Here is a 114,144-nt window from a genome sequence, read left to right on the forward strand (position 1 = left end):
GGTGTGCATGATGGTGCGAAAGTGTATGGCCCCTGGTTCCATCACACAACTGACGCATAAATTCTTAATCGCATCATATATATTTTGTGGAACTTCAGAAATAAAAATACTTGCACATGATTTTTTTACTGTTTTTATGACATGTATCTATATGCCCTATATCTGGGTATGACGTGAATACATGAAAGGAAACATGCGAGATACAACATATATTATAAGTTAACTGCATGCATGGGCACCTTTTGGCTATATATTTTAAAACATATACATATGTCTTCTGAGGTATAGTTTCAACCGAATGAATTTAAACCAATTGGACACTTCGATTAATGACATATGTTATATACAAAGTTTGATTTTTTTTTTTTTTTTTTTTTTTGATTGGTGTTTTACGCCGTACTCAAGAATATTTCACTTATACGACGGCGGCCAGCATTATGGTGGGTGGAAACCGGGCACAGCCCGGGGGAAACCCACGACCATCCGCAGGTTGCTGGCAGACCTTCCCACTTACGGTCGCAGAGAATATACAAAGTTTGCGAGTCGCTTTAAAACGTGCATGTATAGTCTCCCGTTATAGTATATAAAGTAGTTAAAGAAGAAAGAACAGATGACATTTATTTATTTATTTGTACATACTCAAAAAAATTTAGTTATATACGATGACGGTAATTTTTATTTCTGGAAGAACCTGGAGTCAGTGTTAATATGAGGTAAGTATCCTTGAGCGTTAATTCGGTCCGTGCAAGGCACTATAGGAGATACAGTGCGTTAACCACCATCCTTTACTGATACACTTTTCCACGAGTGACGTGACAGAAAAACACGTCATATAATCATATCGCTTAAAGGCAAGAGGTCTTCTGACAATCAACAATACAGACAGCACACAAGCCCACAGAAGCTCCATCAACCGCTGATCGCATGAACACAGTGAACAGTGGAATGTACAAATCCTCTACCAAAGGCCAAGTTTGAACCTGAACCTCATGACCACTCGAGCACAAGTCGCTTCAAACAGGTGAGATAATATGATTCGTTTACCATGCATGTTGCATATGGATGAGCCTTTTAGCCTAAACGTGACGAATGTCAACACACTGAATCTGCATAGAAACAATCCCTCACTACAGGCCTAGCTCTAGAGGAAAAAATGGCTCTCGGTAATTTGAATTTCGTTTAACTGTACAGGTTAATGTCTCAATTAGAACTAGCGTCTTTTTGAAATTAACGAGATTTCAAATTTTAAAAGGCGAATTAATATTTAAAATGTGGACGCAAGGAATCGACGTCAACTTTCCACGCGAGGCATGCAAAGTTTTTTGTTTGATTTAGACTACGCCTGCATCAACTGTTAAAATATGCAATACAACTCGTAACCTCAAGGTGAGTAAACAGTGCATGAAATTCGCTATAATCGTATAATTGAAGAATGTGCACTGACAGAAGTGAAATGCTCGTCATAGACTGACAAAACTGAGTAACATGCGTTTTGAAGACAATAAACGTAGAAGCAGGTGCGATCGAGTCCAATCCGGGAAATGGACAGGTAATTTCTAGATTCTACCCAACTAATTGATCATAAGATTTTGGTCAAAAGACAGACAGTAGTTGCGGGGGCATTCATAGGTCACTTAAATAGCCCTGCAAGGCTCAAAGAATCGAGAAATGCTTGGGGCTTTATGTCGCTCTTAACAAGAGGTCTAAACACAAAGTTGTTTTGTCCCTTTGTACGTCACATTTGCAGGGGAAAGTTAGTAATGCAGTAACTTCGATTTTCTTACACGAAGGGTGTAGAGACTGCCTATAGTTTCACTTCAGGTTCGTGGCTCACTATTCCTTCACTATCTGATTCTGATTGATATGATTTAATAGTTATTGTTGGGTCATGAGGTACCTATACCAGGCGAGTTTATTTCACTAAATTTTTCCATTTTTGTTGGCCACGGCGAAAGAACTTGGTTCGGATGAAGATCACCATCAGGGTCAATCCTCACGCGCGCACGTGTTTCCATAGTGAATGACCCAATGCAGAATGGGTGTGATTGATACCGTTCTTTTGATTGGTTGAATGACGGGGTCACGTTGAATGACGGGGCCACAGGTCATAGTTGGGTACTATAAATAGTGAGCCAGCGAAATAAAATATGTCGGTTATTCAAAATTCTCTCTTGGAACAAAATTATATTCAGGATTTCCCGGTCGCGGCGCAACATCAGCTGAGTGCTGCCGATCGACCTACTGTAAGTCATTACTTAAACCTGCTGTAGTTATCAGTGTCACACATCGATACACCGACATATACCGTGCACATGGCTAACTTTGTATGCAGAAATGGAACTCCCATTACGTCACCACCGAATCCGGTGATTCCGCCTTGTACTTTTCACGGCTAACATAGAGCTGTGATTACGAGGGTTTCTAGGTTCGAATCCTGTTTTTATACCTGGAAAGGACCTTTAGAACCACGCTATAGTCTTGAGTGCATCCAGCCGGTGGAATAACTCTTGAATCAAACAAAGGTTACAGACTTCCCCGTATTTAAACCGGTGTGTTGTTCACCCCCATTGAATTCTGTGGTTAGTGGGTGATGGACTGAACCCAGGGGAAACCCCTACTTCAGACGATATAATTAGGACGGTTACGTCTTGCCTTTGGAAGCCTTTAAAGTTGACCTAGTTATCCTCTATAGTAGTATAGGGAATATACTACTATACTACTTCTATCGGTAAAATAGTCACAGGGCTCCTGTACAAATTACGACCAGTCAAACAATGGGATGAAAAGACAGCCCAGACTTTAATGGAGAGGCAATTGTATTTTAACATGAATGGGACATTCCACCAAATATGGCGATACATTTCACCCTGGTGTAATCAGTTTCATTCCTGTTGATCTGTGCCCTACCCTTCAGCTACAACAACCTTGTTATTCCATGGATGATCCCTACTTTGCCCAGGGAGGTATAAGGACCTAATGAGACCAATTTGAATCCTTGGACTAAATTTGTCGAATTTAAATCGTTTCCGTTTATTGTATTTTGATGTTAATAGGTTAATAATATACAGTACCTTAAACTGTAATGTCCGCTATAACCATGAGTTCCTGGTTGTGGAGTTATTAGAGACTCCCCAGTAATAATTACCAGGGTAGGTGCAACAGTACGTGTGCTTGCCGAATTATGTAAATTTTCATACTTGTGCACAAAAGCTAATTTACCTGTTCACAAGTAGTTCAGCTCAAACACTATCCAATCAAATTGCATTTCCGAGATCTCGCGCTGCATTAGCCATGTGCTTTGTAAACACGTGCTCAGCCTTACAAATATTGTTGTCACGTGACCAAGCAGTCATTTTTGGCCAATGTGATTCGAACAGCAGAGTGAAAGGGCGCCGTTCTTTTTTCTCTGTTTCATTTAGAGACAGACCCGTGATAGTTGTGACTCTTAAGTCAAGGCCTACTGTTGAGCTTTTTGATTGCCCAGTTTTGCCACAATATTTATGTTAATGCTGGAGCGTTGCATGTATGCATACTTATATAGGCCAAAATGAGATGAAATATGGTTGGCAGCTTGTTTATCATTTGGATGAAGTTAAGGTATTTCAGCTTCGTGAAAAAAAATCTTGAAATAAAATTAACCGCAAGGGCATCACGAAAACTGGCAATGATTAAATGATATTATAAGTATATAGTACTATAAAAACACAACAGGCATGGTATTCATCCGCAGTGTCTCGGACTTTCTAAATTCTGAACACAACTATGTTCTACTAGCTGGTGTCGTAATTTAACACTGGCCATTGTGAGAAGGTTTCTTGCACCATTCGCTTCTGCCAAACCCCCAGCTTGTAATACGTTGTTACCATGCAACTTGAGCTAGCTGGATCTGCATCAGACCGGATTGAGTCGGTCTCGACACTTCACTCCCCCGTCTCGTTGAATCTGGCCGCTCTGTGACCTAATTACAACGAAAACATACTCCCTCCTCCAACTCGTTTATCCCAATGACCAGCTTTCCTCGGGGGTTCGGGCAACTCTATTGTTACCACATGAACTTATGACTCGTTTGACACCAATAAAACGAGACATAACGGACTTTGGGCCGGGTCGAAATGAGCAAAGCTGTTGTTTACACCCAGTCACGTGACACATCAGCTGCGTACAGCGTTGTGATTTCTCCAGTGAGAAGGTTGGAACTGTTGAGTTTCATCGAATGCAACTTCTACAGCCAAGTTAACACGCCGTGAAAACGACCAGATTTGCGAGATTATCTCTTGTTGTTATTGATAACAGAGAGTACAGTTGTTACCAGTTTTTAAACGTACAACGCAAGAAAGAACACGAGAAGTGTCACTGTTAACTAGGTCAAGTCTTGACAGCTGAGTTGCGCGATTCAACAAAAGAAACGCAGTCTGTTTCAGTGTGTCGATGTTTGAGGGATTCCGACGGGTTTGTATTTATTTTGTGCTTCATCGTGTGGATTAAATGTTATAGAAATAAACAGATGCCATCAATAGATAGATGCTTAAATGCAGGACGTTTCTTCAACTTTGCGGAGTGTGGTCACGTCATCACTATTTCAGCCAGGACTAGTTATAATGCCTAAGCTGAAATCGAGGCAGTGCGAGATAGCCGACCTGCTGTTTTTGTACATTCACATTATCCAGCTAGAAATTAGAGCTCGGTCCCAGTTTCTTCAGAAAATGATTTTTAAGTATTCGTTATAGAGAGACACATTTGCATGTTCACGTCACAGGAAGTTGTAAAATGATTTGGACACTAAATCGTTGATCTAGTCAGAGACCCAGTGATCATTCCTAAATTCCTGTCGAAATAACTTTCTGCCTAAAAATCAAGCCTTGATAAGGCTATTGTACTGTGTATTATAATCAGAACACATATGTTAGAAAGTTAAAGGTCTTCACTTTACACCAGCTGTTAACAGAGCCTGATTGTTTAATCAATCCAAACCAGGTCTGTTTTGTATACTGAATGGTAGATCTGATTAAACTTCATAGATTTACATGTAGAACACTTTGTTCACTGGATTAACAAATCACAGAACATGCTTGCAAACAGTGGGAATACTACATCTGTACGTGTAAAATTTTACATGAAAATGTGTCTAGGTCAATTCCTTAAAAGATACTTGAAAAATAAGGACATTTTTTCCAATTTTAGCCAAAGGCATTGCCTGGGACTGACCTAGTTCATGTTATGCTAGCTTTAGCGGTTTGGCAGTAGAAGTTAGTGTTGCCGAAACCCATGGTATGTTTGCCAAACATACATTTTCGTGTGCATCAGATTACAATTTTACTGCCAGGAGGCTCCCAAGAGCCTTAACACAGAACTTCTTGTTCATTTTTACCAGGTTGCATGTGTAAAAACAGATTTGTAAGCAATATGTACCTACAGACTAAATAGTGGCAAATATTAAAGACCTTGTATGTTAATGGTAATTGAGTTAATGTAATTTATTTTGACTGACAGGACTATGACAAGGCGTGACATAAGAAACCAATTTCATGTTGCCCTATAGGTGATTATGAACGAACAGCATAACATTTTAAGGGAGGGTTTTCTTAAAGAAAAAAAATCTTAGCTTGGGAATTTTCAACTGTGGTATGTTCTGTAGCCACTGGAGCGCATCGAGCCGAAGCCAGGTGATGCCAGTCACTGACTCACTTTATTGTGCTATTTAAAAAAATGTTAACTTTGAGGTTTGTGTGACAAATGATGATATGCAATTTTAATTGAACAAATGTTCTGCCAGCCCCACAGATGCCAGAGAAACTATTTCGTTGAAAGACACATGGTTTTGTGTTTTGTGCATTTGTTGTGAGTGATGAAAGTTGCAGCCAATATCGCGAATCATTCTGGAGTCAAGTTATGAATTGCAATCTAGGTGATGAGGATAATTCACTTAAATGATTAAAACCAGCTGTTTTGCAGCAGGGCTGTTTATGCATTTTCTGTTGATGGTCACATCTAGATTAGCATTTTGGAAAAGACATGAAAGCCATTGAACACTAGAGCTTTCAAAACCCAAACTGTTTGCAGCTGACAGCCACCACTACAGAGATGTGGGAATGGAGGTAGAAGTGACCCCCTAGAGCAGCAGCGAGGTCTGGGGATGAATGGTGTTCAAGCTCAGCTGATCAGCTATAAAAAGAAATGCCTTGATCAGCTGTTCCAACCTACTGGGTGTAGTCCATGTAGGTCACCTATATGCCTAGTTTTTGGATGCGTTGTTGAACTTGCGCTTGTTGCTTTCATGACTACTGTTAGCTGTCAATAGATAATTAACCTATTTTTGAGTTTGGAGATCGCCTGGAAACAACCGCGTGAAGTAAGTGTTCTTCCATTCTTTAGTGAAATATGTGCAGGTTGAATCTTATTGGCAGTGTTAAAAACTGAAGTTTCATATTTTTAGCCTGTCTCGGCTGTAGGCTTTAATACGTGTTTGTCAGGTGATCGGGGAATGAGCATTGCTGCAGCTATTTGATATGCTCCATTGTCAGATTGCTTTTTTTCATTGCCATGTGGTTACAAGATTATTTAGTTTTGTAAATAGACACCTGATTCTCTGTGATTACTAAGCAGTGTCAACTTTTAAGTGAGTGCATATGTTATATTAATATCAAGTATACATGAGTGCCAACAATGTAGATAAGTTATAATTATATCAGTGGTGTTGATTTAATAATATGTTATTTGTCATGGCAAATGTAGGAAGGCACAAATAATTATGAATCTGTGTGAATTATTGTGAAGAAGGGTGTGCCATTTGACTGAGGCTGTGGTCTACATGTAATATTGTTAAAATTTTAATTGTATTTATTACAGCGATTTTCAATAACCTCCTTTTATGATATATATTTTAAGATGAATTTAAAATACAATTGCTTTGCACCTTCTCTACCCACACCCCATCCCACACACACGTATACACACGCACACACACTACGATGTAGGAGGTACAGTTCATTATATTGTGTACAATGTACAAGTATGTGAGAGAAATGACATGATATAATTCCTGTTCTTTAGGTTGCTATGAAGTCACTTGCAGGGTTAAATTTCAAGAATGCTAGGGCCACCTGTTTTACTTACACAGGCCTGACTATAAAAATGTATTTTTACTGAACGATGGTTAGTATGTCAGTAGTTCCTGTGTCAGTGTGCGCACATTTAAATGTAGTACGTAGAAACTTGTTCACAGTGACCTGATTGATCAGTAGGACAGTCAGATAGGATTATCTCTGGTGGCATACTAAACTGATAGGCCTCACACCTGTCATACATTTATACAGATATGGCCTGTCATGTCTGCAGAAACCTGAAGTTGTGCACGTACTGTGTACCAGATTCTGTATGAGGCATGTTACCAATGCAGTCTCATTTTGTCATTTGCCAACTTAAGTTCAGTTTCAGGTGATCATTCTATTATGGCACTAAAAATACTGTCTGGCTTTGCAGAATCGAAAGCTGTAGAAGCTACATGTATTCATACCACTTCAGCTCTGCATTTTATATGTCTGAGGATATGCAATTTAGTCACTGCTTTCATTATGATTAACAGGGAGATGATGACTGGCCAGATGAATCCACTGGATTTGAGGGATGATGAGGTGGGAGAAGTGGCTGAATCGGACTCCCTGGTAGACCCAGAAGAGGGATGTGTGAGAGATCATCAGCTGGTTCTGTGGGCAGATGCTGCTGATAGGGACCGATATACCATGTACAATGTTCCACGTAGTTTGCCACCTAGTCTACCTGCCAGTACCACCATCACGCCTGTCCCGTCATCCCTCTGTATCTACTCTGTTAAAGTGCCCTTTTCCAGTGAGTCAGATATTGGCACTGATATTTTTTCAGCTTGTCGTATATGCCATTTACCTGGAGATGAACAGGACCCTATCTTTTCTCCCTGCAGATGTTCTGGAACACTACAATACATTCATTACAGTTGCTTACTGGTGAGTTTTTCTTGGGTTAGTTGATGAAAAAGAGTAACAGGAAACATCTCTTCAATCATGATTGTTTGGATTATATTCTGCTTTAGAAATAATCATTTCTATACATGTGTGAATATTATTTTTTTGTTTTCTTTAAAACATTTTCTTACTAATTCCTCTCTTTGTACTTTCACACATTCCTTTCCACTGGGGAATTTGCCGATTGGTGCTTGCTTTTCAGGGTCTCCCCTTGGATACAGTATAAGATGGTCACAAAAGTTTAATACAGAATGGGTTCTGTCCCATTCTTAGACGGGGCGGGATTCTTGAGCATTAAAGACATTAAATATCAATCATAAGTAACTGAATAAATATATATTTTTAAACGATCTGATTGTATATATTTATTTCTTTATTTTGTTGTTCCCTTTTCATAGAAATGGATTCAGATATCTTCAAAGAAGTCCAGAAAGCCCCCAAGGTGTGAGTTATGTCACTACCAGTTCCATAGACACAAGAAATTTAGGGTAAGTCGTATTGGAGATGTACTTTCACACAAAGAAATGTCAAATCTAGTTTAAATTCAATTTCCACTAGATGAATCACAGCAGTGTAGTCATTTTTTAGCTTGTGTGCAATATCATTCTCTGAGCAGTGGTGTCCAATAAGAGTTAAAGTGTTAGAGGTCATTTTTTCTTATGGTGATCTAATCTTAGCTGTAAAGTAACAATTTCTAACCGTCACAGAAGGGAATGTTAAAAAATCATTTGTAAAAAATCCACATTCATGCATAGTGCTTCATATATTTGAACTTTTGAGAAGGTAAGAGGAAATATCAAAATGATATGAGCTACCCCATTTCAAAAAAACTTAAAACTAATAACGCTATTTAATCACTGTTGGTCAAGAGTCTTCAAAAACAAAATCTTCGGCAGTTTCCATAAAATTTTCGTGGTGTGATGTGATATTATTCCCAATGTAACGATGAATCAGATAGATGTGATGTCGAGTAAGCTAACTAGCTATCATCAAGCTTTATATTGTACCTTCACATTGTTGTACGTACTATTTCCATTTTTTTTCTTCGTACATTTGTTGATCACCTAAAATGCATGAGCACCCACAGTTATAGTATTTGTGAGAAACAGTTACTTATGAATGCTTGTTGGCACGTTAGTTAATTAATCGACTATGGGATACGAATTTATATTAAGCATGTACTTGCATGAACCCTTGTACTTATCTGTGAGATATAGCATATGGTCCTACATTTAGGTTGAACACAAGTAGGATGAGCTAAGACAGCCCGTTATCTAATTGTCACATATCCGTTGAGCTGGATATGGTGCACAGGTTTATCACGTGTGCAATGAACAAAGTTGTGAGAAAGTGAAGTTGCCATCAGTACTTCTTTGAATTTGTATACATCAAGGTGAAGAACCTATAAATGCAAAACCATCATATTTAATATATACAGAAGTGACTAAGCTTCTGCATTCAGTCATACATGTACTTAAGTGTGATGGTCCAAAGTTTCCTTCATAGCGGACACAAGGGGTTGGGTGCTGATGCAGCTATGTATAGATTGGTACTGACAGAAGAAACCTGTTAATCTATGCATATAGTCCATACTACATCATAATTTTCTGCTGTCAAATTTTTGTTACAGTTCCACTCTTGGAAGTTACCAAAGGTGAACCGCAGGGACAAGTGTCTACACACGATTTTCATACTGAACCTGCTAATAATGATATCCTGTGCCATAGCCACTGTGATGTGTTTCCTCTCTGATAAAGGCCAGATAACGAAGTTCCCTCAAAACCGGGCAGAACTAACGACGGAGGAAATTATTACGCTTTCATGTGGAGTGCTTTTTTTTGTCTCCTTCTTCATTGCTATGTCTGTGGAGATCAAAGCTAAACATACTGTGTACAAATTGGCAGTCAAGTTTCTTATGCAAAACATGGAGTGGGAAATTGAAGAATACGACCGGAAGAAAGACAAGCTGTATAGCAGAACAGAAGAATTTGTGTGAACAAGGACATTATCTTGTCAATGCCTATTTCTACATTGTAGCAGAACCTCGATCTAGAAGTTGTTTTATCAGGTAATCCCTGCACAAAGAAAGGTTTTTTCTTGTTCATCTATTTTTAATCCCTTAGGATACAAGAAAAAAAGTGGTTCCCTTTGTTTACTTGAACTGTGGACAATATTTTTCTTGTCGTCTGTCTTTTGTATATGGCAACAGCAGTGGTGAAGGCAGAGTACCTTGAGCTGAGACAGCTTTCTGTTATTGGACCTCCATGTGGGCATTACTGTACTAATTACTTTGTGCTGTGGCATATAAGTGCTGAACAATATTTGTATGACAAATACAGCCTTTCTTAGTTTCCCGGCTTCATTTCTGGCACAGTCACGGGGACTAACATTACCAGGAGAGGTTATTGACTTGTGCCAGTGAACATTCTGTGATGTGTATGGTGTCTTTGTGGCATTTGTGTCCTTGAAGACATGTCAGGCTTCATTATATTTTATCAAGTGGAGTACATGATTAGGGGTATTGGAAAGTGTTACTTCCACGGTTATCTGATGTGAAGAACTCCTGTGGAAATGTAAGATTTTCAAGTATGTACTTGTAGCTCAGCCTTCGCCCTTCAGGTATTATGCGATTTCCAGCTCAGTTCTACATCAAATCAGCCGTTTTGGCCTGGACATAATTTCAGTTTCATGTAGGTTTTTGCAGTGGTTATATATGTATTAGATACCAATGCACATTTATTCATACAAGCAGCATGACCTTTGCAAATAATCAAATGCAAACTTCATTTGAGGATTGAAACTTTTGACTTGTCTCATTTGGTTACACAGCATTGTGTGTGACACACTTCATCTTGCTTCATGTACAATTTTGTACATAAACATAGAAAACCAAATATTTAATGGTAAGGGTACTTACTGCTATCGTGGAAGTTGCAACCATGTGCTGGATTAAATTTGCTTAGAGTGTATACACGTGTACATGTATACATGTGCTAATCTTTCAGGGAGTTTTGTTTGTTACCTGCTGATTCATGAAGCATGTGCTAATATTTGCTTTTCATTTGCAGTATACTGTCATCTGTTTTAGATTAAATGTTCATATTTTCTGCATTGTACATGTATATAGATAATAATAATAATAATAATACCTGCTAGGTGGTTACTGTTGTGCTAACATTAAATGTTTTAACTAAACAAAACCCAGTTAATAATGTTGCCACTTGTGTGCAAAATGTGCTACTGTATCTGTTAAAAATGTGACATTGGATCTAACTGCCCCCCTGGAAGTAATTTATGTTGATTGAAAGAAATAGAGGGGATTGTTTGCACTAGCAATAACTGAAAATGGCTAGTGACATTAGAGAGAAGTTCATTGGAATTTATCAGAAAACATCTGCCATTAAGCCTGTGGGAAAATCAGCTATTGCTGCAAGTGTTGCAAAGATAAATCAGGGTGTAATGGTAATTTTATAATCGTATTAAGTATACATAATCATTCAATATGTACATGGGGCTCTACCAATATTGTTAATTTAAAATAATGTCTGCATAATGTGCTAACTTCGCACAGTACTGGTTATTATTTTATAGACATGATCTATATTACCTTAGTGTATTTTACCTCTATTCAAGTTACAACCTGTTTATGTAAAGATATTTTTGCTGTTGAGTTTGTTTCTTCACTGATGTTTAAAGTGTGAGTCCTGAAGACCTGATCTACTTCTACTTCTTTGAAGATTCATATAATTATATTTTTTTAAAATATGTTCAAACTGGAATCTCAAGGTACATGTTCAACATAAACTGCCTGGCCAATGGACAAGCTCAACTGTGATGGTGTCAACATGGTGTTTTTCTTTTGTCTTGTTTTTTCCCCATTGTTTCCTGTACATGTACCATTGTGTGTCTTCAAAGTTCAAGCCATATGCCAGGCATAAAAAAACCTCTCCTTTCATTTAGTGTAATCATACATATTGTGCATAAACAATTAAACTGCAGTGTAGTTATTTATGTACATGTATGTCACCTTATTTTGTATTGTTGACAAGATTCATGGTAATAATTTGCTTGTATGAGGACTATAATCCATGATTTGGGCGATGATTAAGTGATAAAACATGTCTTGGACTGAAGTGAAATATTAGTGTACAGGAGGTTACTGTTAGTTGCCTTTTTCGCAGTACCATGTTTTGATTTGTGAGAGAAAAGGGAGAGAAGATACTGTAATATGTCCAGAAAGTATTGGAAACTACCAATATATTTTATGAATTACAGTGGGCTTGCAGTATACATATAGGTGTATATAAGATCAGTATTAAGGTGGTATACATGTACCCTGATTTGTTACATGTACCATTTTTTTCGCTTCATAAGAAGAGGGAATGATGTGCATTTTTGTACATGTGCATCTGGGATTCACACAAGTCAAATATTCACGGATGAGATTGGAATTAAATGAGAGTGTTGTTTCAGAATACACAGTGTCGTAGGTAGCGTTACATATGGAATGGGTCTAACCTTCAGTCAGTTGTCTGGAAGAGAGATGATGATTTTTATGCCACCTTGTAGTTCACTTTGTTTACAGTACACCGAGTTTACAGCTCTAAAATTTGCTATATTTCATGGGAAATATTACTTTTAGGGTTTAAATATTATCTTGTGTTGTGGTAGAAAAATCTGTACCTTACATGTTGGACCATGAGAAAGTGAAGACTGACCAAATTCGAAGTGCTTAGTCCAGATTATGGTGCTCATGTAAGCTACATGTATCTACATGTACTTTTGTTCAAGGCTGAGTATATGTATAAAATAATGCTAGTGCCTGTCGCTGTTGTTGATGGAAATTCAAGATAAATCCCTGAAGATTGAAACTGTCGTCAATTTAGCAAATTACATGTATTCAAATATAATAACAAATGTAAACCACACTTTTGAACTACTGAAACTGAGGAAGAAATCAATGTTTGATTCAAGACCACTATGCGTGTGTTATACTTTTTTTACACACAACATTCCTCTTTATGAAGCATATATATTATATGTAAGACGTCACCCTTAGAAGACCCCCCCCCCTTGAGTCATCACTGATGTTTACAAGACTGTAAATACTTGAGATATGTGACCTTTGGGGACTGAGGTGCAACCACACTCAACAAAAGGTCATGAGTGTTGCCAGTGACCTGATTTGATGGTTGAAAACGTCGAATATTGGGTCACTTTGCTCACTATAATGCTGGTGTCCAGCATATGGTTGTGAGATCTACTATTTTAGGGCTATATTTAACTTGGTTGGGGAAAGCATTATAATGGGGTTAATGATATGTTCTGCAGCATGCGGTAACGAGCTATTGATAGCCTTAGGCAAGTGTCTTGCTGACCTCAGAAACCAGAGCTGCCAACACCCTACCCATGACCTTTCCGAGTAACTGGTAAACACCCCAAGCTTTCTGATAGCTGTGTCCAGTGATATCATACCTATACAAATATCACTGACATGTTGAAGGCACTGTGCAGTATTTACAGGTCCTAATCTAGGTGTTGTAGGTCTGGTACACTTTTGTCTCGATGGAAGAGTGGGATCATTTTGCCTAAAAAGGACGCTTTTGGGTGAAACTGGAAAAGGATAGCCTCTCGGTATCACAGACTGAATTAACCTAGATTAGACCCTGAATTGCTTAGATTGTATAAGAGGTTATGACTAAGTTAAATAACGTTCATTTTGATAACATCTGGAACGTCTGGCGTTTTCGTATACATCCCACAGTACAGTTGCTTGGCCTCTTCCTCTGATTAGAGCTCATGTAATTCAGCAAAATTTATCTGCATTCATGATGGGTTTTTCTCTCTGCTGTGCATCAGTGTAAGAACATACATAGTAGAGTAGTGGGGCGTTACAAAGAATGAACCATTTCATTGTGCTTGGAGTACACTGACCTGTTTTGCCTTGCGTGTGACGGTTTGTCGCCTTAACTATCACTGAAAGGAACAAGGGTTAAAATATGGAATAAGTTTAGGGACCCAATACAGCCCAGGCTCATTTGTTAAAATTAATTATCACTAAATGATTGTTGGACATAGGGATTGTATTGAGAACCTTCAAGGCCAGCAAAGGAATTATCTCAATTTAAATTAAGTAATTACACTACAGTGTGTCAAATAAGTAGAATCTGTTAATGGTTTTTATTTTATTGTTTATTGCTTCTCAGAAGCTGGGATATCTTGTACATATATCCTACGTTATGCTGCTTTTGAGGGAAACTGGAAAACTACATGTCTGTGTACAGGTAATTCACGAAATATTTTGCTTGAAAATGTATCACATCGTCTTGTATTATAATATGGATATAACTATTTTAGTAATTAGAATTATAGACTTGTAAATAGACGTGGATGGCAAACGTTCATTGGCAACATAGTTCCAATTTTTTTACTAAGTGCTGTAAATATGTACAGGGATCATATGATCGCGTGATCTTGCCTTTTCTGAGAAAAGATGATTTATGTATTGATTGTACATACGTACAGCTGCCTACCCCTCTCAGTATATGTACAGATGCTATGTGCTTGATATTATTTAACTTGTTAATATCATGAAATACACGTTTGTCTTTCGTTACAATTCTTCATTTGTGATTGCTCTGGATTTTCTGTGGAATTGAATGCATGGGCCTTTATACTTTTACATTTATGTAAACCTACATACATGTTTGTATATGTATGTAAAATGGTAAATTGGCTTTCTTGAGCGTGTAGTCGACTTGGCAACACGGGCACAACGACTCAGGAGCCTCTCTCCAGTGTGGTTGCTGTGAGTTCAAGTCCAGCCCTTGCAGGCTTCCCCTCTGGTCATACATGGGAAGGTATGCTAACAGCCTGTAGATGGTTGTGGTTTCCCCTCTTGCTCTGGCCGGTTTCCTCCCACCAGTATACGCCATCGTATAAATGAAATATTCTTGAGTAATTTTTAGTATTGATAAATAAAATAAAATAAGTGGCACCTTAACATATTCTGGGGCCGATTCCTCAAGGCCATTTCAAAATTTGAAAGGCGATCTTAGAGCTCATTTTTTGGTTTTAAAAATTAAAATTGCGTTCGCTGCTTTGGTGCCGGTTCTAAGTCAAGAGATTTATCATATGTACCTGACTAAGGGCGGTGGTTTGCTCCAGGCATCCACTACAAACCAGACTGCATTCTTAAAAACGTCTTAATCACGGCTTTAATCAGCAATCAGATAAGAAATAAAACAAGAAAGAGAACAAAATGAGTGAAATGTGATTTGAACGGTTGTATTTTTTAATTTTTTTTATCGTGGGAGTGAAAATAGAAAACAATGAATAGGGGGGCCTATACTCAACAAGACTGAACTCACAGAGCCATGTATCATATTGTGTTTTTAATTATTGGCTTAAGGTTTAAAAGCGCACAGTCTCAGGAAGCAATCTCTACCGAAATACAGCACTTACATGAGCATTGGCTAAAGGAATGTTTACGCTTAAATAAGAAGTTGCAAAATATATGTAAAGAATATACCCACGGCAATCAGAGCTAAAGAAACGTCTATACGTTTAGATAAGAAATTATGAAATATGAGTGAATAGACTGTAATCACATCCAAAAATCGCTTAGCTTAAGTTATGAAGTGTGTCAATAATACACATAGTAAACACAGTTAAAGAAATGCTTAAACTGACTGAACAAGTTATAAAGTGTGTAAAGAGAAACCTCAAACCTTAATTTACACTTCGAGTGGAAGGAAAGGAAACGTTACACTCAGCGATGGAGACGATGGTGGATCAAGAAAGAAAAGTGATTAAACAACAAAAACAAAGAAAGGTACTGCAAGGAAACGTTAACGCCAGCTAAGGGAGGTGAAATGAAACGTTTTCGTACACTGAGGAGAGAACACCTTTTACAGTGGGAGGAGTAAGGAGCGTAGTGTAAATACTTACAACTGTGAAGCGTGCAGAAGGAACGGTTTACACTTTGCAGTCGCAGCTGTAAGCAGGGTAGTGAAAACAGTTATATTTTGAAGTCTGTAGGTTTTTACAGTGGGAGAACTGTGTAAGGAGGGTAGCTGAAACATTTGCGCCCTGTGAGGAGATTGAACACTGAAGTGAACATTACCGATATGACAAAGCTCTGTGCAAAACTTTTGTTATATCGTTCGTCAAGAATTTCTACATCATGTGTAAGTTTCCATGTATATGCATAAATATATTTGGAGCCAGCAATGCTGAATGCGCGTCTAGTATGTGATGAAACGGCATGCAAACAGGTAGGGTGGATCAGGATTTAAGTGGCCTTCTGTCCGAATACCATCCTGATTAGCCTGTGTGTTTGTGTGGCCTTCTGTCCGAATACCATCCTGATCAGCCTGTGTGTGTGTGGTTTGTGGTTTACAGACGTCAGCTGCTCTGTCTCCATGACACACGCCGTTTCAGCATTGCACCAGAAATCCACCATACAGCCTCTTAATTATCCATTATGAGGCGAGAATTTAACCAGACCGCGTTAGCAAAGGAAAACTGTTCATCATAAAAACATGCATTGGATAGTGATGCATTTAGGTTCTCTCTCTCTCTCTCTCTCTCTCTCTCTCTCTCTCTCTCTCTCTCTCTCTCTTTATGTGTCACTTTTTTGGAGTACGCGCAATCCAAGAAGCCACTTTTTATAAAGCCAATTTTTACTTTGGGAGGACTCCAAAATTCCGTTGAAATGCTCTAATGTTTCTGAAAGTACACGAATCAGTTCTTTTTTTCCCAAGGTCAGACTAATTCCATGCACGGTTGAACTTGAGTATAGTGATCAACAAAATTACTAATCTTGACATAATGCATCGTTTTGTCATGTATACCTATAGTTAATTCTAAGAAAGGGAGGTCTCCGTGGCCGAGGTGGTTAGCGTGCCAGCGCGGCGCAATGTCCCAGGAGTCTCTCACCAATGCGGTCCCTGTGAGTTCCAAGTCCGTGGTCGTGGGTTTTCCCCGAGCTCTGACCGGTTTCCTCCCATCATAATGCTGGCCGCCGTCGTATACTGAAATATTCTTGAGTACGGCGTAAAACGCTCAGCAGTGATAGGTTAGAGCAATTGAAACATGACTGGTCGGCCCGGTGTGAGTATAATGTGACAGCGTGGGTGGTCATGTCTGGTGTCTTCGGCATGATACTTCAGTGGCGGAAGCATTTCGGCGGCATGGACTCGATCTGCCACAAGAAGACACTGCTGTAGTATTTGCACAAAAGAGTAATACTGAAAGGTCCCTGTGTTAGCCTCCTGAAACAATGTATTCTCCTGTTACTATGGTTACCGCTGTACTCGCGCGATAGCTGGAATACAGAGTGTGTGTGAATCCTTCAATGGTGACTTTGTCGTGTGTTTTAATCTGGTTTAATCCGATTATCTATTGATCATGTCAATACTATACCTGTGAAATCAAAAGGTGACCCCATCACGCCACTGTTGACTGTGGAAGGTGCACCAAGCGCACTTTAATGCCTAATCCTGTATTAGTGCTCGCTCATTTCGTCCATAAACCAGATTATGGGTTTTTGACAAGCATAACGCCGGTTTTATGTTAATCAGGATGGACCTACATGTACAGCTTTGCATTAAATTAAAACATTCAATATTGATTTATGTACTAGATTGCTGTTAAAACGCTGTTCAATTTAGTTTTTATTTACTTATGTATACGACGGCGGTTAGGTTTGACGGGCTCTGGAAAAAAGACCCCTAGATACCTCGGGTACGGGTTTGTCCTCGTGACCAAGACGCCACCGAATGATCAAGGATTGCATGGTTTCCAGTTTGCATGAGACAAATTTGTTCAAAATTGAACTCAATAATACAACGTGAGGGAAACTAAAGCCACATAAGGCTTGGCGTGAGGACAAAAACATCAAAACTCATTATGTGGAGAACAAGTGGTTTCCAGCAAACTTTATGCAAGACCACACAAGAAAAGAGCCATCGGCCGTGACACACGGCAAGAGCAATGAAAGCAGAAATCTTGAACATTCGTATACATGAATGTGTTTGAACATACATCTTCTTGCGACTTAGCTGTTAAAATGCAATTACTTAAACCACACCACTACAAACCTCTCAACCCAGTTATACTACATTTCATTCTGAAGAAGTACGGGTATAAAATAGAATGTGTTCGTTTTGTCGAGTTAGTGTGTAAATAAGACTTTGTTTTACTGGTGGGAGACAAAGCATGCAGTTCCGCACATTTGAATGAGTTAAAAAGTTGAAACAAAATTTGTTGAAATTTGAATGAGTTAAAAAGTGAAACAAAAGAGCAGCGTCATACCTATACTTGAATAACAATACCCATAATTTCAATACCAGTACGAGTGTTCGTGGACATCATAGCTGGTTTTATTTTTATTTTATTTTATTTTTTTGGAAGTAGGCTGAGAGCACTGATGTTTTATTGGTGATAAGATTTGTAGATGACCGGAGAGCTCCATTTGAGCTCTTATGTAAAGCCCCGTCCAGACTGTCCACCATCGTTAAACTTTTGTTGACTCAACAGCAAGATGAATGCTGTTGAGGTAAACTGAGTGTCCCGTCCACAGTGCAAATCAGGTAGGTCAAACTGTATTGTCCAACGTTGTTGGCGTGTGTTGAGCTGTGTTTTTTACCAACCTTTTCGAAAAATTGGATGGAATTCTTCCTCTTTCTCATCAATGCACGAGACACAACGACGAGCAGCCGGAAGAATGATGTCATGGGTTTATCGGCCGCGCTGATTTCCATAGCCATACTCCTCTATCAACAAAACTGTCTCATGGTGAGACCAGTTTCTCTCTTGTGATTGAGTGATGTTAAGCCCCGTCCAGATTATCCAACATCACTCAACTTTTGTTGACTCAACAAGAAAGAACTTGAAGTTGGAATAATGTGACCGTCTTAAGGCATGTGACCTGGGCGAAATGGCGGCACCAAAGGCGAAAGAGGAAAACTGGTCTCATCATGATACAGTTTCGTTGATACAGGAGGTTGGAAAATACCCTTGCCTGTACAACATTCTCCCTAAAGATTACACAGACGGGGACAAAAGAAAATCATTGTGTCTCGTGCATTGGAGAGAAAGGTGGAAATTTCCCTTCAATTTATCGAAAGTTTGGTAAAAAAAAAAAGAGAAACTCAACACACGACACAGTGTTGGATTTATTTCTTTAATTGGTGTTTTACGCCGTACTCAAGAATATTTCACTTATACGACGGCGGCCAGCATTATGGTGGGTGGAAACCGGGCAGAGCGCGGGGGAAACCCATGACCATCCGCAGGTTGTGACAGGCCTTCCCACGTACGGCCGGAGAGGAAGCCAGAATAAGCTGGACTTGAACTCACTTTGTAGTGTGGGTGTGACAACAAAAGTTGAACGATTTTGGATAGTGTGGACAGGGCTTTAGGTAGTCTGGACAGAGCTTAAATCATAAGGGGTAAAAAGCATCTATCACGCGGAGAAAAGCTTCTGATACAGTGACACAGAAGTAAGTTTTCTGTATTGGTGTTGCTTTTATCACTGCAACATGCGTTTAGAATAACTGTAAAAAAAATTGTATTTAGAAATCACCTGATCTCCCTGATCAGTTAGCTCTGCATGCTGTGAACTGCCTTCAGTCAAGGCTGATTAAACAACAGCTATGGAGGTAGGGAGATAAACTGTAAACAGAAGGGTAGCAAGTGCACAATGAAAAGCCAATGTAACACTGACAAATGTGTAGGCCCTAACCACAAACTGTGCCAAAGGCAAGTTATTCCAGACAGGATACCGCTATTAAGATATCGTTTAGTCACCACAAAAAAACTACGGTGCCATTATAGATATGCCGACACACGATGATGCCATACCGAAGGACCCATGGCAATCTCCCCCCCCCCACCCCCCCTCATGTTACAACAACATCCCACACGCAGACCCACTCTTTACTGTGCATATATTACAGATGATGGAATGAGTTACTCAAGCATGCATGAGCCACACAACCAGTCAACTGCATCGGACTAGTTTATACCGGATCTCACCAGTTGTGTACCTCTAAAATTGCCGGCAGATACACAAGTAAATGTCTAAGCGTCTAAAAAAAACTGTATTCGTTACATAACTAACGCTGTGTGAAGGATTTGTGAACGAGACGTTCTAATACATGAATTGCAAAAAACAGCGAGCACAACTTTTAACTGCCTTCTTGCATGCTGCCTCAATGTTTATATTGATGAAGTGCTTAAAACAACGCCATGATAACCGCTGGCCACATAGCTGTCACATCGTGCATGTGTGCACGTGTGCCTGGGTTGAAGAATCGAGATGGACCACACAACTAGACTCATTCAGAGAGGATGATTCACAATGTAATTTTTTTCGATAACCTTGTCAACTTTTCGATGCAGTTTGGAGCAGAGTTTGTCAGGCACATGTACACCTCTCTGTAGCAGAGGTTGTCAGGCACATGTACACCTCTCTGTAACAGAGTTTGTCAGGTTCATGTACACCTCTCTGTAGCAGAGTTTGTCAGGTTCATGTACACCTCACTGTAGCAGAGGTTGTCAGGTACATGTACACCTCTCTGTAGCAGGATTTTTTGTCAGGTTCATGTACACCACACTCTAGCAGAGTTTGTCAGGTACATGTACACCTCTCTGTAGCAGAGTTTGTCAGGTACATGTACACCTGTATGTAGCAGAGGTTGTCAGGTACACGTACACCCCTCTGTAGCAGAGTTTGTCAGGTACATGAACACCTCACTGTAGCAGAGGTTGTCAGGTACACTCTCTGTAGCAGAGGTTGTCAGGTACATGTACACCTCTCTGTAGCAGGGTTTTTCAGGTACATGTCAGGTTTGTCAGGTTCACTTTAGCAGAGTTTGTCAGGTACATGAACACCTCACTGTAACAGAGGTTGTCAGGTACATGTACACCTCTCTGTAGCAGGGTTTGTCAGGTACATGTCAGGTTTGTCAGGTTCACTTTAGCAGAGTTTGTCAGGTTTGTCCGGTTCACTTTAGCAGAGGTCGTCAGGTACATGTACAACTCTCTGTAGCAGAGCACTCTGGGACTGATTCCACAAAGCTATTTCTGGCGTAAGTCCAAATTTTAAAACTCTTTATGATGCTTAGGTATGATAGTTTAAGGTACTGGAAGCTGAAATTTGGAAACATTTGTCTTGAGGTAACATTCATACGGTGGACAAAATTTCAAAAGTCCAAAAATAAGCTTTAAGATTGTGATTAAAATTTTGACTTAAGTCAAAAGTGGCTCATCACCAGGTTTCCTCCAGGGGTCTCTAAAATATTTCTACACCACTGTGTTATTGTTTACTGGTATAATTTCCTTGAGTACTGTACGTGGATCACAATCAAATGAATAAGTACCAGTAGGCCTACCGGTTGCCAAAATACGTTGTTTATTTATCTGATCGGCATTTTACGTCGTGTACCCAGTGAGCTTACTCAAGAATATTTTACTTATGCGAAGTCGGCCAGCATTATGGTGCGAGGAACCGGGCAGATCCCGGGGGAAATCAAAACATGTTGCTTCTTGTTTCTGTTTGCTTTCACTTAGATGAATATACATCGCAATTGACTTTTGTTAATCATGAAGCCTATATAAGCCTATAAAACAAAAGTTTTATATTCAAGTTTACTACTGACAGTGCTCAACCGACAGAAACCTAGCGTTGGGGAAAATCATCACTAGACTGAATGCTGACCTTGGGGAAAGTCATTACCTGACCGAAAGCTGACCCTAGGAAAAGTCAACATCCTGCCGAAAACTAACGCTGGGGAAATTGATCGACGACCGAAAGCTGATGCTGGGGAAAATGACCGAAAGCATGCCATGGGGAAAGTCATAACCCGCCTGAAAGCTTACGCTGGGGAAAGTGATAACCCGCTAGAAAGTCGACGCTGCATGGGAAAAAGTCATCAAACGGCTGAAAGCTGATTCTTGAGAAACTGATCACCCGCCAGAAAGTCGACGCTGGAGAAGCCAACCGACGCATGCAAATTACGGTTGGTGTAAGCTGTAAGCTGTGGTTGTAAACGCAAGCTTTGTGGCACAAAAAATGAGCTACAAGAATTGTGAAATTTAAAACTACATGTATACACATACTTACTTTTGATCATAAGAAGGCATTTCTCTTATTTGACTTGTTTAACGCAACACGCCAATGTTTTGCACTTGTACGATTATAGTCAAAATTGGAATGCCCAAAAATAAACCACCACCATTGGCAAGTTACTGACCATCTTCCACATGTGTGATTTACTTCCACGCCATATGTTGGTGACAGACAAGTGGCCTTCAGCGAACGTCACAGTATGCACACGGCCCCAAAAACGCCGCAGCCACTTCTCACACGGGACAGATAAACAATGAGAACGGGAAAATCTACAAATTCTTTGTCAGTGTACAGAAAGGAAGACTCAAGGATGAGCTATACACATGGTTCCAAATCGCAGTGGAACACATCGTTTTCATCTGTGACGTTGCAATACTTGTGTATTACATAGGTGTTTCGTGAGCACATATACACCGATATTTGTAACAATGGAATAATGGAAAAAACAAGAGTTCACGGCCTAATTTCACGAAGCTCTCTTAAAGTTACGAGCTAGCAATAACCATGACGACGTAATGCATACAGTACTGGTTGTCGTGGTAGTTAAGTGAACGTAACGTTAAGAGTGCTTCGTGAAACCGCCCATATGCATAGCTTTGGATTGTTTCGTTACAGGCGGGAAGGAGTTTAGGAGTTCCTCATTGCACCAAACACATAACACCCTGCTGCGTGCATGTACTATATGAGAGTACATTTAATGCGGCTACGGCATAGTGCCATGCTCTCCAGAAGACCAGAGTTATATGAAACAATGGGACTGTACAAAATAAAACATTTTTGTGTCATCATTTGGCAAGTATTGCCAAGGTCCATTTCGATTCTTCAACCCCGGTATACGTGCACACATTCTCGAGGATTTAAGTTTGAAAAATGAGTTGTTCGAAATGCCTGTCAGTATTGGTGACTGTGGTCCCAATGCCTAATGAGGCCATACAAAGTATGTATTGTCCGTGTCAAGATCCTTCCGGGAATTGAGCTCAAGGTTACATCCACCGGCACTATCTACAGTAAACTTTGTCAGTAAGTGAGCGAGTAAAGAACATGCCTTTTGAGTTGCACTGTGAAACTGTTTGACTTTTAAATAAGCGTGAATCATAAAACCCATGGTGTCGATGAAAGCAATTCGTCTAGGCGTGCCGTTAATATTTTTGATCTTCAGCTTAAGTGGAGTCCCTGTTAAGTGGAATGATGTCGTAAACTGGCTCGTGATAGCAAACTGTGCTGAATTGGTGAACGTCCTAGATGCAGAATTTGTCTGGGCTCTTAAATGACTGAGTCAGCTAGATATTTTGTCTGTAAATGATACACAGCCTCCTCAGTTTCACTTCGAAATTCCACCGTTTTCGATCTGGAAGACTGTACCTTGTCCACAGAGTTCATTGTCTCCGTGCAGCTTTGAGTAAACGAACCGACACGATTGCGAGTGTCCTTGAAAAATTTATCTAATCTTCTCTTTGAAGTAGGGCTTTTGGACACAGAGTTCACAGCAAAAGTGGATATCGGAGGGGACGACGAAAATCCAGGAAAACCGGGTAGGTTAAATCTTCGCAGACCTATATCTCGCACTATGTGTGGAGACAGATCGCCACATGGCCATTCGTCTGGTCTTTGCGATGGTGAGAGAGTTCCCGGCGAAGCTCTGTTCACCGGAGAGGCAGACGGATCAATTTCTGATCTCGTCGTCGGTAAGCATGTTATTGTTCTTGGCGAGGCTCTGTTTATTGGAGATTGCCAGAAGACCGCAGAGGAGTTTGGATCTACTCCTGATCGTGTCGTCCTTGAGTACACAGTTGATCCTGGCGAGGCCCTGCTCACCGGAGATGGCCAGAAGACCGGAGAGGAGGTTGGATCTACTCCTGATCGTGTTGTCCGTGAGCACACAGTTGTCCTTGGCGAGGCTCTGCTCACCGGAGATGGCCAGAAGACCATAGGGGAGCTCGGATCTGTTTCTGATCTCCGAGTCACCAATATGTCGTCTTGAACCAGTGTTGGCCCAGTCCGTAATACTGGCTCCAGCTTTTCCACTTCTTCTTCAGAAGTCGGCATACCAGCCGCCAGTCTCTTAATTTTGCACAAGTCTTCCGCTGATATGTCATCAGAGGAGATGTATTTGTTCCTCCAGGGTGAGATGTATGTCGGGTAAAACACTTTTCTGGGAGTGCTCGTGGCTAACACTTTCGACACTTTTGGTACAGCAAGTGGACGAACAAACAAAAGTGACAGCCGATCTGGCTGGCCTCTGATGCCCACTCCGCTGGTGTCATCTTCACCACCGTCGGCTTCGTTCGATGATGTCCCAGACGTATCATCCATGGCATCCATCCGCAAATACGTCTTCGGGTCCTCCTCAGATGATGACGAACTCATTGTTGAACAACTGACCTCGCCAGTCAGATCCACATAGCTAGAGTCATCTAAGAGCAGCGCACTTTTCTCCAGCGACGATGTCGACAAGTTGAGACATCCTTCCGGTACCTTCCTTTTGCCCTCGCATAGTTTATCAGTTTTGGAAGATGCACCGCCACCATTATCGTTCACCTTCATGCTGATATGACTGCTCTGCAAACTACCAAAGGAGGCTCCGTTTTTCACTGGCTGAACAGGTTGGATAGGATTATTTAAAGAGCTAGAACCCGACTTTGCGTGTATTTAGGCAGTCCTTGAACAGATTTTATCTTTCAACTGTTTGGCCATTGTATAAATAAACATTACTTTCTGTTTGACCGTGATTCCAGGCAGAACAGTAGATATCCAAAGACTTGTGGTATCTGCAATCATCAAAACAGATATTTGTCAGGAAGTCTTTTTCTTTCACACACAAAGCGGAGAGAAATCACGAAACAAAAACAAATTAGTAAGTATTAACATAACAACTGTTAATTAGCTCAGAGGAAAATGTAGCCAAGGGTTTATTCTCGGAAGGATCAAGAATGCCGGTTTTGAAGTCTTAAACATGACATTACTAGGTCTTGAACCTTGGTTGATGTACAAGTGGTTACCAGTCGGACACTCTAACCTTTCGGCCACCAGCGTACGTCTTTATTTATTTACCTGACTGGAATTTTACGCAGTACTAAAGAATATTTCACTTACATGAAGGCGTCCAGCATTATAACCGTTGAAACCTGTGAAAGTTGCCATTTCGCGCCACTTTAAAGCTAGGTTTCGAATTATTATAGCGGACAAGTCCAAAAGGTGGGTCAATGAAATGCTGGTACAGAACCATCAAATCCTTTCATGAATACTCACTTTTTCCTCCAGCTGAGATATACTGTGCTGCAGAAATGCTGATATCTCTTGTGTATATACCAGGAACCACAGCAACAACTTGTGACGTCACAGATAGCTGGTATCTATATGACGTAACGCACCGCTTGTAGAAACGTCTTGCGACGTCGTTTCCAGGCAAATCTTAGATGCGATGCCTACGTTCACAGAAATTCGTAAAGGTACACAATACAACCCCCCTTTTTAAGTTTTTGGCGTGAAGAGCATGATCATATTTATTACGAAGGTAGGCCTATAGGCCTAAAGGAAATGGAAATTGTGTTAGCAGCAGCAGGTGACTGGATGTAGGACAAAAGTTATACGGCAACTTCACCGTATACTGGAAGTTTACCGTTAGTTTGTACCTATTCGCTGAATTCGAGACGTTTGTCTATACAATTTAAGGTACAAGTCCTTCTTCACAACTGTATCGCCTTCGTGAGAGAGGGGGTTAACACGCCATCAGGATGCAATGATAAATAAATAATCATAAAATAATAAAATAAATAAATGATAACTGTATCGGTATTCCTGGGCTCTGCGCGGTTTCCGCGGTAAATCAACATGTACATTAAACTTAAAACGTCACCATTGTCGTGGTTCAACCCTTTAACCTGTTTAACCGTTTTCAAGAGCGCAAATTACGACTGCTTTGTAAAAGGTGCCTCTAGAAACGATTGACCATCACCCAGGACCTTAAAGTTTAAAGTAATTTGCCAATTTCAGTTCCGAAAATTTCCCTTTGACAGAAATCATGTATAAACTGGCTGAGTAATTAAAAGATATAAATTATGCCACATGAATTAATAACAACTGCATGGCATAAATTTCAACAGAAACATAATCTCTTATTTATTTATATTATTATTTATTTATCTATTAACCTATTATTTACCTTTTTAAAAAAATGACATTATACGAGTAAAACGATGATGTTTAAAAGTATTGGCAAACAAATGTTCTGTTATGTAACCTGTTTCAAGGTCACGGAGGCTGAAAAGAGTGGGGGAGGGGTGATAAGATACCTAAGACAAAAAATGAAAGTAACACAAATAAATGCACAAATCTTTAAATAATCTAGTATGATTTATTAAACTCAGGAGAAATAATAAAAAATACCATTCATATGTACAAAAATAGCACATGTACCATTTTCAGGAAAACATCAAATATCACATTAGTTTAGCAAGCAGTAACACATGTAACAGTAGTGCAAATATACGCTGAAATGATAAAAGTGAAAAGGGATTTCTGATTTAAAAGCACTGTTTAAGTTTCTTTAAAAGTATATGTAAAAAAACCTTAAGCTGTATGACGTCAATAAGACTGTTATGTGTTATCGGACTGACAGATCAACATCTACAAAAGATGAAATGATATGTGTCTCTAAAACTCATGAATTACTCATTCTTTGATGAAATTAATCAATGATTGTTCATGTAGTCAGCTGAGGACTGGGTAAGACATCATTACATCCTGACAGTTCTGTGTCCACAGATGAAGGCAGTGTCATTACTAGTAGACTGTAGTTAGCTGAGGACTGGGTGAGACATCACTAGATCCTGACAGTTCTGTGTCCACAGATGAAGGCAGTGTCATTACTAGTAGACTGTAGTTAGCTGAGGACTGGGTGAGACATCACTAGATCCTGACAGTTCTGTGTCCACAGATGAAGGCAGTGTCATTTCTAGTAGACTGTAGTCAGCTGAGGAATGGGTGAGATATAACTAAATCTTGACAGTTCTGTCTCTACAAATCAAAGCAGTGTCATTACTGGTAGACTTTTGTCAGCAAAGAACTGTGTGAGACATCACTAAACCCTGACAGTTCTGTCTCCTGCATCACTGACAGGCTGTAGTTAGTTGAGGGCTGTGTGAGACATCACTATACCCTGACAGTTCTGTCTCCTTCATCACTGACAGGCTGTAGTTAGTTGAGGGCTGGGTGAGACATCACTAAACCCTGACAGTTCTGTCTCCTTCATCACTGACAGGCTGTAGTTAGTTGAGGGCTGGGTGAGACATCACTAAACCCTGACAGTTCTGCCTCCTTCATCACTGACAGGCTGTAGTTAGTTGAGGGCTGGGTGAGACATCACTAAATCCCGACAGGTCTAGTTCCACTGTGGGCACAGACACAGAAATATGCTGAGGCTTCAACCCTACACCTGTTTTCTGGTTTGCAGGAAACATCTGCTAAACAAAAAGTAAAATCAAGAGAAAACTGATAACCCAACAAGAGAGTTTTATTATTTCTTGGTTTTTAATGTCACTTAAAGTGCTTCTCAAGTTTAGAGAGAACCTGGTTAGAAATATTGAAATGATAAGAATGAAATCCTATGGAACAGAGCTAACACTATGGTTCAAAAGCATTTATGATGAATAACATTACTTAACCCCAATAACTGAACAGTCTTCAAAAACAAAAGATATGGCAGCTTCCATCAAATTTTCCCGGTGTTTATGATAATAATTCTTATAATGATGCCAAGAACATTTATATAGATATGTACCCATGTAATGATGGAAAGCAATTGGTCTTTAATTAAGTTTTCACAGCACAAATGACCACACAAGCATCATCGATCACTCACTTTAAGCAAGGTCCTATATGTCCTTAGTAATGGGAGAATCTGCAAATTCTCTGTTCAAGAATAGTTTACCATTTTCTTAACAGAAAGAAAATTAAGAGTGTGTTGTATGTGATAGGGTGCATTTATAGAAAACCTAGGTACTGCTGTACTGATGATTAGATGCTCATTTTGTAAAAGTTCATTTATTTACACAAAGAAGGGAGTAAAGTTTTTGTATTTTGAACTAGGGATTTCTCCCAGGCAAAACTGTGGCACGGTGTTCACACACAGGTTGATGGTCAGGGTTGAAATATAAAAGGCAATGGGCATCATATAACATACATGTATGAACTCAGTCTGTCACCTTCTGTATATTACTGACTATAATATCACAGCAAAATGGATGGAGTATTACGCAAACCTTTATACATTACAGCAATATAGTTGAAATATTGCTAACAGGATGTACATGTATTTAGGTTGTACATGTCTGTGTGTGTACCTGTTGTGATTTGGCTGGAAGACAACCTCTTACAGATGATGAGCGCTCAGAGATCGGGGACACGTCTGGGGACACCTGATCCAGCACAACATTGGTCTGAAAACATTGGATAAGCCTTAAACCATACTCATCCATACATTTGGATAATATTTTCATCAAAATAATACAATAACAAAGCAGTCTGAGGTCATGGTCTGGTTTGTATGTTGTATGAATTTAAAAATACTATTTGTGACTGCAAGTCTTAACAGTTAAAAGCATCTTTGAAACTCTAATCTTAATCTTCAATATTTAGACAATAAACCCAATCAGTGCTCTGTGAAAGAAATTAATGTGGATACATGTAATTCTCTAACATACTCTGCTTGGACAGGGTATAAAGCTTTATAAAATGTTGTACCAGTGCTTATTCAGTGACAGTAAAGGCCTGTATATACTCAGAATTTAAGTCAAGGAATCATCCAAAATCACTCACATTTCTCAGTTCACCTTACAATTTAGTTTCATTTATTTTCTAGAATTCACCATTATGAAAATGGGCGATCAAAGGCAAAGAAGTACATATAGATTGCATGCAGATTCTGATTGTTTAAACTTAATTGTTAACACAGTATGATGGCACTGACGGATTGGAAAATGACTATGTTCTCCTTCCCACTAACTTAATTGAAGAAGTTGATGTCTTTTGAATCACTTCTTACCTATATGTACGCACATACCCGTGGGATTATCATGAAGACTAGTAGTTGTAGGTTCGTTAAGTAAATCCAGTGACGTCAAGAAACATGCACGCATATTTATTGAGGGAAACCCTCTAACGACATTCGAGATATAAAAAAAAACCATCCATGGAGAACTTTTTGGGGAAAAAAATTAAAGAAGAAAACTTAAAAACATGACACTATGGCTGAAAAGAGCACATTTTTTTCTATCTGGTGGTGCCTGCTCCATAATTTTGTGATTTTTCCAAAACAGCAAAGCTGGCATAAAGCGCAGAGTCCATCAAGTCCTCCATCTTTGACACCCTGTAATTTGTGCTGGGGGTGTGTTGTGTCTCAGCCAATGAGAGTCTTTAAAACTGCCGGCTTGTTCATGTAAACTCGGAACCACTGACTTTATTTATAATTTATCATCTTGAGGTACATATAAGAATTCTTTTTATGGCACGCACCTGTGAGGAAATGCATACTCTTTTCAATGGTATTTGTTTGTAATTTAAGTTTTCTTCTCCTTTAACCCTCCCTGTTTACTGGGGTCATGATCAGTGTCTATACCTGTTTTAATCTGTCTGAAGACAAAGACTGGGGACCACTAGCCTGCTTGTCAGACTCCTCAGAGCGCAAGCGCAGCGATTGTTGTTGTTGTTGTAACATGATCTGTAATCGCCGCTGTGCCTCCTCATGTTGCCGATTGAGCTCCGCAATCTGTGCAGACAGAAGCGGGTTGTCTGATACAGGTTTTGAATCGCCACTTTCTTGAGTCATACTACTCTGTCCAATCCCAATCTGGGCATGTAGGCCATGTTGTTGTCCATCTCCAACTCGATTGGCTGAAATTGAAGCCCCACCTAAAGAGGCTACAGACTGACCACTCACACTTCTGAAGGCACTAGCTGAATGGCCTATAGAAACTGGGATACTTTCACGACTTGGGTCATTGGTTAGTGACAGAGGTTCGCTCTGAATGGATGGAACTATATGTGGATCTGCTCGATGAAAAGTAGCTGCTGATTGAGTAGACCTGACTGGCTGTTGGTGCAAAGGTTCGCTCTGATTGGATGGAACTACATGTGGATTTACTTTTTGTGAAGTAGCTTCTGACTGAGTAGACCTGTCTGGCTGTTGGTCCAGTGCCGCATCCCCTTGTCTTTCTAGCAGCTTAAATCCTTGTCTCTTGAAGAAGTTAACAGGAATATTGGTCTGAACAAGAGGCACTGGTTTTGGGACGTTAACAACAGCAGTTGGTGGGGCAGGAGCCTGCTGGAAAGGCATGGATTCAGAGAGCTTACTGACACCTCTGTTGTTTGCAGTAGTCTGCGGTACTGAACAAAGAAAAACAATATCATTACAAATAAGCAAGAAACCAAGCAAATTGTAATCTAAATGTGATCAATGGGAGTCATTATGTTACAAACAGATCTTGATGATTTCCTTTTGGAATTTTCAAAATGGGTGTTGGGCCAAGGTGAAGTTCTGGGGAGATGCCACTGATAAAGTGGGTAACAGCATCGGTATCAATAAAATGCTAAAATGTTGAAAAAATTGTCAAAGTCCAAAACATACCATCAATGTATTTTTTCTTTGTTTTTGTTTTTGGTAAAATATATAAAGGAACATGTACTACTACTGTACACACATTAAAAGTCTCTACTACAATACCTCACAAAGTCAAATTAGTAACTACAGGAAGAGTTGATTACAAACACAAAATTTTGTAAGTGGGCATCGATAATTTAGGTACCATCCACAAAGTGTTTATCCATCTACCAGAGTAGAAAGTAAATGTTCAGGGGCCAGTCGTTTAAAAGTTAAAACAGGTTTAAAACTTAATACCAGTCTTGATCTTATACAAAATTAATGGCCCTTTAGTCCAAACTATTGTAATTACCGGGCTTAACTGCTAAAACACCTAAATGTTAAATGTTAGTAAATGTTCAGAAAAATGATAAACTGAGTGTTAAAACAGTATTATCAAGGCTATATGATCAGACACCAATGGTCCATATTCCGCCTGATAACAGGACAGACAGTAAACGTTCAGAAAAATGATAAACTGACTGTGAAAACAGTATTATCAAGGCTATATCAGAAACCAATGGTTCATATTCAGCCTAATAACAGAACAGACAGTAAATGTTTAGACAAATGATAAACTGACCACGAAAATGGTATTAAGAAAAGTATATGATCAGGCACCAATGGTCCATATTCAGCCCCATACAAGTAAATGTTCCCATGAATTACCTGGCCTACAGTCAGGTAAACGTGTCCTCTGTACAGGTGGGGAGAGCAGTATAGCAGGCTGTAAGATGTCACCCTGCCTCACCAGAGATGGAGGTAGAAGGCTAGCCTCATCACTCACACATTCACCAGCTTCACCTGACCACATCAAAATATAATGTTTACTGGTAACTCAAGCACTAAAACATATACAGTAAATGACACACAAATAAATTTCACACACAAAAAAAATTAAAATTTTTAGCAGCAAACAAATGTTATAAAATATTACTTTTTGTTCTAAAACATACATTTTTCTCAACAGGATATCATCCTGTTTTCTGATAAACCTCAAAACACCTTTCTAAGAAAAACAGAACTCACAAAATAAGGCAAAATATACAGATTAGAGAGAGAAATTTTAGGTCATTTAATGAAACTATCTACTGCAATAGCTTCCCTCAAATGCCAGCTGAAAGCTCTCAATGGCACTGCTTCACATCGTACTTAACAATTTTTCAATCATATGCATGGTCATTTGGATAAAGCACTGTGCTCAAGGCAGCCAATAATTCCATGTTAAATGAGGCTGCAGACTTGGATTCAGTTCTTGCTAGTTCACCTGTTGCTTTAAGTCACCATGTTTGTCAGATACCTGGCGGAGGAAATGGTCTCTTGGTGTACTTTTGTTTCCTATAATCATAAACCCGAGGTTGCTTTCACAGAACTTCGTAAATCAATTCTTCGTAACTTTTCTCGTAAATGACGTTGCTATATGGCACTATAACCTAGACAACGTCTTTTACCAAAAATGTTATGGGAAATGTGATAAATAAAGTTTTGTGAAAATGGCCCTAGATTTTTGTTGTAGAAGCAAAAATTCCTTCACTGTGGTTTTAAACTTATCTATTTATATATATATATATATATATATATATATATATATATATATATATATATATATAATTGTTGTTTAATGCCATAGTAGCACATAAGTGTCATCGACCGCTGCTTGTTAGCAAAGCCCCATGAACAAGGAGCGTGGGGTGGGAGTCAAGGTATAGAAAGTTTGCACACCTAGTGGCTGCTGAGTGGGTTTAGGGGGGGTGGTGAACTCCAGGGGAGAGGCCGGTTGACCAGTGGTCAGGGACACATCCTCATATGGCATGCTTTTAACAGGATGTCCTTGAGACATCTTCACCAACATAGCCTAAAAACAAGCACACCAAAAGGAGTCAAACAACTGTCTCTGTATCTCTGCACGACTTTAATGATCAGATCAGTAAAGACATATCTACAGTAAGATAAATATAAGGAAAATAATGCTTGCACTTTGGCTAAAACTTAAAAACTAAATCAGTATAACTATAACAGAATTCAAGCACAAGTTGGGTGACTGCCTATATTTCATGATAGAACCTAACATATTTGAGCTGAAACTTCGCCCACATGTAATTGATTTTGTAGGACTCATAGACTTCTTTTGACATTAGAAAGATGGAAAAATGTAACTTTCAGCACCAAAAGTAATATCTTCTGACCTTTAATTGCTTCTAAAATTATATTTTTTTTAGGCGAAAGTTTAGGACAAATACAGTATTTAAGCAGCTGATTTAATGTCTTACCTTGATAGCCTCCATTTCAGCCTGTGTCTCAGTTTTATATGTGCCAAACTCTGTCACAACCTTAGCATATTCTTCTTGTGTCAGGATGATGTCCTGAAAGTATTAATTAATAACCAGATGAATGTCATCCTGGACAACAACTCTTACAAAACTGCAGCTTATGTACCGAGTCACAGATGTTCACAAACAAACTGAAATCAGCCAGTACTATGTTCCATCAGACACCTTCCAGGTTCTTATCTTTTTAACATTTGCCACACATTTCATACTGCACTTCGCCATTAGCAACGTTCTCCTTGTATGTCTGTCAGCATTAGCAACAGGATGTTACCATGAAGTCATTCAAGGACACCACATTCATAAGAATTTACTATCTTAAATGTTAGTGTGAAATTTTGGCCCTCCCAGTTGAACTGTTTGATGTATGCTGTATTGAATGATAATCTGTCAACATCAGATGTTATTCATCCAATAAATTATAAATACAGAACACAATCTAGATATGAAGCTATGAGGCTCACAAGTTCACCACATTCCATGCCCTTGGAAGACAAATGCAATGAAATTGCAAAATATTTTGTACATGTAGCAACTGTGAAAATATTACAAAGAGTTTAGATGCAAATAATCCATGCATACGCAATATATACATACAAATATACACCAAAGTCTCCGGTCTTATCAGGATTGGTGATATTGGGAATTAAAAATGTTTCATATAGATTGAGGGTATTGCTGATGTCTTGAATGACTCACTGAAGTGAGGGCATCCACCACTGTCCTGAGCTGAACCACATCCTGGGTTAACTGTTCTCTTATGGTCATCTCAGCCTGAAGTCTTCTGTCAGTCTGTAGCAGAACAAGGTTTTCTGTACTTGGCATGTAACACATCTATTTCATACAGAGACTAATACTGTCCAGGTTTCAATGCCAAAATATCCTTGAGTACAGAAATGACTGACTGACTGACTGAATGAGTGAATGAATACATAAATAAATAAATAATGAAAAAAGATAACATGGCACTTTTTAAGTTCAGCTAAAAACAAAAACCATTTATTATGTTCAAAAATATATTTCAAATATTTGTAAATAATTTACAGCATCACCATCAATGCTAACATCAAGCTTCCCTGAAGGGATGAGGTCCTCCATTTTTCTGGCCATACAGCCAGCATGAAACTGTTGTTGTAGTTACTGAAGTCTGAGGGTAATGATTATTTTTAGTATTTTTGAAGATGGAGATGGGGACAGTAAATAATTTCAGAAATTTCTCTTTCATACATTTTCGTTTCACAAGTTTGCAAGATTCAATCAATTTTTGTCTCTTATTGCACAGACGCACCTCTCTCAGATGGCGAGTTAGGCGACTAACTGAATCTACTAAGGCCATTGTGTAGCCAGAGAAGGACTCGCTGTGCGGTTGGTCTGCCTCTGAGCTGCGCCCAGTCTGCTGCTCTAACTCCCTGATGTCACACTGTAAACTAATCAGTACCTGAAACATAGCATACATTCTCATAATGTTTGCCTGTCTGAACATGAAACAGTGGATGAAGCTTTGTCATACAGCAACTCAATCAGTACCTGAAACTCTGGATGAAAGCTTCTCTCACTGTAACCCAATCAGTACCTGAAACTCTGGATGAAGGCTTCTCTCACTGTAACCCAATCAGTATCTGAAACTCTGGATGAAGGCTTCTCTCACTGTAACCCAATCAGTATCTGAAACTCTGGATGAAGGTTTCTCTCACAGTAACCCCATCAGTACCTGAAACTCTGGATGAAGGCTTCTCTCACTGTAACCCCATCAGTACCTGAAACTCTGGATGAAGGCTTCTCTCACTGTAACTCAATCAGTATCTGAACCTTTGGATGAAGGCTTCTCTCACTGTAACTCAATCAGTATCTGAAACTTTTGGTGAAGCCTTCTCTCACTGTAAGTCAATCAGTATCTGAAACTCTGGATGAAGGCTTCTCTTACAGCAACCCAATCAGTACCTGAAACTCTGGATGAAGGCTTCTCTCACTGTAACCCACTCAGTACCTGAAACTCTGGAAGAAGGCTTCTCTCACTGTAACTCAATCAGTATCTGAACCTCTGGATGAAGGCTTCTCTCACTGTAACTCAATCAGTATCTGAACCTTTGGGTGAAGCCTTCTCTCACTGTAACCCAATCAGTACCTGAACCAGAGGATGAAACCTTCTCCTACTGTAATTGAAACAATGGATGAAACCTTCTCTCACAGTAAGTTAACACAATCAGTATCTGAAACAGTGGATGAATCCTTTAATCACTGTATCCCAATCAGTACCTGAAACACTGGCCTCCTACTGTAACGTGATCAGTGGATGAAACCTTCTCACACTAACTTGAACACTGGATTAAACCTTATCCCAACTGTTAAAGAAACAGTATTGAAAGACTGGATGAAATCTTCTCTCACTGTAATCCAAAGATGGATAAAGCCCTTTCCACTGTAACACAATCAGTACACCCGCATCGTTGCATTAAACATTGACACGTTATACAGAACCGGCATCAGCAAACACTGGTACACTGTACATGACAGCGCTGTGCCTTGTGGCTAAGTAGATGAAGTTCTAAAACCAATTGTTACATGTGACCATAAACCATTAAAACTGAGATAAGCATAATACTGGCACATACAGTGTAATATTTACTGATATCTCCCACATAAAAAGTGACCTGAAGACCATTTTTAATCTCCATAAACTTTACTTGACTTGGCTACTAGTTATTGCAGACAAATATCCATGAAACTACCTGTTTTAAATCTGTTAAGCTCAGAGGTGCTGTTGATGTCCCATCCTCGTCAGATGTCACACATTTCTTAGAGCGTCTAATCTTAGCTGTGTCATTTGCTGCTGACTTGGGAGACTGTAATCTGGATGGAACTTTTTTCTGAGGTGGAGTTTCAAATATACTACCATCTGAAGAAAGTCAATAAATAAAGTACAGATTCAATAACAATTTCTTCCTAATATCACTCCATCTACCTGACTACACATATCAACTCAACTTTGAGTGTAATAAGAAAGTACCGGTAACTACATCTAATCTGGTCACTGCACACAAAAGCCTTTTCTCTCCGCCCTCCCACAATACCTCAACAATCTGCACAAGATTATATTAACAGGGAGAAATAAAATGATCAATTAAAACAATATTCACCCTTGTATTTATTTATTTATTTGATTCGTGTTTTACTCCATGCTCAAGAATATTTCACTTTATATACAATAGCAGCATTATGGTGGGAGGAAACAGAGCAGAGCCCATCGGAAACCGATAAACATCCGCATGTTGCTGGCAGACCTTCTCATGTATCACTGGAAAGGAAGCCAGCAAGAGCTGGACATGAACTCAATGCAACCACATTGGTAAAAGGCTACCGAGTCATTGTGCTGCATTCAACCTTGTAGCTCAGTGATGGCAATAAAATGGCAAATTAACTTGGTATTGCTGGTAAATATTTATTTCACAAGGTTGGTGTCAAGTAACTTGTATTACCTGGATTATTTAGCAAATCCTCTAAAATAAATACTTCCCAAAATAACTCATCTTTTGTGGACAATTTCCATTACTGTATATACCTGCCCATTTTGATTTGCCCCACCGTAATGAGGTAATGCAGAAACTCAAAATTTGAAACTCCCATGCTGGTTGTGGCAACAGGAACACATCAGTGGATCAGGCCACCATGGCTTCTCCTCCCTGCCATCAAAAAAGTATATCATGTCTTACCCTTTGACAAGCCTGAGCCCTCAGGAAGTTTAGTGCTGTGACTGGGCCCGGCCCCGTTGCTTATCGTAACAGGAGCCCCACCGCTGATTGTACTCAGGGTGCCATTCTGTTCCTGGGCTGCTGCCAGAAACTGGTGAAATCTGTCCAGGTTTAGACGAGGCTGGTAGACAATAGGCTCTGGAGCATCATCTGAACAATACCAATTATAGTCAGCCAGGTATTTATTTCATTGGTCTATAATGTTATACTCAAGAACTTATATATTGTTATGAGTGAAGGAAGTTGAAGTGTGAGGAAACAAAACAATATCTACACAACAACAAACTTTATAAATTAGAGCCCTTCATGATCTGGACCATGTCCTATAAAACCTACGCTTTAGCCTCCTGTATTACTGATAATACAGACAAAATGCATTCAGTTGGGCAATGCCAAACAATAGAAAATAGGTTCCTTTGTTCTATTTCTACTGACCTACAGATGTACTTCTAAGATTGTAATGAGTTGTATATAAAGAGCTGTGTGTAAGGAGTTGTGTATAAAGACTTGTGTACAAAGAGCCGTGTATGAAGTATTGTGTACAAAGAGTTGTGTACAAAGAGCCATACATAAAGCACTGTGTACAAGGAGTTGTGTATAAAGAGCTGCTCAAAAATACTTGTGTATGAAGAACTGAGTACAAAGTTGTGTGTATACAGACTCTTGTGCAAAGACTTATGTATTTGAATAAAGAATTGTGTACAAAGATTTGTGTATAGACACCTGTGTACAAAGAGTTGTGTTCAAAGAGTAGTGTACAGAGAGTTGGTGTATAAAAACTCTTCTGTAAAGAGCTATGTGCAGATTTGTGTAAAAGAGTTCTGCCAAAAAAGTTGCGTATACAGAGTTGTGTAAGCAGACATGTCTATAAAGAGTTATGTGTAGACTTGTGTAAAAAGAGTTGTGCATAAAGTGTTTTGTATAAAGAGTTGTATTTGAATTTGTGTATATATAGTTGAGTATTTGAAATTGTGTATCAAGAACTGTCTTTACTGACCACTGTTGTCCTCTTCCTCCTCCTCTGTGGATTCATTTAGAGCTGTGCCATCCATGATTGACTGACTGAGCATCTCCAGCTGTGTCTGCACATCAGCATCTAAACTCACCAGCCTGCAAGAGGGATGGAGCAAATCAACAAGGCAACTACAATATTCACTGTCAGCACAACAGTGTCTAAACTAACCAGTCTGCAAGAGGTAGCACATACATGTACAACACTCACAATAAACACAACAGTGCCTAAACTAACCAGTCTGCAAGAGGCAGCAAATACACATACAACACTCAAAATAAACACAACAGTGCCTAAACTAACCAGTCCGCAAGAGGGAGCAAATACACATACAACACTCACAATAAACACAACAGTGCCTAAACTAACCAGTCTGCAAGAGGCAGCAAATACATGTACAACACTCACAATAAACACAACAGTGCCTAAACTAGCTAGTCTGCAAGAAGCAGCAAATACATGTACAACACTCAAAATAAACACAACAGTGCCTAAACTAACCAGTCTGCAAAAGGGAGCAAATACATGTACAACACTCACAATAAACACAACAGTGCCTAAACTATCCAGTCTGCAAGAGGGAGCGAATACATGTACAACACTCACAATAAACACAACAGTGCCTAAACTAGCCAGTCTGCAAGAGGCAGCAAATACATGTACAACACTCACAATAAACACCACAGTGCCTAAACTAGCCACTCTGCAAGAGGGAGCAAATACATGCACAACACTCATAATAAACACCACAGTGCCTAAACTAGCCAGTCTGCAAGAGGGAGCAAATACATGTACAACACTCACAATAAACACAACAGTGCCTAAACTAGCCAGTCTGCAAGAGTGATGGTGGAAAATCAGCATGGCAACTACAACACTAACAATCAAAACAACAGTGTCTAAACTAACCACCCTGCAAAATCAGTGTAATGAAGTATTGCAGCAAATACAACAGTCACAGTCAACACAACAGGAATTAGCATAAAACTAGTGCAGCAAATACAACAACACAACAAAACAGTGTTTAGAATCAGCCCAATAAATACAACATGGTCAACATAGCAACCCTTGTTCAGCAAAACAGGACAAACAGTCTGTTGGGGAAATACAACACTGTCAACAGCAATATTCAGTGATTATCAATATCGCATTATTTAAAGACGGGAGTCTCCATGACTCAGTTGGTTAGCGTGCTAGTGCAGCATAATGACCCAGGAGTCTCTCACCAATGCGGTCCCTGTGAGTTCAAGTCCAGCTCATGCTGGCTTCCTCTCCAGTCGTACATGGGAAGGTCTGCCAGCAAACTGCTGACAGTCGTGGGTTTCCCCCGGGCTCTGCCCGGTTTCCATCCACCATAATGCTGATTGCCATCGTATAAGTGAAATATTCTTGAGCATGGCGTAAAACATCAATCAATTAAATAAATAAATAAATTTAAAGACGTTATCAAGCGCATATATGCAAGAGCTGGATGGATACTATGTATGGTTCATGGTTCAACGGATAAATACATTAGCCATTGCTCTATTTAGCCTTTGGCAAATGTGCACAATAACAGAACGCAGGTCACCTACTTTGAGGTCTCGCCATTTCCTGGGGCAGCTGTCACACTGGGATAGCCAGTAAACCTCTGAAAACACACAATATATTGATATTCAAAGACTGAACATCACACTGATGACTTCGAATAGGACGGTACTTCTGAGAACTCAAATAATCAGATAACAAAGTAGGGTTTTCTTTCCTAAATCAATATGTTTGACACAGCATTTGCAATCTTCACTGTAGCTCAGCAGTTGGGGGCCTCCTTGGTTAGCATGCCAAATCCCTCCCACCAATGTGGTCGCTGTGAGCTCTGCTGTAGGAAGGCCTACCAGAAGCCTGAGGATGGTCATGGGCTGACCCCCCCCACCCCCACCCCCCGGGCTCTGTCCGGTTTCACCCGACTGTAATGCTATAAGTATAAGTGAAATATCCTTGAGTACAGTAAAACACCAATCAATTAAATAAATACAAATAACTCAGCACAGTACTGAACCGTGGGAACTGTGGTTGATGTTTTTGATCAAAATTTTTGTCAACTTTTGTTTCTGAAATATGTCAATGCTCATTTGTGCTGACCTCAACAAAACCAGGTATGGGTGACCCACCATATATTTACAAAACACCACTCTGACCAACTTTGTCTAACTCAGTCTGCAAACTAACCAGTGAATCACTCTATCAGATGTCACTGAATATAGTTCAGTAAGTTTAGAAATACTAGTATAATCTCACAGAGCAAGTACATGTATGAACTTTGATCTGGTAAACTCTGTCCGACTTAAACCACAACTGAGCATGTTCTGGGGGATCACCATTCATCATGTATCAAGTTTTATTGAAATTTATGTTAGCAAGCCAGTATATTTTTACTACACAATGTAGGGTCAAAGGCCGAGTAAAATATCTCAGATAAACAAGTATGCCAACAGACAGAGAGGCAGGCAGACCCTGTAGTTCATTCAAGAACATCTTTAACTCTATTTCCCCCCAAGCAGCAGAATGTAGGAAAAATAGCAAGACAGGGGTGGTAACTTTATCCAATCCAAAAGTGAGTGGTGCAAACTTACTTTAGGGTTATCCCCGAATATATCTTGTACCACAGACATCATCTCATCTGACTTGGACAGAACATCATGAAGCTGAAACCAAGTCATTGACAATCAAACCATATTCATATATGTGAATGTACATCACAGAACAGACCCAATGGGGACGGGTGCAGGGGCACGGAGGGGACATTAAGCTGGCCCAAAGAAGACATACTGTACACGTCACCTTGCCCACACTGAAGTGACACGGTGCATCGGGCTCAGGGCACATCGGGGGTGTTCACCGAGTTCTGAGCAAGATCAATAATGATGTAATTTCTGAAAAATCTGCCCTTTGACGGAATATATACATAACATAGAGGGCTAATTAACAGCTATGAAAATATCCCCAAGAAATTTTTAAACAAATATTCTGGTGCATAACTTTTTCGTTTAGCATAGTTTTGTTTTTATAGTCCTTTTCATGTATCCTTTAATAATTTTTTTGAGAAATCCCGCTTATAAGCTTGCTGAGTATAATATGGAAAATTTAAATAAGTAGTGTCCAAAAATAAGCAGAATTAGTGTAGATCTGATTGCAGTAGCCGCTATGACTTGTGTGCATGTGTTACCTGCTGCTGGTCATACAGAATCTCTTTCATCACTGCCATCTGTCGTGCTGTGGCTTTGGGGGACTTCCCTGTGCCAAAAACAGACAATATGCAGACCTTCACTTGTATCCTACAAGCTACATGTTATCTCTGGTGTCACGGCAAACTTGATGTATGGCTTCAAGTGTTTCATTTACGACCATGAAGTATAATCATTCATATATTCATTTGATTTTACATCTGTGTCCTAGATGCTCAGGCCACTATATTCAAAAGAATTTTAAATATATTTTTTATTGGAATTCTTGTTTACTGAAGAATTTTACACAACTTTTACAACAGCAGTCAACATTATGGATGAAGAAAGCTGGAGAGCACAAGAAAACCACAATGTGCCCTAGCGAGTGAAAGTGCACTTAACCACTACATCAGAGCCTGCTCCCCAAAATGGCCTTATAAGCTGTGAGAGTGAGGCAATCTACAAATTCTCTGTCCCAGGCTGGTTTGAACCCACACCTCATGTACCCTGTGATTGAAAAGCAAGCACCTCTGACCACTAAACCACAGCCTGCTCCCTCAAAAACTATTGTCACCAGTGATGGTGGAGACAAATCCCTTGTCCCAGACTGGATTTGAATCCACGCCTCATGTCGCAGATAATGAAAGGTAAGCTCCTTTAACCACAGCCTTCTCCCAAAAAATTTATTGTCACCAAGGCCCAAAAAAGTGAGGCGATATACAAGGTATTTTTCATTACAGTTATCAGTGACGTATATGATGAGGATGACTTTTCCAATAATATCTGTGCAGATCCTTAAAAAAAAACAAAGCCTTATACCTTTCTTCTGGGTCTTTTCCAATCTCTCCAGTCTTGCCTTTAAACTGTTCTTCGACTCATGGATTACTTTTCTGTACATCTTCCAACCAAATAAAAACAAACAAAACAACATAAGCATGACAGTCATTTTCATTTGAGTCAGTCATGGAATTTCACTAATATCTTTTACTTGAAGTTTTATTACTTTATCTCTGTTCTATCAGTTACATGTACAGGTATATTAATATATGCAATACTTTTTGACATACTACCTTTATCATTTATCTTCATGAATCTTGTAATTGATGGTAATTAATATGTGCACGGCATATCAACTCTCAACATACCCCCTGTGTTATTGAGCTCTACATGTGTGTGGAAAACCAGAGCTCACTACATGCATTACTTTTTCAGATATCACCCCTAACATTTATATTCCCTTTTAATGGACACTGATGCTGATGAGTGGGTGTGACATAGAAGTCAACTGTGAGCTAAAAAGTCATTTTATACTGTCCACATCACCACAACAACTTCATACATATTATTAGCAGGGAAACCAAATTCAAATTTTTAAAAATACATGTATACCATCTTGAAATTTGTATAAACTCTATTTTATGATACAGGCACACCCTGATTATGGGGAGAAACAAAGAACAGTACTAAAGCGAAGCAAATGTTCCAAAAGGAGAAAAATACTGAAATGTGCATCAGGTCATCACAGGTTTTGAACAGGTCCTTGTAAACAACTTTCTAAATTATTTTGTTAATTGGTCTTTGAAATGATGATACAGAACTAAAAAAAAAATATTAACTATAGGCTGATTAAGGGGTTGATTTATTTTATTACACTGAAATCTGTTCACTATACGTACCTGGTCTTCCAAAGAAGCTCTGTGCACAGACAAATCTTGTATACTGTCCTGTGAAAGAAATGAAAGACAAAACAATTTATTTATTTATTTGATTAACGTTTTATATCGTACTTTATGGTGGGCAAGGCGGATCAAGTGAAGAATGATAGGGGGTTCCAACCATCACATCACAACAGGTGAGGGTCTACGGATCGCCTCGCCCTCAGACGTTCCACAATCTTAGATGACCGCCAATCAGCTTGTATGATTTTGATTTGTTTTCTACAAAGTATATTGGCATCTATATAAAGACCTTATACAGGTCTCATATTACTGGTAGTACTGTAATTTCAAGCAATCTTACCCCGAGCCCTATACTGCCTGTAACAGTGACTGCCTTTATATAAATGTTACTATATTGTGCAGAACACATCAAATGAATGGACTGGCTATGAGCCAACTCAAAAACAGCCCAGAGTGAAACCAACAACCATCAAAGTCAGCTGACAGGCACTCCCATCAACTGGAGAGAAAGGCAGCAAGAGCTAGACTCACAGCAACAATTTGAATGAAAGTCATTGTGCTGCGCTCGGATAAGCACTTGGCCATGGAGGCCCCACTGAGGCAAAACAATGTCATACGTGTGCTTCATTGTATCCTTACGCTTTGAGGGAATTTATTAAGAAAAAGTCACATACTGTGATTTTCAGACCTAATCCACAATATTAACTGGCTACCAATAATAAAACTGTGATGTCATTATCTGGATGATTGTTTTCTTGACTGCTTAGCTAGAACATTTTGGTTACCACCTCTGACAACTAAGAATAGACTTTCTTAGTCTTTCTTGATTTCCATGGCAGTTTTGTTTTGTTGTCAGACATGATTGTATCTTCACTAGGAAAGAATCTCGTTTCTGAAACGAACATGTTTTGATAGGGCAGCATGTACCACAATGAAATGTTCATTTACTTACATCCCACGCTGGCTTTTTTCGGACACCAGAACGTTTGCGTCTAAGGCCACCTGATGGTTTTCCAACTCGGATGAATGACATGTTGTGATATATACTTGGCTATGGCCTGGTACTGTTGGATTTTTTGTCTGAAGGTTTAAAAGATAAAGATATATCATCAACACATCAGTTCTCAGTTAAGACCTCAAATATTGCCAAATAAATACATAAAATGGAATTACTCTTGAAGTGTTTTAATTTGCTTAAATAGTTTAGTAATGAAAAAGGGAATTGTATAAAAAAACGTTTCACTTCAAAATCAAAATTAAATATTTAAATTTAATAAATAGATACGTACACCCTATGCTATTTTGAACCTAAATGCGATTGGAAATCTTAAAATGTTATTAATGGACAATTGCGTTCTAGGCTCATGCAAAATCAAAATACATATTTAACAATCAATACATAAACCTACGATCATAAATCTACACGCTCTCTTTTGAATGAAAATTTCAGCCAAAACGAAATCAACGAAAATTGGGCATCAAATAACAAATTCCAAAATGAATTCCTAGATAGTGTACCGGTGACAGAGCCACAGAATCAAGTCTACTTCAACTTACAACAACCTTTCCCGTCTTTAGCTTTGATTGATATTTACATAACACTAAATATTTCACACTTACACGAGTGAATTTGAGCTAAACTTTTAAATCAGTTAAATTCTACGTAAAAAGTAAACGCGATGTCAAACTACCCGCTTTTTGACACACAAACATGATTGGACAGGAATAAGGGGACAGAAGCGATATATAAACCAGCGATGAGTGCTCTCCCCTTGGCAGCTATGGGGAGATAACTCGCTGCCATCGCGCATGCGTTGTGAATGATTTGGCTCATTGATTTTTGCCTGAAATGGCGTCAGCCAGTGTATGAATTCCCATTGTGGTTTGGATTTAAGCCATTTTCCCGGTACGTATAGCACATCGGACTCAGTTGTCGTTAGCCTTTGTTTCAGGAACTCTCGTACACCATTGTGAATGTGCACAGCATTGATCATGCAATGTTCTTATGTTGAAAAACAAAACAAAAAAAATCTAGGCCTCTAATTTCCGGCTTTGTTCATGCTCAACAGAGTTCGGTCGGCTTCGAACTCCCAGGCACAAACTGACTAAAAGTAGTGTTTGTTACGGCTCAGCGTACGTTAAGATCTGATTCATACTTGTTTACCACTGGTCGTAGAATACTTCAGGAATAATATGTCTTGCTTTGTGTCCAGTATTTGATGTTTAGTCGTCAAACATGACCTTCATGGGGCATGCACATGTATTTTCATTGGAAATGTAAAAATCCAGCTAAGGTCAATTTACAGGTGCCAATTTCACAAACTTGTCGTACATGTACGATAATCGCACATATAGGACAATGGTACATCAATAGTAATGTACAAAATATTGTACAGCAAATGTACACTTGAAAAATGTTGTACGCCACTTGGCCCTTGGCTCAGTTTCACGAAGCTTTTTTAACTTGATGAGCTCGCAACTATCATGATGACGTAATGCCTACAGTACTGGTTGCTGTGTTAGTTAAGTGAAAGTAATGTTAAGAGTGCTTAGTGAAACTGGGCCCTGATCTTTAAACATACCTTGTTTAATGTAGAACAAGTGTAGAGTTGACATACACAAAAATACTAGTAGATTAACAAAAACCATTGTCACTAGATTCTAAAAGCCACAGAACTTAGAATCAGTGGACTGGTTTCATGAAGAACACATAGCCAGTGTTACATGAAAGATGGAAGCAACTACCACAAGTACTGACAGCACTTTACTGGTAGTGGATGCAATAAGATGCATTACTTTGATTGATTCTTGAAACTGGCTCTAAGCCTGTTTCAAAAAGACAGATATTATGTGGTGCTCAGAGACACTTAAATCAGGCAACTGTTTACCCTACAATTTAGGGTAAGAAGTACAGATATGAAACATGTTGCAATATCTTTGATTTCCACCCCAAAAACACCTGCTGGTGGCCAAAATTTTGATAATGATCCCTCCCTTATACCCATACTTTACATGCATCTGTTGTCTAGAAAGTTACGTTCACACATATTTTTTATCTGCAGAATCAAATTGGCTGAGTTCCCCAATAAATAGGCTGGGGTGGGCTTAAAGACCGGAATAACGGACCGGACTAGAGTAGGGTGAGCTGCATATAACTGGCCATAACATTGGAAATACAGCTGTACTGAGAGGACATCCGTAAATAGGCTTGATTCAGGGAGAGCACCGTTCAGGCTTTCCAGAAATGTATAAGATGTCACGAATTAGTTTATTTTCAGCTCCAAATCCTGGATAGGACAGAAGGAAAATACGAGCTCGAGTGTTCTCTCAGAAGCCATTTTATTTTTGTCTTTACACTAGTGCGGTCCGTTTTTTTTGGTCTTTAGGCCGGCCCAACCATGCTGTAGCTCTATTCTTACCTGGGGCCTCCGTGGCTCAGTTGGTTAGCGCTTTAGTGCAGCGTAATGACCCAGGCGTCTCTCACCAATGCGGTCGCTGCAAGTTCAAGTCCAGCTCATGCTGGCTTCCTCTCCGGCCATACCTGGGAAGGTCTGACAGCAACCTGCAAATGGTCGTGGGTTTCCCCAGGCTCTGCACGGTTTCCACCCACCATAATGCTGGTCGCTGTCATATAAGTGAAATACTCTTGAGTACAGTGTAAAACACCAATCAAATAAATGCATTAATAAATAAATAACTCTATTCTTACCTGAGTTACAACTCTCATACTATTGTAGTTAATAAAAAAGTATGTACCTCTCAACAACAATTGCATAAGTACAGGATATCACCCGACCACCATAAATTAAATTTTGGTGTAAGAGTATAGCGACATATCTGGCGCATCGATGCCAGTTAGGCCAAAGTGACAATGTTTCGAGCCGCATCTTTGACTTGTTCTAAGTCATAACATAAACATGACACATTTACATAACAACGATAATTATGAACAGAGTTGTTCTACAAATATCTTCACCAAATGATCAATTTTTCAACACTACTAAGAAGTGATAATATTTCTTATTGTTGTGGATCGAGAGAAATTTTGGCTGTCAGATAACACAGTAGTCAGAATGCAGATTGTGTTGAGTGATATCCTGTTCACCAAAGGCTGTGAATTTGTGTCTTGCTTTGGAGAACCTGTGTGCATCCTTGTTGTGCAAGCATGAAAAGTTGTGTTCAGACAGTGGGATTTCTATTATCAGTCGCTCGAGCAACTAGACAAATTGCTGTATTTTAGAAGCATATGAAGGCCTTAAAATGATACCTTGTATGCAAGTACTTGACTTCCTGTCATAAGAAGTTAATCAAAGTTCACAAAAGTGACCGTATCAAGTGGGTAAATCAGTCAGAATCAAACAAAATGTGTTTCTTGAAAAATGTTAAACTATAGATGAAATTCTGTAATTGATGACATTTTTAGCATTTATTCTGACCAGCTTTAATATTATTTCAGTCAAAGATAAAGACCAGGAAAAGAAGACTTGGCAGATCTAGGCAGTGATGTCTACTGGAGGTGGGGATAACATGATGTCGGGCTCCCCTGCCCCCATCATCGGGTTCCCCTTACCCGCCACCCCAGGGGATGCCACCTCAGGGAATGCCACACGGATGGCGCCCCATCAAGGAATGCCTCCACAAGGCATGGGTCACCAAGGAATGTCACAAGGCATGCCACCTCAAGGAATGAGCCATGGCATGCCACCACAAGGCAGTGGGACACCACGGCATGCCTCCACAGGGTATGCCCCAAGGTATGTCACAGCAAGGCATGCCTCACAGGGTATGCCCCAGGGAATGCCACCTCAGGGTATGCCCCAGGGAATGTCACAAGGCATGCCTCCCCAAGCTATGTCCCAAGTTATGCCGCCCCAAAACATGCCTCAAGGCATGCAATCACAGGGAATGCCTCCTATGGGCATGTCACAGGGAATGCCACACCAAGGATGCAAACATCAGGGTATGCCGCCACAGGGTATGCCCATGCAGGGGATGCCTCAAGGAATGTCGCAGCAGGGTATGCCTCAGCATGGTATGCCCCACAAGGGATGCCTCCGCAAGGCATGCCTCAGCAATCTATGCCACCACAGGAAAGCACACCAACACCAAAGGTACGCACAATTTGTAAATGTCACATCTCTTATAGTAAATCAACATTTAAACTAGCAGGCTGGAAAACATTTCATTTAAACCTGAATGGCTTAAGCGAAACATTCCTCTCACCGTAATGCTGGTCACTGTCGTATAAGTGAAATATTCTTGAGTACGATGGATAACGTCAATCAAATAAATAAAGAAATAAGTAAATGTTCCCCTTGTGTGATTGAACCACCTCAGCATGAGCAAGACTTAAAGACAGAGAAGGTAACTTTTTATGTGTTCATTAAAAAATTGTCTCTTACCTTTTAGTATTTTCTTAGAATTATCTAAGTGTAATATCGATATCTTACTTCACAGTCGAAGAGCAAAAGCAAGAGCAAAAAGAAAAAAAAGCAGGTAAATATCTCAATGTTGTTTTTTGTTTTCCTGGGGTGATCATTAAAAAGTTGTTTGATGCAGGTATAAACCCAAGCAACCTAATAAATCCGGCTCTCATACATTTTGGGTGTGAGACAAATGCGAGCAGGAATGAAAGTAAAGTTCAACAATATATTGTGTAAAGATTGTTGCAATACAGAGTTGGTAATGAGCCTATGGTAAAGGTAAAGGTATCCAGCTCCATACCTGCAGACACCATGTTCATGTGTAGAGTTGAGTTTTGTGGAATTTCCCTGGAAAAAGCAATGAATGATGTAATTGGAACAAGTAAGCATTCTTGATTAAATTGATGTGTGGTACTGCAATGTTAACGTATGGAGTTAACGTCTGTTTGCCCCTTTGGCGCTGTCATGTTTTCAGATATTTTTGGAAATGACTGGTTTCAGACAATTGTCGCTTGATACTGTCTTCATTTTAATTCATGGGGTTAAGATAAAGGTGTGACTTGTCAGGCAATCTTCAAACCTCTGTCAACTACTTGACCCATGTTGCATGGATTAACAAAGCAAAACTCCATTAAGATTATTAGATGCAACAGGTGGGGGGACATGGTGGGGGCAAATGACTCTTTTCCTGTCATCTTGCCGTCAACTCAGGCAACTGATATGCAAACCTTTAGGTTATACAGTATACCGTAAGTTACCTTACTTGGGACAAGAAAAAGGACAAATGTGCTGACCAACTGGCCCAGTAATAAGAATATTGGCTTGTTACCCACTACAAATTACTTTTTAATGATGGTGTGGTCGATGTTATCTCTTGTGAATGAAATGAATTAGATTAGATTACAAGTAAATCAATGATTCATAGCTTTCAGACTTATTTAATCCTTAACAAATTATACATGTATGTATTTGACATCTTACCTGTTGCTGTTCATGTTCTGAAAACACAATTCTACGTTTTCAACCAAAAACTTTTTTTCAGGGGAATTTATGCACACAATTATGACGATAATTGCACTAAAAATGATTCGTTTGTCACTGAAACTGCAAGGTTCATAAAACTGTGCAAGTGAGTCGCTTTAACTCCATAGTTTTCTCGGAATGTTTCAATTGCAGTGGTGGTTGAAAACATTGAAGAATTAAGGTATCCTTAATTTTTGCTGTCCTGTCCACATGTATAATGATGAGTACATGTTTCTCTCTCTAAAGCCGGCCACACCATCCAGTGAAGAGAAGGGAATGACAGATGAAGCCAGATTCCCCCCAATGATGGGTATGGGACAGAGGTCAAAAGGTGGACCTCAGAGTATGGGTGGACCAAATATTGGGGGCCCAGGAATGGTGTGGACCAAATATGGGAGGTCCAGGAATGGGAGGACCAAATATGGGTGGTCCAGTAATGGGAGGACGCAAATATGGGAGGCCCAGGAATGGGAGGGCCAAATATGGGTGGCCCAGGAATGGGAGGACCAAACATGGGTGCCCCAGGAATGGGAGGACCAAATATGGGATCAAACATGGGTGGACCAAACATGGGTCCTGGAATGAATACTCCTAGTATGGGTGGCCCAGGCATGAGCGGATCGAATATGGGGAAGCGGATCGAATATGGGGAATTCAGGCATGAGCAGTGCCAATATGAGTGGACATATGATGGGCCAACATGGCATGACTTCTGTCGGAATGAATAATAGTGGATGGGTGGGCCAGGCATGCCGCCTAACTCTGGGATGGGTGGTGGATCATCAATGTCTAATATGAGTGGCCCTACAATGAACACGGTAAACCCGATATCCAGCAGCAGCATGGCTGGTCCTCCTAATGTGAGCACGAATATGGTTCCTGCTTCATTGGCTGGCCCTAATATGGGCGGCTCATCAATGGCTGGACTTTCAACAGGTGGGCCAGTAAACTTGCCAAATATGGGTGGGCCTAATACCAGTGTTCTGCCCAACTCCTCTGGACAACCTCAAGTGGATGGGGAGCAGTCTTCTCAGCAAGGTAGGTCAACTCTGCATATGTAGTCTACTCTAAGTCACTGTCTTATGGGATGTGTGTGATCATTGTTAATATCTTAATTTAAACCTCATCATAATTATTTATGCATGGGTGACATTTTCATTATTACAGCTATTGTGTTGTAATCCAGCTAAGCCTTCTGTTTTGTGTGTCAGCATATGTTCTGTAAGTTAAATAAAAACCAATCTGCAATTTGTTGTGGTAAATTAAAAATCTTAAGACTTTATGATGTCCTGGAGACTGAGTACATCAGTGTACAATTTTAAGAAATTAAGTTTTTGTTTTTTTTTTTTTGTTAGCAGGTGGCTACAACTCATCAGGAGGAAGCATGAATACCCCCACCCCTGGGGGCCCCAAACAGACCCCCTTCACCGCATCACAACTACACCAACTCAGGGCCCAAATCGTGGCCTACAAGTACCTGGCACGCAGTCAGAATATCCCAGACAATATCAAGATGGGAGTAGAGGGAAAACGCCCATTTAGGCCAGGTGAGATAAAGAGTTGAAAGTGTTGACTTAGTTCAGCTGCCAGATTATTTTGCAGAGATACTGTGTACATATTGATAGGTTCTGTTCAAAGAGTGAAAGGTTGGGTGGGAAGGGGATGGTATTGAGCCAGTATTACGTTACTATGATCTGGTGATGTTCAAAGTCGTGAAAGTATACAACTTTGCAGAAGGTTCATTAGAAGGTGCTAACTGTAACCTGCTACTCTAGAAAATGGAACAGGTGGCCTCCTACTTTGACCAGGGCTCTTATTTTACATTATATAATTCTCTGTCAGCTAGCAGCCTGCTTTTCCAGAGTGCTCAAAAAGATAATGAAAGCCCTGAGTCAGAATTGGTGAACATTTATTACCTGATATGTCAGTTGTCCTATCCAATTCCTGCCCAGCTCTGCTCTGTTCTCTCCTCTTGAACCAGGCCAGTGTAAGAAAAGTAAACAATATTATTCTGGAGATTTGTTCTATGTTTGAAGATCCAGGATCAATCCTGGGTCGAGTCACACCTAAGACTTTAAAAGAGGAAGTTGTAACTTCTTCGCTTGGCCCTCAGCATGAAGGGGATAGTACCACGACTGGTTGACCCGTATCAATATAATGGCTCGGGCGGGGCGACGTACTTGCCTTTGGTAAGTCGTCTCAGTGAAGCAGCACTAGATAAAAGAGCGGTTGAAATTTGTCCTGCGACAAGAAGGTACATTACATACACCCTAAGGATTCCTTGGTCGTCATATGACTGAAAAATTGTTGAGCACGACGTTAAACCCCAAACACTCACTCACTCAGTTTATGTTTGAACAGACCCTAGTCAGATGCAACCTCGACCTAACCAGCCAGGACCTGCAGGAAGTGGTCCCAGTGTGGGCCCGAGCCCTCAGCCATCACAACCACCGCCCCCTAGCCAGCCACCACCGCCACCCTCAGTACAGGCAATGATCTCCTTGCAGCAGAAGCAGAACCGCATCGCCCCTGTGGCCAAGCCTGTGGGCATAGACCCTATTGAGACCCTCAAGGAAAGAGAGCACAGGTAATCAGATCTAAACATTTAAGAGTTCATGTCTTACAAGCTTCAAATTGATATGGGTTTTTAGGATTTCCATTAAAATGACACAAGAATTGTGTTGGTATAGTTAGTTTCTTTTTTTATTTTGTAGATTGGCGGGTCGAATCTCACACCGTATCCTAGAACTGGAGAATCTGTCTGCTACTATGGCAGAGGATCTGAGAACTAAAGCCATGATAGAGCTGCGGGCTCTACGGCTGCTCAATTTCCAGAGACAGGTACTATTTTGATGTCTCCATCTTAGCTCGCATTTACAGAGCACAGGCTTAGCTTATGTCATAACAAGAGTATTGTGTATTAGAATCAATGTTAACGAAAATGGTAATGCTCTGTGGTAGTTATAAATCTCAGGTTAAGTGCATTGGTATAAGTTTATCAGAGCAGAGTTTGGGTTCTGCATAGATCAGTGAGGATTTACTGGCAATCCTCTTTTCCCAGAAGGACAGGCAAGGAACCGGTTAGCATGTTATTGGTTGAAACTGGGTTATGCTTCTACTAATTACAATGCCAGCTGAGTAAGAGCAAACTCTGTCATGGATTTTGATCAAAAAACTTTTCTGTTCCAATGTTTGCCAAACTGAAGTGAAATATTTTGGAGATATTAGAACCTTCATCTGATGTGAAATTTACCGATTGTAAGCTGGAGTTATGTGTAATTTGCAGGGTCTAAAAAAGTTACGGTCTGGATGAAATGTACGCCAGTTGGTAATAAAAAGATAATTGCTTGGGAATCAGTGTGGATTTTGGGGAGAAAATTTGACCTAATCTAAATCCTACGTGAAACAGGGCGAGGTACAGTACTTGTTTTGTCAAAATACTCTAAATATGTTTTAAAATCTCTCAACATGACAACAACGATTTTATTATGTATGCTTTAACAGTTGCGATCTGAAGTCGTCTCTTATATGAGAAGGGACACAACTCTGGAGACGGCCTTGAATACCAAGGCATACAAACGTAGCAAACGTCAATCTCTGCGCGAGGCTCGTGTCACAGAGAAACTGGAGAAACAGCAGAAACTTGAGCAAGAGCGCAAAAAGAGACAGAAGCACCAGGTAAGCACAAAGATTTCCATTAGGTGTTCATGTTTTGGTTGCGTGCAAATGGCCTGTGATGCCTCGGTCTAAAATTTTCAACTCTTCCACATTTATTGAGCTAAAACAACAATGACTAGAAAAAGAGTCATAAATGCCCACTTTCTGTCAGCATGGTGTGCATATTTATTACGCTGGGTTTGAACTCATTTACTCTCTGTTTTCAGGAATATCTGAATGCAATTCTGCAGCATGCTAAAGATTTCAAGGACTTCCATCGTAATATTTCTGGCAAAGTGAGCAAGGTGAATCGTGCAGTGATGATTTACCATGCTAACACAGAACGGGAGCAGAAGAAGGAACAGGAACGCATCGAAAAAGAGCGAATGCGGCGTCTTATGGTGAGGCTCACCTTGTTATATAACCATTCCAGTGGAAAACGGAAGCGGCTTAAAGGATACATGAAACACTTGGTTTTCATTTCTTAATATGGATTTAAGAATGTGGCAGAACATATACAAAAGTATAAAAACACAAAAGTACCTAACAGTTTCTCAGCTTTCTTCTTGGGGCGTAAAAATGGCTTTAAACCACAGTTTTCTTAAGGCCACAGCAGTCAGTCTGGAAATTAAGTAGCCTGCTGCTTTGATGGCTGTTAAACCCATACACTTTGTTTTATAGAACATTTTCATGTAATCTTTAAACCATTAGCCCTTGGCTGTCTGCCTTGTGTGTTAGTGTAACATTGAGAAATGTCATTTGGGTGACATCAAGCAAGAATATAACAGCTTGTTCTGATCTTTCCAGATGTGTTTTAAAGGCAGAAAGGAACACAGTCATAATCACAGAGGTTAGCTGTAAATGGCAGCCAAAAATGTTTGACCTATTCATGCCATTAACCTGTTGAAAAGTTTTGTAACTGTCTTCACAAGTAAAATTGACATTGAAAACATGAGGCACCCTCGTTTAAGTTTAGATATTGTCTGAAATAGGAAATTACAAAAATCAGTAAGAAAAAGAATAGCCTAGGGAACTGATATTTTATCAGCAGTGTTAGCATTAAAAGGGAAGTGTGATATCTTTGTTTATATTGTCATGGAGATACATGTAATTATTTTGCTTGACACTTCAATCAGCCCTTGAAGTCTGCAAGAAATTACATATACTCGAATTCTAACTTCAGCCAACTTCAGCCACTTGCTTTACAGCTACCCTAATACCTCAGCCTCTTGCAAAAAAAAAAAAAACATCCTGCAAACATTCAAAAAGGTGAATATGAATAAAGAGATTTATATTTGATGTTGATGTGATGGTGTCTTCTTGATATAATGTCTAGGCTGAAGATGAAGAAGGCTACAGGAAGCTGATTGACCAGAAGAAGGACAGAAGGTTGGCCTATCTGCTCCACCAGACAGATGAGTTCATCCATAACCTTACCAAGCTGGTACAGCAACACAAACTGGATCAGAGAAAGAAATTCAAGAAGAAGAAAAAGGTTCCCAAGGTACGCATACAGTCAGGTTTAGAGTATTGATAGTTGCAATGGCTGAAGGATCAGGAATTTTTTCGGCTGAATAATGGTTTAAACTAGACATGATTTGCCCCCTATTTCCCCAATCGCCCCCACACCCCACAACATCCACTTTTTGCATATAAACAATGGGGGGGAAGAAAAGTTTTGGAGGACTTTCAGATAGTTATCCCTGGTGAACTTCAAAATGTAAAATATGTACATAAGGATGCACAGAATACAGCAGTAACCTTTCATTATTCATGCCCAGGTACATTTAGATGTTAGATGTGCACAGTTTCAGAGAAAGTATCCTATAGGAACAATAGACATTGTTCAATAACACCTTCTTGATGGCCTGTGGCACTGACAGATACTCCTCACAACAAACATCCATTTGAAAGCTATCTCCTTGTGTTATAAAGTTCTTTTTGTCTCCCACAAATTTTCATTAGCAATGGTTTCTGCAAGAAGTTAAATGAAAGCAGGCAATGGCTGGTTTAAATACACAGTAAAATGTTGTCTGTGTCAAATATCTTGTGTTTGTTGTCCACTGAGTGAGTGAGGGTGGACAGTTGAGGATGTGAGGGTGTGAGGTCACTTGAGTGTGATGACTTTCTGCTTGCAGAAGGAGGATAGTGGTGAGGCACTGAAGGAAGGGGTAAGTAAGGTTGACACCCGTCAGTCCTATGTCATGCGCCTCTTACACTTCCTGCTTGTATTGCTCTCTTGTTTATCATTTTGATTTATCGTGACAGTTTTTGTACACACAGCTTAAGTGATTCTCCACCCTGCAGGCTTAATACTACTTGTTTACTATAGCCTCTTGCCATGTACTGTACAGGTATACTGTACACCCAAGCTGTAATGTAACCGCTTTGAGTACAGACCTCCGAACTATACTTAACTTTTTTTTTATTTACTTACTGCTAAGTGGGACTCTTCAACAAGGTTAAGCTTTTAAGAAGGTTAAGCTTTTTAGTCACTAGAAAGAGTACATGTCGAAAACAGCTTGAACTATATGATTATTCTTTTCATCATGTTAACATGAGACATCGTAATGGTAGAATTATTATAATTGAACCCATCACCAGTTAATAAAATTATCACCTTCAGTGAAACTTATTTTTAGTACAAGTTTCAGTGGTAGAATTATTCACGAGAAGGCGCAGAAGTAAAATTTCACGGATAAAATCACCATGAGAGAGAAGTTGAATTTTAAATCCTAGAAGCTTCAGCATGTAAATCTAACCAAAGCATTGTCTAATTTGGAGTTTGATAATTATAATAAAAACATTTAACAAAGACAGCCATTGAAATCACCATCTGTATAAAACTAATCATTATAGTGATCATGAATCATAGTAAAACTTTTTTCACATTTATATTCCAAGTTTATGCACAGTTTAAATTGTGACACTCTAAATGTGCTTAATGGAACCATATGCCGGATTGTAGGTGTAGCAAAACACTAATCCCAGTGTATTCTCTTTTTTAAACTTGATAGTAGCTCAGGAAGTACTGTAGTCTTTATTACTAAACTTTATTTATTCTATGTACATGTATGTGTTTGTATCTACAATGAAACATTGCCAGTACAGGTATAAAATAGGTGAAGCGTTTTTCCATAGAAACTGTTAGGTCCATTAACTCAACCTCTAATTTCCACTCGGGGCCTCCGTGGCTCAGTCGGTTAGCGCGCTAGCGCAGCGTAGTGACCCAGAAGCCTCTCACCAATGCAGTCGCTGTGAGTTCAAGACCAGCTCATGCTGGCTTCCTCTCCGGCCGTACGTGGGAAGGTCTGCCAGCAACCTGCGGATGGTCGTGGGTTTCCACCGGGCTCTGCCCGGTTTCCACCCACCATAATGCTGGCCGCTGTCGTATAAGTGAAATATTCTTGAGTACGGCGTAAAACACCAATCAAAAAAAAAAAAAAAAAAAATCTAATTTCCACTCAAACACTTCTGAATGTGTCCCACATTTAATAGTATTTTAGTGCACATGTATCCATATTATTATAGACACGTCATATTCTTTATAAAGTGGCATAAATGCTAACACCTTTGTAACCTGATAGAAAATCTGAATGTATACATGAACAGTGTGTGCTGAAAACAGTTAAATGATAGTCAAGCTGTTTGTTATATATAGCTTTGTATATTTGGTTTTAGTATCTTGTGTCTTGCCTTATTTATCCATGGATGCGTGAAAAAATGATATCCCACTTAGAGGTTATGAGGAGGTAATCATACGTGTAGGTCAGCGGACACACATTTTAACTCCTGTACATACATACATATATGTATCTTACCCTGCCCTAACAAGCACAGCTTGACCAACACTTGACTGTCTCTCCATATGATAGAACACATTGCATTTGGGACTGTTAGAATTTACCGCCTCTTTAATAGTAGTGCAGTACAAGATTTGCTCCAGGTATGTACAAGCCTGTTCAGTTAATTACTAGCCTGCTTGATTCCCTATGTTCTCTGTTTCAAGTTTACTTTTTCATGAGTTTTAGGTAAGCTTAGAAATGATTGAAGCATTAGCAAAGCTATTCTGTTGACATGTCTCTTTTGAAGTCTTTAACATGTCATTCATTATAAGATTTCTTCACTCTCCACTTCAGTATTTAAAGAGCTATCTTCATATTGCAGAAGGGTTTGTAGGAACACGCTGTGTCTGAACAAGTTTGCAAAAGCGTGGTAAACGAATGGGATGGAAGGGAGATGTGGATGGGGCTGGCACGTGTTACAAGGCTAACACTGCACACCATTGTGATACTGGTAGTGATGAGAAAAAATAACATTGCAGATTATTGATTTTATTGTCTTGTGTAAAAGTTGCTTCCGTATAGACCATTTTCTAGTTGATACATATGGCAAACACATATGCCTAACACATACTGGTCCGTAAGGAATCCGTGTTCATCAACCTGCTTACTCCTGGGCCCAGTTTCACAAAGGGGTGTAGGGCATTGTACATTCGTCATACGATATTTTATGTCACCATTATCGTACCATTGTCCTACATGTGCGATTTTTGTACATGTACACCATCTTTGTGAAGCTGAACCCTGCTCTTGGTAAGAATCCAGAGCTCCCAAGATGAGTGCTACCGACACAGAACACTCAAGTTGTTTCAGATTTTTATGCTGAAACTGTACTGTATCTGCACTCAACACTGCCCAATCTTCTCTTTCGAAATACTTTTTCTGCTGAATATACTTGTCTTTTTTTGCAGTAGTGGCTTGGAAACAGTTTCTGGTTTGAACTTCACAATTCATTTTGCCTTCTTCTTTCCATTTGCCTTATCTTTTGCTGCTAATTTCTGTTATATTTTCTTCAGTGTTTTTATCCCCCCAGTGTTGAGACCTATTTGTATATGACTGTAATTGACTTAGCAGTGCAGTGTAGTGTTGTTCTAGTTGTACATTGTTGTTGTTGTGTTACAGATGATGGATGAGGCCTCCACAACTAGTGAGATCAGAGTACATGTGGTAGAGACAGCCACAGGCAAAATGCTGTCCGGTGACGAGGCTCCACTAGCCAGTCAGGTGGAAGCATGGCTGGAGATGCATCCAGGGTAAGTATATGCCTCAAGTCCCACTCACTCAGTGTCTATCAAGCACAATGAGGGTTTATTAGAGACATCAACCGATTGTTCATGATCTGTGGTGAGAATGAGTGGTGGATGGCTCCTGTTGGTTGATTTGTGCAAACTAAGGTTTATTGCAGATCACATTTCTTCCACTTGTCAGAGATCGTTGTGTTATCCTGGGCACAGGTTTCCCACCTATAAACTAACTGCCATCATATAAGTGAAATGTCAGTGTTACCTTATAGGTCACTTGAGGTTAGAGATTTAGAAAACAGTAAATAAGTGTTACATGCGGTTAATTGTGAAAATCTTTTTGCTTGTTTGGTTGGTATTGTAATTAAGAATATTTCACTGATATGATGGTGAAGCCCAGTGAAAATCCATGACCATCCGTAGGTTGTTTGCGTATCAAAAACGAAGCCAGCATGAGCTGGACCTGGACTTACAGAAACCGAATTGGTGAGAGACCTTAATCATTGTGCTGATTTAGCACGGAGGCCCCATGAGTATCATGTTAAAAAGCTATTTGTTCAAAGCGAATACAGAGTTAAACTAGACTAGATCTTAATACAGGTGTAATATGTATGAACGGAGTTTTTTTGCCAGGCTCAAATCTTAATCCACTATTGAATATTAAGGCCCAGCTTACGTCTTCTTCATATCATTGATATAATAGGGGTGGAGCATTAAGAAATAAATCCATTAAAGAAATGGTTTTTATTGAACATCATTTGTTAACTATAAGGTTATGTGCAGAAAGATTTCTGTACTGTATACAGTATGTGATGTGTTGATCAGGTATGAGGTGGCCCCTCGTGACAGTGGGGAGGACTCGGATGGGGACTCAGAGGACAGTGAGGAGGTGAGACAGATAATAATGATAATAATTTTTCTTTTTTTATGTAAAAGAACAATTCATAGTTATACATATGTATGAATATGAAAAATGATTAAACAAAATAAAGTTAAAGGCAAGTGATGTACATGCATTTAGTACAACAGATACACATGCAGGTGAATGTTTCAAACCATTCAGCCTCAGACTAAAAACATTATTGAGTAAGCCACTAATTAGCCCTGCTGAAATCTTGGTGTTGATTTTCAAACCAGTTCAGTGACATCCTGTAGATACAAACCATGTGCTGTGGTTCATTTTGTAACAAAACCATCCTGAAAGGACCATTTTCTTTACTTAAGGAAAATTTTGTGTGCACAAAATGTTTGAGATTTATGGTTTGTATGCTATGAATGAAGAACGACTGTGTATGTATGTTTAGCAAGAGGAAGAGACTAGAGAGGCGGAGAAGCCAGTAGAACAGCCCATGGATGACGTTGAGCTCAAAGTGTAAGTAGATTCCTGTGCATCTATTGGATGGATTTTACCTATTTGTGGAGTACTGTTCACTGCTCATATGTGAAAAATGATATGTGGACCCAGTTTTCTATTCTCAAATATCTGAAAGTGGCTACATAAATTGTATATACAAATGAAGAAGTACTGTAAATGACCATGATTTTCACCCATGACTAAATTATGCATTTTGCGTGATTCTAAGCGTTCTATTAATAATACAAAGGTGCTTTTGAGGGCTGATTGGATGGTGGGATAACCTTTCCTCTAAATATGTAAGGTTTAGTACCAAAGTGCAAGAGCACATGGCATTTATTTGCTTCTAAAAATGCTCTGTTAATTCTATGATTGTCAAGTGAATGACACTAGTATTCATGTCAACATTCACTTAAGCCCAGGTTGAATGTATTTAGCATGTCTATGGAGTTGTTCTGACAGTGGTTGCCATGGGATGGCGTGTTTGTAATGGGAGTGCTTTGTTTCAGGGACGTGTCACGGGAGGATGATGATGAGTATAGACATGACCTACAGAATTATTACAACATCGCCCACACCATTCGTGAGCAGATCTCAGGACAGGCCAGTATCATGGTGTATGGCAAACTCAAGGAGTATCAGGTACTTTCCATTCACATTAAGCCAATATTAAAGAGTGTCTGTTTGGGGTAACAAGATCTCTTTGTAAATTTTGGAGAGGTATGTGTAGGTTGGCTTATTTTTTATCTTATATTTTTTATTGAAGAATGAATGTATGAATGATTATGGCTCAATGCCACCTCAGCAGTTTTGCAGTTATATCGTAGCAGGAATTGAAGAATGAATTCTCTTGGTATTACATATGAAAATTATTATTTATTAAAGGGTAAAACATCAGTCTAACTCTTACTCCCGCATCCGTGTAATATAGAAATGGCATTTTGCTCCAGGTGAAAGGGTTGGAGTGGATGGTGTCCCTGTACAACAACAACTTGAATGGTATCCTGGCTGATGAGATGGGCTTAGGAAAGACTATCCAGACCATTGGCCTCATCACCTACCTGATGGAGAAGAAAAAAGTCAACGGTCCTTTCCTGATTATAGTCCCTCTGTCGTACGTAGCATTTTCTGATATAGGGTCTTAAAGTGGAATGCAGTACTATTGTGTTATAAAGTAAATTATGGATTAAGTGATTAATAATTAATAATCACTGTCTGATACACAAGGCCTACAGGTAAAGCTAAAGCAAGCAAATGTTATTCATCAGCAAACATCTTTTGGCGAAATTTTTGAAAAATTTGCAAAAATTCAAGCAGATGGGTTGATTAAAAATAAATAATCAAGTGGAGAATTAAAGTTTGTTCAAGATGACTTAAATTTAGACATGTTCCCAAATTAAGTGAGCTTGTATAAAAATTTTAATTTCGGCATTTTATTATGCTTATGATGTTATGAAATTCATATCGTGAGTGAGTTGAGAAGGGAATATGGATAACTGCATGTATGTACACAAAGTATTTCTTGCAGAAAATTAAACTATTCATCACAACTGGCATAATCTCTGTCAGACCAATTTTTTCACTCATCTTACTCATTTTGATTTTATAATTTTTGTATGTGTGTCACGAATCGAAGGCTTGCTAGGTCAGCTGTGGCTTTAAGTCAGGGAGATTTACTCCAGACCTTCCAACGTCCTGATCCATTAATCTGACCTGTTTGTGATAAGTTTAATCACCAGTGAAATGAATAAGATTAAGTGAGGGTTTCTTTTTTAATATTACAACTGTGTTATTGATGATTTGTTTCAGAACACTTTCCAACTGGATGCTGGAGTTTGATAGGTGGGCACCATCTGTTATTAAAGTGCCGTACAAAGGATCTCCCAACATCAGGCGAAATCTCAACCCTTTGCTGCGATCAGGAAAGTTCAATGTACTGTTGACGACATACGAGTACATCATCAAGGACAAGTCAGTTCTGTCAAAGGTGAGATCATACTGTGGCCCAGCAATGTGGCTCGCACCATTAAAGGCAAAGAAAACGCTAAAATTAGGTATATATCAGATGAAAGGCCATGAAACACTCTCGAGGAAAATTGTTTTTTTTTTTTTTTTTAAGAATTTTTTCTACAAATTGAAATGATTCTGAAGCATCAGATTCGACATGCACTGTGGATTGTAGTCTCAGGGGGTATCAGTGACATGACATTGATATTTTTGGCTTAAAATAGTTTGTTTCAAGATTTATTTAGACAGTGCATTCACAGATCTATATCTGTGTGTATTTTCAGTGATGATATAGTATTATGTGTTAAGTGGCATAAACCTTATTTGATTTCATTTGTCTCGCTGTAGAATCTGAAGTTTCATTTGCATTTTACCAGCTGGAAACAAATTGTACAAAAATAAATCGAACAATTTTTGTCTGATATATATATGGCCCTTAGTGCCCTCTATACCTCAAAGATAACAGCAACTTCGCTGATTAGTTCAGCCAGAGCCCCCACAGTGGTTGAAGTGAATATGTTTTATTGTACAGAAGAATGGAACTGAAAACAGGTTCTAACAACTTACTAGTGCCATTCCCTTTCCCAGTGGTCCACTCTGGACTTCTCTCTTAGCTATAAACCTGATCACAATTGTTCAAGTGTAAAATTCAGTCTATGAATAAATGATAAATACAGTTCACATGTGGGAAGAGATTGTTAATCTGATGACTTGCTTAGTAAAATAATAAGTAAGGACCAATGTGATTTACTGTAACAGTATCGACAGGAAATAAGTGCAAGTACAGTGTTGAGTGTAATTCTCATGTTGGTAGAGAATTGAAAATGTTTTGTTGCATTTTTTTGCAGAAATATAAATGTATTAGTTTGAATGTTGTGTTTGATTGTTGTAACAGATCCGCTGGAAGTACATGATAATAGATGAGGGTCACAGGATGAAGAACCACCACTGTAAGCTGACCCAGGTTCTCAACACCCACTACACTTCTCCCCATCGCCTTCTGCTGACTGGCACCCCCCTACAGGTTTGTAGCCATAACCCTCTCCTCTGGCCCTAGGAACTACATGCTAGTCTAAGTCCCTCGCATCTCTTTGATGGTCTAAGTTTGTGGATTGGCTCCATTCAGTTTCCTGCAAAGACCCATTGTCACCTGTGATACCAAAGGATTCCTTGGTCCTCTTATGCCTGAAAAATTGTTAAGTAGGACGTCAAACCCCAAACACTCACTCACTCACCTATGAAACTGTAAGTGGCTCTTCAACACAGTCTGATTATAAAGATGTGGAGATCGGACAAAGTAAAATCCATTTTGAATTTTTTAGAGTCGATTCCCCTGTGATACACAAAGTAAAATTTGTGTTGCTTAATGTGTAAAATTTTTTTCCAAAATCAAGTATACTTATGTGGTCATCTTGGGAGTTGAACAGAGAACAGCAGAGATGTTCTGCCACATGGTTGAACTTAAGGTTACACGAGTGTATTGATTTTCCTTACTATTTATGTAGTAAATTTGTCAACTTCAACCTCAAAAATATATATGCCCTAACTTCCGCGTTGTACAATGCCATACCTCCACATGCATCTTGGACTTTTCTCTACGACATATCAACAATCAACCAAGCATGACCTGAAGTGCAAACTGATAGGGTAGAAACTGCATCGACAAGTGAAAATGTCTGTGTTGCAGAATTATCCAGTCAGTGCTTGTTCACTCTTCAGTTTGAAGGCAAATCGTGGACCCAATTGTCTGAATTGCGAATGTGTACCCTATTAAAGCTGCAGAGCCTGGGCGAAAATAAGGGGAAGACTGACCATTGGTCAGTTTAAATAACCATGCATTATCATTTGTACAGTGTAGCAGTTTCATTAGCATATATGGAAACCCTAAACTCTGGCTGAGCTGTGAAGCCAGGTTCATGTACATCATGTACAGCATTTGTCAGATTATTGAAATATTTTGGACTGAATTTCTGATCATTTGTAATGGGGATCAGACTTTAAATGCTGCAAAATGTGAATTAATTCAAATTTTGATCTCAGTTGATGATTGATGTTACATGAAAATTTTTTAAGATTGCTTACTTTTTTTTTAAAAATTTTATTGCATCTTTACCGTCTCAGTTTCACAACATCAGCAAGCATGATTTTGTAACAGGTTAGCAGTGTGTCAAGTGTTTCACATTTTATCACACATGTACCATCTTCTGTTGACAGAACAAACTTCCAGAGCTATGGGCTCTGCTGAATTTCTTGTTGCCTGGAATTTTCAAGTCCTGTGCTACATTTGAGCAGTGGTTCAATGCTCCATTTGCCATGACTGGAGAAAAGGTAAGTGTGTTTTAGACCAATCACAAATCATGCACAAGGTTTTCATTGTTTCACACATCATAGACCAAAGAAAATTTTAGAGCATTTGCTGGCTCAGGCTGTTTAAAACATAGGCTGGCTGTGACAGCCCTTGGCCAGTGAGGTCACAGTTCTCACTGTTTTTGCCTGTGGCTTTATATTGAAAGATTTGTTACCTGGTTTGATAGATGGTTTACTTGGGGCTCTACGATTTCCTCCATGCTTAAGATGGACCGCTGTCATGTAAGTTTCTGTGGATGATGCTAATCAATCAGTCAGAGAAAGTTTGTGAAATCCTTGTAGCTCTTTAAAGACATGGGCCTTCCTTGTTCATCATTTAAGTCACTATTTCAAAGCAGATGACAAGCCCTTAACCAAGTGAGATTGTGTGTTTGAGTACAGCTCTCAGTTTTTACATTGGTGGCCTCAGTGGCCTGGTGTACTAGTGCAGCACCATGATCCATGAGCCTCTCGCCAATGTGACGGCTGTGAGTCTAGCTCATGCTGACTTCCTCTCCGGCCATACGTGGGAAGGTCTGCCGGCATCCTGCCGATGGTCATGGATCTCCGACCCCCCCAAATGATCGGCATCATGTTACTGAAATATTCTTCAGTACAGCATAAAATTCAAATCAAATAAATAAATAAAATACATTGGTTGGGTTGCCAGGTCCCAGGGGAAGGATAGTGCTTAACCAAGTTGTGGCCATCAACATATGTAAACTTGCCCAATTGTATATAAATAGAATATCCCTCAGTATAGTGTGAAACCCACATTAAATAAATCAGTTGCGTGTGAAAAATTTCATTATATTTTAATACATAATATGTACTTGAGTATTCATTGAAAAATAACTGAGTCTTTCTTGAACAATAACTGAGTCTTTGTTTCCAGGTGGAACTGAACAATGAGGAAACCCTCTTGATCATTCGTCGTCTACACAAAGTGTTGCGTCCATTCCTTTTGAGACGCTTAAAGAAAGAGGTGGAGTCACAGTTACCAGAAAAGGTGAGGTGGAGTCAGACTCTTCCATAGGTCTGGTAACAAAACATTTCTTTGAATAGAGCTTAGATTACAGGTTGAGCTAATAATTTTGGTCTGAGATACCTCTGTAAGTCAAACATCTATAGCCATTAATGTACAATACCGGTTGCTTCCTCTTCAGTAGTTTGTGTCAAGGTTTGCCAGCAGATGATTGTGGATTTTTACTGGACTCTATTCGGTTACCTCCCACCATAATACTGGTTGCTGTCATTGTATAAGTGGAATATTCTTGAGTGCAGCATAAAAACACCAATCAAATAAATAAATAAATATGACTCAGCACAATACTGAGCCATGAGAAATCAAGGAAACCTGAGATAGATATGTTAAAGGCCATGTGAAACTACATGGCCTATAGCATGATATACACCAATACATCACATGTCTGTTGTGGAATAAGTTCTCAGAAGGTTGATATCTGTTGTCAGGTTGGGAATGTCTCTAAAAGTTTGATTTAACTGTTTTCAGGCAGAGTATTTCCTTAATGGTTTGATCTTTGTTATCAGGTGGAGTATGTGATCAAATGTGAGATGTCCGCCCTCCAGCGCCTTCTCTACAGACACATGCAGAGTAAAGGAGTCCTGCTGACTGATGGATCAGAAAAAGACAAGAAGGTTTGTCTTACAAATTACATGCACATTTTCTCAAGCTTTGGTAGCAATTTACCAAAATTTTGTACCTTTTCCTGCTAGCCAAGCAAGACTTAAGGCATAGTGAGGAAAGCAATGCTTGTGTTGTTACTTAAAAAAAACCTGCCACTCACATGTCTTTCACCAATAAAACGGACCTGTTATAATTTTTCGGGTTTTTAAGACATACTTAGGTAGTGCCGAAGCAAAAGTTGTATTTCTCTCCCAGTTTATTCATAAAAGTAAAGATATGGGTACATTGTTCATTACTACTAACCCTGTGGGAAAAGAAAAGCTGACATTCCTGCTACAGCTACATGTATATTGGCTAAAAACAGGAGATCAGATGTCCCACAAAGTAGAAGAATTTAAAAGATTCTTGAGCGATTAACTCAAATAAATAAAATGAAGAAAATAGACTGTTTTTCTGCTGTTATGATAATAGGGTAAGGGTGGAGCTAAGCAGCTGATGAACACGCTGATGCAGTTGAGAAAGATCTGTAACCACCCATTCATGTTTCCACACATCGAGGAGGCCATTGCTGAGCATGTGGGCATATCGGGAGGCATTATCTCAGGGTAGGTCATTATCTCGGGGTAGGTCATTATCTCAGGGTAGGCCATTACACTGGGCCCTCCGTAACTCAGTTGGTTAGCGCGCTAGCGCAGCGTAATGACCCAGGAGTCTCTCACCAATGCGGTCCCTGTGAGTTCAAGTCCAGCTCGTGCTGACTTCCTCTCCGGCCGTACGTGGGAAGGTCTTCCAGCAACCTGCGGATGGTCGTGGGTTTCCCCCGGGCTCTACCCGGTTTTCACCCACCATAATGCTGACCACCGTCGTATAAGTGAAATATTCTTGAGTATGGCGTAAAACACCAATCAAATAAATAAATAAGTCATTACACAGCATAGTATTAGAATGTGATACTGTATTTGACTTTAAATTTGTCTTTGACTATGTTGCTCATTTTACCTGATCATGTAAGTTCTGTTGAGGTTTGTTTGGAATGTATGATGACATCCTTTTGGAGAAATGTTAGTCTCAGCACCAGAAGTAATGTGCCTTGAAATATTGAGTTTTTAGGTCAAATACAGAATGATAAAATTCTTGGGCTTTTTGTATGTCATGAGATTGATGATTTCTGTGAGGCAATGCAAGAAATAAAACTTGGAAACTGTCCTGGCATAAGCAGACATCACATTTGTAATAGTGAAGTTTAAATTCCAAATAGTTTCTCTGACTTAGGGAAATATAGGTCTTTAGGCTAAGCCTTTGTGTGTGTATTGGATCAGTTGAATTTTAACATGTTTTTGACATATATTGTTGTTGTTACAGCCCTGACCTGTATCGTAGTGGAGGGAAGTTTGAATTACTGGACAGAATTCTGCCCAAGCTGAAGGTGCGCAATCATCGTGTGCTGCTCTTCTGTCAGATGACCTCATTGATGAGTATCATGGAGGACTACTTTGTGTACAGAGGTGAGGCCAGTATATCACTTAGTCAAGCAGGAACTCGGCATACCCTGAATAAAATTCCCATCCTGCACTCTTTTGGGGTCATGAGGTGTTTGTCCAATCTCAGCCTCTGCCAGGGAAACTGAGATTTCCCTGCTCCTATTATCCCTGGAGCCTGAGCAGCACTAATCAGTCCACATCACTTGTAACGTCACTTTGGTGGCCTCAAATGCAGTTTATCATAGATCACATGCCATTCACTAATATGGCATGCACTTGTAGCTGACTGGGGGGTAAAAAATCAGTAATAGACTGATTGTTAGCTCAGGGCACTCTTGGTTTTTTCCACACATAAAGTGATCACCATCGTGTGACTCATTCTTGAATACGGCATCGAACCATCAAACTCTGACTAAATAAATAAATTTCTTTTTTTCAATGCATAAAGTGTATCTATCTTTTAAATCCTAAGGCGTTACATTTGCAACAATGGATAACTGATGCATCAGCTAGGTGAGATGAACGTTACCAGCTTACACTGTGATGATTCATGCTTTGTGAACTGTTTTAAGCCAATGCTTGTGTGTGCTACTATAACAGTGGTAACGTGTGTTTCTTAGGGTTCAGGTACCTGCGTCTGGATGGTACCACCAAATCTGAGGACCGAGGCCACCTACTTGAGCTCTTCAATGCCCCTGGCTCTCCATACTTCATCTTTCTACTGAGTACCCGTGCTGGAGGCTTGGGGCTCAACCTCCAGGTGGCTGACACCGTCGTCATCTTTGACTCAGACTGGAACCCTCATCAGGTGTGTACTTGATACTAATGCATGTATTTAGAAATGCTTCTAATGAGCTTTTCCCCAGAAGCGTCTCGTGGATTGTATCGCTGTGAGTTCAAATCCAGCTTATGCTGGCTTCCTCTCCAGCTGTACGCGAGAAGGTCTATCAGCAGCCTGAGGATGGTCATGGATTTCCCTCGGACTGTGCCCGGTTTCCTCCCGCCATAATGTTTGCCGCCGTCGTATAAGTGAAATATTTTTGAGTACGGTGTATAACACCAATCAAATAAATAAATAAATAATTAGCTTTTCTTTTCCTATAATGGTGGTGGTTTACCAGTAAGCATTCACAAAACATTTTACTTCAGGTATGAATTTTATGAATACCTTATTAATGGACCTGAAAGGGAATTAAAAATGATTACAGCATGAAATGTTTATGATCCTAATTTGCAGACAAGACTATCATATAGAAGATTAAGAAGTTTTCTAAACTTTGATTAAGGCTTTTAGACCAAGACAAGAACGCCATAAATGCTGTTTGACCAAATTCTTCATGAGGATGAAACCAGCTATAAGGTTTCATAAAAAGGCAGAATTTAACTTAAAATACATAAATAAACAGTATATTCAAAGGAATAGGTTCGATTTAACTTCTTTTCACAGTTATGATTCATTGGTGTTTGCTGCTTTTCCCTATCTTTGGAGATCATAGTTGAAGATTGCCAGCAGCCAATGATATTTCATGTTTTATTTACTTTTAGGATCAACAAGCTCAAGACAGGGCTCACCGTATTGGTCAGCAGAATGAGGTGAGAGTGCTGCGCTTGATGAGTGTGAACTCTGTGGAGGAGAAGATTCTGGCTGCTGCTCGCTACAAACTCAACGTGGATGAGAAGGTCATTCAAGCAGGCAGGTTTGATCAGAAGTCCACAGGCTCCGAGAGGAGACAACTCCTACAAGACATCCTGTCAAAAGACAATGATGATGAAGAGGTGCGGACACTGTTAAATTGTTGTTTTCAGCTGTGGCTTTATGTCATGAAGTTTGTAACTGATAAAGGGTGTTGTCCTTACCCATAAACTTGACTACTTTCATACATGTGAAAAAGTTCTTGAATCAGTGATTAAACCCCAGTGAAATATAGAATAAAAATACAATTTTCAGCAGCTGTATAGTGCCCTATACTTTGCAGCAGCTGTATAGCAACCTTGTATGTACATGTAGCAGCCCTGTACTTTTAAGCGGCTATATAGCAGCCCTGTACTTTTCAGCGGCTATATAGCAGCCCTGTACTTTTCAGCGGCTATTTAGCAGCCCTGTACTTTTCAGCGGCTATATAGCAGCCCTGTACTTTTCAGCGGCTATATAGCAGCCCTTTATTTTCAGCATCTGATCTGTTTCTTGCTACGGATAGTCGTGGGTTTCCTCCCACCATAATGCTGGCCATTGTCCTATAAGTGAAATGTCCTTGAGTACAGTTTAAAACACCAATTAAATAAATTGTTTCCAGTATTTCTAAGATATTTTGTATGATTAAACGTATTCTTTCATATAAGTTTGTATTAAAGCTGAACAGTAAATGAGTGTTATGCTTGGTGTTGTCTGAAAGGCTGTTTTTTCTCCTTGAGCAGGATGAAGATGAGGTGCCAGATGATGAAACCATCAACCAAATGTTGGCCAGAACAGAAGAAGAGTTTGATCTCTACCAGGTATGTATTTACAGTTAAGCTCCGTGTAATTACATAAGGGGTGATGTTTTGTCATCCTCGGGGACGATCAAGGGTTGGTGACCTAGGTTCTATGTATGCTGTCAACATGACTGCAATCAAAGCTCATTGAAAAGCCTGAAATTTGAACATAACTTTTCCATTCCTCAAAAAGCATGGAAAATCAGTTTTTCTTTTTGCAGTTGGGCCTGGAAAAGCCTTGCAGTTGAGGCCATGGAATCAGTTTGTGCTACTGTTTTATAGTATGTTAACACTGTCTTGGGGAAATTGATTTTGCAGCGTCTTTGAAATTGGTTAATGCATTGCAATGTTTATGTGAAAGACTAAACGTTCAGCTAATTAATGTCGTTTTACAATGCTTCTAGATTGTGTAAGTGTAGAATAGTCAGTCCAAGTTGCCTGGAAAATGTGAACTTTAGGCTTTAAAAGCCTTGAAAAAGTTCCGAGCTTTGAAATGTGTGCAAACCATGTTCATTTCTGCCAATCATTTGTTCCTCTGGATAATTGTTTTGATCCCTTGTTGTAGCCCTTGTTCTGAAGAAAGAATCGGGGAAAATCTCTTGAAACTGGAAATAGATTGGTAAAGGTTTTTGTTTTTCATGAACCACCCTGATATGTTTTAGAGCATGTTTGTATGTGTAATCATATATCAACTCATGATGTATTGCTGTTTTGTGTAGCGGATGGATTTGGAGCGTCGCAGGGAGAGCTCGCGTGATGCCAAACGTAAACCTCGTTTGATGGAAGAGGATGAGCTGCCTCAGTGGCTGCTTAAGGATGAACAGGAGGTAGGTGTGCAGGCATTTCATCTCCATGAACTATCAACTATAGATTGTCTAACCTGTGTCTACAATAAGTACATGTGGTCATGGGTTACACCCGGGTTCTGCCCAGTTTCCTCCCACCATAACGCTGGTCACCGCCATCATGTAAGTGAAATATTATTAAGTATGGCCTAAAGCACCAATCACATAAATATATAAATACAAGTACATGAAATAACTACATGGAAGTTTGGCATGGCCTGGTACTTCAAGATTGCTTGCCTTTCAATTGCTAGGACACACAGTATGTGGGTTCATGCCCAGCCTTGGCCAGGGAACTTGTAGACTCTCACTGTTCCTGGCATTGATGACATTGTATATGGCCTAAAATTTGGTTCATAACTAAGTTGTCTGATTCTGGGAGTTCTTTTGATCCCAGAAAGATGTTTTGGGGTTTTGGCTTTCAGTATGGAAAGGATTTATGCTCATCTTTTTTATGTTATTTTAGGTGGAGAGGTTGACATTTGAGGATGAAGAAGACAAGATGTTTGGGCGTGGCTCACGACAGAGGAAGGAGATTGACTACTCTGATCAGCTGACTGACAAGCAGTGGCTAAGGGTAGGCTCCCCCCTACATGAACTATATTGTGATTGAAGTAGATTCAGTTTATCACTATCAGTGATGAGGAAAGTTGTTTATGCCCGTCCAGTTCTCACTGGTTTTTCTCATCATCGTTGTTGATTGCTGACACACAAAACAAGTATATATAATTTTCACTTAGCTCAGACACGAGGTGCAGGTTCAAATCCCATGTAGGACAGGGAATTATTCTGGGGCAATAAGGGGTTGTTGATAGCTGTGTGGCCATTTGCATGAGTTAATGTTCATTAAGGCCGCTTGTCTTCCACCAGTATGATGTGGATATCAGAATGCACCACTGACCACCTTCATATAAGTGAAAAAAATTTAAGTATGGTATTGAGCAAAAATCAAATCAGTCAATAAATACATGACATTGCCTATTTCAGGCGATTGAAGATGGAAATCTAGATGAGGTGTCCGAGAGGAGGAGGTCAACAAAGAAATCCAAGAAGAGGAAGTCTGACCCGGATGATGGAGACAAGAAGACGCAAAAGAAACGTCGAGGACGTCCTCCAGTAGAAAAACCAAGTCCTAATCCTCCCAAACTGACCCGCAACATGAAGAAACTGCTGGACTTTGTCATTAACTACAGAGATAGGTCCGTTACCGGGTAACTTGATGCCCCGCCCTTCCCTGGTTACTGGGCACTCTGGCTTCTTCCCCACAACAGATATTCTCCCAGTAGGCCCTGTCTATCAAAAGGGACTCTTTCGAACTGTTGGCAATGATATGGCTAAAATTCTGCCAATGTTGATATAAACCTTAATGAGTCATTCATTCTTCTAAACACAATAAACCAAATGAAATTATTTCTTAAAGTAGATATTTTAAGGATTGGTTTTTTTTTAAAGTTTTGGTTAAGAGGCTGAAAAATTGTTTCCAAGATAGATGTGTTTAACACTGATTTTGTTTTTAACAAGACTGGTATAATTTAACAGCTACGTATGTAGATTGACTTAAAATTATAATTACACCAGTTAACCACACAACTGCTAGCAATATATGAATATTTAGGGCTACAGAGATTTCCGAAATATTGAAACTCCGCTATCAATTAGTGGAAATCTTGAAGAAAATGTGATGTAATTTTGTTTCATGTATCAAATTTTGTGGGAGAATATCTGTTGGTGTTTATTACACCGTTCCACCTTTGCTCTGACCTGTGAAGTTCTCAAGGGCTACATTTGGTGATGGAATACACTCTGGTATACTCTAGCATGCATTCACTATTTTGTCATTCTTGTCCCTGCTCATAGCTTATCCATACTTTTGTTTTAGTTTTTTATATTTTTAACTATGCATGTCTTAAAGCAGTCATTTGATACAAAAGGATTGAAGCTACAAAGGTTGTTATCTTTTCAGCTAATCGTAAAATTTATGAAAAAGCTCCTCAGCACCTTTCAAATATTTGGCATTGTACAGTTCCAAGCAGTGGTTCAGTGGTACACAGCTCTTTAGTTCATTTTGGGTTTAAGCCAGGGGTTTTGTGAGGCACCTGGCAATAGGGGATGTTTAGGGTAAATGTTGAGTGTGGCATTAAACACCTATCAAATACATGTAAATAGTCAATACATAACTCACTTAATGTATTACTCACAATCCTTTTGTTCAGTTGACTGTCATCAACCCTATAAATATATTTTGAATGTAGGACATTTGATGGGTTGAAGTTCTCTCTTCTCAATACATGGTAATAGATACATGTGAATGTAGTGTACAGTTTTTGTGTTTTAGGCTTGTTTCTTAGTTTATAGTCTTTTATAGTTTTTTTTTAATATAAAGACACTTACTTTTGCATAGCTTAACTCTCAGGTTTAGGCAGTGTCCAACAGAAAGCATAGTCTACTGCATTTGACTTCTCAAACTTGTGCACAGTGTATTCGAGACCGAAGACAGTCGGGCATTTGCTGTTTTACTCGCGGCAACATGCTTACTAGCTAGGTTCCAGCAGTGAAAACATTGTCTAAATAATGTTGGCTTCACAGCCTCTTAAGTCCAAAACCAGGTTGTGTTGACGTTCACAATTTACGTATGCTGCCGTTGCCTTACATACTATAATTTCCGTTAATTATCCTATGTGCTTTTCTGATCATCGTCCAGTGTTGTTGATTTCCCCTATACCTTCCCTTGTTATTTTTTCCACCTTGTTGTCTGCTTGCCGCTGACTCGTACGAGCGAAGTGCCCGAAAGTCCATGGTCTCGAATTTAAACAAACATGGCCATAGAAGTGAATGCAAGTTGCAGTTAACCCTTGATAGAGAATGAAACTACTTCTTTAAAATATTTTATTGTAGTTTTGGGGAAACTCATCAGAGGATATTTTTAGCCTACATATTTAAAAGTAGTCTTAGTTGAAGTTCGAGTTGCTTTGGATTCCTGATTTCTTTTTCCTACCCTGGCATTTAGCATGGTGTCATGTTGTGGATTTAGGCAAGTCTGGTGAGAATTGTTGTGACCATCAGTGTACATACATACATACATACATATATATATATATATGTATATATATATATGATAGATTCCCTGCCCGGGAATGTTTTTAATTCAGATAGTTTATACATTCAGATTATGATTTTATTTAAAGGATCATGATAATTTGAATTGTATAGCCGCAATGGTTGCTGTATTAATGCTTTTGAGGTAGCCAAATTGCCTTTGATAATGTTCTTGACAACCGCCTGCCTCGTTCAGTGTCATGTGAAGAATATGTTTACATGAAATCAGCCTTAATATAACAAAATAGTTTTGCAAAGTAGTGAGTACTTCATTTATCCCTATTTTATAATGGCATCTATCGTAAAATTTTTATATTCAGTATAGTTAGTCGGTGTCCTAAACCGGTTCTTACATTGTACTGTTATGTTTACAGTGATGACCGCATCCTAAGCCAGGTCTTCATGCAGCTGCCCTCACGGAAGGTCATTCCAGACTACTATGATGTCATCAAGAAACCTGTGGATTTCAGAAAGATTAAGGTAAACTTTTCATTTGGCTTAGATTTCACACAGTTAGCTTTTTGTTATTCATGTTTCTATGTCCTGTCAAGTGAGCTATGATATGTTTACACGTGTACAGCCTGTCTCTATTTTCTTGAAACTTTGTACATATGTAGCCTGTCTGTAGTTTTCTGTGGAGATTTGGGGGGTGTTATGGTTTTGTGTAGGCTATGTTGCACTTCTTGCATTAGGATTCTTTTCACTGTTAAAAAATGTTCACACCATGACATAGTTACAATACTGCTGATGTAGCACTAAGCCATAAACAAAGATTGGAAATAATTGTAACTTTGTGAAGGACATAATGGCAAATCTTCCTGCTGTTCACAGAACTAATGAAGTTACAATGTTATTTACATGGCAGTTTTGTCCTGTATTAATCACTTGGCATCTATCAAAATACTGTTCTGTGCAAGACAGTGTCCACGTCCTGTTGCTTATTTCTAGGCTTATAATCATTCATTCTTCAAATTCTTGACTGGCTCGGATAGCACAGTTGGTAGAGCGTCCACTTCGGGACTGGTAGATCCAGGATCAATCCTTGATCGAGTCACACCTAAGACTTTAAAAGAGGAAGTTGTAACTTCCTCGCTTGGCGTTCAGCATGAAGGGGATAGTGCAACGACTGGTTGACCCGTATCAGTATAATGGCTCGGGCGGGGCGGCTTACTTGCCTTCGGTAAGTCGTCTCAGTGAAGCAGCACTAAATAAAAGAGCAGTTGAAATCCGTCCTGCAACAAGAAGGCACATTACACGTACATGCACCCTAATGATTCCTTGGTCGTCATATGACTGAAAAATTGTTGAGCACGACGTTAAACCCCAAGCACTCACTCACTCAAATTCTTGAGATTCTCTGTGCATTTATGAATGGGGACTCTGTGGCTCAGTTGGTTAGCACGCTAGCGCAGTGTAATGACCCAGGAGTCTCTCACCAATGTGGTCGCTGTGAGTTAAGTCCAGCTCATGCTGGCTTCCTCTCCGGCCGTAAGTGGGAAGGCCTTCCAGCAACCTGCGGATGGTCGTGGGTTTCCCCCGGGATCTGCCCGGTTTCCACCCACCATCATGCTGGCCGATGTCGTACAAGTGAAATATTCTTGAGTACGGCATAAAACACCACTCAAATAAATAAATAAATTTATGAATGGTTATGGCTAAACCCCATGGCAGGATTTTTTCAGCAGTGTGGTGACGACCATGATACAAATGATATGTGATACAGCTTGTGTGGTGCTGATCTAGTGCTCCTGTGTGTATTGCAGTCTCGTATTAAGGAGCATCGTTATCGCAGCCTGGATGACCTGGAGAAGGATGTCATGTTACTATGTAAGAATGCTCAGACGTACAACGTGGAAGGGTCTGTGGTAAGTCTTGTGTACCAGCCTTTAACACTCTGACATGTACCAGCCTCTTGGCAAACTCACTCTTCAACACACTTGGCAAATATGGATCTTAATGAATAAATTCCAGCTTTACATCACAGTAATGCATCTATAGGGTGATTGACCAGTGTGGTTAGGTGTTCATATCCAGGTCTCTCAGTTTAGGCTGCAGCTTTTAAGTTAGGAGGTTTCTCAGGTCAGCAATTTACCCCAGACACTCAGCTGTATACCTGGTCGCCATTTTATAGTTGAAACGTTCTGGAGCATTGCATTAAACACTAATGAAAGAAAGTACATCAGAATAGATGCCTTCCCTGTATGAAGTGACCTTCAGTTTCCTAGGGGTTTTTAAATTTTTCGGTTGCTGTACTAATCTGGTGAAAAAAAAGCCCTTTTTGAGTACACATCCAAGTACTTGTACCTGACGAATAAGTCCATCAAAATGAAACTACTGTGACTTCAGTTACGTATTTTGCCTAATTATAAGCCTTCTATTGATTGTTTAATGTTTGTATGGTGACTGGATAATAGCAGTGGTGTAACTAATAACTTTTTAGGGTGCTTGCTCTCGGTGCAGATTGACAATGAAAACTGCTTGCCTGCACTCAATTTCATTTGCCATGCCACGACCCAACCAATTGTTTTACAATTTATTGCAAACATTAACATTGAATTTGTGTTGAATGAAAAACAACCCCTGTTTCCACATTCATACATATTTATCTTACATGTTATTGCAATGAAGTCATTAAAATAAAAGAACTGACTTCAGATTTGTGTTGTGCTGTTCATTCATGTATCTGTTTGATGTATTCAGTCATTAACCATACATTGCAGTTCACTCATATACTACTACATGTATATGAGTGCAGATCTTTTAGCTTGACCCAAGGATTCCAACAAACATTCATTTTCTAAAACAGGAACCTAATGTATTTATTGATAGAAGTTTGGGAATAATTTGTCAGATGTATTTGTTTTATTTAATTATTACTCAGAATCCATTATGAGTGCTTACACTACATTGTTTTCGACCGGTAGTAAGTCAAAAAGACTCCACTGAATCTTCTCATTTGCCACGAACACTAGGTAAACGACATGGTGACCAGCCGCCACTGAGCCTTCTCGGTGTTGTGTGGAGAGTGCTAGGCCTAGACACACTTCTGATTTTATAGCACGAATACATCTGTGTCTGGGAGAATACGCACTGTACACTAGGCAAAAGCCTCGTTCTGATTTCATCCACCCATTTGAAAGCTGTGCATGCTGAAGTGAAGTTCATGATTTTACACAAATATTTTATCAGTGCAGTTCAAAGATTCAAGGAAGCGAAGGATTGTCAACATGTGCAGTTCAGATCATAGATTATTTTATTGCTCAGGCATGTCACTTCCAGTTGCAGTTAAGTTACATAGCTGAATTGTAATGTTAAGTTGTATGGGTTTACAACGCCATACACGGCTCTGTTTTCTTAATACGCAACTTGATCAGCATAAACCAGTATCAGTGCGACTGTGCACTGAAAAAAAAAAGTAGTAGTACAATATAATGTCCTACTTCCTGATTTAGACTTTTGCTGGGACTGATTGAACTGAGTGTTGTTGTTGTTTTGTTAGATATACGAGGACTCCATTGTGCTGCAGTCAGTGTTCACAAGTGCCCGAGAGAGGCTGGAGAAGGGGGGTCAGTTCCCGTCTGACGATGAGAGTGGGAGTGACGGGGAGGATGTAGAGGGGGAGGGAGAGAGGGCAGAAGAGGAGGAAGAAGAGGAGAATGGAGGCGAGGAAGACGATGAAGATGGTCAGTACCAGGTCATCCTTAAACACCCATTTGTTGAGCATGACCGTACCCTAGCACCATAGTGTATGATCAATTGACCGATTAAGAATTCTTATTTTTTAATTCTTACTGATGATAAAGATGGTGATTATTATGGACAAAAGTGATTTTTATACTTTAAAATCCCACTGAGAACCTCTCCTTTATTGGACAGTTCATCAGGTTTCGCGCAGCAAATCACATCGCATTACCCACCATATAACATCGTCCAGCATACCACATCATCCAGCGCTCTACATCATCCAGCACACTACATCATCCACCATATAACATCGTCCAACATACCACATCATCCAGTACATCGCATCATCCACCATATAACATCGTCCAACATACCACATCATCCAGCATATCATCCACCTTACATCTGCACCTTACATCACCATCCATGAGCTAAAACTTCAGGTGAATCAGCAGATGGACTGTCAGCTTGAGCATGTGTTCACAGTGGAGTGTTGTGTTAACAGGTCAGTCTGTGAGGATGAAGATCAGGCTGGGCAAAGACAGTGCTAAGAAGAGTCAGGTGAGAGCTCCTCAGACTTTCATACAGTATTAGATCTCTAAAAATATCCATGTTCTAACATTAAATCAAGGATAAGTGGAGTCAAATCTGGCAGATATGGTTTCAAGGCTAAATGTCTGATTTGAATGATGTTTTACTTTTTGTGATGCAGTGTAACATTGGACAGGCCTGACTTCTTTTTCTGTGTTGAAGAAAAAAAAAAAAAAGGAAGGCATCGATACCATAAGGCATTAAATTAAGACAATCTAGAGTATCCCTCTGGTTTTATTTATAGTCTATGGGCACGTTTTAAAAAACCCATTTTGAAGGTCCAAAAGTTTCAACTTTTATATAAACCAACATATTTGAAGCTAGATGCTCAGTATAAGCATATATTTAAGTTTAATCTAAATTACAGTTTTAGGCTGAAGTTTGAAATCGCTTTGTGAAATGGGAACCTTTTTTTTTTTGGTTCAACCATAACAGTTTTGCTAAAAACGACTTTTGTACAAAGCATATGCAGTGTTTGATTAATGTGTTCTCAAGCAACACTTAATGTTGCATTTATTTAAAAGACTACTGACTTAAGCAGTTCACTATGCTTGGGAAGTTTTGTGAAAGCAGGCCTTGAACTGTACTATATACATGTATGTATTTTGCAGGAGAAGAGCCGTCGTCGCAAGTCACGTCAGATGAAGGCCAAGCCTGTGATCAGTGACGAGGATGAGTCTGAGGACTCAGGAGGAGTGAGTGATCAATGATTCCTCATGTCTGCCTGCTCGCTCCCTCGCTCACTTACATGGTAGTAGTGCTCTTGCTTGCATTTTTGTTGTTTTGTAGCTTTTTGTTGGAACGCCTAATTTTTCAACAAGTGTATTGATAACATGCTCTGTCGGTTGATTTCAGCTTTATGGGCGTGTGGTGTCATTGTATTTTCATTTGTTATATTCAGAATTGAGCTAATTTTGCAGCCGCTGAACGTGATGTAGCTGCTCTGGTTCTGCTGGTATAGCTTTAGACAGCATGTATGTTGTAATAAGTTTGCCCAGTTTTGAGTTTGTAGTATTAAAGCTTGCTAACAACATTATTCTTTAAAATATACCTATTGTACTAACAGATTTCACGCAAAGAGACTGTCGTTATTAGATTTATGGACTATTGTCTATTTTTTTAGCCTATATTTAGCTGTCTGCAAAATCATACTCACTACCAAAATTGCCTGTAGTCAGTGACACATAACAGTGTTAGCTCTACACATGAATATGTTGGACGTCCATATTATTATAAAGAGAATAGTTTTTCCAATTCATAATGTTTTATTCCATAAGCTTAATTTCCACACCAAGAACTCATAATTATTCAAAAGCAAGTTTCATGCTGAACAGTGGACGTGGAAAGAAATATGTTTTACAAATTGCCGCACCAACAAGCACTTAGAACAAACTCCTCATAATAACAGTCTACACTACTGTCTCTGTGAGTAGACTAAATCACTTTAATTTCCTAACAGCCAGCTCTAAAACCATACTGCCTTGAGATCATATACTACAAAAGATAAAATAATAAAATTCATTTATTAAGCTTATATTATACTAAAGTGTGTAAACTATTGAAAATATGGCATTGTCAGAAACAGGGTTTACAGTAAAGTTGATAGCAGTTTAGGTAGGTGCTGTCGGTCTCTGTCAGAACATTTTGAACTCCACCCAATATCCAGCATGCCACTGGTTTTGGACAAATTATGATGTCACCCGAGGCAATGTGTTCTTGCCATCGAAAAGACTGAACTTATGGACTTTACAGTTATGAATTAGAGAAAGTGTTAAAGATATATTGGAGGGAAAATTTGTGACTTACTGTATCCACCTTATTGGGCCATTTGAGAGTTTTTTGTGAAGGTTTCACATTTAATTTCTCATCAGAAATAGTTAAGTGTTGGCATAACAAGTATCATTTTAGGCCTTTACATGCTTCTGAAAGTACATTTGTACATACCAAACTTAAAGTGAAATACAGGATTTTCACTAAGAAGAATGCTCCAGCAGTAAGACATAGCAGGACTAAGGAGAAGCCTATAGATAGTAGCTTTGGAAATGTTTTGCTTTTCAACTACAACATACATGCACATGTCAATGTGTGAGAAGTTTCGAAAATCATGGCACTGGATATATACTGTTTTTTTTTTTTTTATCCGCAGTAACATGTCACAAATTTTATGGATATGTTTGGATTTAAACAGGAACAATCTGATGGAAGCGAGGCTGGGCCAAGTTCAAGAAGTTCATCAAGAGTTTCCTCCCCTGCTCCCGGAAGTCATCGCAAAAGACGTGAAGAATGGAAATACTAAGCGTCTTTCTCTTGGTGCAAAGTCATTCTTGGAATGACTTAGCTCAGCAATTTTATGTTCATGTCACATCACTTCCTGATCAGTACATCTTTGGAGCAGCTTGATAGTTTACTAAGTTGGTAATTATATTCATGTAACCCTGGTGTCTATAACTTATCTGTCGGTGAAGGAAATTTTTTGTGAAAGCAGATTGTCACTATGTAAACTGTTAATTTACCTTGTGGTATACTGTATTGTTCACTGACAGGCGAGGTGCCGACATCATTCAGTGATGAAGAGTGAAATAAAAAAATGCAGCGAAATGTTCAGTTCACACAAATTAGCCACAATTTTCATGCCCTCATCATGTCATTCATGTAGAGTTATGTACACTTCGCTTTACACTTTGTGAATATTGGCCCCAAGTGAAAGAACTGTGTTCTCACATACATGTGTATTTTCATTGTGAAAATTTGTCAACCGAATCAAATCAAGTTTTTCGTTGAAGTGTGACTTTTCAAGCAATCAAATGTTTTGAACCATTTCTTCTGGAAAAATTTCAACATTGATGATATATATATATATATATATATATATATATATATGCGTAGCTAGCTTATCGTATTATTAAACGTGTCATGGTTTGTGATATTTGGTCACGTTGCAAAAATAGTCACATCAGAGTTTGATAGTCACTTGAAGTTAACTGTATTTATAATACAGATATTCACCAACAGTTCTCCCTGTACACAGGCTGGGCTTTTGTAACTCAAAAAATAAATGTGACAAAGTGTGGTCTGAATTTGTCATTCATTTTATTAGTTATAAATCCTTTGTTGTTCAGTAATACTAGCATGTTGATGAAATGAAAAAAAACTCGTGCTGTTGGCACTTTTAAATCATTGGTTCATTTCGATTGGTAATCTAGGTCTGCCAACATTTGTCAAAATCATTGAAAAAAAAGGTAGAATGAGTGGTAATAAAATTGAGCGAATTACTGAGCCCCAATCACGTCTTCATACAGAGATCCAGTTGTGGGTGACCCAGGCAGATTTAAGTCTGGTCAGAGCAACTGAAGTTTCAATTGTCATATTTCACACAGCTCACACTATGTCGTAAAAATTGTTTTAATCATGAACTAATGTCACACTGGGGGAAAAAAGACAATTTGGGGAGAAAAACATCTGTGCATTGTAGCAATATAGGTGTCAGATGGAGTTGTTGTAGAAATAGGAATTATAGTGTCTTGCGCTATAATTGGATACAGATACACAAAGTCTGTGACGTGAAATAACTTAGTCGGAGGTGGGCAGTTAGCAGTTAACTATTCAATGGGGACCAGTCATCACTTGTAATAAACATCTAATTATGAGAGAAAAAAAAACCCTCTTAATTTGATTAACCCTCTTGATTTTTTTCCCCGCACTTGGACTTATGGGCTTCCTTACATTTTTGATGGATGGTGGCATTTGAAATATACATGTAATTGATGTAATTAAAAATATTCCGCTTCCCCGTGAACTTTAGAAAACTTGTTCATGTGTTCAGCCTGTGTGGTATTCTGCATATTTACAACACGATTCTGCCTTCTGTAATTTCACACTCATCATTCTGTTAAGCTCTGCAGCCAATTCCACAAAGCTATTTCTGACTTCAATCAAAACTGAAAATACAATTTTATGGTTTACTTTTGAGCTCCATAAATTAACATTTTGACCACTAAAGACAAAATTCAAATTCCAGTGCCAAAAAATAAGTGCTAATCATGTCTGAAATGAGGTCAAAACTCGCACTGTGGGATAGGCCTCTGGGCCTTCGGAAACCAGCATTAGTTAGACTTGCAATGAATTGTCCAAGAGATTGCAGTTTGTCTTTTTATTTCCAAGTATGAATGGTTGCTATTGAACGCTCCATGACAGCAGCACAGGCCACGTGGTGGCAGTCATCGCCTCCTTCAGTTGTCTCCCCTGCTTGCCATGTAGCCAGAATTTATTATTTCACTGGTGTTTTATGTTAAAGTCCGAGAGTATTTCATTTATACGATGGCAACCAGCATTATGGTGGGACGAAATCTAGTGAGATTCAAACAGACCATGACCATCCACAGGTTGCTGCCAGATCTTCCCATGTACGACTGAAGAGGATGCTAAGCAACTTCAACTTACACTGATCGTGTTGGTAAAAAGCTCCTGGGTCACTGTGCTGTGATTAACACGCTAACCACCCGGCTATGGAGGCTCCTTGTAGCGACAATGGTATAGCCTATTAAGTCCTCCACACAACAAGCCATTAATACAGGATTAAACAGGCTGTTATAAAGGAGTCAAAATTTTGCAGAACTGTCCCTTTGATCAGATAAATTTACTACTAGAAAAAAACCCTATACCAACCCAAAGGTAAAGTGACTAATTTCTTTATTCATGTAATTGGTGTTTTGAAAAATGCAGATAATCTGACTATTTCGTCTTCTGCATGGTGTTTAATACAGGAGTTGACTGTTAAGGTTGGAACATTAATAAAACCATGTGGTGCTGTTTTGCCATTTACAGTAGATGGGGATTTGGTCGGGTGGGTGTCTGCCCCCTTGTACAGGTTAGCTGGGGCGGAGAAACATTCTTTGAACAGAACGTTAAATGTTCCAAAGGGTAACCTATTTGACCATACCAGGTTTGGCTGTTGTAAAAACTAGGTTGATGCTTTTGTCAGTCAATAAACCCCTTCTCAGATGTTCATTCTGAAAAGCTGGTTCCTTAATGAAATGACGTCACTCTACCATGTTACAGCCACCTCAACTTTAAAATTCCTCACCTTACAAAAGCTACTAGACTCTTTCAGTGGCCTAATGGCTAGAGCGTCCACCTCAAAGCTGGGAGACTTGGAATCTGGTAATGCGAAAAACTTTAGTACTGAGAGAGTAGAACAAGGAAACAGGACTGGTTGGCCCTGTGTCAGTATGAGACTGGGTGGGGTGACAAGTCTGGTGTCTTCAGGATATTTCAATGGTGGTGGCGGCATGGTCTGTTAAGTATAATATATTCGTTTATTTATTTGATTGGTGTTTTACGTCGTACTCAAGAATATTTCACTTATACGACGGTGGGCGGAAACCCGGCACAGCCCGGGGGGGAACCCATGACCATCCGCAGGTTGCTGGAGACCTTCCCACGTAAGACTGGAGAGGAAGCCAGCATGAGCTGGACTTGACCTCACAGCGACCGCATTGGTAAGAGGCTCCTGGGTCATTACCCTGCGCTAGCGCACTAACTGAGCCACAGAGGCCCCAAATATAATATATAACTCTTAGCATACATACATATATACTAAAGCTACTAGAAGAAGATGAAACAGCTATGTCAGCCTTACGAGAGTTGAACAAGCCGAAAAGACTCTAGAAAAGAACCATACCTTTCCTACGAAGGATATATACACAGGAACTTTCATCCAAATATGGCGAGTGTCAGTCTGAATTCAAACTGTCAACCTATATCCAAATCCATGTAGTTAGTACTTCAAGAAACCTGGACCAAATGAAACTAACAGCATCACACCTTGCAAGTCTTCAAGGTCTTATGCCAGCTGTATTAAAAAGAGCAGCTGACTTTAATACAAAGACAGGTAGTGTTCATGCAATCACTATAGAATTCAACACTGGCCGTCACATTTCAGTTACATGATCATTATCAGCAGGTTCTTCTGGCCAGCTTATTCACATTCATATGACTTTTAACCCACGCAAAAAAGAGCATCTCGGTGACTCGACATCGCGCACATCCAGACCAACTCCCATCCTCTTCATCCAAATGACCTTTGACACCAGCATAGTTGAACTCTGCTAACCCACATCTGTACATTCAACTGACCTTTGACTCGCACAGGAACAGCCAGCTGACCTTTGACCCTACGTATTTGTACATGTACACCCTGGTAACTTAAGGTCACATTTCCAAAGGTTACAGGTTTTATCAGGAGTTTCTGTAGAATGTGTTTTTGGCAGGGCCTGTGGCATCCTCAGGTTTGATTGTCAAGAACACGTCGTCTGTAGGGTCCAGTTTATAAGTCTGATCAAAATCCTTGCGTCTGGATAGCAAAGATTTTTTACTTTCCACTCTGTTGATGTACTTCTTAGCCACTTGTTTTCGTAAAATTTGCCTTTGCTGGAAGAAAACACAAAGAACAATCCTATTAAGTTACATAATTCTCATAGGTCTGAAAACTTATTCTGTTGGCATAGAAAATGAATAATTAGGCTCAAATACTTCTTTGTATTTAATAGGAAGACACATACGAAGTGTTATTAAAATTGTCAAAAAATACATTGTAATAAATAAATAGAGATTAGAATCCTCCCTGATGAACTGACCTGATTTGGGGAGACATAATGTGGGTTCTGATAGAGTGTTGCTCCTCCAAAGCTGCCGTCAAATATCCTCACTAGATTCATCACAAACCTGGGACCTGTGACGATGAAACAATACCAATATACTCACAGGAATTCTTGACTTACATGAGACTTACATGTTGAAACATTCACAAGCATCAGTTTAGCGTCCTTCGGTGTATATATTTATTCATTCATTTCACTGTAATTTAATGAAGTACTCAAGACTTTTCCACTTAATACCATGCATGTCAGTTATACAGGTGGAGGAAAACTGAGTGCCCGGGGTTAAACGACCTGCCTTTGGCAAGTTACTGACAAACTTTCCCATGTGTGAGGCACTACAATGCACACCATACTGGTGAAACAGAAGACTGTGCAAACGGTTACACAAGTGCCATCAACCTGTTATTGTGACCAAGGTCCCAAGAACACTGTGTGTGAGAAAATCTCAGTATTTACAGGCTATGGAATTCGACACACTGCTTTCTACATTAAAAAACATTAAGCCCAATGTTAGAGCCTCATTTGTTTGGCACAAATAGGTTACCTGTCCTGACACAATGGAGAGATGCATTTCTACATGTATTTTAAAACCTTTAACAAGAGCCATAGTTTTGTTATTTAGAAATTCTTCAAAATCAAAACATGAATGACAAAATTTAAATGTGAGCATCTATTGAACAGATCATGTCTGATTTACAAATCATATACACTTTTTCTTGTAAATAATTAAAAAGAAATCAACAACACTACAACAGCACCAATTCTGGTCAGGAAAATGCATAAATCTGATTGACAGTTGAGAAAAGTTTATTATATTTTTGGAAAACGTCACATAATTCAATGCACTGCGGTCATATATAAATGTTTGCATGAATATTTAACACCTGTACTTCCTCCCAGTTTACCTATTTCTGCCAGAGAGCCATCTTCAGCCAGTATTTGATAATTCCTCACCCAGATTCTGTTATCCATGATGGAGAAAGACAAGACTCGGTCAATGAATGGCTGGCTCTTTGGGTGATGGTTAGGGGTACTGAAAATCTGAGCATAACAAAGTGCAGGTGATTAAACCGTTCTGTTCGGATTCTCTTCTCAATATTGGCTTACTTACATGGCTGTACTCTATATGCTGAATATACATCACCATTATAGACCAATATCTATTTTGTTCCATTTACCGACATCACATGATCACACAGATTGACATGTGGGAGTATTATTATGCAGCAGCTTGGACTAGTCTACAAAGAGGAGACACAGATACATGTATATATGATAACCGGCCTCAAATTTCACCCATCACTACTGCACATCTGACCAGAGTCTCAAATGTGTTGCTCTGAGAAAGGTGTTTTTAGGTTTGTTTGGAAGGTAGGATGATATCCTACAGGAAAACTATGGATGTCAGCACAAAAAGAAATATTTTATGATATTCATTTGCCTTTGAAAACGCACTAGTTTTGGATGAAATTTTAGGTTATTTACCTTAGTTTTACATACATAATGCTGTCACCGCTTGGGGTGCATACGATACAGATGTTCACTGGAATAAGGATGTCATATTGATCTTTGACGAATTGTAAACGAACAAGACGAATCACACACAAGTAGCTTCTTCGAATTAATATGAAGAAAAACAGCCACTGTGCTCCATATAGTTCAACAATTATGTTCAATATCATTTTAATACCTTTAAAACAGGCAACATAATGACATAATCAGCCTTGAGACAAAGACTGCACCTTAAAATCTCCATTTTAACTGAAGGAAGCTCTCAGAAGTCTAAGCTCCCTTAAAGTTTAGTTCACAAATCCTTTCAACATATTTCTCTTACGACTTATCTTCCTTTGACACTTCTTCCTCTCTGCATAATATCTGACCTATCTGACATCTTGTACCTGACTGCTTCCATTGGAAAGATTGTCCTTCTGTGATTCTGTTCAAACTTTATATACTTTCTTCGTTCTTTGACGGTTTGTGTTAAACATCAGGATGGAACTTGGCCGATTAATGACCTGAAATGTCCATTTTGGTTGACGGCTGGTGTACGAATCTCTGTTTCAAATGCAGAGATTTTTACACCACCACACCTTCATCCCTTTGCTGGGGCATTGCTTTCATAAGGAGCTCAAAGGCATAGCCACAATTTGCACTTTGGTGCCATTTGGATATGCTCTTAAAATAACTTCACAAGAGTCGTTTTCCTAAAATACATTTCTGGATTAAGAACTCACCTGCACAAACAGTTCCTTCAGTAAGCTCCAGTGGGCAGAGGAATCAAATTTCTGACAAAGAGAACAAAAACTTTATACCAACGTTTTGTGCATTTCACAGCTCCAAGTAGGATTAAGTGTCTTTACATTACATCATCAATACCAAAGGTTTACTCCGACAAGCTCTAGTGACGACTAGAACTAGGGCTTTATGTCAATCATAATCATCAATACTATGGTACACCCATACTGCAACAAGCTCTGATGAGAAGAAATTCTACCAAACTTATTCTTTCATTGGAGTTGAAACATTACACTGTATTTACACATGTAATGGGTAAGGTTATGTTGTGGCATGCTCATAATAAGCCGAATCAGCATTTCATCGAGTTCACAAATGTTGAGACAAGACAGGGTTTTTGTCTCCACCCTAAAGAGTACACGCAGGTTGCAAGGAAACACAACTAACACAACTAAAAGGCAGGATTTTCCTGCATCTATTAACCACACCATTGGGCTGACAGACCCGGCTACGTGAGATGTGTATTCTCTCTAGCAAAAACAGTAAAATCTGTAGCTGCATTAGTTTTGCGAGAACCCCAATCCTGTGTCATCCATATCTGCACGAACATGCGTGACCCCTGAAATGCCAACTTGGCTTATTAAGCAGATCAAGAAAACCTATACAGTACATTTGTAAGTTGTACTAAGTAATTTGTGAGATTATCTCCCGTTGATCAGCTGATAATCACCCGGTCAGCCAGTGTGACTGGCCCTAGAGGTATGAAAGCCATCAAGTCACAAAAATGAGAATAGTCTATGGCTCTATCTTTGAATGGTTTCCTATGACATATTATTTGCTTTGCCTGGACATTAAATTTCTTAGCACCTCGTGTTCTGTTTACCAAGACAGGATGTCATAAAATTATGATTTTATTAACTCATATGGAATCAATTCTGATTTACTCATTTATTTACTTGATTGGTGTTTTACGCCGTACTCAAGAAATTTCACTTATACAACGGCGGCCAGCATTATGGTGGGAGGAAACCGGGCAGAGCCCGGTGGAAACACACAACCATCTGCAGGTTGCTGACAGACCTAAAATTCAGGCCGGAGAGGAAGCCAGCATGAGCTGGACTTGAACTCACAGCGACCACATTGGTGAGAGGCTTCTGAGTCATTACGCTGCGCTAGCACGCTAACCAAGTGAGCCACGGAGGCCCCTCTGATTTACTGACGTGACGATAGGCATGTCCAGACTATGCCAAGTCTAAGCTGAATTTTAGGTATGGCAGATCTATTCAAGCTTGATCAAGGTTTCAGGGTTTAACCCAGGAAATCCTATCTTCACTGTCAGCCAATCGCTGTCAATTTTGTATCCCTTGTAGTACTTAGATCTAAGGCAGTCTGAATCAACAGCCTATCAGTGGCAACCACAGTACAAAAATGCTACTTTGTAATGCCAGCTGTTTATCCTACAAATCTTCTACGTACAGGACATTTAATGCCAACCTTATCAAAGGACAACAATGGCCGTGATCCTTTCAGACAATTGCCCGTCATCTTCAGCTCCATCATAGTGTGCACTTTGGAAGAAAATTAAACAGCACCAGTTTAGACAAACATGCTTGACATAGAATAAACACAGAAGAAAAAAAAATTCAAGGGTGACCAGAAAGATCTACTAAATATTATTTGTTCATATTTCTTCTCACTCCAAGACAAAATAAAAGCAGTGGTCATGTAAGGCTGTAAAATGGATTGCAAACGTCAATGTTAGCAGTGTCAAAGTAACAATACAACTCGTACTGCAGCACTGATTTACACACCAGTCAACACTCTACAGTATACAGTATTCAGCAGCCTACATTTCTACTGATGTACAAATTTTGTTACAGCTTTCTTTCTATCCTTCATGACTCAAATGCTCTCAGAGCGCTGTTAGGTGAGTGATTTAAAAAAATTTCTTCCATGTAATGGGGACACAGCCCCCACTCTCCCTCACACCCCTTCACTCATTCACTGTGCTCATTTCCACAGCTGATGCCCAGCATTCAACATTTTCTGGGCAGAACTCTTTGGATATGTTGTGGGGCAGAAGTTCACAAGCAGAGTAAAGCTATATACATGGTATTTTCCTTATTTATTTGATAGTTGTTTACTGCCATACTTAAAACAGTTTACATTATACCAGGGCAGTCAGTGTTACAGGTGAAGGAAACAGGAGTGCCTGGGTTAAACCATCTACCTTAGGCAAAGTACTCATGTCATGTGTGACATGTGAATACGCACACCATGTTGGTGGAAAATAAGTTATTCAATGAATGTTAGACAAAGCACAGCCACTTAAAAATGTCCTAGCAATTGAAATTGAAAGACAAGCATTTTTAACCACTCAGCTTCCATCCACTCCATGTGTAAAGATGTAACGGGTGAACTTACCATTTTCCAGCAAAAATTTTGCAGATGGTCCCCTCGGCACATTTGAAAACCTGTTACAAGAAACACACACTTAGTTTTGACTAACTGGCCAAATAATACAATCGTTTGTGGATCATATAGATGAGGCACATTATTAAATCAAACGTTCAATGTTATTTCACTCATAAAACTTATTGGCAGGCAAAATGAGGCATAAGCCAAAAAGGTTTTGTGACAGGTGTGTGACTTCAAACACCAGGACAACCCCAAAGGAGGTGCTTCTGGACAGCCAACTTGAGTCTGAAATGCAGAAGACAAAGAAACTAAATTTGTTCGCATCTATTTGACCTCAGGCTATTTTTACAGAGCACAGATGAACAAACACTTTCCTCAAAAAAAAAGTCTGAAGAATGAAAAATTAAATTTAAAGCAGACTTACCACACATACATATCTTGCTTCTTCTTCATTTCAAAATATATGCATTTGTTACAATTCTTCATCTCACAAAGCTGAAATGAATGAGCAATCCAAGGTTGAGGGTTTTCATTTCCAGGAGCAAAAACAGACCCAGTAAGTTTGTTTACAGTTTTATTTGCTACACTTCAAAATTTCCCCACAATTTAAACTCACACAACACTGATTTGAAAAGAAAGAAAACTGGTATCAAATCTTATACTACTTACCTCATTAACAACAAACAGCTGGTCTTTCCTGTTCATCTTTGTGTCTATAAAACAATAAAGTAATTTTTTTATTTGATTGGTGTTTCACGCGCCTCTCAAGAATATTTCACTTATACGAAGGTGAGGAAACCTGACAGAGCCTCGGGGAAACCACCATGGGTTGCTAGCAGACCTTCTCACATACTGCTGGAGAGGAAGTCAGCATGAGATGGACTTGTGGAGCCTTATTAATAAAAGTACTGACAACCCTCAGGTTTATGGGTGGAGGAAACTGGAGTGCCCAGATTACACCACCCAGAGTACCTCCTGACTTAAAAGTGCTAATCATCTTCCCATAGAAACTAGGACAAAACTGACAGACAAGGGAACACTATGGAAAAGAGCAAAAAATAATTAAATGAGATTCCTTCATTTCCTTCAGTAATCTGACTGCCCAGACACTAGAAGTTGTGAAGATTTTCTTCAACATAAGGGTCCACAAATGGCAAAGTAATATAACGTGCAACATTCAAGATGAACAAATAAATCTGTGTCAAAATTCTTGTAAACTGTACTCATGTAATATATGTGCCGGCATGAAAAAGCAAACCTGATACTTAATAGCAGTGTTAAGGCCAGAATAAAGTTGCTGTGACATAATTGACAATATACATTATCGAGGGCCTCCATGGCCGAGGGGGTTAGCAGGCCAGCACCAGGCAATGATCCAGGAGCCTCTCACCAATGAAATCGCTGTGAGTTCTCGTCCAGCTCATTCTGGCATCCTCTCCAGCCGTACGTGGGAAGGTCTTTCAGCTACCTGCGGATTGCCAATTGTGGGTTTCCCCCGGTCTCTGCCTGGTTTCCTCCCACCATAATGCGGGCCGCCAGTATATAAGTGAAATATTCTTGAGTACCGCGTAAAACACCAATCAAATAAATAAATAAATAATATATACGTGATCACGTATTTCATTTATAAAGCCTACATTTGAATGTAGTTACAAAAACCGTATCTACAAAAGTAGAGGTATTCAAAATACAGTTTTCAATGCTGTTTCTACCGATTTCTTACTCCATGTTTACATTTACTTCCCTTTTAGAACATATATTTCATGTAAATATTTAAATAAATATAAAATATATAAATAGACAAAATACTCAAATATATAAAATATTCAAATCTATAAAATATTCAAATCTATAAAATAAACATAAATACAGAAAAATATAGCACTGAGCCTAACTTAAGCGAGGATTGGCTGAAGTCAGCCACGTGTGGAAAAGTCTAACCTGACTTGGAATGTGGCATCATGGTGCGCACATCATTCATCAGATGTCTCAGTCTGTAGGACACCCCTCTGGAGCTGAACACCAACACACGCTGTTTGTTCACCCATTTGGTCTGCTCAACAAAAAGATCAAGCTTTAAATTACTGTATTCCAGCTAGTTTGGTCTGTAAATATGCACTTTCTTCAAAAGCACAAAAAGATAAAAATTAAAGAAATTAGTCAAAATTAGTCAACCTCTCCCAAAACACTCAAGTGGCCCTATGCTCACATAGATAAATCAGTTAAAATTAAACAAAAAGCAAAAATGTGTCACGTTTTACTGGACTTCAGGTGATGCATAATATACATTTATTTCATTATTTACTATAGCTGTGAATAAACAATGTACTCTGAAATTTTTCACTTACATGTGCATGTATATTTTGTATATTGATCTACCGTACTAGACAGACTTCACGCCATTCTATAATCTAGCACAGTAATACACCAGAGAAAGATAAGACAACACGTCTTCATCGTTGAAGGCCCCAAGCCGCACTGCTTTATTCAGAGAAGACCGCGTGGCATGTACATCAGTATGCAAAGTGATACGTCACTGATACGTCACAAGACGTGATATATTACACTCCTCCCTTTTTAGATACGAAGTAACCTTGAGAACATTAACAAAGTTTCAATTAACTTTTAACTTCTTTAAACCTTGTAACATTTTGTTTCTTACAACACTGTTTCATTTTACTTAGATACATTTTATGACACCAACATTAAAACAATGTCACAAGTTTGCTCTAAAAAAAACAGTCAACAACCAAGACATAAAATCTGAGTACATATGTATCTAGAACTTTAGAACAGCTGCAACACTGAATACATATTACAAATCAAGTCTTCGTGGAGGTCTACTTACTCTACCAGACCTTCGAGGAATAAACACAGGAGAATCACATGACACAGTGTCATCAGGTTTACAATCTTGATCAAAAACTTTCGGTGTACATTTAGTAGATTCAGGTAAAGCTACTGCTTCCTTTATTGGACTTGGCACATTAGTTTGTACACTCGGATCATTTACATGTGGATTTCTGACAATGCTTGGATTATTTGGTGCAACACATGTATCCTTCCCTAGTAATACGTCATTTGGATTTTGATCAGATTTAACATTTACAGAGTCATCACAAATAAGATGATCAGCATGAACATAGCGTTTGTTATTACCTGGAACTCGCACAATATAAGTGTGAGGACCTTTAATTGCAACAATGGTACCGGGGATCCATTTTACCTTTCCTCCCCTGATATTTCTTACCCGTACATGCTGATACAAATCAAATTTACGTACAGTGGGATTCAAACCATCGTGATGAAATTTGCTAGCTGTCTGTTTTCTTTCTACCTTTCTTTGTAAGTTAGGCTTTAACAAAGACAACCTAGTTCGCGGCGTTCGCTTCAGAAACAACTCAGCTGGCGTAATACCAGTCGTAGTGTGAGGAGTATTTCTGTAACATGACAGAACATGGGCTATTCTACTTTGAATACTCTCAGACTTTTCACACTTTTTGAACATTCTCTTAAAGCTCTGAACATTTTTCTCAGCTAACCCATTACTTGCAGGATGGTAAGGGGGACACAAAGTATGATCAATATCATTACATTTCAAAAAATCAGAAAACAAATCAGCAATGAACTGGGGTCCATTGTCTGAAACAATTTGTTGCGGTAAACCATACCTTGCGAACAAAGACCGAAGAACAGTAATAGTAGCACTTGATGTGGTACTTGACATTGGAAAACATTCTAACCACTTAGAATAACTGTCGACTACAATAAAAAATTGCTGACCATCGATTTCAGCAAAATCAACATGAATTCTCTGCCATGGCTCTGTAGCCCAAGGCCACAATAACAAAGGTACAGACTTAGGCACTTTTTGTGATTCTACACAACTCGGACATGTTCTGACTAAGTCTTCTATATCTTGATCTAATCCAGGCCACCAGACGAAAGATCTAGCCAAAGCTTTCATCCTACACATGCCGGGATGACCATCATGTAATTCATTTAACAACATTTCTTGAAGTTTAGTTGGTACAACTACTCTCCTACCCCATAATATACAACCATCATCAATTGACAATTCATCTCGTTTTGACCAATAGGGTTGCAAAGTCATATCAGTACAATAATTTGGCCAACCTGAAGATGTAAAATCTAACACTTTACATAATGTAGCATCTTTACATGAAAAATCAGCTATCTGTTTAGCTGTCACAGGTAGATCGCTTAATACTGTACTACAAATATACATTTCATCAGGATCTGCAGTGTGAGAATCATCCACTGGTAATCTACTTAACATATCTGCATTTGCATTATTTTCTGAAGATCTGTATACAATATCATACGAATATCCACTAAGCAACAATGCCCAGCGCTGCATCCTAGCTGCTGCTAATGCAGGAATACCAGATTTGGAACCAAAAATTCTTGTTAGGGGTTGATGATCAGTTACAAGAGTAAATTTCCTACCAAACAAGTACAAATGAAATTTCTTAATTCCATACACAATTGCCAATGCTTCTTTCTCTATTTGTGCATAGTTCTTCTCTGCACAACTTAATGTACGTGATGCATAAGCTACAGGTCTTTCTGAACCATCATTCAACTTATGGCTTAACACAGCTCCTAATCCATAAGGACTTGCATCTACACTTAATACTAAACGCATCTTAGGATTATAGTGCATAAGCACGCTATCACCTGTTAAAACAGTCTTAGCATATTGAAAAGAAGTTTCACACTCTTTAGTCCATTTCCACATTACTGACTTGTTAAGTAACGAATACAAAGCATGTAAATTTGATGACAGATTTGGTACAAATTTACCATAGTAATTCAACATTCCAAGAAATGATTTAAGTTCTGACACATTCTGTGGTCTAGGTGCATTTCTAATTGCATCTGTCTTGCTTTGCAATGGTTTTATACCCTCAGCACACAGCTTATGACCCAAAAATGTCACACTTTCTTTGAAAAATTCACATTTTTCTCCATTTAACTTGACATTGTGTTTCCTCAATCTAGAAAATACTTTCTCTAACACAACAAAATGCTCTTTCTCAGTTTCAGTTGCTACAAATATATCATCCATGTAACATAGCACGTGATCAATATTTGACAATATTTTATCCATAGTAGCCTGAAAAATGGAAGGCGCTGTTTTGACACCAAAACATAACCGTTTAGTTGCTAACAATCCTTTGTGAGTATTTAACACAAGCAACTTAGCAGATTCATCATCTAAATAAAGCTGATTAAATGCACTAGTCAAATCTAGTTTTGAAAACACTTTTGGCTGTGAACCATACTGGGATATCTTAGCAAACAGATCTTGAGTATTTGGTAATTTATATCCATCATCTTTAATCAATTCATTAACTGCTTTATAATCACCACACACTCTAATAGACTTATTAGGTTTCACAACATGGACTGTCGGTGAAGCCCATTCACAACTGTCAACTGGATACAAAATCTCTGATTCAATCAATCGGTCATATTCTTTTTCAACATCTCCAAGCAAAGAATATGGTACAGGTCTAGCCTTCTGATATACTGGTTTAACATTATCTTTCAATGCCAATGATGCTTTAAAACCTTTAATACCATTACCTTCATACGTAAACAGTACACTGTTCTGTCGTAACAGCTCATTGAAACAATCAGAAAAATCATCAGACTGCGGTACATGTTTAGGTAACTTCTTAGTTAGACCAACTTCATTTACAGTGAAAATACTTTGCCAATCCAATTTGATATGTTTTAACCAATCTCTACCCAATAAACATGGTTTCTGACCTTTTACAACAATCAAGTCAAGTTCTACAAGTGGGTTTTCCTCGTACTTTACAGGCACTCTAATTTCTCCCAAAATAGGTACAGGTTCATTTGTATAACTACGCAATGTGATGTTTACATTTCTGAGCGGGAACATTGTTAAACAACTTTTATACAATGTTTCAGATACAGTCGAGCGTGAGGCTCCTGTATCAAGCTCCATTTGTATGTTAGAATGTCCTACAGTAATATCTACTTTAATAGGTTTCATGCTTTGAGTTTGATTTACATTATAATTACCGTAGAGTCCAAATTCATCATGATCAAATTCAGAATTACTGTCTCTTGACTCTTCAGCATCATTTGAAATGTCCACGTATTTCGCTGAATTTCTTGATTTGAACTTACTTTGCGAATGTCCACGACCGCCTCTTGTACCTCTGCTGCCGGTATTTCCACCACTGTTAGAATTTGTGTTATCACTTTTCGGACACATGGCCTTGATATGTCCTCGCTGTCTACACCCATAACACTCAGCGTCTCTCAGTCGACATTCTCCAGTACTATGGTTTCTCCCACCACAGCATTTGCAGCCATCGCCGGATGTACTACGGTGTGCTTGGTCACGACCGCGTCCTCTGCCTCGACGTCCGCCTCTCCTCCCGGGGAACAGTCGGTTCATCTCCGCCGTGCCGTCGTTCATGCTCTCTCGATTAGCGGCATTCGCTAATTCGTCCGCTAGGCATTTCCTTCTTGCTTCGTCAAATGTAAGATTTCGCACAGATAGTAGATGTGTCTGAGTACGTGACATCTTCTGATTCAGTCCCGAAACTAGCTTGTCTCGTAAGGCATCGCCTAGAAAATTGCCGTAATCACAAGTAGAAGCCAATTTCTTCAGACGGACAATAAAGTCTGCCACTGATTCCTTGTCACCTTGTTTCGACACTCTGTCAAACCGAAATCTTTCTGCCATTACATTTGGAGTGGGCGCATAATGTTCTTTCAAGAGGTCCTTCAGTTCCTGATACGTTTTCGTTCTAGGGGCGTCTGGACTACACAAGTTTTTGAGAAGTTTGTATGCTTCTGGACCGATGAGCGATAGGAATAAATTTGCCTTCCTCTCGTTTTCGATGGCGTTCGCTGCCATAAAAGCGTCGCATCTGTCCGTGTAATCTTCAAAAAGTTCAACACTCTCATCAAAAACTCCTAGATTCCCGAAAACTGCCATTTTCCCTTATACGTAGGTACGTTTCGTCTCGTCGCCAGTTTTGTATATTGATCTACCGTACTAGACAGACTTCACGCCATTCTATAATCTAGCACAGTAATACACCAGAGAAAGATAAGACAACACGTCTTCATCGTTGAAGGCCCCAAGCCGCACTGCTTTATTCAGAGAAGACCGCGTGGCATGTACATCAGTATGCAAAGTGATACGTCACTGATACGTCACAAGACGTGATATATTACAGTATACAACAGTGGGTAGGTTTACTGCACAAGTCAGTGGGTAGGTTTACTGCACAAGTCAATGGGTAGGTTTACTGCACAAGTCACTGGGTTGGTTTATTATACAACAGTGGGTAGGTTTACTACACAAGTCAATGGGTAGGTTTATTACACAAGTCAATGGGTAGGTTTATTACACAAGTCAATGGGTAGGTTTAGTATACAACAATGGGTAGGTTTACTACCCAAGTCAATGGGTAGGTTTATTATACAACAGTGGGTAGGTTTATTGTACCACAGACAGTCGAACTAGCTGCACAAATGAGGTTACACTGATCTAACGATGCACTGGTGTGTTGAGCAGACAGAGCCACACTGACTTCTGGTGTCAAACAGGATGTACAACGTCTTCTGTGAGTTTCAGTTGCTGAACATAAGGTTTTTCACAATGTTATTTTGTCCTAACCTGCGTAAATCTGGTTTCTGTGAAAACAACACGTAAACACGTAAAGTGCTTCAAAACAAACACGCACGGTCCCTACTCCAATATGTAAGACAAATTTCAACGATTTTGGCGCACAAGTTGCCTCCACTTCAATGGACTGGTCACCATTTTTGGCTGCCGTACTCGCCATCACATGACCCAGGGAATCCGAATGGAAACGTCATAAGCTGTCAAGCCACAAATATATTCAGTTCGCCCCGACCACATAGGGTAAAAATAAATTACTTAGGACATGCCTCAGTGCTTTTGATTTGTTGACAAGTCATGGCAAAGAAACTGTTTGGACATGCCCCATGCAGTGGCAAAATGACCGCAATTAATACAGTTCCCATGCGACATCTGGCTCTTCTGGCTTGTGATCCTTGGCCAAAGGTCAGGTAAGCCCAGTAAATAAAACCACGTGATGCAAAGGCCAGGGTTTCACAATGTCACATGACATGAAAATGATTACTGCGTGAAATTTAGAATCCAGTCATGGCCGAAGACATTTCGTCAAAACACCAAGGATTTACACTACCTGTTGATCAGAACATAAAAACATGCATGCAGACATGATTTATCTGTCATTGATGCATAAATCTACACGGTCACGGTTTTATTTAAGATTTAATTCTTAAGATTTAAGGTCAATGTGAAGGTAGAAAAGCGAGCTCCTCTGGGATCATTCCAGGAGTGCATGAAACTGACCTAGCAGCAAGGTATGGTACTACATTGTTAAATCTGCTGGCAGCTTCACTTGTGGAGCTAGCGAGTGAACCAGCGTCCACCACCCTACATCATGTACATAAACGTTCACCTGAAAAACCTTCTGACTTGAAAATGCAACACATCAAATAGGATTATTACTACTTGTCAGAAAACCACCGTTTAACAGGTTAGGTTCATTGTGAAAAGCAGTTATCTTAATGAAACGACGTCACTTTAGAACTTGACAGCAGCCTGAGCTTAAAGTCTCCCTAAAATTAAAGGACGTCAAAGTCAAAATGGAAGCAGTAACACCAGCTTTACTTCTCCCAACACCCCACTCCATGCTAAAATCTAGAGACATCTCACTGTAGCATGTGTGCAAGGGGACGTAATCGTTGATCGGTTAATGGACTATTACTAACAATTATAATTAACAATTATAACACCGCACTCATTCTTGAATGTGCATTTAATGCATTTCATATCAAAATAAATATCAAACCTGCTTGGCTGGTGGTTCATCCGATGATACGACAGCGGGTATAATTATTTCATTCTTGTTTTCCTCAGCAGCACGTGCTTCCCGTTTACGTTTCACCATTTTGATGATTAAAGTGCGGAACTGTGACGAATCACCACAACACAATTTATATACTGATTTGTTTGTAACAAATTTCTCCGTATTTTTAGAGGCATTTTTAACGACGTCACATCAAAATAAAATTTAAAATTTTGTGCAAATTTTTTCGGTAAAAAACTAAAATTCAATCCATGATTTTATCTTCAGAGAAGTCAGAATATGTCAAAATTACATTTAGATTGAGTCCAATTAGTAAGGAACGTTTATTTGAGGTGAAAACACAAAAATGGACAAACTGCAAAACCGGAAGACAATACCGCAGTAAATGTTGTTTGCATCGACTGAGATTTATGAGATATGCGTGGAGTGAATAAAATGGTTGTAAAGGGACAGCTGGTATCTGAAAATGAACATTTTCCCTTCTGTCTGTTGGAGATCTAAGCTCCTTTCTTAGCTGGCAGGAAGATAATCGTGTGAAACAGGGTGCTTGTGCAGATTCTGGATTTCTTCAGTTCTTGTATCGGAAAAAACCACAACAGAAAAAATATTCCAGGAACCAGCAAACAAGTTGTCAATATGTCGGACAACTACAACGCCGGAGGCGATGAGGGAATTAATGCTAACCTAGGCAACCAAAGGCCATTGCGGCGACCGATGCCTGAAACAGAAGCCAAATTACGAAATAGAAATCAAGGTTACTTTGAAATCTCTTAAATTTGCGAATGAAATTCTATGCGGAAAAAATCATATAACCAATTAGAAACAACACCAGAAGTTCAGTTGTTGCCGAGGTTGTGTTAATAATTTCAGGGAGTGATGTTATGGGTTTGTTTACATCACGTGGCAGAGGATATGATTTGGATTCATTGAAGAATCTGCTTTTTGCAATAAACATCTAAGAAGTGATTCAACAGCAAACAATGGGCACCAACCTAAACTTTAATACACCAATAATATTTCAATACTACTATAGTATATGCAATCATAGCCCCAGGTGGCTACTTCAACTTTTTCGTTATAGTGGGCTGGTGGAGAATTGTAACAACAGGGGCAACCAGTGGCCAGCCATACACCAATTCACACCATGTCTGATAAGTCCTTTCTAAACAATGACTGCTGTCCAAAACTGGTGTCAGTTTTGGCTTTTACCCCTCAGCTAATCCACACAGACAACGTCCCAGGTATATTCCACTTTTATTGACCCAAATTCACCTCACAGTCATCGCTAAGGCCACCTTGTTCAGAAATGGTTTGCTTTGTTGTGGATATGAGTATGGTGTGCCATTACCAAATGGAATATAGCTGGAATGTTGCCTGTGCAGGTGAGCTGAGACGTAGGAGTCGAAGTTGACACCCGTCTTCAACCGCACGGTGTATGGTTTGCCATTGGTTGTCCCTGTGGCTACGATACTCCGCCAGCCCAGTATAACGAAAAAGTAGCCACCTGGGGCTAATGCAATCACTCATTCTACACTCCTCAGTTCTTTTACTGTAATGCCCTGAAAAGAAAAGTGATTGATCAAAGTCGGTTATTTAGTTTTCTATCGCTGTAGTAATTTGGAGAATGGTAAACTTCTCCAGATGAAGATTCAGGTTGCCATGAAGTAGGTTGTAATATATAGTAAATGATTTCATATTGAAGTGAACTATCTAAAATTGCAAATTGTTTTGGTATGGTACATATGAAGCTGTTAAAACCACTTATGGGATTGTGCATGTCACACTCAATTCTGGTTAAAAATATCTGTTTAGAGGAGAGTCCATTTAGTCTCATTTAGCTTAGACATAGTGTGTCGTCAACACTTCTCGAACTCGTTATGATGTCACAGAGTTAGAATTGACCACCTAAAAACATGATAACTTTGAAGTAAATGTAACTTATGTACTTTACTGTATATGTACAAACTGACCACAGGCTGAGTGGCGACCAAATTTGTGGTTGAACATAGTCCTATGTGTGATTGTTATGTCATTGTGAGAAGCTAGCAGAGTAGTGTCCCTTGGCGAGTTTATGTCAAGCTAACCTGAGAATATTACTGTAGAGAAAAGTGCAGGTGTAAATGAGTGTTTATACAAGTTGTGACTGCTGTTGTATTGATTGTTGAGGGGAAGGATTTTTTTTTTCTTTTGATTGGTGTTTTACGCCGTACTCAAGAGTATTTCACTTATGCGACGACGGCCAGCATTATGGTGGGTGGAAACTGGGCAGAGCCCAGGGGAAACCCTTGACCACTCCCAGGTTGCTGACAGACCCTCCCACATATGTTGAGGGGAAGGATGAAAGGCTGAAGTTTGTGGTGTAAAAAGCTGTGTAGTGCTATGTTACTTATATCTGGATGGAGTATGTCCCATGTAGTATTAATGTTTATTTATGTTTTCCTTTTTTATATATTCACTTATTTATTTGCATTCTTGTGATGGTCAAGTTGAAGCTGTAGCAATTTGTCTTGATAAATAAGATGACTTCTATTACCAGTTGCTTTACGATTACTGTACTGTCTCGTACAAACAATTAAGTCATTTTATCCATCTGTGATATGTTCTCTTACTTCTGCATTTTAAAACAGGTGAAGATAAAACAAAAGGACGACCAGTTTTAGGTTCCCAGCAAGTTCCACAGGAAAATCAGCCAAGTTTGCAACCCAGTTCTTTGGCATATCCAAATCTCAACCAGAATCAAAATCCAGTCCACAGCAGCCAAACCTGGGGATCAGGTCTGTCTGCTGATGCACCAGTATTTGTACCTGGACAGGCATTTGCATCCTCACTGTCAGCAAATGCTAAAGAGTTTGTCCCACGCGTGCAGAATTTTAGTACTCCCGCAGATATTCCACAGCCACAGTATAATGTTTCCTTGACTCCGGCAGAAATGGCAGAGTATGAGGCAGAGTATGAGGCAGAGGTGAATATCACTAACTCTAGGGCTCATTTTGGATTAAAAATTAACTATGAATTTTTTAGTACTGGGCAAAATTTTAAGTGAAACTGCTTCAGAGAAGTGTTGATATTTTTGTTTGGGCCCTTCGTTTGCTCATCACTGCTAACCCATGATGTTCGCAGGCACAAATCTAGTATTGTTTGTTCAGCGAGGGTTTTAGTGGTGAAGGGTGAAGCGGTCGATGATGCCTGTGTTGGCAAATTCTATTGTTTGTTGAATACCACTTGTCTTCCACCAAGAAGGTGCGCTTTTCTGCTTGCCACAGGTGACAAAGTATGTCATTAACCTTGCGGAAAGTCATTGGTTTATCCTAGCACTTTCCTTTATCCATAAAACTAGCTTCTGTGGTATAAGTGAATTAAATATTCTAAAGTATGACATTAAGCATCAGATAAATAAATTAATCAGATCTGTCAATAACATATTTACTGTGTATTTACAGGAGAGACTATATGAACAGTTCCAGAGGCTGGTTTCTGTGCGACCCCCTCATCTGAGTAGTGTGTCAGCCACCAGCGACAGCGGGGCGATTGAATTAATCAAAAGTACAATCCACTATCTGACAACCAATCCTGGGCAGATAGACATTTACATGGGTACCGTCGTCTCTCAGCTCCATCAACACACTCTCAATGAGGCCACTGTCAATAAGATAATAGAAAGTCTCATCGAACAGGTACTTTATGTTGACTATCCGTACTACCCTAAATCCTGAACAGTAGCACCATGGACTTAAAGCATATAACCTCAAATGTCATCTTGGTCTAAGTTTCACAGTTTGTGATTAAGAGAATTCTGTTGATCTTATATAAGTTTCAGTACCAAAAGTAATATTTCATGATATTTATATGTCTCATTTGATCATTAATTTTAGGTCATTCACAATATCCTAATTCCCTTAATTCCTCAACCTTTTCTCGTATGAAAGGGCAGATTTTAATGAAATTAATACACATTTTGAATTTGATTTTTGGAGATAAAACAGTGTTGTCTGGATTAGTGTAATTTTATGAGTGAACATAGAATAATGCTTTCAGAATATGCTGCAATAAACACCTTGCAAACATGCAAAAAGATCGAGGAATTATAGTGCCTGCTTTGACATGTTACCTGATCTGGACAGTTATTTTATAATTTGTGGAAAGTTTATCTGAGATCCTACCTGAAAAATACATTTTAGTGTTTAAAATATTATGAATAATGTTTTTTAAATTGCGTCTTTGCTGACCAGAGTTATTGGGGATTTATCAACTAACACTAAGCTGTATCACATTATCATAGATTTACAGTTTTAGTTCTCTACAATTTATGGCTTTAATCAGCCCTCTTGTATATCAGCAGTTAATATCTTCTGAACCTTTGCGATAAAAAGTCTTCCGTTTTGGAGGCTGTTTATTGGCCTAGGTCAGGAGTCTAACATCTAACATACAAGCCGCTTATGTATTTTAAAGGTTTTCTAAATTCCAAAACGTTCAGTCCAAAATGCTAAACATGATAGTGAAACGCTCCAGCATGATACATGATAACTTCAGATTTTCCTGATTTAAAGCATATTCTGAAGTGGTTGAAGTATCAACACATCAATGGCCAATGCTAGCAATTTATGATCCATAAAACTACTTTAAAATTCAGATATTTATACTCATGTAAGTCCAAAAATATTTGTTTCAGTTAAACATAACTGAAACTATTTTTATATTTTAGTGGTATGATGATGTATATTTTGTTGATCTTGTTAATAACAGTGATATATATTACATTTCAGGGAATCTCTGAGCCTAACTTTCGATACACAGGAGCAAAAATGTGTCAGTTTATGGCAAGAAACTTGAATCTTCCTAATCAACCAACCTTCAGGCAGGCATTTCTAAAAAGGTGAGAGCTTAATGCTTTGCGTATCCATAAATAATACACAAAATACGGTTAACATTAGTTAATATCTAATGTGTGCCTAATATTTTAGGTTGTGTAGTGCCTTAAACTGTTTATAGTTTAGTTTATAGTTTCCACCATTATAGACCTAATCACTCTTGTGTAAGTTATAGATACTTAAATACAAGGTTTTACTCCAATCCAGTCAGTAAACTTATTGTGTATGGGAGTGTATTTCTTGTCCTCAATCATTAGATTCCTAATAGGCAGATAATGTTACATTAATTTTTGACATTGGATCAAGAGCTTTGTCAGGTAACTGTTAAGCTTGAGTTGTCCCCCTTCCTCCTCCAGCAAATATAACTGCTGTCACATAGGCCTGTGCAAAATATGGAATTCTGTCAGATAATTATACTTTTGGCCACAGTTTTCTCAAAAAAATTAATCCTGGATTATGAACTAAATTTTTGAAATTTTAATTTAGGTTTCAACAAGAATTTCGGAAGAAAGATGCATGGATTAACAACCCCAGTCAGCATCAGAGGATATGTGGTTTAACGTTATTTTTAGGCGAGCTTTTTCTCAATATGGAGGTAAGTACTTTTCATTTTGAATTTACTATCAAGATAACAGCAGTTTCTAGATATGTGTGGTACATGTATAAGAGTGTGAGTTTCTTTTTTCCACAACAGGCCACAGACCTTGAAATAAGGAAATGGAAGGGGAGCCTCTTGGGAGCAGTAAATTGCTCCATGTTGTGAACTAAGGGGAGTTATGCAGACATGAGTCGCATGTACCTGTCTTTCTGTTGTGAGGAAAAAAATGTGACCTCAGATACGTGTTTAAATTCATCACCACAAGCCTTAACCATAATAATTAAAACTCATTTAATCGTTTGATTTATTGTTGGTGACCGTCCTCAACTGGACATGTACTGATTTTTGTTGAGGATTGAAGAGAAAATGATGCTTTCAATCACCCACACACATTTAAATCCATTTCAGACTAGTTATATGCAGAAAATTTGTTGTACATTCTATTCTACATCTGTGAAGACTGATGAAATCATCGCTAATGTTACCATTTAAGACTGGTTGCATGGTCATGTCTTCTTAGGTTGATTTCCGAATTGTTTAGGGTGCGGCTCTGAGATTTTAGTACACCCGACTCACCGCGACAGCACAAAGTTATTCTGACAAGTGAGAAGGAAATATTTCTGTGATTTCAACAACATTTTGACTCGGAAATGGACTTATATTTGCAGGAGAGCTAATAAAGGTTTTATTCTCTTTAATGCACACCAGAAATCAGCATGTGCCACTGTTTTGCCATGGATGCAATGGCCGACTCTGTCCCGCAAAGCACCTTGCAGAATGGACCTAGCACTTTTTTTAATTCAACAAAGAAATGTTAAGGCTGGTAAACAACAGAAATTGTTGAAATTAGACCTCAACGTTTAATTTAATTGAACTATAGGCGCCCTTACATGTTTATGTGTTGTATGCACCCTTACATGTGTTGTATGCTCCCTTACATGTGTTGTCTGCATCCTTACATATGCTGTATGTACCCTTATAGGTGTTGTATGTACCCATATACGTGTTGTATGTACCCTTTCATGTGTTGTATGCACCATTTCTTATATTGTATGTACCCTTACATGTGCTGTACTTACCCGTACACATGGTGTACATGTAGGTACCATTATACCTGTTGTATGTACCCCTGCATGTGATGTATGTACCCTAACACTTGTTATACATGTATGTACCCTTACACATGTGGTATGTACCCCTACATCTGTTGTATGTACCCTAACACGTTGTACATGTATGTACCCTTATATGTGTTGTATGTACCCTTATATGTGTTGTATGTACTCTTACATGTGTTGTATGTACCCTTACATGTTTTGTATATAACCTCACACGTGTTGTATGTACCCTTACTTGTGTTGTATGTACCCTTACTTGTGTTGTATATACCCTTACTTGTGTTGTATGTACCCTTACATATGTTGTATATAACCTTACACGTGTTGTATGTACCCTTACTTGTGTTGTATGTACCCTTACATGTGTTGTATGTACCCTTACATGTGTTGTATATAACCTTACACGTGTTGTATGTACCCTTACTTGTGTTGTATGTACCCTTACTTGTGCTGTATGTACCCTTACATATGTTGCATGTACCCCTACATGTGATGTATATACCCTAACATGTGTTGTACATGTGTGTACCATTATATGCATTGTATATACCCTAACTTGTATTGTACTCTTTCTGCCTTTCAGGTGGAGGGACCCAATAATATTATGGTGAAGTTTGGTGCACTGAGGACGGCATTGAAGGATTTACTGCTGACACTGCTGACTAATGTGACAGATTTGACTATTAAGACTGCATGTCAGTTACTCAAGGTAGGGGTTGACACAGCCAAGAGAAGACACTGAGGCAGTTTCATGAAGTGTAATGTAATAGTGTTTAGTAGCCCCTAGCTAAGCACATTGTATCTCGACAACATATGTAGTCATGGTAGTTAAGGTTTTACTTAGCTAAGTGGACTTCATCAAACCAGCCCCTGGTTCAATCCATTGTGGATTATTTGGAATGGTTTTGCTCATTGAATTACACCTTTACAGTTGCCTAAGATTTAACTAGGATAAAACAGTTTTCTAAGTGATCAGAATATTTGTGCAACGTGTCATTCTTTGTTGCCTTTTTTTTGCTAAACTGTCTGGAGAGCAATAGTAATTTTATTGAATGTTTGTCCTGTGAAGGTGTGTGCAGGAATGGAACAAAGCCGTTTGCTAAAATCTGATTACCGGAAACCTCTCTTCAACACCATCAGTTATAATGGCAGCAATGTTTGTGTTTTATCATTGAAAACCTGGAGATAAATGCCCAGTTGCTGTGATTCTGATGTCTTCTGTAGCTGTCCGGTGCAACGATTCAAGATACTGAGGCTCTCAACATGGATTCGGGAGCAGATGCCAGCTATGACAGCGTCTTTCGAAAGCTTCAAGAAGTCTCACAGTCTCCAACCCTGAACCAGTAAGTCTCCAAAGTTTATCAGCAACTTTGCTGATAAGAATGGATGGTGTTTTATCAGGTTTCAGAGATCATTTTCTCATTTAGAGAGTACTAGTAATGGGTACATGTGTTAACTAAACTTCAGTCAGACCTTTGTGTGTAGATGGAGAACCAATTTCACAGTTAAAATGCTACATCAGATCTAAGAAAAACTTGAGGGAAATATTAAAATGATATGATGGAACCACTATAGAATTGGTCGGATTAACTTGAGTTAGGTGTTAAGCTCACAGGTATGCTGAGGTTAAGACAGGCCAATTCCACAAAACCATTTCTGACTTAATTCGAAAATTTAGAACCGTTTTATAATGCTTGGGTTTTGGTACTGAAAGTTGAAATTTGGACACATCTGTCTTGAGATAATATTGATTAGGGGTGCAACATTTTAATATATTATGTATTGTTGTTTAATTTTTCAACAGTGGATCCTTGAGAAACTTGTATTATAGCATTTCTTACATTTGTATTTTCTTTGTTTTCAGAACATCTCGTATGTTGATTTCTTCTGTGCTCAGTCTGAGGGAAACCAATTGGGGAAGGAAAGAGTCAACAAGTTCAGACTCCTCCCAGGATGCCAGGTCTACTATGTGGGATGGCCTTCACTTTGGCTTGGTCAGACATTCCTCTTTCCAAACAATAATGTTTTATTCTTATGCATACTGTAGTACACTAGGTAAATGCCCTTTCTGTGTTCGGTGTTACAGAAGGTGATGGAAGATTGGTTAGGCTACCTGCCTCATAACCATGGGAACTTAGTTCATTCCTGTTTCTGATAAAGCCTGAAGCTTAACTTGTCCATCTTTCTGCTTCTCCTGCTTAGCAGTCAAGATACAGAGCCCAATTCAAGTATGTTCTGACCAATTATTTATTTATTTATTTGATTGGTGTTTTACACCGTACTCAAGAATATTTCACTTATATATAACGGCGGCCAGCATTATGGTGGGAGGAAACCGGGCAGAGCCCGGGGGAAACCCACAACCATCCGCAGGTTGCTACCAGACCTTCTCACATATGGCCGGAGACGAAGCCAGCATGAGCTGAACTTGAACTCACAGCGACTGCATTGGTGAGAGACTCCTGGGTCATTGCGCTGCTCTAGCGCGCTAATCAACTGAGCCACAGAGGCCCCCCTGACCAGTTAGACGGACATAACAAAAAAAGGACACTAAGTTATAAGGCAGACTACAACTTTGTTGCTATCAGTTTTGTGTAGATTCGGCCCACACCCAAACGGCTTAAACTGTGGTAGACAAGACTTGTCAAATAGGGAGCGTTATGAATGGTTTGAAATGGGAGGTCTGTTATAGTAGGCATTTGTAATGGACTATAGCTTTTTACAGGGTTGTTACAAATAATTATTAACTCTTTCATATAATAGTTACCTCATTGTTCATTGCATGAGGATCTACATTTAACTTAATTATAAACCACTTGCCACATCATACTTCTTACAGTGCATAAATTAAATAAATTATTTCAGGCATTGGTTAGAATCATATTGTCCATGCTCTAGGTAAAGAGAATACATGTGTATATGGTATTATCAGAAACAAATGTTGAGGCAGGGCTTTAGTGTTCTTGACATTCCTTTCTGCCTCATCACCATGACCCCAGTGACCTTGGCTTTGTTGAATATATCTGTGTAAAATTTGCTAGTAAAGCAAATGTAGAGAGCAACACATACACTGTGAGGAGTATGGTGTTACATTTGCTTGGTAAATAAACAAATTCAACAACTATCTTTACTGAAATCTAATTTTTGGAGTAAAATGTAACAGATGAACTAATTAGTATTAAGTATAAACAGGTCAGAGAAAAAACATTCTCCTTGCCTGACTTGAGTGTTGATCATTTTCTTGCAGAATGAGCCAGTGTTTTACGATGAACACGGTCAACCAATCAGCCGAGAGCAGGCTGGTTTCTTTCTGGATGAAGGTGAGGAAGATTTCGCAGACTTTGCTTTCGACTCAGGAGATGTGGCATATCCAGCATGGGCCAACGATGACAGCGCCTATGATGCTTTTGCATATGAAATGTGAGTAAATCAAATTAATCTCAAACTGACAATTGTCATGTGATAAACTATGTGGCAAAAATAAAGACTCCAGAGATACATTCCATTTTTGCATCTTACCAACTTTCTTCGGATAGAGGTTAAATTTGCCTCACTAACTTGTCAACATCATATCACTAGAGATACTGAGCCAAATAAATTGGAACTTCATATATTATGTGTAATCTCAGTGCAGCTGACCTTTGAGTTACATTCTTGCGTCAAAGCTCAAATGAGCATCAAGTCATTCTGATTGGACACTATAGTGCGATAACCCTTAGAATCAATGGGTGTTTGGTTAGCAAAGCTTCATTTTTTTTTCTTCCTCTTGATTTACCACTTTATCAGATTTGTTGACGCTTTATAAGCTAGTGTTAAGCTTTATCATGTTGTCATGGACCTACAGTTACCTGCTTTGCATTCCCTTTTATATCACGCTAAAAAAGCACTCTTTTGGACAAAAGTGTAGGCCTTTTTTTTTAGAATTAATGGTAATCAAAATGTTAGGGATGGTATCTCAAAAAGTACTATGTATTGAACTCAGGATTTACCTACATGTACATGTAGAGCACACTAGCAAATGGGGGATATTCCATCCTTGATTTGATGTATACATATTAAATATCGTAAATACACAAATTCCTGTATTAGAATCAAAGTTTAATAATATGGTAGCAGTGGTATCTCAAAAAGTGTAGCAGCTGCATGTATTGACCTGAAGTTTTACATGCATATAAAGCACAATGACACAAGGGGGATGTTCCATCACTGATGCTCTGTGAACATATTAATTATCGTAAGTTTTGCATTCGTGTGTCTCCTACAGATGAGCTGTAGCAAGCCTACCAAATCCAAGTTATTATTTTTGTGTCCTCTGCCAACATTGAAAAAAAGTTTATTCTGTCTGTGAAGCAACAATTGGCCGTAAGTGGGAAGGTTTGTCAGCAACCTGCGGATGGTCGTGGGTTTCCCCCGAGCTTTGCCCGGTTTCCACCCACCATAATGCTGACCGCCGTCGTATAAGTGAAATATTCTTGAGTACGGCGTAAAACACCAATCAAATAAATAAATCAAATAAAAAAATAAAGCAACAATTAAAATTGGTGTGGCCTAAATATGTAAACAAAACTGATTATATGTTATCAGGAGCAGTAACATGTACGGTGCTGAGGGTGATATGGATGAGGAGATGGAGGCAGCGTATGAAGAGTTTCTGAGAAGCCAGGGACATAGCTGACCACTGTCGGAACCCCTCTCACAATCTAGTCTGCCAGTCTACCATAGCTGCTCAGCCCACTAGTTAACATTCTTCAACCTTTATTGTATATTGCATAGCATATTTTTATCTCAATGTTTTAACTAATTCTGAACATGAGACTATGTACATGTAGGCTGGGTAGGTTTGATTATTTCTTTTGCGCCAATAAGCTGTTACAGTATTTCGTTTGTCTCCGGGAGATGGTAACCTCACAGAATGTCAAAATATAGATTCGTTCATTGATTTTTCATTTCATATCCAAGAAACTGAAGACATGATTTGTTCATCTTCATAAACTTATTTTGGAAATAAAACTAAATGTACAGGGACTAGGATGGGCAAACTGTTACGCACCTCAGGAAGAATACTTTGTTGTGTGAGCAGAACAGTTGTTATTACAAAAATCTTTGTCAGGTAATTACAATAAATTACAACATTTTTAAGAACAGCACAGTAACTAATTAGTCTGCATTGGATTTTTAACTTCATGAGAATTAGAATGACTACTTTAATGTCTTCCCAGGAAGCAAATACTTAAAATTTTAGTTCAGTCCTCCACATGATTTTGAACACACAGCCTCAACGGCTATAGCGACCAATTTCACTACTTCACCAGACTATCAGTTTGCTAAGTTTGGACAACAGTGTTTGTGAATATGTGCAGCATGTATTCTTACAAGAAGGTTGAGGAATAAGGATATGTACAAAATGTAATGTGTGATGTAACCATAGGGGGAAAACCATTCATCTGTCATCATGGTAGACTTGGCGTCATATATGCGACGGTTGATGGAATGATGTCGCACATAGCAAATGATATTGCTGATCTCAGTGTAGGTGTCAATGTTTAGATGCTTCAGAATTAATACATATTGTTTATTTGTTTCAGTGTGCATCTCCCCAGTTACATGCAGAAGTTGTACTATAGTTAAGTTTATACATACGCAAATAAGGGAAAAAAGAGTAGTTTAATACCATATCTCACATATTATTTGAGAGTAGCAGCTAACAGTCCCTGATGTCTTGATCTTAAATGTGCTCTTCTCTTCACTTGTAACCATGGTATTGTAGCAAAAACAAATTTAGAACTTTATCTTTGGTATTTTCTAAATGCTTTGGTAATGGCTTTTCATATGTATTTGGTAAAGGTGAAATATTCATGTTTTATGTTAGTCGGTGTTGTTTTTCATCCTGATCTTGAAGCTGTCTTGTTTTTTTTTCCTCTCTCTCCATGGATGACATTTATTAGCATCTCTTGGTGGTTATCATCGTAATACAGGTTAAAGGTAAAACTACAGATCTATGAAAAAACTTTAATATTGCCACCTTCATGAATTTCAGTGTCCATGAGTAAGCGCAATAATGCAATAACTCAGAAGTAATAATATTACCAATATTGAATCAAGTGCCCTGGATATTTGATCTGTCTAGCATCTATTGCCTGGCAGCAGGACCTTGACGTGATTTTGTTCACAGCAAACGTTCCTTTCCGAGCTCAATACATCACATTAAAGACAGTGTGATATTACAATAGAAACAGATACATTGTAACAGTGCAGATGTTATGCTACAGTCCATTCCTGACGTAACAATGGTTCGAAGTTCTGCTTCACACAGGCACCATCTCACGGGATTAAAAACGATGCTGCCTTCCCTTTGTGAGAAACCTTGATCAGAGATTGTTTTCCAGTATATTTGTGCTACCCAGTACCTGTGTCTCTGGATACCTCCAGGTGCAGTCATCAACTTTATATGTAACAGTTATTCAGGGAATGATAGGGGACTATATCTTACTGAAGTCACACATAGGCGTAAAAGCCTATACTAATTGTCACCAATTACATTATGCATATTAAAACATTAATCTGATTTGCACTGAATTTTAACCTTTCCAACCCCAAAAATGTCCTCAGATGAGTTGGAAGCAGGCGTTGCGTCATAAATAGTTAGTGACAAGTCAGAATAACTTGCTGCTACTTGATTTTATCGTAGCGAGTTTACGTGGAAGACCCATCAAAGGGCAACATTTACAAACATTGGGTAGGGGCGTTCCATGCTGACAAGGGAATTTCTTTTATTGTATTTAACAGCTTAGAGTTTTAACCTGTCTACTTAGTTGAATACAATATAAAGTATGTACATTTGTTACACTGAGTTTTAATATCTTACCAATGTACCTCAGCTGCTATATTGAATATATATATATATACATACAAGCACCAGGAAATTTGACGGACATGTCTGGACTGTGCATTTTCAGGCCTTTTGTAAATATATCACTAACAGGGCTCTAAAGCAAAAGAAAAAATTTTGAAAATTCATTACTGATAGGGAAACAAGTGTAGGGGCAAAACAGTGAACTAATGCTTTCATTTGTCTTTCCATTTTTGAAAGTGGCAATTTCAAATGTTGCTACAAAGGCAACAAATCCTCATGGTATGTAGGTGTACATATTTCATCACAACTGACTGTATACCCTTATTCCTCAACTTTCATTTCAGTTGTCATATTGTATACTGTGAATTATGTTTAATAGGACATTTATCTTCTCTAGCCTACTTTGGTACGTTCCATATTTCTCCACGGTGCTGATATTGTCTCACCCAGAAATTCCATATCATGGCCTCATTTTAATGATTCCCTTGTACAAATTGAATTTTTGTGTTCATTTTTTGAAGAACAAAGATATCAAAAGAAAAGAAATCAAAGAAGGGTGAGAAATCAACAATGTGGTGCTGTGAGTGGGGGAGTTTTTCAGGTACACCGTACTTCCAACAGTGCCCAAGACAACAGTGACTCTTCTGGGTGCATTTATAAACATTATAAAGACTAGAATTGTGGAATAACTGTTGAATTGTGGAATACTGTCAACACTTGTATGTAGATACTGTTTAATGCTGGCTTAAGAAATCTATTGCATTACCAACTACAGCATATGAAAACATTGGCATTACCAGCCTGGAATCGCTATTCAGGTGAAGCTGGAGTTATCCTCACATGACTGGCACAGATAGCTAGGCTGGTTGTGCCAGTGTTCCTGCATGAGGAGTGCTTGGTAATTGTTTTATGTTTTGTCCAGTCCTGTACAGAAAGTTTGCATTTTCCTCATTGTCTGTGGTGTTGTACACAACTTCATTTCCCAGTGCTCATAATTTTACATAAATGCTCTGAAATGGTTATATGCTTTTGTGCTGCGCAAATATTATTAAATTTTCATTATGACAGAAACTAAGAGGTGAACCTGCACAGACCAGTATTTGGAAAAACAATGCTGCCAGTTTTAGGCTATTGTATGTTACTTAAATAAAGTTTCTCAAATGCATATTATTGTTGTTTCAAATGTGTTGCAAATCTATGAACATTGTCATTAAGGTCAAGTAAATATTTTTTCATGTTATTTGTTGCTATTTGTCGAAAACGTATTTTCTATGTCAGTTGTCACATAACTAGAGGTTCACTTTTTTATTACATCAGATACACCTCCTTTGTTACATCAGGTACGCATTCTTTGTTACATCAGGTACGCATTCTTTGTTACATCAGATACACGTTCTTTGTTACATCAGATACACCTCCTTTGTTACATCAGATACACCTCCTTTGTTACATCAGGTACTCATTCTTTGTTACATCAGATACACATTCTTTGTTACATCAGGTATGCATTCTTTGTTACATCAGATACACGTTCTTTGTTACATCAGGTACGCATTCTTTGTTACATCAGATACACGTTCTTTGTTACATCGGGTACATGTTCTTTGTTACCTTAGGTAGATGTTCTTTGTTACATCAGGTACATGTTTGTTATTACATCAGATACACATTCTTTGTTACATCAGATACATGTTCTTTGCCACATCAGGTACACAGTCTTTGTTGCATCAGGTACACGTTTTTTGCTGCATCAGGCACATGCTCTTTGTGGCATCAGGTACATGTTCTTCTTTTATGCCTCAGATAAATCTTATTGCTTCATCAGATACATCTTTTCTACATCAGATACATCTTCTTGTTCCATCAGATGCATCTTATTGCTGCATCAGATACATCTTTTCTACATCAGATACATCTTTTTGCTGCATCAATTACGTCTTTTTCACATCAGATACATCTCATTGCTGCATCAGATACATCTTTTTGCTGCATCAGATACATCTTATTGCTGCATCAGATACATCTTTTTGCTGCATCAGATACATCTGATTACTGCATCAGATACATCTTATTGCTGCATCAGACATCTTTTTGCTGCATCAGATACATCTTTTTGCTGCATCAGGTACATCTTATTGCTGCATCAGACACATCTTTTTGCTGCATCAGATACATCTGATTACTGCATCAGATACATCTTATTGCTGCATCAGACACATCTTTTTGCTGCATCAGATACATCTTTTTGCTGCATCAGATACATCTTATTGCTGCATCAGACACATCTTTTTGCTGCATCAGGTACATCTTTTTGCTGCATCAGATACATCTTTTTGCTGCATCAGATACATCTGATTACTGCATCAGATACATCTTATTGCTGCATCAGACACATCTTTTTGCTGCATCAGTTACATCTCATTGCTGCATCAGCTACATCTTATTGCTGCATCAGATACATCTTTTTGCTGATCAGATACATCTTTTTGCTGCATCAGATACATCTTTTTGCTGCATCAGATACATCTTTTCTACATCAGATACATCTTTTTGCTGATCAGATACATCTTATTGCTGCATCAGATACATCTCATTGCTGCATCAGATACATCTTATTACTGCATCAGATACGTCTTTTTGCTGCATCAGATACACATTCTTTGCTGCATTGAAACATTATACGTAAATTCTTCATTTTCAACATTCCCGCTGTTTCTCAAGGCTGTTTCCTCAAACCAGAACTCTGACCACCACGTGAGGGAAATATGCTCAGTTATAGTGTTAAACAACAATCAAATAAATAAATAAATAAATGAATAAATGAAATAAATTCTACTGTGAAATCATATGTTTAATATTTAAAGAATATCCTGATGAATTGTTAGCTTATCAACTCAGTTCTGGCTCCAATCTACAAAGTCTGTCGCATCATGTCAAAGACTCTAAAAGGGCGCTAGTTAGGGCCCTTACTGGATGAACTGCTAGACTTTCTCTGTTCAAACCAATG

The 114,144-nt window shown here is 39.0% G+C and overlaps 6 protein-coding genes across 12 annotated transcripts; 4 read left to right on the forward strand and 2 right to left on the reverse strand.

Moving 5' to 3' along the window:
- Positions 1-4,194: 4,194 nt before the first annotated feature.
- On the forward strand, positions 4,195-14,592 carry LOC135470465 (E3 ubiquitin-protein ligase MARCHF8-like). The gene is made up of 4 exons (XM_064749429.1): positions 4,195-4,449; positions 7,583-7,979; positions 8,396-8,485; positions 9,628-14,592. The coding sequence occupies exons 2-4, from the start codon at positions 7,587-7,589 to the stop codon at positions 9,991-9,993; spliced, it is 849 nt and encodes a 282-aa protein (XP_064605499.1). The 5' UTR covers positions 4,195-4,449; positions 7,583-7,586; the 3' UTR covers positions 9,994-14,592.
- An 11,910-nt stretch (positions 14,593-26,502) lies between these two features.
- Positions 26,503-43,866, reverse strand: LOC135471268 (spindle and centriole-associated protein 1-like). Of its 3 annotated transcripts, XM_064750431.1 has the most exons (18): positions 43,692-43,866; positions 42,737-42,784; positions 41,880-41,958; positions 41,063-41,130; positions 40,470-40,541; positions 39,432-39,487; positions 37,843-37,955; positions 36,807-36,995; positions 35,826-35,992; positions 34,659-34,669; positions 34,385-34,523; positions 33,796-33,888; positions 33,040-33,132; positions 32,492-32,624; positions 31,439-31,573; positions 29,750-30,516; positions 28,476-28,571; positions 26,503-27,596 (listed from the first exon to the last, which is right to left on the reverse strand). In XM_064750431.1, the coding sequence occupies exons 1-18, from the start codon at positions 43,770-43,772 to the stop codon at positions 27,456-27,458; spliced, it is 2,481 nt and encodes an 826-aa protein (XP_064606501.1). In that variant the 5' UTR covers positions 43,773-43,866; the 3' UTR covers positions 26,503-27,455. The 3 variants fall into 3 exon arrangements, with proteins under 3 accessions (XP_064606501.1, XP_064606502.1, XP_064606500.1); XM_064750432.1 differs by lacking the exon at positions 34,659-34,669 and having other exon boundaries at positions 26,503-27,593; positions 34,385-34,534; XM_064750430.1 differs by lacking the exon at positions 34,659-34,669 and having other exon boundaries at positions 34,385-34,534.
- A 724-nt stretch (positions 43,867-44,590) lies between these two features.
- On the forward strand, positions 44,591-49,813 carry LOC135471474 (uncharacterized). Of its 2 annotated transcripts, none has more exons than XM_064750722.1 (4): positions 44,591-44,645; positions 47,196-47,850; positions 48,197-48,235; positions 49,432-49,813. In XM_064750722.1, exons 2-4 carry the CDS (start codon positions 47,686-47,688, stop codon positions 49,768-49,770), a joined length of 543 nt encoding a protein of 180 aa, XP_064606792.1. In that variant the 5' UTR covers positions 44,591-44,645; positions 47,196-47,685; the 3' UTR covers positions 49,771-49,813. The 2 variants fall into 2 exon arrangements, with proteins under 2 accessions (XP_064606792.1, XP_064606793.1); XM_064750723.1 differs by lacking the exon at positions 44,591-44,645 and adding an exon at positions 45,865-45,879.
- An 11-nt stretch (positions 49,814-49,824) lies between these two features.
- Positions 49,825-80,313, forward strand: LOC135471472 (transcription activator BRG1-like). Of its 4 annotated transcripts, none has more exons than XM_064750718.1 (32): positions 49,825-50,223; positions 50,541-50,732; positions 51,547-51,772; positions 51,900-52,026; positions 52,690-52,863; positions 53,070-53,243; positions 54,179-54,346; positions 54,981-55,013; positions 57,807-57,937; positions 58,751-58,814; positions 59,230-59,297; positions 59,789-59,921; positions 60,230-60,393; positions 61,089-61,266; positions 62,182-62,310; positions 63,501-63,614; positions 64,528-64,641; positions 65,184-65,291; positions 65,752-65,885; positions 66,643-66,785; positions 67,382-67,569; positions 68,307-68,537; positions 69,177-69,254; positions 69,953-70,060; positions 70,545-70,655; positions 71,066-71,289; positions 73,549-73,654; positions 74,938-75,039; positions 76,674-76,857; positions 77,364-77,419; positions 78,061-78,144; positions 79,638-80,313. In XM_064750718.1, the coding sequence occupies exons 1-32, from the start codon at positions 49,920-49,922 to the stop codon at positions 79,743-79,745; spliced, it is 4,458 nt and encodes a 1,485-aa protein (XP_064606788.1). In that variant the 5' UTR covers positions 49,825-49,919; the 3' UTR covers positions 79,746-80,313. The 4 variants fall into 4 exon arrangements, with proteins under 4 accessions (XP_064606788.1, XP_064606790.1, XP_064606789.1 ...); XM_064750720.1 differs by having other exon boundaries at positions 71,066-71,277; XM_064750719.1 differs by having other exon boundaries at positions 50,544-50,732.
- Positions 80,314-83,420: 3,107 nt separating this feature from the next.
- LOC135471582 (ribosome biogenesis protein BRX1 homolog) lies at positions 83,421-97,781 on the reverse strand. The gene is made up of 10 exons (XM_064750869.1): positions 97,683-97,781; positions 90,703-90,814; positions 89,431-89,474; positions 89,186-89,256; positions 88,768-88,817; positions 87,838-87,911; positions 86,343-86,393; positions 85,014-85,149; positions 84,085-84,179; positions 83,421-83,878 (listed from the first exon to the last, which is right to left on the reverse strand). Exons 1-10 carry the CDS (start codon positions 97,779-97,781, stop codon positions 83,687-83,689), a joined length of 924 nt encoding a protein of 307 aa, XP_064606939.1. The 3' UTR covers positions 83,421-83,686.
- A 339-nt stretch (positions 97,782-98,120) lies between these two features.
- On the forward strand, positions 98,121-112,296 carry LOC135470596 (polyadenylate-binding protein-interacting protein 1-like). The gene is made up of 10 exons (XM_064749631.1): positions 98,121-98,454; positions 100,328-100,662; positions 101,141-101,374; positions 102,464-102,573; positions 103,055-103,163; positions 104,868-104,993; positions 105,509-105,627; positions 106,149-106,278; positions 107,532-107,704; positions 108,869-112,296. The coding sequence occupies exons 1-10, from the start codon at positions 98,337-98,339 to the stop codon at positions 108,957-108,959; spliced, it is 1,545 nt and encodes a 514-aa protein (XP_064605701.1). The 5' UTR covers positions 98,121-98,336; the 3' UTR covers positions 108,960-112,296.
- The last annotated feature ends 1,848 nt before the right edge of the window (positions 112,297-114,144 follow it).

This window comes from Liolophura sinensis, chromosome 7 (assembly GCF_032854445.1).
Source record: "Liolophura sinensis isolate JHLJ2023 chromosome 7, CUHK_Ljap_v2, whole genome shotgun sequence".
Taxonomy (NCBI): Eukaryota; Metazoa; Mollusca; class Polyplacophora; order Chitonida; family Chitonidae; genus Liolophura; species Liolophura sinensis.

Coding starts and splice junctions, on each gene's coding strand:
- LOC135471474 (XM_064750722.1), top strand. CDS start 47,686: ATGCAAACATCAGGGTATGCCGCCACAGGGTATGCCCATGCAGGGGAT. Junction 47,851..48,196: donor AAAGCACACCAACACCAAAG/GTACGCACAATT, acceptor CTTACTTCACAG/TCGAAGAGCAAAAGCAAGAG. Junction 48,236..49,431: donor GCAAAAAGAAAAAAAAGCAG/GTAAATATCTCA, acceptor CTCTCTCTAAAG/CCGGCCACACCATCCAGTGA.
- LOC135471582 (XM_064750869.1), bottom strand. CDS start 97,781: ATGGTGAAACGTAAACGGGAAGCACGTGCTGCTGAGGAAAACAAGAAT. Junction 89,257..89,430: donor AGCTGTTTGTTGTTAATGAG/GTAAGTAGTATA, acceptor CATTCATTTCAG/CTTTGTGAGATGAAGAATTG. Junction 86,394..87,837: donor CATTGTTGTCCTTTGATAAG/GTTGGCATTAAA, acceptor TCTCTTTGTCAG/AAATTTGATTCCTCTGCCCA.
- LOC135471472 (XM_064750718.1), top strand. CDS start 49,920: ATGGGTGGGCCAGGCATGCCGCCTAACTCTGGGATGGGTGGTGGATCA. Junction 58,815..59,229: donor ACTCAGAGGACAGTGAGGAG/GTGAGACAGATA, acceptor ATGTATGTTTAG/CAAGAGGAAGAGACTAGAGA. Junction 71,290..73,548: donor AGAGATAGGTCCGTTACCGG/GTAACTTGATGC, acceptor TTATGTTTACAG/TGATGACCGCATCCTAAGCC.
- LOC135470596 (XM_064749631.1), top strand. CDS start 98,337: ATGTCGGACAACTACAACGCCGGAGGCGATGAGGGAATTAATGCTAAC. Junction 98,455..100,327: donor ATTACGAAATAGAAATCAAG/GTTACTTTGAAA, acceptor ATTTTAAAACAG/GTGAAGATAAAACAAAAGGA. Junction 101,375..102,463: donor TAGAAAGTCTCATCGAACAG/GTACTTTATGTT, acceptor ATTACATTTCAG/GGAATCTCTGAGCCTAACTT.
- LOC135471268 (XM_064750430.1), bottom strand. CDS start 43,772: ATGTCATTCATCCGAGTTGGAAAACCATCAGGTGGCCTTAGACGCAAA. Junction 41,959..42,736: donor GAGCTTCTTTGGAAGACCAG/GTACGTATAGTG, acceptor TTTGGTTGGAAG/ATGTACAGAAAAGTAATCCA. Junction 33,133..33,795: donor TGGTGGATGCCCTCACTTCA/GTGAGTCATTCA, acceptor TAATACTTTCAG/GACATCATCCTGACACAAGA.
- LOC135470465 (XM_064749429.1), top strand. CDS start 7,587: ATGATGACTGGCCAGATGAATCCACTGGATTTGAGGGATGATGAGGTG. Junction 7,980..8,395: donor TTCATTACAGTTGCTTACTG/GTGAGTTTTTCT, acceptor CCCTTTTCATAG/AAATGGATTCAGATATCTTC. Junction 8,486..9,627: donor ATAGACACAAGAAATTTAGG/GTAAGTCGTATT, acceptor TTTTTGTTACAG/TTCCACTCTTGGAAGTTACC.